This window comes from Bufo gargarizans, chromosome 1 (genome assembly GCF_014858855.1).
Source record: "Bufo gargarizans isolate SCDJY-AF-19 chromosome 1, ASM1485885v1, whole genome shotgun sequence".
Taxonomy (NCBI): Eukaryota; Metazoa; Chordata; class Amphibia; order Anura; family Bufonidae; genus Bufo; species Bufo gargarizans.
Window position 1 is genome coordinate 703,269,170 of NC_058080.1, and position 144,179 is coordinate 703,413,348.

Here is a 144,179-nt window from a genome sequence, read left to right on the forward strand (position 1 = left end):
GTGGAGTGTCTGACAAGCAACCTGTCAGAATACATAGATCACTTCCTGCAACCATGCGTAGACACACTACCAACACACCTAAAAGACACCCAACATATCTTGAACATCTTAAACCAAGTCAAGTGGGAACAAAATTACATCCTAGGTACACTGGATGTAAAATCCCTATATACCATAATAGAAAACGAAAAAGGATGTGAAGCAGTCAAGACATGTCTACAAAACCAGGGAACCCTGGCGGAGAAACAAATAAATTATATCTGTGAATGTATCATGTTTATCCTGAAGAGGAACTATTTTCTATTTGAAGACAAATTCTACATCCAGCAGTGGGGGACCGCGATGGGGACGAGATTCGCACCGGGGTTTGCAAATATATACGTAGGCCAGTGGGAGCATGAAGCCATCTATCCCCATGGCCAACTCCGGTCGAATCTCGTCCTATGGAAACGCTTCATAGATGATATCATATTCATCTGGGCAGGAGAAAAGGAAGAACTGGACATATTCTGCGAGGAAATTAACAACAATAAATACCACCTGGAATTTACACCAGTACTCAGTACCACCACCATCAATTTTCTTGACCTCACCATCTACATAGAAGACGGAAAAATACAAACTAAGACATACAATAAACCGACAGATACAAATAGTTTTATCTCCCGGGAAAGCTGCCACCTCCCACAGTGGTTGGAAAATATCCCAAAAGGACAATTTGTGAGAATTAAACGTAACTGTACTAAGGAGAAAGAGTATGAAATAGAGGCAGACAAAATGCAGAAAAAATTTGAAGACAGAGGCTATGACAGGGAAAAACTAGTAGCACAGAAAAAATTAATAGGAACCCTTGACAGACAGGAATTAATCAATAAAAAGAAAACACCAGAATATAGTAAAGCGAAAACAGAAGCTTTTGAAATACCACCAATCATTACACAATATAATAGCCAAGCAGGGATATTGAGAAAAATAATCAAAAAACACTGGGAAACTCTCAAGGAGGACAAAATAATAGGAGACCTGATCCCCAAAAATCCAAAATTTATCTATAGAAAAGCCAAGAATGTGGGAAGCATAATAGCCCCAACCAACAAATGCTTGAGCAAAAATGACAATCAAATATCAAACACAACTCCAGGACAGAAACCGCAGGAAGGTTTCTTCCCATGCGGCAATTGCGGCATATGCAAGAAACTAAAAATAAATAAAAAACAGAACATAAAGTTGGAAATACACAATGAATGGACAGGGGACACAGAAATACACAAAATAAAGGATCACATTACCTGCAAAAGTCAGGGCGCAATATATGCTATAACATGTCCGTGTAAAAAAACATACATAGGACGCACAAAAAGAACAATAAGTAAAAGAATAGGGGAACACATCTACAACATAGGAAGAAAATATGAGGGTCACCCGCTCTCCAGACATTACAAAGAGAAACACGGGGGAAAGTATAACGGCACCACCTGTTGTGGAATTGAAATAGTTAAAAAAGATAAAAGAGGAGGAGATTATATAAAGAAAATGTCCAGGACAGAAAGCCGCTGGATATTCAACCTAAATACTCTAGCACCCTCAGGATTGAATTCTGAAATAGAACTATTTGCTTTCCAGTAGACATCAAACCAGAACAATGGCAAGGAAGGGGTTAAGAATGGGAGGAGATACGGACCTTTAAAATCAGCACCAGGAACCAGAACAGCTATCCCTGACGAAGATTAGCGATCTAATCGAAACGCGTTGGAGTTCTTTTGGTCCTCCTGGTCCACCATAGCTACTACCGTGACGTCACGCAGCACTCCGTGCAAGCGTGTACGAGCGGCCTTTTCAAACCACGAGCTGTGCCACCGGCCGGGGCAAGCTCTGCAGTTTAGATTTTATATATTTCTTTAAAAAACCAACAAAAAATAATAAATAACCATTAGGGCAAACCTCCCCAAACCCTTCCCCACCCTGGACGGCACATAAATAGGAGGAAAAAAACAGAAAAAACAGAAAAAAGAAGAAGCAAGAAGGACACAGAGGAACAGGATCCGCAGCTGCAACATCGAGGACAAGGTATTCCATTACTCTGGGAGTCACTGTATCATATACTGTGGGCCTTTACAGTACTGAACAGGCAGGGAGAGAGGGGAAGAGGGGGCACACGTCGCGCAGTACCGAACAGATACACATTACACCTCCTAACAATCCCTAATTCTGACCCTGTCTCCTAGCCTGTATGAGCCAACCCTGATGGTAGGAGGGCTCATACTCCGGAACCTGATATTCCTGCTAGCCCTCAGGGTGGCCCTGGACTAGGAGCTGGGTAAGACTACCTGTTCCTCCTAGATACGGACAAACAGGAGTCTCACTGGCCAAGCTATAAAGACAGGGGAAACAGAAACAGACATATGGCAATGGCAGGTAAGTGAGACTAGTACCACACCTACCTGCCACCGACACAGAGCCTGGAACCCATGTATAAGTGCTGCTGTCCACAACAACACAAGGAACACAGCACACAACACACATCACACGGGAAACCAGGAAACCATATGCTGCAATAAATAAAGACCAAAGAAACATCTACTTAACACCATACATAAAGCTTATGACCACAAGGGTAGCCCCCACTGGCAGATGGTATAACAGGAGGCTGTATCCAGCAACCATGGCTGAAGAACCCCTCAGCTAACTGAAAACAGCAGAGGCTTTATAGCCCAAAGTAGCCACACCCACACTCAGACACACCCAGTGCACACATACTAGGAAGGAAGTTAACCCTTCCAACACCAGGGAAGGGAAGACATCAACTTAAAGGGGAAGTGCACACAACTAAAACCCTGTGCACACCAAACAGGGAATGTGCACACATATAAAGGCAGGTTGCCAGATGCAACCGCATGCACATTGCAGCAAGCTGCCCAGCACCAGCTCAGGCTGCCAAACTGCAAAACAACCACATGTCGCCAGCGGCAACCACAAGTGAGGCAACACACTAGCGGACCTCACCTGTGGCTGAACAACAACACCAGACCGCAGGCAACAGCATGCGGACACAGGAGTCACGACCATGACCATGGTTGTGACAATCGGACAGCGCTGTCACTGCAGTGCTCCTCCCATTGACTTCCAGGAAAGGAGCTACACCCAACTACTATAATACTGTGTACAAGAATCTAACTACTATGAAACTGACCCTATATACAAGAATATAACTACTATAATTCTGCTCCTGTATACAAGAATATAACTACTATAATACTGCCTTCTATGTACAAGAATATAACTACTATAATACTGCCTCCTATATACAAGAATATAACTACTATAATACTGCCTTCTATGTACAAGAATATAACTACTATAATACTGCTCCTATGTACAAGAATATAACTACTATAATACTACCTCCTATGTACAAGAATATAACTACTATAATACTGCCTCCTATGTACAAGAATATAACTACTATTATACTGCGTCCTATGTACAAGAATATAACTACTATAATACTGCCTCCTATGTACAAGAATATAACTACTATAATATTGTCCTCTATGTACAAGAATATAACTACTATAATATTGCTCCAATGTACAAGAATATAAGTACAAACCGCTGCATCACGATACAAGCAAACTTATACAAATTGCTAATGAGATGGTACAAAACACCAGAATATCTCCACAGGCTCAATCCTGATATCCCAGATCGTTGCTGGAGGTGCGGGGGAGAGACAAGCTCTCTCTCACACATTTGGTAGAGCTGCAAGAAAATCAGCCCTTTTTGGTTAGAAGTAGAAAAGGTAATAAATGAAACTTGCAGCACCCAGATTGAATTAGACGCAAAACTCATCTTACTATGGTGCACTAATAGCTCGCTTACCCCTTCAAAGTCAAACCTTCCGACCATGCTTATAACAGCAGTGCGCCTATTGATCCCACTGTTATGGAGAAACGACTCTCCTCCATCCCGAGAAAGTTGACCAACTATACCGGTTTGAAGAGCTTTCTCACTGGGAAACTCATTCTAGAGCACTATTTGTTAAAATATGGTCCCCCTGGACAAAACATCGGCATTTCTAGGTTACTCTGAAAATGACATCACTATAATACTGCTCCTATATACAAGAATATAACTACTAAAGATGAGCGAATCAAAGTTGACGAAGTGGAATTCGATACAAATTTCAGGAAAAATCCGATTTGCACCGAATCCGAATTTCCTCGCGCTTCGTGGTAACGAATCAAATTTTTTCCTAAAATGGCTGCTGCACGTGTGAGGACATGGAGCAAGGAACTCTGGGAAGGCGGGATCACCCATAATGCCATGCATGCAGCCAATCAGCAGCCAGCCCTGTGATGTCACAGCCCTATAAATAGCCTCAGCCATCTTGGATTCTGCCATTTTTCAGTGTACTTAGTGCAGGGAGAGACGTCAGCAGGCACTAGGGACAGTGCTAGGAAAAACAACTGTCATGGAACCATGAACCAGACGTACAACAGAGATGAGTGGAAATAAGAAGGCTTTATTGGAAATCAAGCCGTAGCAAAAGTCCAAACGGATGGCTAAACCGAAGCAGGGTCTTGCGTAGACAGAGGTCAGGAACCAGGAGGGTGGTCAGACGAAGCCAGGATCAGGAACCAACGGGGTAGTCAGACGAAGCCAGGATCAGGAACCAACGGGGTAGTCAGACGAAGCCAGGATCAGGAACCAACGGGGTAGTCAGACGAGGCCAGGATCAGGAACCAGAAGCAGCAGCAGTCTTAGAAGCATGTGAACACAGGAGGACCAAGCAAGGAACTGAAGCCACAGACCTTCTATATATATGAGCTGGGCATCCAGCTCCTCCCAGTGGGAAGGAGAAGCCGCAGGGTGGGAGGCTACAAGAAACCCAGAAACCAAGATGGCCGCCAGCACATGTCAAACGAAGGTAAGACCATGACAACAACATTGTGCTAAAAAAAAACGATTTACAAGTGCAGAGAAAGATTATTCAAAGTGTAGGGAAAGGATAGGGAGGAATCATTCCACAGCATTTATGTTGAACAGGGTTCAGTAGGGGAGGTTACAGCCTGGAACAATCCTATTACACCTTGCTGCACTGACTGGGGATCCAAATTGCCATTATACAGCTCTGTAATTCCAGCAAACCATTCTTGTTATTGGAGTGCGAGTGCAGTTTGATACAGGCATTAACAGGGGTTATTACAAGGAAATATTTCTACGTCTTATTCGCCCTTGCGCGGTGCAGTTATATGTTCTAAAGCATTTTTTGGCTTGTATTAGTGGTGGAAAAAGGGCTTTTTAGCCGTTGTGTGGTGAAGTGAGAAAATTACAGCCCTTCTTGTCGTGTATTAGTGGCAAAATAAAAATATATTTGCCGTTAAGCGGTGCAGTTATACAGGTCTTTCTAAAAAAATTAGCATATTGTGATAAAGTTCATTATTTTCTGTAATGTACTGATAAACATTAGACTTTCATATATTTTAGATTCATTACACACCAACTGAAGTAGTTCAAGCCTTTCATTGTTTTAATATTGATGATTTTGGCATACAGCTCATGAAAACCCAAATTTCCTATCTCAAAAAAATAGCATATTTCATCCGACCAATAAAAGAAAAGTGTTTTTAATACAAAAAAAAGTCAACCTTCAAATAATTATGTTCAGTTATGCACTCAATACTTGGTCGGGAATCCTTTTGCAGAAATGACTGCTTCAATGCGGCGTGGCATGGAGGCAATCAGCCTGTGGCACTGCTGAGGTGTTATGGAGGCCCAGGATGCTTCGATAGCGGCCTTAAGCTCATCCAGAGTGTTGGGTCTTGCGTCTCTCAACTTTCTCTTCCCAATATCCCACAGATTCTCTATGGGGTTCAGGTCAGGAGAGTTGGCAGGCCAATTGAGCACAGTAATACCATGGTCAGTAAACCATTTACCAGTGGTTTTGGCACTCTGAGCAGGTGCCAGGTCGTGCTGAAAAATGAAATCTTCATCTCCATAAAGCTTTTCAGCAGATGGAAGCATGAAGTGCTCCAAAATCTCCTGATAGCTAGCTGCATTGACCCTGCCCTTGATAAAACACAGTGGACCAACACCAGCAGCTGACATGGCACCCCAGACCATCACTGACTGTGGGTACTTGACACTGGACTTCAGGCATTTTGGCATTTCCCTCTCCCCAGTCTTCCTCCAGACTCTGGCACCTTGATTTCCGAATGACATGCAAAATTTGCTTTCATCCGAAAAAAGTACTTTGGACCACTGAGCAACAGTCCAGTGCTGCTTCTCTGTAGCCCAGGTCAGGCGCTTATGCCGCTGTTTCTGGTTCAAAAGTGGCTTGACCTGGGGAATGCGGCACCTGTAGCCCATTTCCTGCACACGCCTGTACACGGTGGCTCTGGATGTTTCTACTCCAGACTCAGTCCACTGCTTCCGCAGGTCCCCCAAGGTCTGGAATCGGTCCTTCTCCACAATCTTCCTCAGGGTCCGGTCACCTCTTCTCGTTGTGCAGCGTTTTCTGCCACACTTTTTCCTTCCCACAGACTTCCCACTGAGGCTCCTTGATACAGCACTCTGGGAACAGCCTATTCGTTCAGAAATTTCTTTCTGTGTCTTACCCTCTTGCTTGAGGGTGTCAATGATGGCCTTCTGGACAGCAGTCAGGTCGGCAGTCTTACCCATGATTGCGGTTTTGAGTAATGAACCAGGATGGGAGTTTTTAAAAGCCTCAGGAATCTTTTGCAGGTGTTTAGAGTTAATTAGTTGATTAGGTTAATAGCTCGTTTAGAGAACCTTTTCATGATATGCTAATTTTTTGAGATAGGAATTTAGGGTTTTCATAAGCCGTATGCCAAAATCATCAATATTAAAACAATAAAAGGCTTGAACTACTTCAGTTGGTGTGTAATGAATCTAAAATATATGAAAGTCTAATGTTTATCAGTACATTACAGAAAATAATGAACTTTATCACAATATGCTAATTTTTTTAGAAGGACCTGTATGTTCTAAAGCCCTTTTTATCGTGTATTAATGGTAGGGATCGACTGATTATCGGAAGTACCGATATTATCGGCCGATATTTAGGATTTTGTACATTATCGGTATCGGCATCTAACCTTGCCGATATACCGATAATGCGTATAAAGCGAATACTAGTGAGCACTTCCATTATGGAAGCGTGCACTAGTATGCATCGGGTGCCGGGAGCGGGGAAGAAGCGCAGCAATCGCTTCTGACACTCACCCTCCCTGGTCTTCTTTGATGGGGCCCGCGCTGCACTGTCCTGACCCCATACAGCGTCAGGATGTAGTGCACACACTATGACCTGATGCTGCACGCTGTCAGGTGACAGTGCAGCGTGGGCCGGAGAACACAGTGGAGCGAGACACCAGACCTGGAGATGAAGAGGAGCCGCTGCGCATGAGAGGTGAGGAGTTTTTTATTTTATTCATCTGAGGTCTGATAGGGGTTAATAAAGGTCTGATCTGAGGTCTGATAGGGGTTAATAAAGGGCTGATCTGAGGTCTGATAGGGGTTAATAAAGTCAGTGAGGAGGGTGGGATGGAGTGGAAATTGCCATGTGGCACTAGTATATTATAAATGTAAATTATAAATTGACTACAAACTAAGGGCTTTATTAATTTATAATATACTAGTGCCAAATGCAAATTTCCACCACCTCAGTGACTACCAACTAATATAATATATATTATGAGATATAAAATATCAGTATACATTATCGGCTATCGGCCTGAAAGTTCACAGATTATCGGTATCGGCTATAAAAAATCAATATCGGTCGGACCCTAATTAGTGGCAAAATAAAAATATATTTGCTGTTCAGCGCTGCAGTTATATGTTCTAAAGCCCCTTTTGTCGTGTATTAGTGGCAAAAGAAAAATATATTTGCCGTTCAGCGGTGCAGTTATATGTTCTAAAGCCTTCTGTGGCGTGTATAAGTGGAAAAAAATAAGGGCCTATTTTCTGTTCAGCTTTGCAGTTATATGTTTTAAAGCCCCTTTTATCAGGTATTAGTGGCAAAAGTAAAATATATTTGCAGTTCGGCAGTGCAGTTATATGTTCTAATAAAAATATATTTGCCGTTCAGCGGTGCAGTTATATGTTCTAAAGCCCTTTTTGTTGTGTATTAGTGGCAAAAGAAAAATATATTTGCCATTCAGCGGTGCAGTTACATGTTCTAAAGCCTTCTGTGGCGTGTATAAGTGGAAATAAATAAGGGCCTATTTGCCATTCAGCTTTGCAGTTATATGTTCTAAAGCCCCTTTTGTCGTGTATTAGTGGCAAAAGTAAAATATATTTGCCTTCAGCGGTGCAGTTATATGTTCTAAAGACCTTTTTGTCGTTTAATAGTGTCAAAATAAAAATATATTTGCCGTTCAGCGGTGCAGTTATATGTTCTAAAGCCCTTTTTTGTAGCCGTTGTGTGGTGAAGTGAGAAAATTACAGACTTTTTTGGGGTGTTTTAATTTCCTTTTTATTTATTTATTTGATCTAACAGTATGTCAGACAGAGAAGTGCCAGGCCCTGTACAGGGTAGTGGCAGAGGCCTAAATGTTTCTGTCGCAGGCAGAGGTTGAAGCAGAGGAAGGGGGCGTGGCAGCAGGAGTCGCAGAGAGAGGCCTGAGCTCCCAGTGTCAGCTAGCAGTCGTGCCTTGACCAGCAACCCAGCGGTTCTTGAATGGCTGACTCGATCTTCGACTTCGTCCCAAGTGACATCAGACACCCACAGCCAAGAGTCATTGGGTTCGTCAGACACAACCCGTAGTTGGCATGGCCCGGGAGTATACAGCACAGTCAGCACACTCTGGGATCTGTATATGCAAAGCAGATGATGACTCATGCTAGCTGCTTCTGAAAAAAACAGGAAGTGCTGATCTGACATGGTGGAAGCAATGTTCTTTGAGAGACTGAATCCGATTCCATCCTGCCTTGCGGATGTCCGGGAGTGAATGGACACGCAGAGGAAGAAGATTAGCTCTTGTTCCCTTACTGGATCCGGCTCTTTGAAAGAGAGATTATTCCAGGAAGACAGTGTACAGCGGGTGGGCAGAAGTCTTATCATCAAGCAAGGCCGCACGGTTGCTGAGAGGTTGGTGGCCATCCCGGGTAAGCGGCATCCTTGGGCCCAGAACGGACGCAGGTCAGTACACCTGGTTACTAGTTGTATTCTACTGTGTGGTGCCTAAAGTAACAGAGACTAGCCTAGGCATTATAGTAGTTAGATAGTTAGGGTTACATGTTTTGCTAGGCCTTACTGTACTGGACTGCGGCGCAGTATTTGACTTGCAGGCTCTGCAGCGTCCGCCAACGGCTAGGTGTGACCTCTTTAGCGGCACAGCACGACTTGCAGGCTCTGTTGTGTGCGCCATCGGGCTAGGCCTGTCCCTCGGACAGGGACGGTGACTGTGGGCCTGGGGTATAACTTACTCTATGTATACTTATATTGTTGTGTTTTCACTATTGTTAAAGTAAAGTTTCTGTTCTTGCATATAAAGCTGGTGTCAGTGTCGCTGCTCTTGTCTGTGACTTCGCTGTATCCTGGGGAGCCCACCCCAGTACACGTCTTACACCCTCACCTGTCCTCAACCTGCCTCTGTCCTTTTCTGTTCCCCCAGCCAGAGAAGTATTGTATGCTGTGGGCTCAGCTCCACTATACAGTGAGGACAAGCTACTAGAAGACAGTCAGCAGCTACTGGCAAGCCAAGATGTGGAGGGGACATCCGCCGCTTCCACCACTATGTAGGCAAGTAGTGATGAGGAGACTGGCGTAGGAGCTGATGTTGCGAGTGGTCAGGCTCCTGATCCAGTGGCGGTTGAGGAGGACATCAGTGACATGAAGACAGTACTCGAAGATGATGATGTAGCTGATCGCACTTGGAAGCCGGGTGACGAAGGGGCTTCATCATCGAGAGAAGAGGGTGGCAGGTTGCCCGTGATGCAGCAAGCAAGTCGCTAGCGTGGCCGGGAGTCAGCAGGGTGGCAGCAGTGGGAGGTCGGTAGCCAAACGTGCCCGGGGTAGAACACTCGCTTTGCAGGAGCCTACCTGCCTGGGAAGTAGCGGTGCACGGGTTCACGGAGGCAGCAGCAGTAGCAGTCAGTCAGTGCATAGTGTTGAGGGTAAAATCACCTACTCGGCGCTGTGGCAGTTTTTTGTTAAGCCGCCGGAGGAGGTGAATGTAGAATCTGTGGGCAGAAGGTGGAGCGTGGTCAGGGTGCCAATGTTGGCACCACGACCCTGCGTCAACATATGCAGTGTCACCATAAATTGGCTTGGGAGAACCATGGCTCCGATGTGGTGGTCCAGCCTGCCGCAGCAACCGCTGCATCACACAGTGGCACGCAGCCGATTTCAGTCAGTCATGGCCAAAGGGAGCCGTCTGTCCCTCCCATCATCTACCGGTCCTGCTGCTCCTGCTCCTCGTCACTCATTTCGTCAGCAATCGATCACCAAAGCGATTGCCAAGAGACAACAGTATGCATGCACTCATCCAATGGCGCAGAAGTGTCACCGCCAGATCTCGGAGAAGTTCTGATAGACGTTCTTCAGTACCTGCATGATCTTCTTTTGTTTTGCTTTCACTTTGACATCTTTTCTCCCTCTCCCAGCTGTCATCTATTAGCAGTGATTGCCTCCCTATATATCTCCTCCCATACTGCCGCACTTTGCGGTTTATATTACCTCCTGGATTGTGTTCTCTGCTTGAAGTTGCTACAGCTGGTTCTTCAGATAAGTCTATTTCTGTATTTGTTGTTTTCCTGTTGGCTTGATTCTAGGTGACCCTGACTCCCTCCGTATTTAGTGCAGGGAGCCAGTGGTCGTGTCTCCTCACTATTCTAGGGTTTGCAGGTGTCACTCAGTCTAGGTACGTGGACATGCAAATTTCTATCACTGAGATCTTTGCATGGGCTGAGAAGACAGGGAGAGCTTCAGGGCTTTAATAGGGCTTACCCTTTTGTTCCTTAGTTTTGGATCAAGCTAGTTGGATCCTTATTTGTAACTTCTTGTTTTCTGCTACACCATCCGTGACAAGAAGCTGAACGTGCTCCTGGCCAAGTTGCTGGTGCTGCAGTCACTCCCTTTCCAAGTGGTTGATTCTGCACCTTTCAGAGAACTGATGGCTTGTGCTGAGCCGAGGTAGAGAGTCCCAAGCCGTAATTTCTTTGCCAAAACGCAGCACCAGCCCTGCACACACATATAGAACAGAAGGTGGGCCAGTCCTTGAGCCTGTCAGCATCTGCCAAAGTGCACGGCAGCGCCGACGTTTGGAGCTGTAACTACGGTCAGGGACAATACATGTCTTTTACTGCCCACTGGGTGAATGTGGGTTCCTGCACAGCCACACCAGCAACTTGGCCAGGTGACGCCGCTTCCGCCTCAAGGTTCTCACGTCGTTTGTATATCTGCCTCTGCCTCCTCATCCACCTCCGTGTCCTCAGTCTCCACTGCATGGACAATTCACAGTCACCCTCCAGCATACCACATGTGCAGGGCAAGGCGGTGTCACGCTGTGCTGCACATCGTTTGCCTGGGCGGACGGAGTCACACAGGGGAGGAACTGCTCTGTGTCCTTTATCGAGAAATCGAATCCTGGCTTTCTCTTCGACAAGTGAAAATCGAAACCATGGTGACAACAGGAAGAACATGGTGTCAGCCCTGCATGACACACGTGTTCAATCTGGTTGTCAAGCGGTTCCTGAGGTCTTCCACCCATCTGCAAGACATCCTAAAAATGCCCAGGAAACTTTGCATGCACTTCAGCAACTTGTACACCGCAAAGTACACCCTCCTTGAGCTGCAGTGGCAGAACGGCATCCCCCAACATAGGCTGATATTCAATGTTTCCACCCATTGGAATTCCACCCTCCATATGTTGGAATGACTGTACGAAGAGAGAAAGACCATAAACAATTTCTTGATGATCCAAGCGTACAGGAGTACTCCCCTGTGTAAGTTCGCTGTCAGCCAGTGGCAGTTGATGCATGACACCTGCCGTTTGCTCAGGCCCTTTGAGGAGGCCATGTTATTTGTCAGTCACCAGGACAACGGGATGAACAATGTAATTCCACTTTTTTATGTCCTGCAACAGATGCTGATAAATCTGGCTGGTCAGGGGACTGGAGACGTTGCGCCTACATCTCACGGCCACATGATGTCACCACCAGACATCTAAGAAGCTCTGACAGACGTTCTCCAGAACCTCCTGCTTGAGGTTCCTTTTGTTTTGCTTTCGTTTTCTCATCTCGTTAGCCTCTCTCAGCTGTCATGTAGTTGCACTGATTGCATCCCTTTAAATCTCTTCCCATACTGCATCACTTTGCGGTTTATACAACTTCCTGGAGTGTGTGCATGCTACTACTGAGTCTTCTACAGATAAGTTTGTTCATTCATTTGTGTTTTCCTGTTTGCTGGATCCTAGGTGACTCTGACTCCCTCCTTATTAAGTGTAGGGAGCCGGTGGTCGTGTCCCCTCACTATTATAGGGTGTTCAGGTGTCATACAGTCGAGGAACGAGGGTATGCAATCATCTACCATAGAGATTTTTGCATAGGCTGGGCAGTAAGGGAGAGAGCCAGGTCTGTTACATGGCTTACCCTCTGGTTCCTTAGTTTTGGATCCAGTCAGTCGGATCTTCATTTTGTGTCTTCTAGTTTTCTGTACACCTTCCATGACATTATAAACCGCCAAAACCGTCTCAAGCATGGATCCGGTTTCAGTTTTGACTGAACACATGCAGGGTCTTTCAATGGAGGTAGCAGATCTCCGTAAAACTGTTTCTCAGTTTCAGGTGACCGGTTCAGCTTGCGTTTATGGAGTTTGTTCTGAGCCTAAGATCTCGCTCCCGGATACTTTCCCCGGGGGTAGTGAGAATTTTGTTCGTTTTAGAGAGGCTTGCAAACTCCATTTTCGCCTACTTCCCCATTCCTCTGGTGATGAGGAGCAGAGGGTGGGGATCATCATCTCGCTGCTCAGGGATAACGCTCAGTCCTGGGCCTTTTCGCTGCCGGTGGGGGCACGGCCCCTCTGTTCAGTGGATGAATTTTTTTTTAGCCCTGGGTCAGATATATGATGATCCGGATCGTATTGCTCTGGCTAAGTCTAGACTACGTCTTTTATGCCAGGGTAAACAGTCCGCAGAGATATACTGTTCAGAATTTCGGAGATGGGCAGCTGATACTGGTTGGAATGATGCTGCACTCCGAAGTCAATTTTGCCATGGTCTTTCAGAGGGATTGAAAGATGCATTTGCCTTTCATGAGAGACCTACCTCCTTGGACTCTGCCATGTCTCGGGCCGTTCGTATTGACAGGCATCTTAGAGAGAGAGGAGAGATCACTCCTTCATGTCATACTCAGTCCAAGGACAGTGCGGCGGTCTCATTCAGTGCACAGGGGTCTCAGTCGCTCTCAATCCCTTCTGAGCAGGAGCCCATGCAGCTGGGTTTGCTTGCCTCTGACAATAGAGAATTCAGCTCTCATAGGAAGGTTTGTTTCTGTTGTGGAGGTATAAATCATTTGGCAAATGTTTGTCCCTCTAGGAGATTCAGGCAGTTTTTTGAGAGTAATAAAGAAACAAAAAGAAAAAAATCCTCTAAAAACGTTCCATCTCTTATTATTGGCAAGGTTGATGCGGAAATTGAAGGTTTTCCGTTTGCTTGTAGTTCCCATTTTGTCCTACCTGCCAGGGTGGCGCTAGAGAGCAAGAACATTTTTTGTGAAATTTTTGTAGATAGTGGAGCAGCTGTCAATCTCATTTATAATCAATTTGCTATAACTCATGGTTTCCAGGTATGCACTTCGGGAAAGGATATAACTGTTTTTGCTATTGATTCCGTTCCACTTTCTCAGAAATTGTTAAAGGGCATAGTTCACAATATCCGTTTGATTGTGAGTGATACTCATGTTGAGGATGTGTCATGTTTCGTCCTAAGCGGGTTGCCTACTCCTCTAGTTTTGGGGCTACCCTGGCTCACTAAACATAACCCCACCATTGATTGGCAAGCGAGGCAAATAAATGGTTGGAGTGACTTTTGCAGAGAGAATTGCCTCACGACATCTGTTTCTGAGGTTTCTACTAAGACTGTACCACCTTTTCTCTCTGAATTTTCGGATGTGTTTTCTGAGAGTGGTGTTCAGGACTTGCCCCCTCACAGGGAGTACGATTGCCCTATTAATCTCACCCCAGGCGCCAAGCAGCCTAAATCTCATTTATACAATCTCTCCCAACCTGAAAGGGTCGCTATGCGTGCTTATATCTCTGAGAGTCTGAGAAAGGGACACATACGACCCTCGAAGTCACCTGTTGCCGCTGGTTTTTTCTTTGTTTAGAAAAAAGATGGTTTTTTAAGACCATGTCTGGATTTCAGGGAGCTGAACAGTATCACAATTTGTGACCCTTATCCGCTTCCTCTGCTCCCGGACCTGTTTAACCAGATTGTTGGGGCTAAAGTTTTTTCCAAGTTGGATCTAAGAGGGGCATACAACCTGGTCAGAGAAGGAGACAAATGGAAGACTGCCTTCATCACCCCTGAGGGCCATTTTGAGAATTTGGTTATGGCTTTTGGTTTGATGAATGCTCCAGCCGTCTTTCAGCATTTTGTGAACAGCATTTTTTATCATTTAATGGGGAAATTTGTATTAGTGTATCTAGATGACATTTTGATTTTTTCTCCTGATTTCAAAACTCATAAGGACCACCTACGTCAGGTCTTGCTCACCCTGCGGGAGAATAAATTGTACGCTAAACTGGAAAAATGTGTGTTTGCGGTTCCAGAAATTCAATTTCTGGGGTTTCTTCTCTCCGCTTCTGGTTTTCGCATGGACCCCGAGAAGGTCCGCGTTGTGCTTGAGTGGGAGCTTCCTGAGAATCAGAAGGCGCTGATGCGTTTTTTGGGTTTTGCCAATTATTACAGGAAGTTTATTTTGAATTATTCCTCTGTTGTTAAACCACTCACTGATATGACTAGAAAGGGGGTAGATTTTTCCTCCTGGTCGGTAGACAATTTTGTTGTCACGTTCCGCCCTGGGGTTAAGTGCCTTTTCTAGTATCAAGGAGACTTTTGCTTCCGCTCCCATCTTGGTACAACCTGATATTTCTCTGTCCTTCATAGTTGAGGTGGACGCTTCTGAGGTGGGTGTGGGTGCTGTCTTGTCTCAGGGTCCCTCTCCTGCCAAATGGTGACCGTGTGCCTTTTTCTCGAAGAAACTCTCCTCTGCAGAGAGAAATTACGATGTGGGAGATAGGGAGTTGTTGGCCATCAAGTTAGCTTTTGAGGAATGGCGCCATTGGCTAGAGGGAGCCAGACACCCTATTACCGTGTTTACTGACCATAAGAATCTGGCCTACTTGGAGTTAGCCAAGCGTCTGAACCCGAGACAGGCCAGATGGTCTTTGTTCTTTTCAAGGTTTAATTTTGTTGTCACGTTCCGCCCTGGGGTTAAGAATGTGAAGGCGGATGCCCTGTCACGTTGTTTTCCGGGAGGTGGGAATTTTGAAGACCCGGGTCCCATTTTGGCTGAAGGTGTGGTGGTCTCTGCTCTTTATCCTGAATTGGAGGCAGAGGTTCAGGTAGCCCAGTTAGAGGCTCCTGATCTTTGTCCTCCTGGGAGGTTGTTTGTGCCTCTCGATTTAAGACACAAGATTTTTAAGGAGCACCACGATACTGTCCTTGCTGGGCACCCGGGGGCAAGAGCCACAGTGGATCTCATCGCTCGGAGATTCTGGTGGCCGGCGCTTCGTAAGTCGGTTGAGGGCTTTGTGGCAGCCTGCGAGACCTGCGCTCGTGCCAAAGTCCCTTATTCACGGCCATCAGGTCCTCTCCTTCCGTTACCCATTCCTTCCCATCCTTACACACATCTGTCCATGGACTTCATTACGGACCTGCCTCGTTCCTCGGGGAAGACTGTGATTCTGGTGGTGGTGGACTGTTTTAGCAAAATGGTGCATTTCATTCCTTTTCCTGGCTTGCCCAATGCTAAGACGCTGGCGCAGGCATTTATTGATCACATTGTCAAATTGCACGGTATTCCTTCAGACATAGTCTCTGATAGGGGCACGCAGTTTGTTTCCAGATTCTGGAAGGCTTTCTGTTCTCGCTTGGGGGTTCAGTTGTCATTCTCTTCTGCTTTCCACCCGCAGTCGAATGGCCAGATAGAGCGCGTCATTTAGAATCTGGAGACATATCTGCGCTGTTTTGTGGCGGAGAATCAGGAGGATTGGTGTTCTTTTTTGTCCCTGGCTGAGCTTGCTTTAAATAACCGTCGTCAGGAGTCCTCTGATAAGTCACCATTTTTTGGTGCATATGGGTTTCATCCGCAGTTTGGGACATTCTCTGGAGAGGGGTCTTCTGGTTTACCTGATGAGGACAGATTCTCCTCATCTTTGTCATCTATTTGGCAAAAGATTCAGGATAATCTAAAGAGCATGAGTGGGAGATATAAGCGTGTGGCGGATAAGAGACGTGTGCCTGGTCCGGACCTGAATGTTGGTGATCTGGTGTGGTTGTCTACTAAGAATATCAAATTGAAGGTTCCCTCCTGGAAGTTGGGTCCTAAGTTTATTGGGCCTTACAAAATCTTGTCCGTCATCAATCCTGTTGCCTACCGTCTTGATCTTCCTCAGACTTGGAAGATCCATAATGTTTTTCATAAGTCCTTATTAAAACCTTATGTCCAACCCATTGTACGCTCGTCTTTGCCTCTTCCTCCGATTGTGGTTGATGGTAATCTTGAATTTCAGGTCTCTAGGATTGTGGATTCTCGTGTTGTCCGCGGTTCTCTCCAGTACCTCGTTCATTATGGTCCTGAGGAGAGGATGTGGGTCCCAGTGACGGACATTAAGGCCACTCTCTCATCAGGGCTTTCCATAGGTCCCATCCTGAGAAGGTGGGCTCTGAGTGTCCGGAGTCCACTTGTAGAAGGAGGGGTACTGTCACAACCAGACATCTGAGAAGCTCTGACAGACGTTCTCCAGAACCTCCTGCTTGAGGTTCCTTTTGTTTTGCTTTCGTTTTCTCATCTCGTTAGCCTCTCTCAGCTGTCATGTAGTTGCACTGATTGCATCCCTTTAAATCCCTTCCCATACTGCATCACTTTGCGGTTTATACAACTTCCTGGAGTGTGTGCATGCTACTACTGAGTCTTCTACAGATAAGTTTGTTCATTCATTTGTGTTTTTCTGTTTGCTGGATCCTAGGTGACCCTGACTCCCTCCGTATTAAGTGTAGGGAGCCGGTGGTCGTGTCCCCTCACTATTATAGGGTGCTCAGGTGTCATACAGTCGAGGAACGAGGGTATTCAATCATCTACCATAGAGATTTTTGCATAGGCTGAGCAGTAAGGGAGAGAGCCAGGTCTGTTACAGGGCTTACCCTCTGGTTCCTTAGTATCCTTTGGATCCAGTCAGTCGGATCTTCATTTTGTGTCTTCTAGTTTTCTGTACACCTTCCGTGACACATGAGCCATGTGGGGGCTGAACTGGAAGAGGAGGAGAAGCACAAGCAATGTGTAGCAAAATGGGTGGTTTTTCTACACAGGTGTCAGAAGAGGAAGAGCAGGAGCAGCCATAGGAGCTACAGGGCAATGAGGAAGACGAGGCAGAGGACCCAGACACACTGTGGCAGTATGCAGTGGAGATGGAGGAAGGGAGTCCCTCCGACTCACTTGCACAAATGGCCCGATGCATGCTCACTTGCTTGCGCAGTCACAGCCGAATTGTCACCATTCGGCAGAGGGATGACTTCTGGCTCTCCACCTTGTTGGACCCTTGCTACTGGTCCAAAATGGGGGCCTATTTTACACCCGCTGAGAGGGAGGACAAAGTGAACCACTATAGAGACATACTATGTAGTCAGTTGGGCGCTGCCTATCTGCGCCATCGTCAATCCTCTCGCAGGTCTGATCCGGGGGCCCTCTGCGCTCACGTTCCACTGCCATGGCTGCTGGGGAGGGGTGGGGTGGCAGGAGCAGTACCAGCTCCATCAGCAGCAGCCTGAGTCTAGAGTCGTTGATGAGCAGCTTTTTTCCCCCCCTAGTGAAGAAACTACTCACCAGCAGCAGCATCTAGACCTGGAGCAGAACCTGAACCAGGAGGTGGTGGCATACTTGGACAGCACCCTGCCACCCCACATTGAAGATCCACTGGACTACTAGGCAGCCAAACTGGATTTGTGGCAGCAACTGGCCAAGTTTGCCCTGGAAAAGATGTCCTGCCGGCCAGTAGTGTGGCACCAGAGCGGGTGTTTGGTGCGGCGGGGCCATAGTTACCCCAAGAAGAACTCGCCTGTCCACCCAAAATGTAGAGAGAGTGACCTTGGTCAAGATGAATCAGGCGTAGCTCAGCCCGGATTTCAACCCACCAATGCCTGCCTGATGCATCAGACTAGATCATCCATGGTGCCAAACCAACACTTTGACAAGAGACTGGTTTCTTCTGGCTACCTGCCTCAGCTACTATTCTGATGCTGCCACCCGCCTGATGCCACACATCTCATGCCAAGTACTCCTTCTTTTACCCACCATCAGCTGGTACTGGTATTGCCACACACCTCCCCACCTCACTGGGTCACTTTTTAAGTCTCCTGATGCTGCTGCCACCTCCACACTATGTCACCTTGCCACTCTGTGGTCTCCTCATGCTGCTGCCACATCCACACTATGTTACCTTGCCACTCTGTGGCCTCCTCATGCTGTTGCCACCTCCACACTATGTCGCCTTGCCACTCTGTGGCCTCCTGATGCTGCTGCCACCTACACACTATGTCACTGTCACAGTATCTTCTGTGACAGAGGTTAGAAGATCTGAGAGACTGGCTGCACGCGGGGTTAACTGACAGTCTCTTGATTCTCAGTGTTGTTGCCTATTTAGTTTGGTCTGTTAGTTGTACTGCTTTTTGTATTTGGTTGTTTCCCTGTGCTTGTTGTTACTAGAACTCAGGGAGACGCTGGTTCATTCACCTGGGCAGCAACCAGTAGTCTCATTCCCTTTCACTATCTCGAGGGAATTTCAGGGCTCCTAGGGTCTAGGTTCCGGCGTATGTATTTTCCCATCTTCGGGGTATATACATACTGACAGGAGTCAGGGCCAGGTTTAGCGGTTGCCTAGAAGGTGACCTTTAACCTCTTCCTAGCCTTGAGGCCTAGTTTTCTGACCCTCCCCTTTATTTGTGACAGTCACTTTGCCACTCTGTGGTCTCCTGATGCTGCTGCCACCTCCACACTATGTCACTTTGGCACTCTGTGGTCTCCTCATGCTGCTGCCACCTCCATACTTTGTCACCTTGCCACTTTGAGTCCTCCTGATGCTGCTGCCACCTCCACACTATGTCACCTTGCCACTCTGTGGTCTCCTCATGCTGCTGCCACCTCCATACTATGTCACCTTGCCACTCTGTGGTCTCCTCATGCTGTTGCTACCTCCATACTATGTCAGCTTGCCACTCTGTGGTCTCCTCATGATGCTGCCACCTGCACACTATGTCACCTTGCCACTCTGTGGCCTCCTGATTCTGCCGCCACCTCCACACTGTCATTGTGCCACTCTGTGGCCTCCTCCTGATGCTTCTGCTGCCGCCACCTCCACACTGTCATTGTGCCACTCTGTGGCCTCCTCATGCTGCTTCCACCTCACCACTATGTCATAAGGCCACTTTGTGGACTTCTCATGCTGTTCCTACCCTCCCCACTTCATGACTGGGCCACTATTTTACCTTTCAGCCTGGCTGACATCATCATGTATTTGACCCTTCTTCTGATCTGTCAGAAGGAAGGAAAAATGAGACGCACAACGGATCCTGTCTGTGTAGCAGCTGTAAGGCCTGTATGGTCCCATCAGAATTGGCTTGTGACTTGGTAGCCAAAAGCAGGAGTGGGTACAAAACACAAAATACATTATACAAATATTCCATTCACGTGTCATCTCTGTTTTCGACCCATTCCTGTTTGTTTTGGCTTTAGCAATACTGATGGATTACTGACCAAATGCTGACCGAGTGAAGGCGGATGCTTCACAGACAGGATCCGTTTTTTTGGGGTTATTGTTCAGAGGAAGGGTAAAATAATCAGTGACGTCAACACAAACTTACCGCTGACACCCTCTCCCCTCTGTCGGGGGGCTCTACTTATATAAGCAATTAATTAATAGTCTGTAGACATCTATGTGGAATCAGCTGACGATGGTGTAAAAGGAGAGTACTTCTTGGCGCTAACATCGACCTGTAAGGCTAAGTTCATACTTGAGTTATTTGGTCAGTTTTGGCCCCGTGACTGCCCAAATAAGTGAAGTGTGCAGTGATTCTAAGAGCGCCTGTCATCTGCATGTCATAATGACTCACAGTATTATTTCACTACCACAGCAGACTCCCTATGCGTGTTACTGCAAGGCACAGTGTTCTACACCACTATAAAGGCTCTCTGCAGCCAGGAAATAGCCGGTTTTTTTAATGCGATTCGCCGACCGGCCAAATCAAATTTTTGAATGATTCGCTCATCTCTAATAACTACTATAACACTACTTCCTACGTACAAGAATATAACTACTATAATACGGTTTCCTATGTACAAGAATATAACTATTATAATACTGCTCCAAATATGAAGCCAGCTTCCAGTAGGAGACCCGGGGTGTAGAGGTGCAAGGAGCACATAGAATCCGCTATCAATCAGTCCACTTCAGCCACCTACAGCGGCTTAATTTCATCTTCATACCAGCATGTGGCCACACATCAGGAATCATAGCTGCTGCTTACACGTTTCAGGTGTACTTCACACTCTTAGTCATAGATTACATTATGCTGAATAACTGGAAAATATACTTTTCCCATCACCATGAGCTCCACTCAGATCCCTGAATTCCCCGGGGCACCTACTGTGTGGTCTTAGGCAGTGCAGGTGACAATATTGAGCTGGAATGGCCTTCTAAGATTATTGTCACCTTAGCACTTTATCCGATTAAAGACAAGTCCCAGTAAGTTGACATTTTTGGAGAAAACATACTTTGAGCCTTTGTACAAAGCTTCTGTTTTTGGATGAACGAACATAAACTTCTCTATAAATTCTGTCCGAGCGAAAGCAGATCCTCCACCCGGACCAGAACCATACAGCGGATCACTGAAAGCTCAGCCTGGTACTGGCCATCCCACAGGGATGAGAGTAAACATTTACCTTCTTGTGAAAGACAGGATTCCAGCTACCACGGGTTCAATAATTAACAGAGGAGATAGGAGAGAAGCCGCATGTGTCATACGTGTGATACCCTCCAGTCACAACACGAGGGAAAACTAGAGATTAGGGAATAAACACCAGAATATACGACCAGAACCATTCCTTCTATCTACATATACCCTTCTACTTCATATCTTTCTACTTCAGGTTACCAGAGAACCCCTCATATATAATATTTTGAAAAATCCTCACATTTTTGAAGATTTTTTTAAAATATTTTTTATGGGACAACACTGAAGATCTGACATTATGATACAATGCACAGTAGTCAGTATACATCTTATATAACAGTGTGAATTTGTTGTGCCCTCAAAATAACTCAACTCACAGCCATTAATGTTTAAACTGCTGGCAACAAAAGTGAGTACACCCCTAAGTGAAAATGGCCAAATTGTGCCCAATTAGCCATTTCCCCTCCCCGGTGTCATGTGGCTCGTAGTGTTACAAGGTCCCAGGTGTGAATGGGGAGCAGGTGTGTTATATTTGGTGTTATCGCTCTCACGCTCTCTCATACTGGTCACTGGATGTTCAACATGGCTCCTCATGGCAAAGAACTCTCTGAGGATTTAAAAAAGAGAGTTGCTGCTCTATATAAATATGGCCGAGGCTATAAGAAGATGCCAACACCCTAAAGCTGCAGCACGGTGGCCAAGACCATACAGCGGTTTAACAAGACAGGTTCCACTCAGAACAGGCCTTGCCACGGTCGACCAAAGAAGTTGAGTGCACGTACTCAGTGTAATATCCAGAGGTTGTATGGGTGCTGCAGAGGTTAAAAGGTTGGGGGTCAGTCTGTCGGTGCTCAGACCATATGCCGCACACTGCATTAAATTGGTCTGCATGGCTGTCGTCCCAGAAGGAAGCTTCTTCTAAAGATGATGCACATGGAAGCCCGCAGTTTGCTGAAGACAAGCGGACTAAGGACATGGATTAATGGAACCATGTCCTGTGGCCTGATGAGGCCAAGATAAACTTATTTGGTTCAGATGGTGTCAAGCGTGTGGGGCGGCAACCAGGTGAGGAGTACAAAGACAAGTGTGTCTTGCCTACAGTCAGGCGTGGTGGTGGAAGTGTCATGGTTTGGGGCTGTATGAGTGATGCCGGTTGTGGGGAGCTACAGTTCATTGGAAGAACCACGAATGCCAACATGTACTGTGGCATACTGAAGCAGAGCATGATCCCCTCCCTTCGGAAACTGGGCCGCAGGGCAGTAAGCAACATGATAACGACACCAAACACACCTCCAAGACGACCAGTGCCTTGCTAAAGAAACTGAGGGTAAAGGCGCTGGACTGGCCAAGCATGTCTCCAGACCTAAACCCTATTGAGAATCTGTGAAGCATCCTCAAATGGAAGGTGGAGGAGCGCAAGGTCTCTAACATCCACCAGCTCCGCAATATCGTCATGGAGGAGTGGAGGAGGATTCCAGTGGCAACCTGTGAGGCTCTAGTGAACTCCATGCCCAAGAGAGTTTGGGCACAATGTGGCCATTTTCACTTAGAGGTGTACTCACTTTTGTTGCCAGTGGTTTAGACATTAATGGCTGTGAGTTGAGTTATTTTGAGGGCACGCCAGATTTACACTGTTATACAAGCTGTGCACTGACTACTGTGCATTGTATCAAAGTGTCAGATCTTCAGTGTTGTCCCATGAAAAGATATTTACAAAAATGTGAGGGGTGTACTCACTTTTGTGAGATACTGTATATGTATCTACATATATACAGACGTGGACAAAATTGTTGGTACCCTTTGGTCAATGAAAGAAAAAGTCACAATGGTCACAGAAATAACTTTAATCTGACAAAAGTAATAATAAATTAAAATTCTATAAATGTTAACCAATGAAAGTCAGACATTGTTTTTCAACCATGCTTCAACAGAATTATGTAAAAAAATAAACTCATGAAACAGGCAGTGACAAAAATGATGGTACCCCTAACTTAATATTTTGTTGCGCAACCTTTTGAGGCAATCACTGCAATCAAACGCTTCCTGTAACTGTCAATGAGACATCTGCACCTCTCAGCAGGTATTTTGGCCCACTCCTCATGAGCAAACTGCTCCAGTTGTGTCCGGTTTGAAGGGTGCCTTTTCCAGACTGCATGTTTCAGCTCCTTCCAAAGATGCTCAATAGGATTGAGGTCAGGGCTCATAGAAGGCCACTTTAGAATAGTCCAATTTTTTCCTCTTAGCCATTCTTGGGTGTTTTTAGCGGTGTGTTTTGGGTCATTGTCCTGTTGCAAGACCCATGACCTGCGACTGAGACCAAGCTTTCTGACACTGGCTAGTACATTTCTCTCTAGAATTCCTTGATAGTCTTGAGATTTCATTGTACCCTGCACAGATTCAAGACACCCTGTGCCAGACGCAGCAAAGCAGCCCCAGAACATAACAGAGCCTCCTCCATGTTTCACAGTAGGGACAGTGTTCTTTTCTTGATATGCTTCATTTTTTCGTCTGTGAACATACAGCTGATGTGCCTTGGCAAAAACTTCGATTTTTGTCTCATCTGTCCACAGGACATTCTCCCAGAAGCTTTGTGGCTTGTCAACATGTAGTTTGGCATATTCCAGTCTTGCTTTTTTATGATTCGTTTTCAACAATGGTGTCCTCCTTGGTCGTCTCCCATGTAGTCCACTTTGGCTCAAACAACGACGGATGGTGCGATCTGACACTGATGTTCCTTGAGCATGAAGTTCACCTTGAATCTCTTTAGAAGTCTTTCTAGGCTCTTTTGTTACCATTCGGATTATCCGTCTCTTAGATTTGTCATCAATTTTCCTCCTGCGGCCACGTCCAGGGAGGTTGGCTACAGTCCCATGGATCTTAAACTTATGAATAATATGTGCAACTGTACTCACAGGAACATCTAGTTGCTTGGAGATGGTCTTATAGCCTTTACCTTTAACATGCTTGTCTATAATTTTCTTTCTGATCTCTTGAGACAGCTCTTTCCTTTGCTTCCTCTGGTCCATGTCGAGTGTGGTACACACCATATCACCAAACAACACAGTGATTACCTGGAGCCATATATATAGGCCCAATGGCTGATTACAAGGTTGTAGACACCTGTGATGCTAATTAGTGGACACACCTTGAATTAACATGTCCCTTTGGTCACATTATGTTCTGTGTTTTCTAGGGGTACCATCATTTTTGTCCATGCCTGTTTCATGAGTTTATTTTTTTACATAATTCTGTTGAAGCATGGTTGAAAAACAATGTCTGACTTTCATTGGTTAACATTTATAGAATTTTAATTTATTATTACTTTTGTCAGATTAAAGTTATTTCTGTGACCATTGTGACTTTTTCTTTCATTGACCAAAGGGTACCAACAATTTTGTCCACGTCTGTATATATTTTTTTATTTGTCTGTGGTTTATGCAACTACAACTCCCAACGTGTACATATCATTTGGTATAATAACATACTTGACAATTCTCTTGGAACGTCCTAGAGGTTTTGGAAAAAAGAGGAGCTATGAGCTCTGATTGCTGCATCACCAACCATAGCCCTGGTGTCCATACCTGGAGGGGATGCTAGCCTAAGCGGAGAAAGAGCTTTAAAAAAATATCAATGGTATGCTTCATGCCAATTTTACAATGTATGGATAACATACTTACCAACATTTCAGTTGGTAAAATTGGGGCATATAAGCCCCACCGCAGACCTGCCCAGAAACACCTATTTGTCGTGGTGTTTGCATTAGCCCTGCCCATTTACAGACCGACACGCTCGCTGGGGCCGTCTCTGAAAATCAGGCACAGTCCCAGCAAATTCGGGACAGTTGGCAGCTATGGGATAATAGTCAGCTTAAGTATCCCATGAGACGCCTCTTCTGCTGTGCCACAATCCACTGGAGGCACTGCTGTATGAGGAACATGCGCTGACCACTGATATCTCAGCGTAGATTTCCTGGGGCGCCAGACTTCCAAAATGAATGTTGTTAATTAAATAATTATAAATGCCAAGAGCAATGCCCCACCTCATACATTATACCTGCACTGACATTTCCGTAATGATCTCCTCTGAATAACGCTCTGATGTGCGGCGCTCTGCACTATTAATTGCTGATCAAATGATCTCCATGTACTGTGAGCTTCTCAGCCGGTGTATCTAAGCCTATCAGGTGTGATACTAATTGGTGAGCATCTGTATCTAATACCATTGTATGTGATTCTGTGCTGCAGGGCCATTATATACAAATCTACCATGTAGGATATTTTCTTCTCAGCTAGTGTATCTAAGACAATGATATGTGATACTGTCTGCTATGTTGCTGTATCTAAACCTATCTTGTGTGATACTGTCCGCTGGGATGTTGTATCTAAACGTATCATGTGTGATACTGTCTGCTGGGATGCTGTATCTAAACTTATCATGTATGATACTGTCTCCTGGGATGCTGTATCTAAACCTATCACGTGTGATACTGTCTGCTGAGATGTTGCATCTAAACCTATCATGTGTGATACCGTCTGCTAGGATGTTGTATCTAAACCTATCATGTGTGATACTGTCTCCTGGGGTGTTGTATCTAAACCTATCACGTGTGATACTGTCTCCTGGGATGCTGTATCTAAACCTATCACGTGTGATACTGTCTCCTGGGATGCTGTATCTAACCCTATCACGTGTGATACTGTCTGCTGAGATGTTGCATCTAAACCTATCAAGTGTGATACTTTCTCCTGGGATTCTGTATCTAAACCTACCATGTGTGATACTGTCTGCTAGGATGCTGTATCTAAACCTATCATGTGTCATACTGTCTGCTGAATCACATAAGGCATTAGAGGCAGAGCTGGCTAGGAGTTGATTTACATATGGCCTATAGGTCTCCTCACACCGATAGTACCCCCAAATCGTATCAAAACCTATTAGTTTATAACTCATCATCGCCACCTAGGGTCTACTTGGAAATATTGCAGTTGACTGTGTTTCACTAGGGAGCTACAGCTCTACTCACCTATCATAAAAGAAAAACCCTCCTGATTTACATGTAGCTTTTGGCAATAGTTTAGGATCACATTAAAGGGGTTGTCTCATCATGGACAATGGGGGCATATCGCTAGGACAGTGGTGGCGAACCTATGGCACGGGTGCCAGAGGCGGCACTCAGAGCCCTCTTAGTGGGCACCCGCACCCTGGAAAAAGTGTATGGTGTGCCAGTATGCCTTAGACTTATCCTGCCATTTATCAGCGCAGGGCGCACTATGAACAGCCCAGGCAGTGCACTGAATGTAGTCAGGCTATTATACTACATGGAGGATATACTATACTCGACTGTAGTATTCAGGTTACATTGCCATGTTGGCACTTTGCAATAAATAGGTGTGTTTTGCGTTGCAGTTTTGGCACTCGGGCTATAAAAGGTTCGCCATCACTGCGCTAGGATATGTCCCCATTGTCTTATAGGAGTGGGTCCCGCACCTATATAGAGAACGGAGCCCCGCAAGTGACGGAGGGCGCAGCTGCCCTCCTTTCATTTTCTATGGAGCCAGCGCTCAGCTATTTCCGTCGGCCGCATAGAAATGAGTGGGAGCGGGGGCCGCACATGCGAGGTACGCTCCAATTCACTTCTATGGGGAGCCGGCTTGGTGGTGGCCGGACCGGAGTCCCCCAGCCACCACCTTGTGGGGCTCCGTTCTCTGTATAGACAATCCCTTTAACTTAACGACCAGCGGCACACTGAAATAGTATTCCTTTTTTTTCTTCACTTTCTCCTTCATTTAAATCACTAAGCTTAGGCAGGGTACTGCCCTTAAAGGGGTTATCCGAAACTATAAACTGCCCCCCCATATGCCAGGCCCCTCACACGGAATATACGGTACTTACCCCTCTCCCCGCGCCGCGCCTGGTCCCTGCACCGCCGCCTCTTCTCCCCATGTGCGGATCAAAACATCCGGTGTCGGGGGGAGCAGCCAATGGCAGGCGGGGATGGGGACGAGCCATTGGCTGCTCCCCCCCGACACCAGATGTTTTCATCGACGCACGGGGAGAAGCAGCAACGATGATGCGGGGACCAGGATCGGTGCAGGGAGTGGGGAGCCAGGAACCCCTTTAATGACAGCCAATAACAGCTAATATCATTAAGAACCATCTTCAGCATAAAGAACATGGAGTCCTGGAAGTGAAGATATGGTCCCCACAGAGCCTTAAACTCAACATCATCCAGTCTGTCTGGGATTACATGAAGAGACAGAAGGACTGGAGCAAGTCTACATCCACAGAAGATCTGGGACTAGTTCTCAGAAATGTTTGGAACAACCTCCCTGCGGAGTTCCTTCAAAAATGTGTACAGGTGTACCTAGAAGAACTGGGGCTGTTCTGAAGGCAGAGGGCGGTCACACCGAATAGTAACTGGAATAAGGGCTCTTTCACACTTGCGTTGTCCGGATCCGTCGTGTACTCCATTTTCCGGAATTACACGCCGGATCTGGAAAAACGCAAGTGAACTGGAAGCATTTGAAGACGGATCCGTCTTCAAAATGCGTTCAGTGTTACAATGGCAGCCAGGACGCTATTAAAGTCCTGGTTGCCATAGTAGGAGCGGGGAGCGGGGGAGCGGTATACTTACCGTCCGTGCGGCTCCCGGGGCGCTCCAGAATGACATCAGAGCGCCCCATGCGCATGGATGACGTGTCAATGCAATCACGTCATCCATGCGCGTGGGGCGCCCTGACGTCACTCTGGAGCGCCCCGGGAGCCGCACGGATGGTAAGTATACTGCTCCCCGCTCCCCACTACACTTTACCATGGCTGCCAGGACTTTAGCGTCCTGGCAGCCATGGTAAACATTCAGAAAAAGCTAAACGTCGGATCCGGTAATGCGCTGAAACGACGTTTAGCTTAAGGCCAGATCCGGGTGAATGCCTTTCAATGGGCATTGATTCCGGATCCGGCCTTGCGGCAAGTGTTCAGGATTTTTGGCCGGAGCAAAAAGCGCAGCATGCTGCGGTATTTTCTCCGGCCAAAAAACGTTCCGGTCCGGAACTGAAGACATCCTGATGCATCCTGAACGGATTTCTCTCCATTCAGAATGCATTAGGATAAAACTGATCAGGATTCTTCCGGCATAGAGCCCCGACGACGGAACTCTATGCCGGAAGAAAAGAACGCAAGTGTGAAAGAGCCCTTAGATTTCTCTTTTGTTCTATCACTGTGACATCTGTGACCTTCTGTATACTGGCCTCAGTGTTTTGCGCCATACACTGCTGAAGCCAGTAAGTGGCTGCAGCGGTATACGGAATATCATCGCTGCAGCCACCATAATGATTCCCTTTATCTCTGCCCTTATATGCTGGGACCCTGTTGATTGCGGCATACTAGGGGCTAAATCACGGAGATTAAGTGTTTCTATGGTCTTCTGCATTACAGCATGACTGTATTACAGCTATTGTCCTACTCTAAGCACTTGAGCACTATGACAAGTATATTATTGGGACTTCTCTTGCTGACATCTGTGGATGACACACTGTTATGGGGGGATCTGTGGATGACACACTGTTATGGGGGGATCTGTGGATGACACACTGTTATGGGGGGATCTGTGGATGACACACTGTTATGGGGGGATCTGTGGATGACACACTGTTATGGGGGGATCTGTGGATGACACTGTTATGGGGGATCTGTGGATGACACACTGTTATGGGGGATCTGTGGATGACGCACTGTTATGGGGGATCTGTGGATGACGCACTGTTATGGGGGATCTGTGGATGACGGACTGTTATGGGGGGATCTGTGGATGATGTACTGTTATGGGGGATCTGTGGATGGCATTGTTATGGGGGGATCTGTGGATGACACTGTTAGGGGGGATCTGTGGATGACACACTGTTAGGGGGGGATCTGTGGATGACACACTGGTATGGGGGATCTGTGGATGACACACTGTTAGGGGGGGATCTGTGGATGACACACTGTTATGGGGGATCTGTGGATGACACACTGTTATGGGGGGATCTGCGGATGACACACTGTTATGGGGGATCTGTGGATGACACACAGTTATGGGGGATCTGTGGATGATGTACTGTTATGGGGGATCTGTGGATGGGGGGGGGGGGGATGCCGGTGTTCTGACAAATCTCTATACCTTGTGAAAAGTCTATACCGGAAGTGATGCTGCCGCACAGGAATCAGCTGGAGGAGGGTGTGCGCAGCGAGCGCACATCCACCGGTTTAGCAAAGAATTATTGCAGCGCAGCGATAGAAGTACTTCGTACACCGCGCGTGCGCACTTAGGGGTATAGAGATTTTGCAGCGCAAAATGTTTCATCAGATCTCCCTACCCCTGAGTGCGCAGGCGCCCACAAATCATCAGTTGCAGCTCATCCTTACCGCAGAGCTGAGTGCTGGATACCGAGCTCACCACATAGTGGAGCTGAACTGCAACTGATGATTTGTGGCGCCTGCGCACTCAGGGGTAGGGAGATCTGATGAAACAGTTTGCACTGCAAAATCTCTATACCCTGTAGGAAGGCGCAAGGGTCCGTCATTGACGGAAGGTACGTGTCACCGAGGTTATTTTATGTGTCAGCCGCAGCTAGTGCTCGCTGACACTGTTTATTCTTAGTGTGGCTGAAAAGCCGATCCGGGCCGGTTCTTATTGGGAGCAGCCAAAGAGCAGGGTGGGTGGCTGTTCCCCACGTCCAGGCCAGGTTTTGGTCTGGGGTTTAAAAACCCAGCCAGCTGCTCAGCTGGGTGTGGTAGGTTCCTCCAAGTGAAAGTGGAGCTGTGAAGGCTCTGTGTCTCTGGGAGCTGCATGACCTGGAAGTCAGGCGCCGTGTTTGTTTTGAGTTCTGTGGACTTTGGCCGTGTGAAATAACACGAGGAATTCCTGTGGTGTGAATTAACACCAGGACGCTGCAAAGTGTTTGTGTTATGTTTTTCCTTGGGTGTGATTAAACACTGACTTTTGCTTTACTACCGTGTTCTTGCCTCTGTACTGCGTCCGCTTACCCTGCCTACCAGAGCAAATCCCTACAACCCCTAAGTGCGCACGCGCGGTGTACGAAGTGCTTCTATCGTGGCGCTGCAATAATTCTTTGCTAAGCCGGTGGATGTGCGCTCACACACCCTCCTCCAGCTGATTCCTGTGCGGCCGCGTCACTTCCGGTATAGACTTTTCGCGAGGTATAGAGATTCGGCATAACACCGGCCAGCAGTCAGCCTCAGCTCCGCCTCCTCCACAGACCAGAGCAGCCGATGTCCTGCTGCTAGGAACAAATTAAGGCTACTTTCACATTAGCGTTTTTTGTGGATCCTTCATGGATCTGCAAAAACACTTCCATTACCATCATACACCCACAGGCATCCGTCATGAACGGATCCGGTTGTATTATGTCTTCTTTAGCCATGACGGATCCGTCATGAACTCAATTGAAAGTCAATAGGGGACGGATCCGTTTTCTATTGTGGCAGAGAAAACGGATCCGCCCCAATTGACTTGCATTAGGGGTCATGCCGGATCCGTCTTGCTCCGCATCCCAGAACGGAAAGCAAACTACAATATGATGCTGTTTGCTCTCCGGTATGGGAACACAACTAATCTTCATGAGTAAGGGCTAAGATTGCATTGTGCCCGAAACATGTAGACTCTGCTTTCTGTACCTGGATTTTATACTGAATTTTCAATAAAGAAGCCTTGGATTACCACAAGTACAAGCTGGACAAAATCTCTTTTCCTCTAAACTAAACGGAATGGAATGCATTTTGGAGCACTCCATTCTGTTTATTTCAGTTTTGTCCCCATTGACAATAATGGGGACAAAACGGAAGCATTTTTTTTCTGGTATTAAGACCCTATGACGGATCTCAATACCGGAAAACAAAAACGCAAGTGTGAAAGTAGCCTTAGTATGTGGTGTTTATTTTTCTTTACTTTCTGTGAGGGGCACATTACTGGACATATTACTGGGGGCACGTAACAGGGCATATCACTGGGGGCACAGCTGGACATATTACTGGGGGCACATAACAGGGCATATCACTGGGGGCACAGCTGGACATAACAGGGTATATTACTCGGGGCACAGATGGACATATAACTGGGGGCACATAACAGGGCATATTACTGGGGGCACATAACAGGACATATCACTGGGGGCACATAACAGGACATATCACTGGGGGCACAGCTGGACATAACAGGGCATATTACTCGGGGCACAGCTGGACATATAACTGGGGGCACATAACAGGGCATATTACTCGGGGCACAGCTGGACATATTACTGGGGGCACATAACAGGGCATATTACTGGGGGCACATAACTGGGCATATTTCTGAGGGCACAGCTGGGCATATTACTGGGGGCACATAACTGGGCATATTTCTGAGGGCACAGCTGGTCATATTACTGAGGGCACAGCTGGGCATATTACTATGTGCAAAGCTCGGCATATTACTGGGGGCACATAACTGGGCATAATTCTGTAAGGGGGCACAATGTGGGCATAAATACTATTCGGTGGCATGAAGGGGGAATAATTACTATGTAGGGGCATTAAAGGGAACCTGTCACCGGGATTTTGTGTATAGAGCTGAGGACATGGGTTGCTAGATGGCCGCTAGCACATCCGCAATACCCAGTCCCCATAGCTCTGTGTGCTTTTATTATGTAAATAAAATGATTTGATACATATGCAAATTAACCTGAGATGAGTCCTGTCCCTGACTCATCTCACATACAGGACTCATCTCAGGTTAATTTGCATATGTATCAAATCGTTTTTTGTTTTGTTTTTACACAATAAAAGCACACAGAGCTATGGGGACTGGGTATTACGGATGTGCTAGCGGCCATCTAGCAACCCATGTGCTCAGCTCTATACACAAAATCCCGGTGACAGGTTCCCTTTAAGAGGACTGGTTGGGATTAGGTGCATAGTTATGTTTTGGGCGGAGGTAGAGGTTTGGCCTAGTGCGGAAAAAATGTGCACGATGTGTCCCTCTTTGCTCATTTAGAAAGTTGGAAGGTATGCATCTTTCCTAGAAACAACCACTATGGCCCTTACGACAGCTCCTTCAAGGGTTGTCATCCAGCTTTTCCAGAGTTATAACTTTTTAGTTACGCCCGCACAAAAAAAAACTGTCATATCTGCTCCTCTAAAACCTTAGTAGTGATCTCCACAAACATACAACTAAATATACAGGCAATGTGGGCAAAGATTGCCATCAACAATCATGGCGATCTTACCCACGGCAGAATTTGCGTCTCCTGATGACGCCATTTCCTGAGCGCCTGAATTGTGACGTTCAACGCGCGACGGACGTCTTGCCCAATGAGACGCTTAGATGGGCGTGGTCTGAGTTTAGGAGTCGGTAACCCACGTGTTCTGGCGGAGAAGGGGATGAAGGGGAAACGGAGCCAAGTGCAGGTAAAATACCCGGCTTAGAGGCGTGTCTTATTACCGGGGGCTCATGAATATTCATGACGTGGCCTCTAAGCATCATGTATATTGTGTGCAGTGCCTTGCCAGCTGCAGTGCTGCCATAGAGTCGTAGTGCCTGCATGGCATGCCTCAGTGTTTGCTGTGGTGCCTCACTGGCACCTCTCCAATGTGTTTTTGTACACAACTTCTCCAGTTGGTCACCATGTCACTCACACCCCATCAGGGAACCTTCCATCATTGCACCCTTCACCATGGTCATAGATTCACTAAGGCACTAAATCTAGGCAGAGTGGCATTTGTGACAATTCCCCTGGCACAGCACCAAGGACACATGCCCCCACCTGCCAGTGCACCCCCAGAAGGGATATCTGCCGGATGCCCACAGGGTCTTGGACTCTATGGGCATCCTATGATTGCTTTGTACCTTATGTTTGTCCAGTGTGGCCTTCCACTTTCAGCCTCCCCCCATGTACCTCCCCTTTAAACTTTTCACCAATGTAGAGGTTTTGTGTCTGGTCATAAAAACTGAAAAAAACGCATCTGGCACCGAAAACGATGTAAGTCAATGGTGACGGATTTGTTTTTTTAGGAGCCTAAAAAACCGGATCTGTCACCCATTGACTTTAAGTATATTTAGTGACGGATCGTTTTTTTTCCGTTTTCATTTTACGCAACTGCATCCTAACTACTTTTACGCTCGCGTTTGGTGTGGATCCGTCATGGATCTGCACAGACGGATCAGTTCAGATAATACAACCGTCTGCGTCCGTTCAGAACGGATCTGCTTGTATTATCTGTAACATAGCCAAGACGGATCCGTCTTGAACACCATTGAAAGTCAATGGAGACGGATCTGTTTTCTATTGTGCCAGATCGTGTCATAGAAAACGGATCCGTCCCCATTGACTTGCATTGTGTGTCAGAGCGGATCCGTTTGCCTCCGCATCGTCAGGCGGACACCAAAACGCTGCAAGCATCCAGAGCGGAATGGAGACTGATCGGAGGCATTCTGAGCAGATCCTTTCCATTCAGAATGCATTACAACGCAGACTGATCCCTTTTGGACCGCTTGTGAGAGCCCTGAACGGATCTCGCAAACGGAAAGCCAAAAGTAGCCTAAGGATGTCCGGAATAAATACAGTATAGCTGCACAATAATAACTTCAGAGCTGACATCGTGTCTAAAGCGTCTGTCACATTAGAAACATCCTCAAGATAGTGATGGACCCTCACCTGTCCGTTCCTGTGTTTGCCCTTTTTACTCTGGTGTCCAACTTAAAGGGGTTGTCCTGGCTTTCTTAATGTGTGCTGACCTATGGAGGGAAGATAGTCTGCTCAGTACTTGCCTCACCATTGCGCCGTCTCCCCTTTATTCCAGGAACCACCGGGACCGGATGAGGGCTCTTCTACTCAGGTCCCAAATGGATGTGTTCCCGAGTCTTCCTGTTCAGCTGCACATACTCTAGATCAGGAATGGCCAACCTGCGGCTCTCCGGCTGTTGCAAAACTACAACTCCCAGCATGCCTAGACTGCTTACAGCTATCATCCTACAGCAGGGCATGGTGGGAGTTGAAGTTTTGCAACAGCTGGAGAGCCGCAGGTTGGCCAGCCCTGCTCTAGATGCAGCTGAACAGCCGATTAGGATCTGAGCCAAAGAGCCCACAGCCGGTCCGGACACAGCAGAGGTGGTGGCATCCATGGTGTGATGGAGGAGTAAATTCTGATTAGACTATTTTCCCTCTGCAGGTCAGCACACAGCAAGATTTTCTAGAACTTTCTATAAAGGTTTAGCTGAATGGATAGGTCATGAGTAGCAGATCGGCGGGGGTCTGACTCAAAGTACCCCCACCATTCAGCTGTTTAAGGCTGTGGCACTTCCTAGGCCAGTGACGTCATGTTCGTTGGTCACATAGCCTACGTGCATGCCATACCAAGCGTGGCCACTTTACAGTGTACGGCGCTGTGCTTGTTATGTTGTGCGGAGGCCTCCGCGCTCACCTGAGTGTCTCAACCTCTTCAAACATCCGATCGGCGGTAATGCCAGGAGCTGGACCCCCACCCATCAAACAGTAGTGATCTATCCTGGGGGCAGGCAATCAATATTGTTTCATTATCCTGGCCGCAATACGTTGCGCGACCAGTGTAGCCGTACCCTAAGTTGCATTGCAGTGCAATAATTGTAATTCTTTTTCCATTTCTTCATTTCATCAGTTTGTTTGGAAAGCAGTCATTAGGACCGGGTGGTCACTGACTTTTCCCAGTCTCCAGAATACTCAATCTATGTAGAATCTAGTCCTACAACTTGTGTCCATATTGCCACCTAGATAAAAGGATGAGTCCGGCAGAGCAGGGTAGCCGATCACTATGGCCTCATGTAATAGGTGTTACCAGATAATGTGTATTTCGAGGGGAAATCATGTTTTTGGTATAGGTGGGGATGTGGGTAGAGCTCAACATTTGTGGACTTGCAGTGTTTTTTGTTTTGTTTTTAATCCTCCTCTTATTTCGGATTACAGGATGGCGACCATGCCAAGGATGGCGTCACGTCTCAGTCTCTCCAGGACACCAGTAAGCCTCCAGCTTCTAAGCCAAAAGCTAAAAAAGCAGCAAAGAGACCCTCGAAGCCTAACAGTCAGAGGCCTGCAAAAATGCAGAAGACCAATGAGAGCAAACCCTTAACCACCGAGGAGCTGATCCAGCTAAAGGAGACCGAGCAGCTATACCACACCAGCCTACTGCGTATGCAGGTACCTCCCCTGCGGAGCTCATTTACTGCAAGGGGAAAATGACAGGAACCCTCCTTAGTTCAAGATAATTATGTTATATGTCTTGCCAGGCCTCCTTGTCCTCCACTCAGTGCCAGTTCTGTTTTAGGCTGAAAACCTGAGAAATGTGATTTTTATTGGTTGCTAGGGACCCTGTGACAACCCATTAGAGTGAATGGGCGCAGCGCTGCAGGAGCCTGCTCTGTCCACAGTTGTGAATGGAGATGTGTTGTGCAGGTACCAGAGCAACTGGTAGGCGGAAGAGTCGGATCCCACCAGTGTGATATAGATGACCTCTCCTAAGGATAGGCCATCAGTATAAAAATCCTGGAGAACCCCCTTCAAAGGCATTGGCCAGTTTATATTACTAGCTCCACACACGCATGCAGCTAGCAATAGGCGGTATTAAACCATCAGCGCTGATGTCATGTATACTTGCAGGCCCCCTCACGTGCTTCGCTCCGAATATGGCCACTGATGCAGGGTCCCATTCCATTCAGTTACACAGGGGATGGACTGCGCCTGCTCTAGTTCCACTGTCCGTCCCCAGTGGAAGTGAATGGAGGCCCCAGGGATTTTCCAGGAATGTACATTGATGGTCTGTGCTTTCACAAATCAATTGGTGGAGGTCTAGCCATTGCAACCCCTTCAGTGTTTATGCAGGATTGGTGACCGGTCTGTATGTACAGTCTCAACTCTCCCCCAACGGCAGATGTCTGGGACTGGGGGGAAGGATCAAGCATGTTGAAGTTCAACATACCCAATCTCTCGTTGCCACTGCTGTCAGAGGAGTCTGGTGGTGGCTTATTCTCCTCTTTCTATTAAAAACAAGTGCACGCTCAGCCGTGCCAAGCGTGCAGGTGTGTGGGTGGCGAGGAGGCAAAGCTGTCAACTAGATGAGCATTCGCTCAGCTATCTAAGGAGTATGCTAGTCTATTAGAGCTGCCCGAAGCAGGCAACCCTTACCCCCTCACCAACAGAAGCCTCAATGAACCTCTGATCACCAGGGAATTTACTTCAGCCGCTGCAGGGTTACTGTAGTATTAGAAGACTATGCCAAATCCACCATTGCTGGTATTTATTATGGAGTCGTCATTCTGGCTTATAGAAGAGGGTCCTTGCTCTGTATGATGAAATCCCAAGCGTTGTGGAAAAGAATTAGGCTGCATTCACAGCTGTGCCCACGTTCCGGCAGGCTATCCCGTTAGCTTGTTCTGGCATATATGCTGGCTCTCGGCTGGAGAAAAACTGCTGCATGCAAGTTATTTAAGAGCTTTAATGCCGTGAACCGGCCGGATCCCACCCTGGATTTGGTGGAACACGGTCTTGTCTGGCAAGGCAGCATACAGAGAACTCCAATAGCCTGATCCTCAGCTGGAACAGGTTACTAGAATTCAATCATAACTGGTAATGGGCCCTATTTTTTGTGAAACAATCTTTTAAGGGTATTGGCTATTCCGGCTGTCTCTTAAAGGGGATGGCCCTTCTCAGACATTGATGGCATACAGCTAGGGTATCTCGCCAATGTCAGATAAATGTGGGTCCCACCTCCAGAACGGGCCCAGACAGAGATGCCGAACATGTGTGGCCACCCTCTGTTTACCACTTTGGGGTGTTGGGTCAGCTATTTTCGGAACTCCCATAGCAGTGACTGGTGAGCACCTTGTGCATGCCCACTGTGCTCTCCTTCACTTCAGGCGCTCTGTTCTGGAGATAGGAGCAGGTCCCAGAGATCCTAGCGATATGTCATCAATGTCTGAGATGTGAAACCTCCTTTAAAGGGGGTACTGCTTTCAGCAATAAAACTATGTAGAAAAAAAAAATCTTAAAAAAAAAGAAGCTTTTATTACATAAAGATGGGTAAAAGGAAGATGCTTTGCTTAAAACAGGATCCAGTGGGATTACAAATTATTGTTCCATTGACAGATCGACGAGCTGCTGCAGGAAGTGAGACTGAAGGACAAGAGGAGGAAAAGCATTGATGATTTCGTGCAGAAGATCAGTGACCTCATTCAGAACATCCCGAAGACTTCAGAGACAGACGTAAGAGCCGGATTGACCGCGCCATTGTTCTCCTCTTCTCTCTTTCCGTTTTTATTATACATGTTTTCTCTCCCCGGCAGCTGGTGGACCAGTCCTGGCTCCTGAATTCTGTGAAGGTTCCCTTCCTGCAGATTCCATATCAAGTAAAGGGCAAATTTCACTTCCAACCCCCGTCCTCCATCAAGGTGGTGGGGAGTTACATGCTGGGGACTTGTATTAAGCCGGAGATCAATGTGGACGTTGCAGTCACTATGCCGCAGGTGAGGAGTCCTTTGGTTCATCTGGCCTGAGTTATAGGGGTTGTCCAGCAGGTCACAGAAGCCTCATACCACTATCATACCACTGCACTAATGGGCACAGCCAAGTTCAGGCTCCTCTAAGCCCCTGAGGAATAGCTGATAGCTGAAGCCTTGTCTTGTCTACCCTACCACAGAGGAATCTGAGCACTATTTTTGACCTTTGATATTTATGGCCATATATGTAATGCATTAGATAAATGAATGGAACAATTGCAGAAATTACACCAGCAAATGTAAATTAACCATTACTGTTGGCTGTCCTTGTAGAATATAGCTGCTTCTAAGGCTAGCAGGATATTGTCATGTATTAAGCGAGGCATGGACTCGCGGGGTAGGTATATAATACTACCACGCTACAAAGCTTTGGTGCAGCCTCATCTGGAATATGCCGTTCAGTTCTGGGCACCAGTCCATAGAAAGGATGCCCTGGAGCTGGAAAATGTAGAAAGGAGAGCGACTAAACTAATATGGTCTTAGGCTAGTTTCACACTACCGGCAAGGTACTCCGGCAAATTGTTCCGGCAGGTGAACACCCTGTTGGATCCGTCCTGCTGCTAGTGCATGCGTGCCCCCGAACTACGCTCCGGCCCCATCTACTATAATGGGGCGGGGCAGAGTTCCGGCGGCAGCGCACACCGAGAGGCCGCCGGAATAAAAGTACGACATGTATTAAAAACATTGGTGGCAGTGGCCACAGCCCCTCCCCATCTCCTCTTTTCTGCGCTCTCATTGGAGGCAGCAGCATTGGGGGAGGGAGAGACTGCTTCACGATCCATATTCTCTGATACTGGGCTGTGCAGTAGCACAGCCTAATATCGATAAAAGACAAATCCCGGTATGGTATCGATACCGGGCTAAAAGTATCGCTTGGGTATCGAAAGTTCGATACCCGAAACAACCCTACTCTACTGGAGGTTTAACCCCTAGTTAAAGGGGTTCTCTGGGAATTAAGAAAATGAAAATACTTAAATATTACTTTAGTATAAATATATTCCCATATACCGTTCATTAGCTTATAATGGTTAATTTTTTTCTATGGAGCAATTATTAGCAGAAATAAAATGCCCGCCGTCCTATTAGCACACACAAAACCTGGCCTAATCGCACAGCAGGACAAGTTACTTCACAACACTGATGTAAAGAGCTGCCTCATTCTCCTCGCTGCTTGTCTGGGATTATGATCCTGAATACAGCTGATAAGATCTTCAGCTGAATCTCTGTAAGAATGGAGTCCATGAGGAGACATGAAGTACAAAGAGGATGGACAGTACAGACTGTGGTAATGGAGACTGCATACAAGTGCTGCTGCCCATTATCTACACCCCCACCCTCCTCTCTGTACGTTATGTCTCCTAATGAACTCCGTTACTACAAAGATTAATCTAAAGATCATATTAAAGGGAACCTGTCACCGGGATTGTGTATAGAGCTGAGGACATGGGTTGCTAGATGGCCGCTAGCACATCCGCAATACCCAGTCCCCATAGCTCTGCGTGCCTTTATTGTGTAAAAAACCCAATTTGATACATATGCAAATTAACCGTAGATGAGTCCTGTACGTGAGATGAGTCAGGGACAGGACTCATCTCAGGTTAATTTGCATATGTATCAAATCGTTTTTTTTTACACAATAAAAGCACACAGAGCTATGGGGACTGGGTATTGCGGATGTACTAGCGGCCATCTAGCAACCTATGTCCTCAGCTCTATACACAAAATCCCGGTGACAGGTTCCCTTTAAACTGTATTCAGGACCATAATCCCTGACAAGTAAGAGAGGAAGATGGCGCAGCTCTTTAACTTGTCCTGCTGTATAATTAGGACAGGTTTTGTGTGGACTAGTAGGACGGCGGCCATTTTATTTTTCCTAATGATTGCTCCCCGGACAAAACGAGCCATTATAACTAATGAAAGGTATTTGGTAATATGTTTTTAATGAAGTAATATTTAAGTATTTTCATTTTCCTAATTCCCAGAGAACCCCTGTAAGGTGGTTGTTTCCAGCCGTCATGAGGCTGCCTCCTAGCACCCTGATTTTGCTGGGAGAAGCTTATAGTAGTGTGGTGCCAGATGATCAGACTTACCAGAACATTGGATGATTTTAATCCTATTTAAACGTTTCGCAGGAAATCCTCCAAGCAAAAGATAACCTGAACCAGCGGTACCTGAGGAAGAGGGCGCTATACCTGGCACACATTGCTACTCAGCTGGCAGAGAGCGAGCTCTTCAGCAGCGTCAGGTTTGCATATATGAACAGCAACCACTTGAAACCAGTACTGCTACTGAGGCCACATGGTGAGTAGTAGGCTGTGGTGTGCAACTGCGAGATCTTTACCCCTACCCATCACTCACCGTCATCATATACAGGCCTAAAGAGGCTCTTCTTCCCATGAAGTAATACTATATTATCATGATATGCTATCACTTGGTGATCAGTGGGGGATCCCAGAGGTCCATAGAGCTAAGTGGTTGCGATGTTTGTTTAGTGCTGCATCCCCTTTGTGTTTCTCTGCAAAACAGTCTCCCACTATGCAGGAGGTCGCAGTACTCCCCTATTCATGTGATCGACGCCGGCTGCAGTTCCTTGCACTGCCAAGTGGCTGAGAGCGCAACTCTGCAGGGAAAACGTAGAAGGGGAGACAGTGATATACCAACGCTGCGGCCACATCACCCATATCTGTTGGTCCCGGAGGTTACACCTCTACCAATCATAACGTGATGATGTTGCAGAGCTATATAAGATGGGAATAATCATTTAAGACCACTAGAATGAGAGAAGACTTTATTTTTACATTTTAGATTTATCCTCCCCATGTTCCAAAAGCCATAACTTTTTTATTTTTCCGTTCACATAGCTATGTGATGGCTTATATTTTGCGGGACAAAATTCATTTTTTTAATACCACCATTTAATTTACCAGGTCTTGTATTGGAAAACGGGGAAAAAATTATAATTGTGGCAAAATTGAAATAAAAAAACAGCAAGGTTTTTGGGGTTTTCACATCACAGCGTTAACTAATACACTAAAAGCGACCCGACGTTCTTATTCTGCGGCTTAATATGTATGCGGCGATGCCAAACTTGTATATATATATATTTTTATACTACTTTAAATCTTTGCATCGCTATATTCTGACAGCCATAATTTGTTTTTATATTTCGGTCTACAGAGCTGTATAAGGGCTTGTTTTTTGTGTAACAAACTAGTTTTTATTCATACTATTTTTGTAGTATGTACGACATTTTGATTGCGTGTTTTTTCATTTTTTTCTGTTACGGCGTTCACTGCACAGGAATTAAAAAAAAGATATTTTAACCCCTTAAGGACACAGGGCGTACCGGTACGCCCTATTTCCCGAGTCCTTAAGGACCAAGGGCGTACCGGTACGTCCTGACTTAAAATCGGCATTCCGGCGCCGCGGGGGTTAATCGGAACGGGATTTCGGCTGAAATCATTCAGCCGGCATCCCGTAACAACGCAGGGGGGGGTCATTTGACCCCCCCGTATCGGCGATCGCAGAAAACCGCAGGTCAATTCAGACCTGCGGTTTTCTGCGTTTCCGGTCCATTCGGGTGTCCGGTGACCCGATGAACCGGAAAAAGACTGCGATCGGTGGCGTAATTATACACCACCAATCGCAGTCCGAGGATTTGAGGAGGCGGTGCTGGCCCTGGTGCTGAACACTGCTGTCCAGGGTGCTGATTGGTGCAGGGGAGAGAGGCGCGAGATTCAAACTTCCTGCGCTCCTCTCTCCCCTCCTCTTCCTGTTCTGCACGAGCACCCGGCAGCATCGTCCAGCACCAGCTCCTGTGTCCCCCTAATCGCCATCCATCACCCTCCTGCACCCATCGCCACCCAGGTAGGTTAGGGTCAGTGAGGGAGAGGCATCGTTAGGCAGGGAAAGAAGGGAAAAGTTAGTTAGGAAAAAAAAAAAAAAAAAAAAAACTTTTAACTTTTACACAAAACTTTTTTTGATCAATCTATCAGACCCCAGACCCCCCCCTACCACTTGCCCCCCCCCCCCACCACCACCACTAGCCCCCTCACCACCACTTTTCTTTCTGCGTTCGCTGACTGGTCGGCACTTTTTAGCGTCCGTCCACTGTTAGCGCATCGCCTGCCCCACCGCTGATCAGCGTTGTACCGCTAATCAGCAACTTTTTTTTTTTCCTAACACTTGCCCTTTTTTCCTTTTTTTAGTACGCGAACACCCGTTGCCCCCACACACACGCACATATAATAAAGTTTTACACACACGCACACCTACACGCACACACACCCATGGCCCGCCGGGTGTTCTCGGCCGAGGAGGCATATGCCCAGATTGCCTCCGACTCCGAGAGCCCCAGTGAGGATGAGGATGACCCCACATTCCTCTTATCATCAGCATCCTCCTCATCATCATCGGATGACGATGAGCCACCAAGGCGGCGGAGACGCCGCCAGGCGGAGCCAGGGGCCGCACATGCTAGGGATCCTGTGGCCCACCCTAGTACGAGCCGCCCTGGGGTTCGTACTGGTTTCCCGGCCCACCAAATAAGTTCACCGGAGACCCCTGCCGATGAACTTAGCTGGTGTCCCCCAGTGGACTTTGAGCCTGAGATTCCGGATTTCGCTGGCAATCCTGGAATCCAGATTCCCACAGTGGGGTTTACTGAAATTGACTATTTTAGTTTTTTTTTCAGTAACCCACTGGTGAATTTGATGGTGGAGCAGACGAATCTGTACGCCCAACAGTTCGTCGCTCAAAACCCAGGCTCAGTTTTGGCTAGACCCGGTGGCTGGACGCCGGTCAGTGCAGCCGAAATGAGGACATTTTGGGGCCTCGTGCTGCATATGGGTCTAGTCCAAAAACCCAGTGTCAGGCAATACTGGAGTGGGGACGTCCTGTACCAGACCCCACTGTACAGTATGGTCATGACACGCTCCCGGTTTGAGGCCATCCGGAAATGTCTGCATTATTCCGATAATGCAGCATGTCCACCCCGAGGTGATCCTGCCTATGACCGGCTGTATAAGATACGGCCGGTCATCGATCACTTTGGGGCCACATTTCAGCAGGCCTACGTACCTGGAAGGGAGGTCGCGGTTGATGAGTCGCTCATTGCGTTCAAGGGGAGACTCAGTTTCCGCCAATATATTCCCACAAAGCGAGCGAGGTATGGCGTGAAGCTATACAAAATTTGTGAGAGTACCTCAGGGTACACTTACAAATTTCGTGTGTACGAGGGGCGAGATTCCCGTATTCAACCCCCAGAATGTCCCCCCACTCTGGGTGTTAGCGGGAAACTCGTGTGGGACCTTATGTACCCACTGCTGGATAATGGTTACCACTTGTACGTGGATAACTTTTATACCAGCATTCCCTTGTTCAGGTCCCTTGCCGCCAGATCTACGTTCGCTTGTGGGACCGTGCGGAAAAATCAGCGCGGCCTCCCTGCCTACCCCCTCCAGGTACCTATCCCCAGGGGTGAGACCCGTGCACTTACCAGTGGAAACCTGTTGCTGGTCAGGTATAAGGACAAGAGGGATGTCCTTATGCTGTCCACAATCCACGGTAACGGCACCACCCCAGTCCCTGTGCGAGGTACCGCGGCAACGGTCCTCAAGCCCGATTGTATCGTCGACTACAATCGGTATATGGGAGGAGTTGATCTCTCGGATCAAGTCCTCACGCCATATAACGCCATGCGCAAAACCCGGGCATGGTACAAAAAAGTTGCGGTCTACTTGGTGCAGGTTGCCATGTACAACTCTTTTGTACTATCCCGAAGCGCTGGCAGCACAGGGACATTCCTCCAATTCTATGAGACAGTCCTCAAGGACCTGATCTTTTCGGACCGGGAAAGAGCAGGCCGGAGTACCTCGGGAACTGGAGGCGCCCGGATCGTCCCTGGCCAACACTTTCCAGGTGTGGTCCCCCATACTGGAAAGAAGGGACGAACCCAAAAAAAGTGCAGAGTGTGTCGCAGGAGGGGGATACGGAAGGACACCACCACTCAGTGCGACACGTGCCCCGATCATCCGGGCCTCTGCGTTATCGATTGCTTCAGGGAGTATCACACTTCCATGGAGTACTACATTTTTATAATCCCCAACAGTTCACTAGAGAACATAAAACACTATGGCTCTCAGACTTTGGAGACACGAAAACTATTTTTCTTTCCCCCAAAAATATTAGTTTTAGTGCAGGCATCCTCAAACTGCGGCCCTCCAGATGTTGTAAAACTATAACTCCCAGCATGCCCAGACAACCTACAGCCATCAGCAGGGCATGGTGGGAATTGTAGTTTTACAACATCTGGAGGGCCGCAGTTTTAGGATGCCTGCTTAGTGTCTCCAAAGTCTGAGAGCCATACATATTGGGCATCGTCGCGTGCGTAAAAGTCGTCGCTATAAAAATAACTTTTGACCAAACGCCTCGGATGAACGGTGTTAAAAATATAAAATAAAAACGGTGCCAAAACACCTATTTTTGGGCAAAATTTCAATTTAAATCCATTTTGCCGGTAATAAAGCAAGGGTTAACAGCCAAACAAAACTAAATATTTATTGCCCCGATTCTGTCGTTTGCAGAAACACCCCATATGTGGTCGTAAATGGCTATATAGCCGCACGGCAGGGCATAGAACGAAGGGAACTCCATACGGTTTCTGGAAGGCAGATTTTGATGGACAGTTTTTTTTTTGACACCATGTCCCATTAGAAGCCTGCCCTGATGTAGCCCAGACTAGAAACTCCAAAAAAGTGACCCCATCTAAGAAACTACACCCCTCAAGGTATTCAAAAGTTACTTTACAAACTATGTTAACCCTTTAGGTGTTCCACAAAACTAAATAGCGAATGTAGAAACAATTTTAGATTTTAATTTTTTTGTTACATTGCCTCAAAAAAGAGTAATATAGAGCAACCAAATATCAAATTTACCCCAAAAATAGTCCCAAAACAACAACCACCTTATCCCGTAGTTTCCTAGATGGGGTCACTTTTATGGAGTTTCTACTCTAGGGGTGCATCAGGGGGCTTGAAAGGGTACATGGTGTAAATAAACCAGTCCAGCAAAATCTGCCTTCCAAAAACCATATGGCGTTCCCCTTCTTCTATGTCCTGCCGTTTAGCCAAATAGTAGTTTACCACCACATATGGGGTGTTTCTGCAAACTACAGAATCAGGGCAACCCATTTTGAGTGTTGTTTGGCAGTTAACCCTTGTTTTACTCCTAGAAAAAATTGATTATATTGGATAATTTTCCAAAAAATTGAAATTTCATAATTGTTTCTCCATCTGCCATTAACTCTTGTGGAACACCTAAAGGGTTAACAAAGTTTGTAAACCCAGTTTTGAATACCTTGAGGGGTGTACTTTCTTAGATGGAGTCACTTTTTTGAAATTTCTATTCTAGGGGTGCAACAGGGGGCTTCAAATGGGACATGGTATAAACAAAACCAGTCCTGCAAAATCTGCCTTCCAAAACCCATATGGTGTTCCCCTCCTTCTATGTGCTACCGTTCGGCCAAACAGTAGTTTACGACCACATATGGGGTGTTTTTGCAAACTACAGAATCAGGGCAACCCATTTTGAGTGTTGTTTGGCAGTTAACCCTTGTTTTACTCCTAGAAAAAATTGATTATATTGGAAAATTTTCCAAAAAATTGAAATTTCATAATTGTTTCTCCATCTGCCATTAACTCTTGTGGAACACCTAAAGGGTTAACAAAGTTTGTAAACCCAGTTTTGAATACCTTGAGGGGTGTACTTTCTTAGATGGAGTCACTTTTTTGAAATTTCTATTCTAGGGGTGCAACAGGGGGCTTCAAATGGGACATGGTATAAACAAAACCAGTCCTGCAAAATCTGCCTTCCAAAACCCATATGGTGTTCCCCTCCTTCTATGTGCTACCGTTCGGCCAAACAGTAGTTTACGACCACATATGGGGTGTTTTTGCAAACTACAGAATCAGGGCAACCCATTTTGAGTGTTGTTTGGCAGTTAACCCTTGTTTTACTCCTAGAAAAAATTGATTATATTGGAAAATTTTCCAAAAAATTGAAATTTCATAATTGTTTCTCCATCTGCCATTAACTCTTGTGGAACACCTAAAGGGTTAACAAAGTTTGTAAACCCAGTTTTGAATACCTTGAGGGGTGTACTTTCTTAGATGGAGTCACTTTTTTGAAATTTCTATTCTAGGGGTGCAACAGGGGGCTTCAAATGGGACATGGTATAAACAAAACCAGTCCTGCAAAATCTGCCTTCCAAAACCCATATGGTGTTCCCCTCCTTCTATGTGCTACCGTTCGGCCAAACAGTAGTTTACGACCACATATGGGGTGTTTTTGCAAACTACAGAATCAGGGCAACCCATTTTGAGTGTTGTTTGGCAGTTAACCCTTATTTTACTCCTGGAAAAAATTTATTATATTGGAAAATTTTCCAAAAAATAGAAATTTCAAAATTGTTTCTCCATCTGCCATTAACTCTTCAGGAACACCTAAAGGGTTAATAAAGTTTGAAAAAACAGTTTTGAATACCTTGAGGGGTGTAGTTTCTAGAATGGGGTCATTTTTGGGAGGTTTCTATTATCTAAGCCTCACAATATGACTTCAAACCTGAACTGGTCCATAAAAAGTGGGATTTTGAAGATTTCTCAAAAATTTCAAAATTTGCTTCTAAACTTCTAAGCCTTGTAACATCCCCAAAAAATAAAATATCATTCCCAAAATGCTACAAACATGAAGTAGACATATGGGGAATGTAAAGTCATCACAATTTTTGGGGGTATTACTATGTATTACAGAAGTAGAGAAACTGAAACTTTGAAATTTGCTAATTTTTCAAAATTTTTGGTAAAAAATGTATTTTTTTATGCAAAAAAAATAACTTTTTTGACCCAATTTTAGCAGTGTCATGAAGTACAATATGTGACGAAAAAACAATCTCAGAACGGCCTGGGTAAGTCAAAGCGTTTGAAAGTTATGAGCACTTAAAGTGACACTGGTCAGATTTGCAAAAAATGGCCCGGTCCTTAAGGTGAAAATGAGCCCGGTCCTTAAGGGGTTAATAGTGCAGACATTTTCGGATGGGGCGATACCCAATATGTTTATTTTTTTTTATTGTTTATCTATTTTTATATGTAAAATTGGGAAAGGGGGGGGTGATTCAAACTTTTAATATGTTGGTGTTTTTTTAATATTTCTTTTTAACTTAGGGGGCTAGTACATGGGATCTTTTGATCCCCTCTCCTATTCACCCTAATAGAGATCGATCTATTAGGGGGAATAGGATTTTTCCTCCCTCCATTCTGATCTGTGCCTCGTGCATAGCTCAGCAGGGAGAATGCAATAGCAGGCCTGGAACACTTCAAAAGCATCCAGGCTGCCATGGCAACCGATCGGAGCCCTGCGATCTCACTACAGGGGGGAGGAACCGCATCCCTCTGCCTTCACTCACAGGTGCCGCGGTCAATGTTCATCGCGGAACCTGAGGGGTTAAATGACAGAGGCAACGCGATCGCTACTCCCTGTCAGTGTGGCCAGGTGCCGGCTATATGAAACAGCCGGCACCCGCCGTGTATGGAGCAGGGTCACTGCAGAGGCCCGCTTCATACACCCAGGGGCGCATAACGCCATATATATATACAGCGTTAAGGTTTAAGGGGTTAATAGGGGTTTCTGGTACTTGGATATTGTTTGCCTATCTTCATTGTGGCCATTAATATCAGATCAGTGGGGGTCCGACACCCCACGCTTCCACCGATTAGCCGCTTTGGTCAGGCACCAGAAACTATGCAGTGCACAGATTTGGAAGCAAAAAGCTCCATCCATTGTGTCGTGGATGTCCCAGGGTACTGCAGCTCAGCTCAACTACACAGTGGATGGAGCCTTCTGTCCATTGTGTAGGACAGGAGTCGGGAACCTTCGGCACTCCAGTAGTTGTTGGGAAACTACAATTCCCAGCATGCTCCATTCATTTCTATGGGAGTTCTGAGAAGAGCAGAGCAAGTATGCATGCTGGGAGTTGTAGTTTCACAACAGCTGAAGTGCCGGAGGTTTCCTACCCCTAGTATAGGATCTGTTGCCTACCTGATGGGTGGGGAAGTGGGGTGTCAGACCCCCACATCTATGATACTTATTTGGCTGTAATCAATTTTCCCATTCAAAAAGAGGTCTTAAAAGTTATAACAAACTAAAGCTGAAATCATATTTATACAGTTTATAGTCAATCCCATTAAAGGAATTTTACTGTACTTGTGCTCTTTTTTTTCTGAATGTATTAATACGACAGGCAAGGATGAGAAGTTGGTGACTGTCCGAATTCACATTTGTCTTCCTCCTGGGATGTTTAAGTCCAGCCGATTCTCTCCTAGCAAGAACAATGTGCGGACTGCCTGGTACCTGGAGGATAACACTGTCCCTGATGGTAAGAGCCAAACATTGATCTAGGAGTCCTGGATGTGTACAGGGGACGATGTTTAATTGTTGTATGGGAAATCCACTGCCAGTCATCGGGCTCATCGGAGGATACGAAGGGTCAGCGAGGATGATTGATACCAAAGCGAAGAGATTGCGGCACATTAGCGCGTTCCAGAGCCTCTTCTCCACTGAGTATCTCTAACCTACTGCTGACAAGAGCCGTCATGATTTCTAAAAAAAACTGAAATATTTGAGCAAAAGACATATCATTTGGCTTGTATTTTGTAATTGTCAAGGTTTGGAGCTAATACTTCTGGCTGATGTAATCCTGACTACAGCATCCTGTCCCAAATAATCACTCCCATCATGTCTGTCCCCAAGAGCTCACAAGCTGATTACCTTGTATCACTCCCATCATTTCTGTTTCCAGGAGCTCACAGGCTTACATTGCATCATACACAAATTATGACTCCCATCATCTCTTTCCCCTGGAGCCCACAGGCTAATTACCTTGTATCACGCACAGTGTATCACTCCCATTATCTCTGTCTCCAGGAGCTCACAAACTAATTACCTTTTATCATGCACAGCGTATCACTCCCATCATCTCTGTGCCCAGAAGCTCCACATTTACTAGATGGTCCTAGATGTCCTAAAGGGGCTCCCTGGGAATTTGTTCTAATTAGGGCATTGGGCTAGGACTCACCTGCCCTTGTTCCCCCGATGCTGCCATCTCCGCTGCACTGTCGCGTGCTGTGCGCTCTTCTGCCCGTGTCCTGACTCTAACTTCTTTTCTTGTTGGGATGCATTATAGTCAATGCAGCCGAATAGGAAAAGAAGGTGTCGCAACTGGTGCAGACTCGGAGGAAGAGCCTGCGGTGCGTGACAGTGCAGCGGAGACGGCTGCATCAGGGGAGCGAGGGAAGGGGAGTCCTATGTAAAAGAGCTTCCCTCCACAGGTTAGCCCTACGCCATAATCGGAATGCTCTGAGAACCCATTTAAATTGTGACAGGGTTTGGTGCTTCTAGGTTTAGAGATACGATCTACAATTAGCTTGTCAAAGGGTGTGGCCTAGTGGGAAAGCGGCGTCCCATAAGGTTTCTGGTTTCTGGAAAACCTCTATGTCCGTGCATTACAAATTTTAATGGATGTGGTGTAATGCTTCTTTTGACCAGCAGTAACTAATGGAATATGCAGTTCTGTATTGTGACCCCTTGTGTATTTCCTTTCTCCAGCAGAGGGAGCCGGCGAGCCACCCACCCCACACTATAACAACGCCTTCCTGTGTGACCTGGCTATGGAGCAGCATTTTGACCACCTGTCCAGCTGTATGTCCGACTTCCCCAGCATGAAAGATGGAATTGCTATCCTAAAAGTCTGGTTACGCCAACGGCAGCTTGACAAGGTGTAATGAGAGGGTCAGTGGTGGAGGGAAGGGGCGATAGAGCATGTCTACGTGTATTAATCATTTCTGATTTCTTCAGGGTTATGGCGGCCTTAATGGCTTTGTGGTGTCCATGCTCGTGGCGTACTTGCTGTCCAGGAATAAAATCAACAAAGCCATGAATGGACATCAGGTTCTGAGGAACACCCTGCAGTTCTTAGGTATGGTGCTCTGCAAACAACATTATTGCATCGTAGTGCCTATTTTGGCTCTTTATGTGAACCTGTCATCAACTTTATGGTGCCCATACTAACAGCAGTATAAAGTAGAGACAGGTGAGTTAATTTCAGCGGTCTGTCATTTAAAAGTCAAAAGTAAGTGGTTGCCGAGAACCAACATCTCAATCATTGCAGATTGGGCCTGGAAAAGAGTTATGGCCACCTGAGAAGAGTCCTGGTTATTCATGAATTCCTGCTCTCCTGCCCACCTGCTGATGACTCACAGGCTTCTACCTCAATTTCTCCCTATCTCTCTAGGAGAGAACTGCCAATCATCAGCAGATGGATGGGGAGAGCAGGAGATTATGTATAACCAGGACTCTTCTCAGGTAGATTTGACTCTTTTTCCAGGCCTGGGCTGCAATGATAGGATGCTGGTTCTCGGCAACACTTACTTTTAGCTCATGAGTGACACACCGCTGACATTAGTATTTCTGTCACTAATTTATGCTGCCCTCAGTGAGGTCAGCATAAAGTTGATAATGGGTTCCCTTTAAAGGGTTTCACTGCTTTGGATAACCAGTACTTTTTAGAAGGGTCCCTTGACAATAAGGTATCTCCCTGCTGGGACCCCCAAGATCAGCTGTTATCTGCGGAGAGACTTGGGAGCAATTGTTCAGTTTCTCTGCAGCGCCACCCCGGGGGGATTTAGGTATTACACAGCCCCATTCATATGGGTTATCTGTGTAGTGCAGGACATGTCCTCCAGAGCTAAAGAGGCTGTGTAAGCACTCTCCACGCTGGCCAAGATGTGAGGATCCTGAATACAGAACCTCAGTTTTCTTTAACAGGGTAGAAAAATGGGTTTTCTCAATGAGCCATCCTTTTTTAAGCCACTTTAGATTAGGGAATCTTAAAGGTGGCCTGTCACCTCTCCTAACATGTCTGTTTTAGTAAATAATTGCATTCAACCTGACTATTCTGGAGCATCGATTTTTATGACTCTACGTCATGCTGTTCACCAAGTATTCCTGCTAGAAGTTCATGAATAATGGTACATCTAGGTGTCTCACACTGGAAGCATTGATTGGACAGTGTTAGCAGGGACACGTCCCCCAACAGGAGACACCCAGTGGTAATAATAGAGGAATGGTCCAACATTCAGTTATAAGAATAGATGCTCCAGAATGAGTACATGGGAAATGCAAGTAGTTACTAAAACAGACTACTAAGATAGGGCCAGGGGCTATTCATAGGATTCAGATATATTGGGCAGACTAGATGGGCCAAATGGTTCTTATCTGCCGACACATTCTATGTTTCTATGTCAGGTGAGGGGTGAGCTCCTCTTTAAGCACAAGGCATTTTTGTGCCCTCTAAATATTACTCTCCCCCTTTTCCTTGTTGAAGAATTGCACGCTGACCTCCCGACTCTTCAGAAACCGCGCACTTGTACTCGCTCACTAACTCCCCTACTCGCTGTTATTCACGCTAACTCTCATGCCAGCTCACAGAGATATGACAATTCCCATATTTTCATACGAGCAAGCAATCAGTAAGTGCAGCAAATCTCATGAGTGATCCATCAAAGTGTAAAATCACTGCAATGCCTAAACCAGTAATCAGGGAATTACCCTATTTTTCGCTTTGTAAGTAGCACTTTTTCCCCCAAAAATGTGTGTGTGTCTGTATGTGTGTGGGGGTGAATGGCAGTGCATCTTATAAAGCAATAACTTGTCAACGCTTCCATTATGTAAGCGCTCACTGGTATGCAGAAGGCATAGGGAGCGGTGAGTGAAGCGCTGCGAGCTCGGTCTGTACTCACCACTCCCTGGTCTTCCTCCGGGCACGGGGAAGACCAGGGAGTGGTGAATGCAGCATGCCATCTGGAGACGTAAGTCTGTTTAGTTATTTCTGGGGGTCTGATTTGAGGTTTGATGCAAGATAGTTTCCCCCCCCCCCCTGATTTTCTCCTTCTAAAACCTATATTATATTATAGTCCAGTGCGTCTTATAAAGCAAAAAAAATGCGGTGACCCTCTCACCTCACCGCACACCTCATGCTGCTGCCAAGTAAATATATGTAGTCAAGTGCATGATAGATTGTAGTGCCTATTAGTACGCTGCCATGACAGATAGGAGGCTGACCGTGTGTCATCCCTGTCCTCGTGAAGTACCAGGGCGCTGAACGATCAGTTAAACACGTCGCTCACAGTGATCGCTGTGTTCTACAATGAACCCTGAATGCAGAAAACTGTCTTCTGTGCCATAATAAAAAAGTCTCCGATATGTTGCCTGTAAATATTGTGCTGTAGGTCCCAAAGTGAAGTGGGTAAAATTCACACTAGTCAATATATACGTTATATAGGACCACGCTGCTTCTGAATTTTCAGGAAGGATTCCTCCTATGTTCAGGTCATAGGCGTATTGCAGACCCAGGGAAAAGAACATCAATCTTCACATGAGACACTGACCCTCTGGGTAAGTCGCTCTGTGAAGTATCATGTCGTACCTTTATTCCGGCGGCCTCTCGGCATGTTTGCCATGCTGCCACCGGAACACCGCCCCACCCCCATTATAGTCAATAGGGCCGGAACGGTAGTCTGGGGGCACGCGTGCACTAGCGGCAGCACAGATCCGACAAACTGTTTACCCGCCGGAACAGCCTGCCGGAGTTCCTTGCCGCTAGTGTGAAAGTACCCTTATCCCAGCAGCCGTCTGTATACAGGTCACAGATAACACTCCAGGCGCAGGGGGAGAAAGTAAAAAAAAAAAAAAATAAACATTAAAAAATTCAAAGGCTGCGTTCACATCTGTGCCAGTTTTTCAATTTTTCTGTTCTGTTATTGGAAAAAAACAAAAACAAAACATAAGCATCAGATCCATCATATAACAGAGATGAATGATGCCCAACGGCCTCCCATTAAAGTCGGGTTTCCATCAGCAAGCCCAAGCAATCCTAATGAACCCTCTGATGCATATGTGAACATAGCCTGACATCTCCCTCCAGTCAGTAACACCGCCAGAGACGGTGGATTAATTTCATATGTTATCACATGCTGTATACTAATGTGTCCATATCACAAAACCCATCCTATATCAGATCCGCACGTTTTACTTCGTCACTTCATCACACGTCAGTTTTGGTACTGTTTCTGATCTTGCACATGACTGCCATCTGCCTTTAGCATTTGGTACTGCAGTTCATGTGTTTGATGTCACTGCATACCTTGACAAGGAGCTGAGAAACTTTTTTTTTTGGCCCCGGAGGAGACTCCGTGGCATAAGTGTGGAATTGTATGTCTCCTTTTTTCATCTCGGCTTTAATTCATTTACAGCACAATAATATAATCACTGATTTCTCAGAAAATTGTGTGTATTTCTGCAGCGAACACAGATCTGACCGTCGATGGAATTACAATGTCAAAATCCCCAGACTCTTCATTGGTACGTGACACCTTTGATCCTATAGTTGTAACAGTTTTATATAATGATCAGAATCCTGTGCAAGGGGTTTTGAGCAGGATCTTATTTATTTATTATTATTTTTTTTTTTTTTGGGAGGGTCGTAAATAGAGCTTTTATGTTAGTGCTAAGTAAGCAACCGAAATGAATAAGTACTGGTAAGTAAAAAAGTAGACCTTGTTTGCTTTCCATAGAAAGTCATGACAACAGTGACATCTAGTGGAGGACAGCAGCTGTTGCACCGACTTTAACCTTATCTGTGGGTCGCATGACAGAAGCAAATGGCACCCAGCACAACCCGTTGACTATAATGGATTCCACTGGGTTGTCCTCATGCAACCCCACGTTTTACGTAACAAAATAGCACAGCATGCATCACTATGTTGTCCCGTATTTTTGATGGAAATCCCCAACGTGGTCACCAACGGAGATGTGAACTGGGCCTTAGGCCTCATGCACAGGACCGTATGTATTTTGCGGTCCGCAAAAAACTGATCCACAAAAAATACGGATGACGTCCTTGTGCATTCCGTATTTTGCGGAACGGAACAGCTGGCCCCTACTAGAACAGTCCTATCCTTGTCCGTAATGCGGACAATAATAGAACATGTTCTATTTTTTTTGTGGAACGGAAATGCAGACGTACAGGAACGGAATCCACACGGATTACCTTCCGTTTTTTTGCGGACCCATTGAAATGAATGGTTCCATATAGGGTCCGCAAAAAAAAAACGGAACGGATACTGAACGAAAATACGTTTCTGTGCATGAGGCCTTAGCCTGATGATTGAGGCTGGCTCTACAAGTACATTATGTTACTCATCTGACTGATCTTGAGGTACAGCTGCAGGCTCGAATCTGATGGCGGTTACTGGAAACAGTCAGCAAGCTTGTCATTAGACATTACCCTTACTGCACAGCTGAGCTCCTATAGTGAAGGAGGACCGTTAGCGTTTCCTAGATCAGATGACTGTATAATGCCTGGAGTAAAGCTGAAGCTTCCCAGAATGCAGACACTGAACATGCAGGGAATGCTGGGAGATTTCATAATGGAATTTAATAAAACGAGTACTGATTTTGCACCTGTAATCTTCTCCTGTTTGCAGCCCTCCGTAGCAGATTTCCATCAGGCGTTTGAAGTTGTATTTGTTGACCCCCTGGGAGTCGTGAATCTCTGCGCTGATATGACGGCTGCCAAGTTCAAGCAGGTGAGATCTCAATCCTGTGCCTGTAGCAACCTCCATTAATATTGTTCGCCAGCAGAGGGCGCCCCATTGTACTTCACACAGCTGTTACGGGCTGTCGTTATCTTTCCTAGCCGTAGAGGGCGCTCTATGAAGGGAAATATGATGTTCTGCTGAGATTTGTAGTCCCATAGCACTCAGGGGACCTCATCTGATGAGAAATGTCTCGCACACCCAATGACGGCTCACTTTTCTATCCCTGTAGATTCAGTATGAGGCCAAGGAATCGCTCAGAGTCCTGGACGACGCCAACAGCAATGGCTTTCTTCTCGTCCTCATGGTGCCCAAGCCTTTTGTAAGAACGTTTGATCATGTCTTCCAGTAAGTTCAGCAGTGAGCTGTGTTATTGTGATGACTGAGATGTCCTGTCTCTGGCGCCCCCTAGGGATAGAGGTTTGAACAATGCCTAAAGCAGGTTGTGCTGTGTTCGTGCAAAATATGCTAGCGTTATGTAAATCGGTGGAAATGATGACACTTCATCGAAAACCGTGGGGGCGTGTACTGCCCTTTTTTATTACCCCCCCCCCTCTTGCAGTTTTTTTTAAAATATATTCTAACCCCGGCAGCTTTTGTGGTCTTGAAGACTGCATTTCCTCTCGCCTGTCACCTTGTCGGTTTTATTAACTACTTGCATTCCCCACATAATAACAATTCTGGAGTGTCTATTCTTATGACACTATGTTGTGCCATTCCTGTGTTATTTCTTCTAGAAGTTGTGAATTTCCAGCAGTCTGTAACAAAGGTCCAGATGGATGTTACCAGTTTGGGGGGGGGGGGTCTCTGCACAGTTTGACACTATCTAATCAGTGCTGCCAGTGTCAAACTGTACAGGGACAGGGACACCGCCCCCCCCCCCCCCCCCCCCAAGTGGTAACACTCACCTGGACCTTTTTTTTGCAGAATGCTGGTAATTCATTAATAACTTCTAACAGGAATAATGAATGAATGGCACAACATGGAGACAAAAGAGCAGATGCTCTGGGATTGTTATTACTTGGGGAATGTGAGTAGATACTACAGGAGAGGGGAGAGGACCTCTTTAATTATTGTTTGATTACAAGTTCTGCAACTTTCTAATATACTTTATTTCTGTCAATTCCTCACCATCTTCAAGATCTCTGCTTTCTAAGGCCTCTTTCACACTTGCGTTGTCCGGATCCGGCGTGTACTCCACTTGCCGGAATTACACGCCGGATCCGGAAAAACGCAAGTGAACTGAAAGCATTTGAAGACGGATCCGTCTTCAAAATGCTTTCAGTGTTACTATGGCAGCCAGGACGCTATTAAAGTCCTGGTTGCCATAGTAGGAGCGGGGAGCGGTATACTTACAGTCCGTGCGGCTCCCGGGGCGCTCCAGAGTGACGTCAGAGCGCCCCATGCGCATGGATGACGTGCCAATGCGATCACGTGATCCATGCGCGTGGGGCGGCCTGACGTCATTCTGGAGCGCCCCGGGAGCCGCACGGACGGTAAGTATGCTGCTCCCCCGCTCCCCACTACACTTTACCGTGGCTGCCAGGACTTTAGTGTCCCGGCAGCCATGGTAACCATTCAGAAAAAGCTAAACGTCGGATCCGGCAATGCGCCGAAACGACGTTTAGCTTAAGGCCGGATCCGGATCAATGCCTTTCAATGGGCATTCATTCTGGATCCGGCCTTGCGGCAAGTCTTCATGATTTTTGGCCGGAGCAAAAAGCGCAGCATGCTGCGGTATTTTCTCCGGCCAAAAAACGTTCCGTTCCGGAACTGAAGACATCCTGATGCATCCTGAACGGATTTCACTCCATTCAGAATGCATTAGGATAAAACTGATCAGGATTCTTCCGGCATAGAGCCCTGACGACGGAACTCTATGCCGGAAGAAAAGAACGCAGGTGTGAAAGAGCCCTAAAAGGGAATTAAACCCTCTTGATTACATCCAGAGGCTGAAAACCTATCCTTGACTAGTCCTACTCTGAGGGTCTGGTACAGTGTATCTGTGACCTAAATTGCAGCACAAATCTTAATCCCCACTTTATAACAAGCTGCCTTGACTTGGACAGGAGTAAGAATAGATTTTTTTGCAGCTCATGAATGTAAACAGGAATGCTATAATTTACTGACAGCCATCAGAGGTTTTGAAATGAATGCAGACTGTCATTTTCCTATGGCTTTGTATATATCTGTAAAAAAGAGAAGAATGGGAGTGAGCACTCACAACACTTGGACCATAGGGTGCACAATAAATTTATCAAAGTAGGACCTGCTGAGTCCAATCCATAAAATACATATATACTCAAATACAAATAGTATAAAATAACAAATTGGTACCAATGAAAGCCTATTGATGGGGTGAATTACTTGATAGCACGTCCTGCACGCAGATATTGCTTAACGGCACATAACACTCATAGTGCCGCCATCCACAGTTCAATAATAATTTCCAGGAATGGCTGTGATTAGTAACAGTTCACAATTCAGTGTCCCAAAGAATGTCTGTGATCAACCTCTTTAAGTGCTAATTGAATAGCTTGCTTAACAATGCATGTAAAGTTCCAGTGTTAAAACACAATGAGTACCTCCAATAGTTCTCCTCATACAGTTATGAATGTGACCGCTTCAACCAGCAGGTTTATGTTGCCACCATTCCGGATAATGATACAGGTTCCTACCCGAGTCCCGGCACTGCGTCTCACTGCTGTGTCAGCCAGCCAGTCCTTCCACGAGGTGCGTGAGATGTCGATTACTTCGGCGTCCTGTCACGCACGTCTCGGCTGGATGACGTCACGCTCGCCGGACTGAATAGACGGGACCGGTACCTTAGGGATAGCGTATATTGCTGTATGAAGCGGTGATTCAAAATGAAGGTTTTATTCTCGCATGGCCATGCGGTTTATGAATAGAGGTTATATTTTTATAATGTAAATCCCATGTATTTATTCGCACATTGTTTATTAAAATGTAATGTTATATTTGTATACCCAACTTGGCACAACCCTGCAATATGCCTTAAATAAATTAAAAACGCATATAAACCGCAACTATACTGCACTAAAATCGCACTCAAATCACAATGGAAGTTTAGTATCCAAAGGATCCAGAATCCAGGATTTCTGGAATACCAAATGCGCTATAAAAGGTGGAGTGGGATGTTGAGCGCTTCAACCACTGAGGAAGGGGTGCAGACACCCCGAAACGCGTCTGGTGATAAGAGGAAGCGTCCACTCAACCTACGGAACCTCTATTCATAAACCGCATGGTCATGCGAGAATAAAACCTTCATTTTGAATCACCGCTTCATACAGCAATATACGCTATCCCTAAGGTACCGGTCCCGTCTATTCAGTCCGGCGAGCGTGACGTCATCCAGCCGAGACGTGCGTGACAGGACGCCGAAGTAATCGACATCTCACGCACCTCGTGGAAGGACTGGCTGGCTGACACAGCAGTGAGACGCAGTGCCGGGACTCAGGTAGGAACCTGTATCATTATCCGGAATGGTGGCAACATAAACCTGCTGGTTGAAGCGGTCACATTCATAACTGTATGAGGAGAACTATTGGAGGTACTCATTGTGTTTTAACACTGGAACTTTACATGCATTGTTAAGCAAGCTATTCAATTAGCACTTAAAGAGGTTGATCACAGACATTCTTTGGGACACTGAATTGTGAACTGTTACTAATCACAGCCATTCCTGGAAATTATTATTGAACTGTGGATGGCGGCACTATGAGTGTTATGTGCCGTTAAGCAATATCTGCGTGCAGGACGTGCTATCAAGTAATTCACCCCATCAATAGGCTTTCATTGGTACCAATTTGTTATTTTATACTATTTGTATTTGAGTATATATGTATTTTATGGATTGGACTCAGCAGGTCCTACTTTGATAAATTTATTGTGCACCCTATGGTCCAAGTGTTGTGAGTGCTCACTCCCATTCTTCTCTTTTTTACATTTTATTTTGGGTCGGGCACCCAAGTTGTGAGTTAGCAGCACCCATCATAGTTCACCAGGCGAGAGCCAACCACCCACATTCAATTCTAATTTGTATATATCTGGTCAATGTGCTCCTTCTATTAGTCTGTGTGTTGTATTACATAGTGCGGGTTGTAGTGATGGTGTTCACATCTCCCTGGTACCGGAGATAAGGTACGCCGATGACCTCTGTGACCCTCAGGAAATGTTAGGTTTGGGAACTCTGCACTTCTACAGGGGTCTGGCCATGCTTCAAAGCATTCCTCTAGATGGGGGTAGTAAACCCCGGCCCCTGCTAGTGATAGTACAGACAGGGGAGGGGCGGATGTGATTCTGGATATCTCTGAGACTGGGGATAGTAGTCAGATGTTGGGGGTAGTAAACCCCGACCCCTGCTAGTGATAGTACAGACAGGGGAGGGGCGGATGTGATTCTGGATATCTCTGAGACTGGGGATAGTAGTCAGATGTTGGGGGTAGTAAACCCTGGCCCCTGCTAGTGATAGTACAGACATGGGAGGGGCGGATGTGATTCTGGATATCTCTGAGACTGGGGATAGTAGTCAGATGTTGGGGGTAGTAAACCCCGACCCCTGCTAGTGATAGTACAGACATGGGAGGGCTGGATGTGATTCTGGATATCTCTGAGACTGGGGGTAGTAGTCAGATGTTGGGAGATGTGAGAACAAGCTAAGACGTTCTCTCCTGGATTTGCTTCAATCTGGGAACTTGGATTATCTGTAACTTTACCTGCAGCTTCGTATGTGACCTCCAATAAACTGCTCACGGATGACAGCTCCTATTGCTCAGTGCCGATTTCGTGACACAGACCTCTTGTTTAAAGGGGTTGTCTCACTTCAGCAAATGGCGCTTATTATGTAGAGAAGGTTAATACAAGGCCCTTACTAATGTATTGTCATTGTCCATATTGCCTCCTTTGCTGGCTTGGTTTATTTTTCAATCACATTATACACGGCTCGTTTCCAGAGGTTACGACCACCCTGCAATCCATCAGCGGTGGTCGTGCTTGCACACTATAGGAAAAAGTAATGACCTCTCTGGTGGCCAGGACTGTGGGAATGTGCATAGGCATGCATGCGCAGCACCACCCGTCGTAGCCACCGCCGCAGGGCAGAGCTGGTTTTATTTCGATAAGCCTGGGTGACCTCTTGAATGCAGCTCTATTAACTTGGAGCTTGAATAGCGAGGCCCCCGGCTGTAATTCACTGCGCAGTCAGATCTCCTGCTCGTCTCCTTCCAGCATTACACAAGTGTCCAGACTGCAGAAGACCTGCAAGAAGATGAAGTTATTGAACGAGCTGATAGACCGAGGAGGCGATTATGTGTTGGCCGCTCTGCCCTTCATCATGTCTGTGCTCAAGAAAGGCCTGAACGAGCGCGTGGTCCTCCTGTCCCATGCCCTGCCGCAGGAGCTCGAGGTACGCTGACCGAAAGTAATGAGCAGAAGATGTAGAAGGGTAAGGGTATGTCACATGGGGTCTTTTGCCGTGGAACTTTGGTGCAGAGACCCATGATGAAATTTCACTGGCGGCCACGTGGTTTCTGCCTCCCTTTCTTTTCAGTGGGAAGCTGTGCTGAGGATCGAGGAGCAGCAGCCTAAAATCGTGGCCGAGAAGGGACATGTCTATTCTCAGTGCAGCTTTAGGCTAGGGCTACACAGCGACACGTGTAGTGCGACGTTCATGTCACGTGACATATTTTATAATTGTAGCCTATGGTGTCGCACTGTGATATGCTGCGACATGACAGTCGCACAAAAATCCATCTTGGTTGTTTTTTAGCGACTGTCATGTTGCAGTGCGACCCCATAGACTAGCATTATAAAATATGTCGTGCAACATTACTGTGGAAATAGTCGCGCAACAAATATCGTCGTCTAGCCTTAAGCCGCCGCTCCACGATCCTCAGCGCTGCCTCCAATTAAACTGAAATGGGAGGCAGAAACAACGTGGCTATTTCTGGTGCAGGAAGACGGTGCTGGAACTACATAGCTCCGACCATTATGTAGCGCATGGAGCTGGTTACTGCAGCACTGCTCCCATTGAAGTGAATGACGGCAGCTCTGCGGCTACAGGCTCTGTCTACTGCACAGTGGATGGAGCTGTGTAGTTCAGGTGCTGCACTGAAACAGCTGACCAGCGGGAAAGCGAGGTGTCTGATATCAATGGTCTATCCTGAGGATGGGAGTGGACATCCCCTTTAAACAGGGTGTGTACTAGTAACTATGGTTTTTTTCTTCCCTCTTTTCAGTGGGACATATCACAGGAGCCAGCAAAGCACAAGGACATTGGCTCCCTGACCGTGGGACTAATGCTTGCTGCAGATTTCTTTTCCAGTGTCTTGGAGAAGGGACCGGCGGCAGATAGCCCAGAGGTGGGTGAAATAATAAAAGCTCTGTTGCATACCCTATTTTGTCAGAAATCTAAGCACAAATCTTAGGCTATGTCCACACGGGGCTGAAATGCTGCAGATTTTGCTGCAGTGAATTTTCATGTGACGAATCTACGGCGTTGTACAATGACGGCAAAGTGGATGGGATTTTAAGAAATCTCATCCACACACTGTGTAAGAAAACCTCAGAGTAAATTCGAGGTGCGGATTTCAAATCTTCAGTTTGTGGATCTCCACCTGCAGGTTTCACCCATTTCAGTGAAGAGGGTGAAATCCACAGCCATCCCTGCTGCCGAAAACACGTCGGTTTTGTGACAAAAGCTGCAGCAGATTTTTCCTCTGTATTTTTTATTCACGTGTGGACATAACCTTAACTCTTTCAGCTTCAGAGGTCTTTTTGCATTTATGTTTTTTACTCCCTGCCCTTCTGGGGCCATGGCTTTTTTGCTTTTCCATTCACATAGCCGTATGAGGGCTTGTTTTTTGCTGGACAAGTTGCACTTTCTAATTCCACCATTTATTATTGCATACGATGTAGTTGGGAGCTGGAAAGTAAAAGATTCCAAATAAGGTGAAATTGGGAAAATAACGTGTACAGATGCCGTGGTTACTGCCAGTTGCGGACATTGGTCACGGGTATCTGCTGTATGAAGCAGCAGGCACCCAGGGGCTACAGTGCCAGCCGCGCTCTCGAGCAGGCGCCATCTTTAAAGGATATGTACACCTTTTGCGGGCAATTTATTATTATTGCATTGTACTTAATTTGAGCTAAAATCATTTTTTCAATTGGTCTTTATTAAAAATATGGAGTCTGTACAGGGCTGAGATGCTCTAATAGAGGGATCTGGATTTTCTCTCTCTTCTGTCAGTTGGGGAGCTGATGGGCTCCTTATCTCTGCTCTCTGACCTTATAAACACTCATTATAGCTCAATCCTTATCTTGGAGATAAGAATGTGGCTTAAATAAGCGTTTATGACCTCTTAGTAGTTTAGAGATAAGGGTTATTAGATGAGAGGAACAAAGTGAAACAGAAAGTACCAGTCACACAGTTAGAAAAACAGTTAACCCTTTTTGACAAAATAGCGCAGTATTTTTTTAAAATTAAATATGATTTTTAGCCAAAAATGAGTAAACAAAATCTGCCTCCGAAGGTGTCCCGGCCAGCGCTGTACATGTCTGCCGCTGCTCGGGTTAAAGGGCTCTTTCCAATAGGACAGCTCCTGTCCATATGTTCTCTTAAAGCATCTGGACATCAGTTTGGGACACCCCGCTGTAACCCACAGGGCCGGACTGGCTCAATGTTTCAAAAGTTTTTCATGTTGAGAGAACTCCTGTCAGCAGATTTGTCCCTATGACACTGGCTGACCAGTTGCATGTGCTCTTGGCAGCTGAGGGCATCTGTGTTGGAGCATTGGAGGCAGTCGTCTTACACCTAGAGGCTCTGCTCTGTTTGCAACTGCTGCACCCTCTGCACTTTTGATTGACGGGGCCAGGCAGTGTAAATGTGATCACGCCTGGCCCTTATGCGGTTTGAGCACCGCTCCCGTCAAGCCCCTGGTGCTCCAAACACTCCCCCTCTCAGAAGTGGAGGTGACTGCAGATGAAGCTGACGGCACCTCCACTTCCAGGTGGAATGATGTTGCAAGAACTCGGCACTAGATGTGAAGTCTAGCGCTGTCAATCTAAGGTGAGGGGGCAGGTTTGGAGCACTAGGGGCATCACTGAAGTGGTGCCCAAACCACGTAAGCCTGCCTCTTGGTGCTCCAGTGGCTCTTTTGCATACAAATAAAAGTCTTCGTTTCTCTGCAACGTCTGCATCTAGAAAGACAGTACAGATATCATTTTACTCAGCTAGATCAACCCTACCAGGCAATATGCCTCATTTAATAGGGTTGATCCTGGTGACAGAGTCTCTTTTAAATAGCATTTTTATTATATGATGCTGTTATTACTGGATTCTGGATGTCCCACTCTTTTCGCCCTGGTGGTCCCGGACCATCTATGTATTACAAGGGTGACTTACAGTGCTACATTCCAACCTGTAAAACATCTCTATGCAGAAGCCGTGTCATATGAGATATGTGATACTGTATACGCGTAAAGCAAATTAACTCCTCATTGGATAACGCACAGCTCATTCCATTCCAGGCTGCCGATTTCCGAAGTTTCTGGGGAGAAAAGTCTGAGTTACGTCGGTTTCAGGATGCATCTATATGTGAGGCTGTAATGTGGCCGGCAAGCAACCTGCAAGAGAAACGCCGCATTCCTGAGCTCATCATAAGGCACCTTCTTCATCTGTGAGTGCTGTGATACATATCGGGACATTCAGAGGTCATGGAAAATGTCCCAAATGCTTGGGGTCGCCACACACCTCAGGACTTATGTCTTTGGTTCCATTAGTGTGGCACTGCAGTACCAGCCATTGGCACATTTACCCTTGACCATGACATCCCTTTTAGTGGAAGTTTATTACCATTATTTAAAATATGCTGATAATTTTTTTTCTGTCGTTTTAGACATGCCGATATTCCCGAATCTTCCATTCATTATGCCGGCAACCTCCTGGATTGTGTATTAACCAAGGAAAAAAAGGTGACCACACACACCTATAGCGTCTTGTCCATGACTTAAACACATCCACTCAATTTAGCCTTACTATTACTATACAGCTAGAAGGGTTCTACACGTGGACAAAATTGTCGGTACCCTTGTGTTAAAGAAAGAAAAACCCTCAATGGAAACTGACAAGTACCGTATTTTTCGCCCTATAAGACGCACCGGCCCATAAGACGCACCTATGTTTTTGGGGAGGAAAATAAGAAAAAAAATATTTTTAACCAAAAGGTGTGCTTTTGGTGGGTTTGGAACTAATGGTGGTCTGTGGATGACACTGTTATGGGGGGATCTGTGGATGACGGACACTGTTATGGGGGATCTGTGGATGACGGACACTGTTATGGGGGGGATCTGTGGATGACGGACATTGTTATGGGGGGATCTGTGGATGATGGACACTGTTATGGGGGGGATCTGTGGCTTGCACTGTTACAAGGGGGATCTGTGGATGCACTGTTAGAGGGGGGATCTGTGGGTGGCACTGTTATATATGTGCCATCCACAGACCCCCCAGCCCATAACTGTGCCATCCACAGCTGTCCCCCATAAAAATGTCATTCACAGATTCCCCCCCCCCCCCCCCCGCTCCAGTATACAAATATAATGTCTTCTTCAATTGAAAGTTATTACACATGCCCCCCAACTCCTAATAGTACCGTACATCCTAACCGCTTCAGTACAACCCACGCAGGCCGGGCGGGCGACACGTCGCTCACTGACGTCACTTGCCTGCGCCGCCTGCTTCATTCATACAGTAGACGACGCAGGCACGTGACATCAGGGAGTTACGCTGCCGCCCGCCCGGCCTGCCTGCCGGCATTCTACTGAAGCTGTTTGGATGTACAGTACTATTAGGGGCATGTGTAATAACTATTAATTGAATAAGACATTTTATATTAGTACACTGGAGGGGCGGGGCTATAGTACACTGACTGCCCCGACACTATTGCCGGCCCCCAGCTCCTCCTCCCAGTCCCTCCCCCGCTCTCGCATACCGTACATCGCAGCCAGCGATGTAAAACTGCCAGCATTCGCCCCATAAGATGCAGGGGGGAGAAAAAGTGCGTCTTATGGGGTGAAAAATACGGTAATAATAATTTTTTTCCCCCGGAAATTCAGACGTTGCTTTTGAATTGTAGTTCAACAGATAAGTTAAAAAAATAAACTAATAAAAATGGCCTGGAGAAAAATGATGGTACCCCTAGAAAAGATTCTAAATAATTTGACCATAGGGACAGGTTTAAACTAAGATGTGTCCTGTAATTAGCATCACAGGTGTCTTCAAACTTGTAATCAATCATTTTGCCTATTCCAGGGGTGAAAAGTAGTCACCGTGCTGTTTGGGTTTGTGGTGGGTACCAAACGGAACATGGAACAAAGAAAGATAAGGGGATTAGAAAGAAAGTTATAGACCAACATGTTAAAGGCTATAAGACCATCTCCAAACAGCTTGATGTTCCTGTTACTACAGTTGCACATATCAGAAGTTTTTTTTTAAATAATATTTTTATTGTAATTTTCAATTACAGTACATATAAATAAAAGGTATAGCAAATACAAGTCATAAAATAAAAACAAAATAAAAAGTTCTGTAGGACTGTAGCGAACCTCTCTGGATATGGCTGCAAGAGGAAAATTGTTGACAAATTGAAGAGACGGATAATACGAATGGTAACCAAACAGCCAGAACAACTTCCAAAGAAATTAGACATATGTGAACTCCAAAGTCAAGGTACATCCGTGTCAGGATCGCACCATGCATCGCTGTCTTAGCCAAAGTGGACTGAATGGCAGACGGCCGAGGAGGAATCCACTGTTAAAAGCAAATCATAAAAAAGCGAGACTGGAATTTGCCAAAATGCATATTGACAAGCCACAAAGCTTCTGCGAGAATGTCCTTTAGACAGATGAGACAAAACTGGATTTTTTTGTCAAGACACATCAGTTCTGTGTTCACACATGCAAAAATAGAGCATACATAGAAAAGAGCATTGTACCTACTGTGAAACATGGAGGAGGCTCGGTTATGTTTTGGGCTGCTTTGCTGCATCTGGCACAGGGTGTCTTGAATCTGTGCAGGGTACAATGAAATCTCAAGACTATCAAGGCCTTCTGGAACCGAATGTGCTGGCCAGTGTCAGAAAGCTTGGTCTCAGTTGCAGATCATGTGTCCTCCAACAGGATAATGACCCAAAACACACAGCTAAAATTATCCAAGAATGACTAAGAGCAAAGCATTGGACTTCTATAAGCCCTGATCTAAATCCTATTGATCCCATCTGTGGAAGGAGCTGAAACATGCAGTCTGGAGAAGGCAACCTTCAAACCTGAGACATCTGGAGACGTTTGCACAGGAGAAGTGGTCCAAAATACCTGTGGACAGGTGCAGGAGTCTCGCGGAGAGAGAAATCGCGTAATTGCCTCAAAAGGTTGTGCAGCAAAATATTAAGTTATGGGTATCAACATTTTTAACCAGCCATTTTTTTATTACATTATTTTTTTTATAAATGATTCTGTTGAACCACAATTCAAAAGCAACGTCTGATTTTCATTACTTGATTTTCGATACATTTTTATTTAGTCAGTTTCAGGTTACTTCAGTGACCATTGTGGGTTTTTCTTTCTTTAATGGAAGGGTACCAACTATTTTGTCCACGTGTGTGGATGATTCTTTCCAAGAACAGCCCCAAACCTGTTCATGAGTTTGATATTGCCCCTAGCTCAGCTCTATCGATTTGAATGAAACTAAGCTGCAGGTCCACACACAAGCAGCGCACAGGTGTGGTGCTATTTCTCGCCCAGTTTCCTTGGGGGACACAGAAGACCTTGGGTATAGCTCATCTCCATAGGAGGCGTGACACTAAGTGAAAACTGTTAAGCCCCTCCTCCACAGCTATACCCTCAGCCTGGAGAGAGAGACTGCCAGTTTTTGCTTAGTGTCCAAGGAGGCAAGACACTCCCTGCTACTGCAGGGCTGATTCTCCTTGTTTAAATTTTGATTTTTACTTTTTTCTTTTCTTTTTGTTCCAGATCATCAGGGACAACAGAGTCGCACTAGACCTCTCTGTTCTCCCGGGGTCGAGCTGCGCCAGTGCCGGTCATCCGCACTGCTGCCTCCCCCACAGAAGGCAAGGTGGACCAGGGCAGCCCAGCTCCCCTGTATCCCGCCAGCGCAAGGGTCGCCCGCACGCCAAGCCCCTCTTCCAGCGTCCTGCCACTACGGTGCCAGTAGCTGAAGGGGCGACCCTGCTGGAATGGACCGAGGGTGAAGACGGCTATGGTGAGAGATTGGCTTCTCCAGCCCTACGACCCCCCCCTTTCCACCACCACCACCACCACCCGGTCTCCTGCGGGCCTAACCCCCCCCCCCCCCCCCCCCCCCATGGCCCATACTGTGCCTCTCTGAACAGCTTTCATAGCTGTGATGGTGAATGCCTTGCCTCTGATGGCAGAGGTCATGAGTTCGAATCCCTGGACAAACCTTAACCCTTCCACTGAGGCCCCTGGGGTGCCGCAGGGCGGCAATCTGCTCCCTGCTCCCCCCCCTCCCCCTCCTGGCCCCATAGGACATGCAGCTGCTGTCCCCCTTTATCTTTTGATGTCCCGCCGGTATATGATACTACGCGGGCACCCGATCTCGGGGTCCCCCCATCTCCTTACCGGAGCGTTGCTCAGGGCCTGGGGCCCGCTCCTGACAGACCTCGCCTCCGGCCGGCATGGACATTCCGGTGCGGCCGGGCGCCGCAATGACCTGCTGGGCCGCCATCGGGCCTGCGCGGCCGCAATTCCGGCACTCCATTTGGGCCCGACTCTTCCGGCCTGCGGGGTGGGCTCCCGCGGCCGGTTTAATGCGCCGCTCCGCCTCAGTCCCGGCGGTATATAATACTATGCGGCCCCGGTCGGCCGGGCGCCGCACAAATTTAGGCCCCGGCTTTACGGCCTACTAGGCCGCGAAAGTCTGGCCTTTGTTGGAGGGGGCGGGTACTTCTCCAGGCGCGAATTCTTCCCGCCTGGGGCTTCCTCCGCCCCCAGTGGATCGCAGCGCCGGCCCCCAGGCCGGCTCCCTGTTAACCCTTTGGGTGCAGGCCGGCTCCCAATGGGCCTGTATGGTTGGCCACCCCTTTTTTCTCTTGCATCAAGAGAATCTGTGCCCTATATGGTGGTTCCCCTTTAGCCTCAGAGAGGCTGTTTTAAATAAATAAAATAAAAAAAAAAAAAAAAAAAAATATGAAATAATAATGAATGGGCAGATGTCTGGCAGATTCTTGTGGGCTGCGCAGGACGCTGCAGCCTCATCGCAGTGGTGCTGCCTGTCTGCATGCCCCCCTTCCATAGGCGGCATGGTTTCGCGCTCCCAGCCTGCGTCGCTGCCAGGTGCATTTACCCTTTTGGGCGGTTTCTTGCCCTCTCCCGGGATGCAGCGCGGGCCAGGTGCATGCGGTCAGTTCTGTGGGCGGCATTCGTCACCCTCTCCGGGTATGGTGCCTGCCATGGGCATGGCCCCCCCCCTCCCAGGCGGGATACTGCACTCTCCCTGGCTGCGGGCTGGCCCTGTGTGTGACCTTCTTGGGCGCGGTGCTGGCCATGTGCACGACCCCCTTCCATAGGCGGAACGCTGCACTCTCGCTGGATTCGCTGCCAGCCGTGTGCGTGACCCCCTTCCATGGGCGGAATACTGCACTCTCACCGGATACGGTGCTGGCCATGTGCACGTCCCCCTTCCATAGGCGGAACGCAGCACTCTCACTGGATTCGCTGCCGGCCGTGTGCGTGACCAACTTCCATAGGCGGAATACTGCACCCTCACCGGATACGGTACTGGCCATGTGCACGTCCCCCTTCCATTGGCGGAACGCAGCACTCTCGCTGGATTCGCGGTCGACCATGTGCGTGACCCCCTTCCATTGGCGGAACGCTATACTCTCACTGGATTTGTTGCCGATCATGTGCATGTCCCCCTTTTATTAGGCGGAAGTCTGCACTCTCACCGGATGCGGTACTGGCCAGGTGCACGACACGCTTCCATAGGCGGAACGCTGCACTTTCACTGGATTTGCGGCTGACCATAGGCATGACCCCCTTCCATAGGTGGTATGCTGCACTCTCATTGGATTCGCTGCCGGCCTTGGGCACGCCTCCTTCCCTCAGGCGGCATGCATACACTCCCTCTGTCTGTGGTTGTTCTCTCGCCGGTGCGTTGCTGGCCATGTGCATGAACCCCTTCCATGGCGGGGTGCTTGCACTCTCGCTGGATCCGCTGTCAGCCATGTGCATGGCCCCTCTTCCGTGGGCGGTGTACGCACTCTCACTGGATTCGCATTCGCTGCCGGCCATGGGCATGCCTCCCTTCCTCAGGCGACATACACACATTCTCACTGACTGTGTTTGTCTCTCGCCAGTACGTTGCTGGTTATGTGCATGACTCCCGTACATGGCAGGGTGCTCTCACTCTCCCTGGATGAGATGCTGGCCATGTGCATGACGCCCGCTGCACGTGCAAGCGGGCGTCATGTTTACACATCGCACCAGCGCCGTACATGGGTGGAACGCTTGCACTCCCATTGGATTCGGTGCTGGCCTTGTGTGTGACCACCCCTCATTCCATGGGCGGACCTTTGCACGCTCATGAGATTCACGGCTGTCCTTGTACGTGCTGTGCTGGACTTGTACATGTCCCCTTCATTGGCGGAGTGGTTGCACTCTCACAAAGTTCGGTGTTGGGGGAATTATTGCACGCTCTCTTAATGCTAGGATAACCCTGTGCATGTCCCCCTTTCACTAGGTGGACCTCCTGCGCTCCTGCAGGATTGTATGGTATGTCCTATGTCTCTGGAGTAGGTACGGCCTTAGGCGTCACCCCCTTTTGGGGTGGGCCTTTGCATTCTTGCCGACTGCAGTTTGCCAGGTACATTTCCCCTCTTTCGGGGCGGACTGCTTACGTTCCATCGCGTGCCATGCTAGGCTTATGCATAACTCCCTTTCAGGTTGCACTTTGCACTTCCATAGATGCTGGGGCACTCTGTGGCTGGCCCTCTTCTCTGAGTGTCTTTTTTGCAGGGAGCGGCCGTTCTTGTGCGTTGTTTGGGCCGTTTCTGCCTTCTCCTCCCGTAGGTGGGTTGGCCTTCTCACTGCTTACGGGGCTGCTCGTACGTATGCTTCCCCTCCTTCCTGCGACATCCCTTTGTTCTCTTGGGTTACTTGCCGCAAGCCTTGCACTCGTCTCTACAGAGATCGTTCTGTCCACCTGACCCGGAGGGCTCTGTGCTCTCTACTGCACCGAGCTGGGTGGTACTCATTCATTTCGTTGGCCCTTCCTCCCGGGAAGTGTTCGTGGTTCCTAGATGCGTGCTGTTGTCTGCAGCGCCCCTCGGATTCTTCGTTGGCTCTGGCGGGACTATGGTTCCTTCGCCTATTACCATTTCCTCCTCTTCGGATGCAGTGTGGTATGAGTCCTTCCTCTTGGCGCCCTCTACGCTTCGGTCTGATCTGCTACCAGGTTCGGGCCACTCTTCTCGGGTAGATCACCCAACTTCTCTTGGATGCTCTATTACCCAGGTCCGGAGGACTTCCACCTTGGGTTCTTCAGGGTATTTGCCTTCTGCGAGGCGGTGAACCTGGCGTCTCACAGTGTAGCAGGGTTCTGCTTTTGGGCTGTCCTATGACTTCCCTGCTGCCCACTCCTCCTTTCGGTTGGGGGGTGTGATGCCGGCCTCTGTCTCGACTACCTTGTCTCGCCGGCTCTGTTTGGCTCCCCGTTCGGTACAGATCACGCCGATGTGGCTTCTGCCCGGCCAGGCTTCAGAGGCTGTTCCTTCACTGTCCTCCCCTCTGGGGGGAGCATGGTTGTTCATGTGGATGGTTCCGGTGTTCCTTTGGTCTCGTACTGTCTCCCTTGTTCACACTGGCTGTATTTGCTGTGTGCCTCTTGCTGGGTCTACCGCGTTCTGTCCTCCCGCTGGGTGCAGATTGCGTTTTCCATTCTAGGCTATGGTCCTGCTGTAGACTTACCTTCTTGGTAACTTGGGGGGACTGCCCTTCGGTCCAGATTGTCCTGTCTTGTCCTGGCATCTGGCGGATGCTGGGCGGACCCTTCGGTTCCCTTCCGTCTGTCCTTCTGCTCCCCCACTCCGGGTGGATACGGGACAACGTTGCTCGGAGGCCGACGGGACCAGTTTTTGCCGACCCTTCTGCCCGTGTTACTGGTCTGCGCCTGGTCACATTGGGTTTTTATCCGCTTGCCCAGGTGACTCCAGCGGGCTCGCTACTGTTCGCTCCTGGCTGTGTTTCGTCCAGGTTCTGTCGTTGGACTTAGGGTTTTTTGTCTGGGTGTCGGTGGGTAGCTGGGCATTCCCCACTCTGCCCTTCTCCCCCCCATGGTTCTGTCTTTCTCCAGTCCGGCCTGGACCTGGGACTGGGACTCCTTTGCTTGAAGTGTCAAGTGTCGGCGCTGTCCTTCCTCTTCCAGCGTTCCCCGGCCCTCGGGGCATGTCCAGACCTTCTTCCTCGGAGTGGCTCTTTGGTTCCTCTGTACTGTACTCTCGGCGCTCCATTCTTGTCCTTGGAGCCGTTACAGGAGTTCTCTCTACCCCTTCTGTCCTGTACGGTTGTGTTCCGTATCAGTCGTGTCTCTGACGGGTGCCGGAATGGCCCCTTTTTTTGTTACGAGCTTTGTCTTTTCCAGGACAGGGCTGTTCTGCATCCCGTTTCTTCCTTCCTTCCTTCCTTCCTTCCTTCTGAAGGTGGTGTTTGCCTTTCGCTTCAACACCTCACCTATTTGGACGTTGTTTGGGCCTTGCCGTTTTTACTTGGAGATCTCCGACTCTTGCAGTCGTTCGGCCTCTTGGGTTTCCAGGAGGGCTGTGCATAGGGTTGACAGACTCCAGGGTGGTTTTCCTCCGCTTGTTCAGATTGGCTATTGCTGAGGTTACCGCACCAAGGGCAGGATTCTGTCTTTGGTGTCACCGTTCCTTTCACCAGAGCGGTCGGTGCCTCCTGGGCCGGAGGCATTGGGCTTCGGCCGTGCATTTGGGCACGGCGGCCACAGGTCTGCCTTGCACGCCTTACTGAGTTCTACAGGGTGCATACTCTGACTTTGGCAGATGCTGCCTTACCCCGCCTGGGTTTACAGGCGGCGGTTCATTGATGCCTTTCGGGTGCTTCACCTTGGTGCTGTGGTCCCTCCCCCTTTTGGACTGCTTTTGAACGTCCCAAGGTCTTCTGTGTCCCCCAAGGAAACTGGGCGAGAAAACGAGATTTTTGTATAACTTACCAGTAAAATCTCTTTCTCGCTCTTTCCTTGGGGGACACAGCACCCACCCATTCATTGTTTTTTCTCTGTACGTTTTCCAAGTTTTTGTTACCCGTTGGGTAGTTGGCTTGTTGGTTCCTTGTTGGACTTTGCCTTTTCTCACTGCTTGGACACGCAACTGGCAGTCTCTCTCTCCAGGCTGAGGGTATAGCTGTGGAGGAGGGGCTTAACAGTTTTCACTTAGTGTCACGCCTCCTATGGAGATGAGCTATACCCAAGGTCTTCTGTGTCCCCCAAGGAAAGAGCGAGAAAGAGATTTTACTGGTAAGTTATACAAAAATCTCGTTTTTTGAAAGAAAGCAGTCCTGTTATTTATAATTCTGTACATTCCCTTTAAAGTTTAGATTTCTGCTTTCTTAGAGTCTCATTAGTTGCCTTGCATGTTTCAGGGAGGTACAGGAGAGGAGCAGATGGTCAGTGCCATCCAGTCTTATGATGACCTGAGCAGGAAGCTGTGGAGCCTGGATGACCTTCCACTCACGGTCACTGCGGTCCAGGGAACGCACCCTGCGCTGCGCTACACGGATGTAAGTTCTGATCATGTCTCGTCATGGTCATGTAAACTACCATATTGTCTATGGTTATTATAGTTCACAATGTTATGTATGAAGCATTTACTGTTAAATCACAGTTAATACAGATCTCTGGATCTTCCTTGTAGAAAAATCTGAGTGATAACCAATATGGCTGACACAGCAGCTTCCATGGAAATGTTCCCTAGCTTTTCTAGAATCCTGGATGACAGATAAAAGACCAAGGGGTGCGTTGCTTCATATATCGGTGGGTTTGCCTTTCAGGACTCCAGGAAAGCTCTGGGGAAGCTGTAGTGGTAGACGTATTTTTTGTCATCCTGCTTTCCTGAAAAACAATCTGAGGGTCCATTTACATGACCGTAGGCCGTCCTTGCCTGTAATGCAGACCGCAAATGGCGGTTCCTAAATATATGTGCGCTGGTCGCGTGAATCCTGTGTCACAGATGCGGACCCATTAGCTTTAATGGGTCCGCTATTATCAAGATGCGGTGTGGAAGCTGTGGATCGGAAGTGTTTCCGCATGCTTTTTGGTCTGTGCCTCCGCACTGCAAAAGATAGGACATGTCCTATCTTTTGCCGTATATTGCGGATTGTCAAGTGAATGGGTCCACGCCGCAGTACGGGATTCAAACGGCCGGTGTCTGTGCATTGCGGACCGCTTACAGGCACGGACGGCTTACGTTCGCGTGAATGTACCCTAAGTCAGAGGTTAAAAGAAAAGTTATTATTTCTATTACTAGGTGTATTTCTAATCATGTAATTGACACAATGTTGCACATAAATGGGACCTTTAGAATACTGATCATTTACACAGACCTTTCTTAATGGCTTTAGAGCATTTCTATAAAGATTATGGGGGGTCATTTATTAAGAATGGCTTCTTAGACGCAGGTCTTAATAATCCCTGCGCTGGAGGTGGATCCGCCGAAGTTATGAAAAGGCGCCGGCCCCTACATTACTTTGGCGTATCCAGCGCCAGTCTATATGTAGGCCAGCTTTCTTGCTGTCTTACATGTAGACCATTTTCTATGCCTAAAATAGGCGCAGAAAATAATGACTGAGACGGGCCTGCCGACTCATCCCCGCCACGCCCTTTTTTTTAGACCTGGCGTCAGTGGGAAAAAGTTGCAGATTGCGGCGCAAAGGTTATTTAATATAGGTGTATTTCTGCATAGTAAATGACCTCCTATGTTGTGTGCTCCAGGTGTTTCCTCCTACTCCGGTGAGGCCAGATTGGACTTTGTATAAATCAGTGTCTGACAAGAAGTATCTGGTTCCGTTGTTGGAAAAGCCTAGTCCAGCCTATATGTCTCCTATAAAAGGTAAGCAGTGCTGTGGAAAACACTAGGTCTCCTGAAACCCCATGCAATGTGTCTTGGGGTATGTCTGTCCCAGCTGGCGGTAGGCAGGCAGGCAGGCCTGTGTGCATGTATTCTGAACTGGCATAGGGGAATAAGCTGCTGTCGGACACCTTTGGGCGACGTCTTATGTCTCAGAGAACAAAAGGATCAAGCCTGTTGAAATTCAACAGCCTGATCCTTCTTACCCTTTCCCCGACACGCATTAGATTGTAGGCCGATCTCTCCACAATTGGCGGCTGTGGCCAATGTACATCTAATGTGTACAGACATCATTTTCAAACAATGCATTCTGACAGACTACCTTGCATTATAGTGTCACTGGGAATGATTTTAAAATTGCCACCAGCAACCTAGAATATGAGTAGGGCTGGTTACCACCACTTGCAAAGCTTCCTGTTATCATGGCTGAGCAGCCTGACAGGAACACTCAATAATATGCAGTATATGCCAGTGTGTAGTATTTAGTGAGGCTCTGCCTCTTCACCCCCCCCCAAGGCAGTGCAAGTGGACCTGCTCACATTCTAGGACAGGTTCCCGGAGAACCCCTTTAAATTATCTTTAATCAAATCAAAGTGCTGGCACGGAGAGGATTTAAACTGGTAAGTATAACTTTTTGTTTGTTATTTTGACCCCTTCAGTTTCCGACAACCCCCTTCAAGCAAAGTTACTTTAATCTGTAAATGTATATTCCCGATTGTCAGTATCTTTTCCCCTTTTTTTTTTCCCCCCTGCAGTGATTTGTCACATAGAAGGAAGTGGGAAATGGCCTCAAGATAAAGATGCCGTTAAGAGGGTGAAAGCCGCCTTTCAGATTCGGCTGGCGGAACTCTTAAAAGACCAGCATGAATTACTTTGCAGAGCCACCGCCACTTATACTGATGTCTACAAGGTGAGGCCCTTTCTCCTTGATGGCTCCTGTCTCGCCGTCCGCCATGCTGACCCTCTCCTGCCTTCCTGTAGACCAGTATGGCTTTATTAGTCACTCCTCTTACATCTCTCTAGGATGGCTACCTTTTTCGTCTTCAAGTGGCGTATCACAGAGAGCCGCAGCTCATAAAGCAGTTCGTCACTCCAGATAAAATGCTGAAGTCACGCGACACAGAACAATCGCGTCAGCTCGAGCTGGAAACCATTCACTTGCCACATCTGACGAGCACCCTGCATGGGTGAGCATTGGGACACTGATCCAGACACTACACCCTCACACGCAGGGAAGGAAGTGATTACCGCATGCAAACAGGAGACGAATTATTAGCTGTTTATGGGACGATTTTACCTTCAGCATGGGAGACAGACTTGTGCTGCTAGTTAAAAGGGTTTGACAGGGGGAACAAAAGTTTTGTTAAAAAAAAAAAAAAGGGTCAGGATGGGTGTAAAGTAAAAAATAATGATCACTCACCTCATCAATCCCAACCACTGCTGTTATGATGCCGACACACTGGAAATCCCTGATTAGCCAATCAGTGGCTGAGGAAGCAGTTCCGGCCATTTCCTGTGTGTTGAGCTGAACAGCGTGGGATGGCAGGGAATCGGTGAGATGAGTGAGGATTCCCATCCTGGACAGTCGGGCTCACTCACTAGTGTCTAACCTCACTATTTGTCTCCTTAGCCTCCATCAGCAGCTTCCAGCGTTTGGCAGCACCTCGCGTCTTGCCAAGCGCTGGATCAGTGCTCAACTCTTTGCTGACAGCGTCCCGGAGGAGTGTGTGGATCTTCTTGTGGCCTATCTCTTTCTGCATCCTGCACCGTTCACTACTCCAAGGTATCTTCCTCAGCCGAAAAGGTGGACATAGACACTAGATGTATATTGGCCGAGCCCGCTGATGTAATGTGTATTGGGGGCCTCCTGACTCTCGCCCTTTTGTAGAATACAATGAGAGAGATGATTTTTACATTTTTTTTTATTTATTTATTTATTTATTTTTAGATTCCCTAAAAGTAAATTTCAAGCCCAAAAAATGATTTGCAAGTGCAAAATTGACATCAGTGATCTGTCCTTGTATCATACATGTGGGTCAGATCAGCCTAAGCCTTTTTTGGTCCATGTCTGATCTGATATTTTACGGATCAAATGCCGACCCATTCATTGGGCTCATTGGGATCCATTCAATGGGGCTGCAAAAAATGTGAACAGCACACCATGTGCTGTCCGCATCTATATGTCAGTTCCACAGTCCTGCAAAAAACATAGAACACGTCCTACATTTGTCCGTTTTCCGGACAAGAATAGGCATTGTTAAAATGGGTCTGCAAAAAAAAAAAATGGATGCAACACGGATGTCACACCAAGGTCATCCGTGTTTTTGTGGATGCATTGAAATGAATGGGTCCACATTCGTTCCACAAAAAGGCAGATTGGATGCGGAGCAAAGATACGGTCGTGTGAATGGGGCCTAACTCCTTTAATTTATACACTAAGATGGTGCTTTTAAAAATGAAGTAACAAAATGAATAAACTAATTTAACCCCAAAACATTAAATCATAGAAACATAGATTGTGTCGGCAGATAAGCACCATTTGCCCATCTAGTCTGCCCAATAATCACTTGACAGTCTCCTCGTGTGAAGTGTGTGACATATATCTTCCATTCCCTTTCAGTTCTCCCCAGGTGGGCTTCCTCCGATTCCTTAATCTGTTGGCCTCCTATGACTGGAAGAACAGCCCCCTCATTGTTAATCTCAATGGAGATCTGACTGGTGAGTGCTTATTATGGCAAGACCTGCATAATCACTGGATATGGTCCTGCTTCCTCGCAATGTAGCTCTGTTTGCTGTGTGTGTGTATATAATGGACCTTGGAGGTTTCCTTCTCATAGACGCAAAATATTCATGATTGCTTCTTATCAGTCTTATGGCTCAATCACATGACCACATCCATTTTTGCAAAACATGGATACCGGCCGTGTGTGTTCCGCATTTTGCTGCTCGGAGCGTCCTTCCCTATGATAGAAATGCCTTTTCTTGTCCGCAAAAACAGACAAGTATAGGACATGTTCGATCTCTTTCACACGGTGTGCTGTCCGCATCTCTTGCGGCCCCATTTAAATGAATGGGTCTACATCTGATCCGCAAAATTTCAGAACGGATGCGGACAGAAAATAGTTGTCCCAAACATCCCAAATGGCATGAAATAGATCTACTTTATCCTGGAACATAGCAGTCGTGTATTCCAGGGTCCTGAGCTCCGTCACCTTTATAGGTCGTTTTCAGAAGCGGGCGATAAGGCAGCCAGCTGCAGTCAGTACTTGTATTAATAGTTTAACTGATTGTTTCCTTATATGTGCTGGTGTAACATTAAGCAGGAAGGAAATGGGATCAGGTGATATTCTGCAGCCAAAAATATTACTCAAAAGAGTGCTGACTCTGGACCAGAAGGTGCGTATTAAAGGGCAGTTTCCCAAAAATGTGGTGCAACGTTCCCCTAGTTGTCCCGCATCTCCAACAAACCTCCCTGACTGCTGGGTTGAACCTATGGAGGAGATCAGGCGTGTGGTACCAGTACATTAAAATCTTATACTGGTTCTCTTGACAGAGAACTGACATTGAAGACTTCGCTGCTCTTCTCCATATAAGACGCCACAGTGCGTCTGGTAGAGTTCTCCCTAAATATTCCTCCCATCGGACCGTGTAAGAGTGTCTATGAATACGTTCCGGGAAGGGGATCAACAAAATAGAGTAAATCTCAGATATAAATCCCTTCATATGCACCCCTCTTCTACAAAGGCGCTCAAATGCCGTCGGGAGAGAGACATTGAACCCCTAGAAGATAGATTGGGCAAAATGTCTAATCTGGACATAAAAGTAGTTGGTAGAGGAGGGAAGGCTCTATTTACTCTAAGCAGCTGAGAAAGCTAACAGGTTCCTAGTGAATGGGTCTACAATGTCTGCAAAGCGAAAGACACCACGCTGAAACCATAGTCTCGTTGCTGAAGTAGTGAGACTCACTGGGAGTAGTGGATGATACCTAAAAGAAGTCATGGAGGAATGGCGGGGGATAAAGGGGGAATCTACTACTACAGGTCCGCCATATGGATTTAGTGCAGACCAAGGGCCCTAAAAGTTCCCTATGTGGGGATGCACTATAGGGGCTAGACCATAGCAGAGAATTAGGGTGTATGGGAGCCAGTCAGAGTCTATCTGCATCCAGATAAAATAAGGCTGCAGAGATGCCCAAGCTGTGATGCAACGTAACTGAGCTGCCAAGTAATATTTGATCAGGTCAGGTACTCCCAGACCACCCCGAGACTTGCTAGACAGGAGAACAGACCTAGGGATCCTATGGGGTCTCTCAGCCCATATAATCGGAAGAGCTGTGACTGAACAGATCTTTAAATCTTTGAGAGGAATCGGGACTGGTAAGGTCTCAAACAGGTAAAGGATCTTAGGTAAGATTGTCATCTTTACTGCCTCAATGCGACCTAGAAAGAATATTGGGAGTGTTTGCAATCTGGTGAGGAAATCCCTAATTTCTTTATATATATGTGGGAAATTAAGTTTCTCGCTCATATCATTGGGGGACACAGGACCATGGGTATAGCTTGCTGCTGCCACTAGGAGGCGACACTAGGCTGAAAGCTGTTTGCTCCTCCCCTGCAGGCTATACCCCCTCCAGCCTGGAGAGAGCATATCAGTTTTTAGCTTAGTGTCGTAGGAGGCAGACCTCCCTGCTTTGCAGGGTGGCACTATGATTTTTTATTTTATTTTATTTTTTCCAGAATCCGGATGGGGGGTCCAGGGTCGCTTGCGTCCCTGCATCCCCGGGAGGCGGGCCGGTGTACCTTGTTCACCGCCTCGCCACCCCAAGAAGGAAAAGCGGACCAGGGCAGCCTCGCTCCCCTGCTTCCCCCCAGCTACAGGACCACCCTCTCTTCAGCCCTCTTCTGCCCGGACCCCTGTCGCCTGGTGCCAGCGGTCGTAGGGTGGTCCTGCTGGTGTTGCATCTGAGGGTGAAGTCCACAGATGAAGATAGGTAAGTGACTCCCCCTCTCAGTCAGCAGTCATTCTCCCCCAGGCCCCCACTCTCGGTGTAACAGCGTGCCGGACATCCCACAGCACCAGTGCCCCCTAAGCCCCCCCCCCCCCCCCCCCCGGTTCCCCACCCAACGTCCCCTCCCCACGTGTGCGTTCCGCCGGCACCTGTCAGCCTCAGGCTTAACCGCCGTCCGCTCCGTCTCCCTCCGTTCTTTCGCCGCTGCATCGCACACAGCAATGGGTTTCAGTGCGATCGCAGCCGGCACTCGTGTTGCGCAGGGCAGATGCGCCATTCGCGGCGCGCCGGGACCCTCGTTAGCCGCACGGCCGGTGTCGGGGTCTCCCTCTCTCTCTCTGCGGGCAGCCATATTATTGGGGACATTAGGCACGCTGGCCGCGGCTGCGGTCACGTGCACAGGGGTGGGCGGCGCTTGAGTCCTTACTTCAATTAGCCTGCCGCTCCCGGGCTGTCAGTTGGCGTGGCTTATTCTCCCGCCCTGCTGAAAATTCCTCTTCCTCCCGGCGCAGCGTGGTGGACACAGGACCTTGGCTCTCGCTCCGCTCTGGTAGGAGATAGATACCCCGTCCAGCAGGAGATCTAACCATGTCTGACCCGGCCACTGACCCCCCTCAGGCAACCTGTAAGACCACTCACTATGCCTGTTCCGTGTGTTCAGCTAAATTCCCTCGGGGCCAGTCACTCTCACTGTGCTCGGCTTGTCAGAAGCCTGCGCAGAGCAATCCCCCTAGAACACTGCAGCCCACAGAAGCCTTAGATCGCCCTGTTCAGGGGGAACCAGACTGGGCAAGGTCTCTGTCACGGGCAGTGGAGGACCTCTCTAAGATCTCCCATTCCACCCTTTCTCTGCTGGGTCGTTTGGTAGAGAAATCGCCACCGGTGCAATCCGCGCAACCGCATTGCACACAAACCAGAGGCAGACCTCCTAGTAAGCGCCCCAGAGCAGGTAACCGTTCCTCCTCTGACGCCTCAGCATCCCCCCCTGCTCCTGGATCCCAGTCACAGGCGTCCTCCCTGTTAGGCGACGCACTGTCAGAGGGTGAGCTTGGGGATTCGGATGCGGATATGGATCTGGAGCACTCTTCTCAGATTGCTTCCATGGTGGATAGCCTGATTTCGGCGATAAGGGACACCTTCCGGGTTCAGGAGGATCTTCCCTCCACTAGTCAACAAGGGGTGTCGTTTCTGCGTGCGAAACAGACTCCTAAGGCATTCCCGTTGCACGAAGATTTTTCTATTGTGGTTAACAAGTCTTGGGACCAGCCGGGTTTGCGTTTTGTTATCCCAAAACGCCTAGACCTTCTCTACCCCTTTCCACGCGAGGCCGTGGAACAGTGGTCCTCCCCACCGAAGGTGGACCCGCCGGTGGCTCGCTTGGCGAAATCTACGACCATCCCGGTTGCGGATGGTTCTTCCCTCCAGGATCCGGTGGACCGTCGCGTAGAGTCACTCTCCAAGTCCATCTTTACGGCGAGCGGTTCGGCGCTGCGTCCGATTTTCGCATCCGCCTGGGTAGCCAAGGCGGTTTCGGAGTGGTCCCTCCGGTTGAGCCAGGACGTTTTATCCAACCTCCCGCCCGCTGAACTCGAGTTGTCTGCGCTCCAGATCTCCCATGCGGGGAAATATCTCTGCGAAGCGGCACTGGACGCTGGGTCAATGGTGGCCCGTGCCTCGGCTCTCACCACTTCGGTTCGCCGGGAGTTATGGCTCAAGGCCTGGAAGGCTGATTCTTCCTCTAAACGTTCTCTTTTAAAGCTTCCGTTTTCTGGGGCTCGGCTTTTTGGGCCGAAACTGGATGTGATAATCTCAGAAGCTACGGGTGGGAAAAGCACCCATCTGCCCCAACCCAAAGCGAAGCGGCCTTTTCAGTCCAGGTCCTTGTCTTCACGCTTCCAGTCCTTTCGCCGTTTCTCGGGCACCCGTTCAGTTCCCACCTCCACGGCGGGACCGTCCAACCAGGATCGGCGGAAAGGTCCGTCTTTTAAGCCCCAGCAGGCCTGGCGTCCGCGGGCCCAGCAACCTCGCACAGCGCCAAGCAAGCAGCCTTCCGCATGAAGGTTTGTCCCCACCCTCGCAGGTGGGGGGGGGCGTCTTCTCCTGTTCCAGGACATTTGGCACGCCCACATTCCGGACGCATGGGCGCTCGAGGTAGTTTCTTCAGGCTACAAAATAGAATTCAGATCCCTTCCCCCCAACCGTTTTTTCCTTTCCCAGCCTCCCAGGGATCCCGTCCGGGCCGCGGCTTTCTTGAACGCCGTCCAGTCCCTACTTCTGCGGGGGGTGATTTCTCTGGTACCTCCGGAGGAGCGTTTCACAGGTTTTTATTCCAACCTGTTTGTGGTCCCCAAGAAAGAGGGCGATGTGAGACCGGTGCTGGACCTCAAACTTCTGAACCGTTATCTACGGGTTCAGAGGTTCAGAATGGAATCTCTTCGTTCTGTTGTGGCCTCATTGGTGCAGGGGGAGCACATGGCGTCTTTGGACGTGCAAGATGCGTATCTCCACATACCTATCGCTACCATGCACCAACGTTTCCTCCGATTCGCCATCCAGTCGGATCACTTCCAGTTCGTCGCTCTGCCATTCGGTCTGGCGACGGCCCCGCGTGTGTTCACGAAGGTTCTGGCACCCCTTCTGGGGATTCTGCGGTCCAGGGGCATTACCCTGCTCCCATACCTGGACGACATCTTAGTCAAGGCCCCTTCAGCGTCGCAATGCGCAGACAGTCTTCGGATTACGATGAGCACGCTCACTCGCTTCGGGTGGATTCTCAACCTAGGGAAGTCTTGCCTGTCTCCGACCACTCGGATCAGGTTCCTGGGTATTGCCCCGAATTGGCCGCGCCGAGCTTGGTACTCGGAGCTCGTCCTGCTCCTGGGGGACGCGCCGTGGCCTCTTCCACTCAGGCCCGACCTGCTCTCACAGGGCCCAGTCTTCCACCAGGCTTTACATACGCTGCGTTTGACGGCGTGGCTATTGAAACCTTCCTGCTGAAGAAAAGGGGTTTCTCGGATGCGGTCGTTCGTACGATGATTAGGGCTCGGAAGCCCTCCTCCGCGAAGATCTACTATCGAACGTGGAAGTCGTTCCTGAAATTCTGTGAGGACAGGGACCTCCCCTCTAGGAAGTTTTCCCTCCCTACGGTGTTGGCCTTTCTTCAGGCGGGTTTGGAGCTGGGTCTGGCCCTGAGTTCGTTGAAAGGACAGGTTTCGGCCCTTTCCATATTCTTCCAGCGTACGCTGGCGGTGTTGGGCCCGGTCAAGACCTTCATGCAGGGTGTTGCGCACACCGCGGTTCCGTATCGGCCACCGTTGCATTCCTGGGACCTGAATCTGGTGCTGGTGGCACTTCAGTCCGAGCCGTTTGAACCCCTGCGAGAAGTCTCCCTCCGCATATTGTCATGGAAAGTCGCATTCCTAGTTGCCATTACGTCCATACGTCGGGTGTCGGAGCTGGCGGCGCTGTCGTGCAAGGAGCCCTTCTTGGTGTTCCATCAGGATAAGGTGGTGCTCCGGACGGTGCCGTCGTTTCTGCCAAAGGTGGTTTCGGCGTTCCATGTCAATGAGGACATTGTCCTCCCTTCGCTTTGCCCTAAGCCTTCCCATCCTAGGGAAGTGGCGCTTCATCGTTTGGATGTGGTGCGGGCCTTACGGATCTACCTGGCCGCGGTGGCCTCTTTTAGGCGAGCGGACTCCCTGTTCCTGGTTCCGGAGGGTCCTCGTAAAGGTTTGGCGGCATCCAAGGTGGCGATTGCTCGGTGGATTAGATTGGCCATCCACGAGGCCTACCGCTCCAAGGGCAGGATTCCTCCACCTGGTATCACGGCTCACTCGACCAGGGCGGTCGGGGCTTCTTGGGCACACTTTCACCACGCTTCGGCGTCTCAACTGTGTAAGGCAGCAACTTGGTCTTCGTTGCACACCTTCACCAAGTTTTACAAAGTGCATTCGTTCGCATCTGCGGATGCTTCTCTTGGCCGTAGGATCTTACAAGCCGCAGTGTAGTGTCTCGCCTGTGGGATGTGGCGTCAGTGGTTTCCCACCCCGGGGACTGCTTTAGGACGTCCCATGGTCCTGTGTCCCCCAATGATATGAGCGAGAAAACGAGATTTTTGTGAACTCACCTTTGTAAAATCTCTTTCTCGCTTTATTCATTGGGGGACACAGCACCCACCCATTGTTGTTGGTTTCTACTGAGACCAGTGGTCCAAGTTGCCGGTTGGGACTGGGGTCCGGTTCGGTTGTTTTGTTGGACTATGGTCTCCCTGTTTTTGTTTTGTTTCGGTATGTTTCTCCTACTGCTGAAGCACAAACTGATATGCTCTCTCCAGGCTGGAGGGGGTATAGCCTGCAGGGGAGGAGCAAACAGCTTTCAGCCTAGTGTCGCCTCCTAGTGGCAGCAGCAAGCTATACCCATGGTCCTGTGTCCCCCAATGAATAAAGCGAGAAAGAGATTTTACAAAGGTGAGTTCACAAAAATCTCGTTTTGTAGAGGTCAGTGTAACGGGGGGGGGGGGGGTTGAAAGTTCGCCCGAAGGGGGCCGACGAAAGGGAAAGTTTGCCCGAAGGGGGCCAAGGGTCGCCTGAGGTATATTGACCGACTAAACTCTTGCAATATGGAGTGGAGGTTTGGGAGGGAGATATGGAGTTTAGTGAGGGTGAGGAGGACATCTAGTGACAGCTTGAACTCTTTATCCCTGGCCATGATACCCCTGACATCTTGGCAAGCCCTGATTTTAGCCGCTAGGGGTTCAGTACACATAGCGAATAGTAAGGGTGATTAGGGACATCCCTGTCGTGTTCCATTGACTATGTGTATTGGTCGAGACTCAGTGTGTGGAAGCTTGATTGCCGCCGTGGGGGAGGAGTATAAACCTCGGATAGCCCGAACAAAAGGGCCAGAGAGACCGTATGCCTTCAAGGTCGCAAACAGAAACTGAAGATTTAGGCCTCATGCACACGACCGTTGTGTGCATCCGTGGCCGTTGTGCCATTTTCCGTTTTTTTCCGCGGACCCATTGTCCTATTTTTTTTGACGGACAACGGTTCACAGACCCATTCAAGTCAACGGGTCCGTGAAAGAACACGGATGCACACAAGATTGGCATCCGTGTCCGTGATCCGTGGCCGTAGGTTGCTTTCATACAGACTGATCCGAAGATCCGTCTGCATAAAAGCTTTTTCAGATCTAAGTTTTCACTTCGTGAAAACTCATATCTGACAGTATATTCTAACACAGAGGCGTTCCCATGGTGATGGGGACGCTTCTAGTTAGAATACGCTACAAACTGTGTACAAGACTTCCCCCTGCTGCCTGGCAGCACCCGATCTCTTACAGGGGGCCGTGATCAGCACAATTAACCCCTTCTGGAGCGTCACCTGAAGGGGTTAATTGTACTATCATATCCCCCTGTAAGAGATCAGGGCTGCCAGGCAGCAGGGGGCAGACCCCCCCCCCCCCCTCCCCAGTTTGAATATCATTGGTGGCCAGTGCGGCCCCCCCCTCCCTCTATTGTAATAATAGCTTGGTGGCCAGTGGGCGGCCCCCCCCCTTCCTCCCTCTATTGTAATAAATCGTTGGTGGCACAGTGTGCGCCCCCCATCGGGCCTCCCCCTTCCTCCCTCTATTGTAATAAATCGTTGGTGGCACAGTGTTCGCCCCCCCCCCCCCTCCCTCTATTGTAATAAATTGTTGGTGGCACAGTGTGCGCCCCCCATCGTCCCCCCCCTCCCTCTATAGCAGTAACAACATTGGTGGCCAGTGTGTGATCCCCCCCCGATCATTGGTGGCAGATTTAATCGCTGGGGCTCTGATCGGTAACCATGGCAACCAGGACGCTACTGCAGTCTTGGTTGCCATGGTTACTTAGCAATAGTACAATAGTAGAAGATTCATAGTTACCCGCTTGCTGCTGCGATGTTCGTGTCCGGCCGGGAGCTCCACCTACTGGTAAGTGACAGGTCTGTGCGGCGCATTGCTAAATGAACTGTCACTTACCAGTAGGTGGAGCTCCCGGCCGGTCACAGACATCGCAGCAGCCAGCAGGTAAGTATGAATCTTCTACTATTGTACTATTGCTAAGTAACCATGGCAACCAGGGCTGCAGTAGCTTCCTGGTTGGCATGGTGGGGGGCGCACACTGTGCCACCAACGATTTATTACAATAGAGGGAGGGGGGGGGGGGCCGCACTGATATTCAAACTGGGGAGGGGGGGGGGGGGGGGTCTGCCCCCTGCTGCCTGGCAGCCCTGATCTCATATCCGACAGTATATTCTAACATAGAGGCGTTTCCATGGTGATGGGGACGCTTCAAGTTAAAATATACCATCGGATTGGAGAAAACTCCGATCCGATGGTATAAAAGGGACTCCAGACGGATCCGTTTGAAATGGCACCATATTGTGTCAACATCAAACGGATCAGTCCCCATTGACTTGCATTGTAATTCAGGACGGATCCGTTTGGCTCCGCTCGGCCAGGCGGACACCAAAACTACTTTTTTTTCATGTCCGTGGATCCTCCAAAAATCAAGGAAGACTCACGGACGAAAAAACGGTCACGGATCACGGACCTACGTGCCCCGTGCATGAGGCCTTAAGCGGTCAAGAGCTTTTTCGGCGTCCAGACTTAGAAGCAATGCCTCCTCTTCCGAGTGACCAACCACCTCCAGCAAGTCAATGGTTCGTTGTGTATTATCATCACCCTGTCGACATGGGACAAAACCTACCTAGTCTTTATGGATCAATGAGGGGAGAAAAGCATTTAGGCGAAAGGCGCCATTATTTTAGTAAAAATCTTGAGGTCCGAATTAAGTAATGCCATAGGACTATAATTTTGACAGCTGAGGGGGTCTTTTCCGGGTTTCGGGATTAACGTGAGATATGAGTGGGACATATCAGTAGGCACCGCGTCACCTGATAGGAATTGATTAAAGAGATTTGACATATGAGAGCTCAACTCCGTCTTAAAAATCTTGTAATATTTACAGGAAAAGCCATCGGGGCCAGGGGACTTGGCCTCTGGTATGTGGTCAATTACCTCCTCTATCTCCTCCTCAGTTACAGGTCCATTAAGGCATTAACATCTGCAGTTGACAGGGTGGGGAGGTCACATGAGGTCAAGTATGTCTGCAATAAGCGCTCCCTAGCCTCTTCATTAGTGGGTAGATCACTGGGCAGATTATAGAGGGCGGTGTAGTATGTCGAGAACCGCTCTGCAATTTCCTTGGGGTCATAGCGGACCGTCTCATCTGCTACCCTGACTGCACATGGGCCTGTTTGTGTGGGACGATTTCTTAGTTGCTTGGCCAACAATGAGGCTTATTCCCCCATGCATAGTACCATTGTCGAGTATATAACATTAGTTTGTTGACCTTACCCAGAGCCATCCTATATAGATGGGCTCGGGTGTCAACTATGCGTTTAAGCGTGCGGCGAGTTCAGGGGCGGATTAAGTGCATGATAGGCCCGGGGCTGTCTACCCAACTTGTTGTTTTTTTTTTGAATGGAGAGGCTGCGGTGCTTCATGGGCGCCACAGTCTCTTCTTAGGCCATATGACATCTTCAGACTAAAAAAAAATACCCCAAATTGTGTCCTAAACTGAAAAATTTGGTCGTCAAATTTAAAATACATATAATTGTAATAAAAAAGACATTGAGGAGAATACAGCACCACATACCTGTTACATCCAGTGACATCTCCTGTCATGTAGACCTTCTCTTTCCTCTTCTCCTCCATTTGACCCAGACCACCATAGCAAATTCTTTTAGCCGCATCTCATCTCTACAGTTTGTAACACAGACACGTTAGATTTCTCAATTTTGCCATCAACCTCCTCATCCTGGTGTCCCCACAGTGTCATCCTGCCACCCCCAATACTCTGCCCGTTGTGCTCCCCAATGCCCCAGGAACTATACTACTGAAAAAATAGTGACCCTGATAGATATAATTGGGGTAATTTATCAAACTGGTGTAAAGTAGAACTGGATTTCCAAAAGAGCTGTCAAATATAAAAGGTGGAATCTGATTGGCTGCTATGGGCAACTAAGCCAGTTCTGCATTACACCAGTTTGATAAATTACCCCAAATGTTCCTATAGTGTCTACAGCAGCTATAATGTCCCCTAGAGTGCCCCCAGTAATAATACCACCCTCTATTGTGCTCCAGGCAATAATCCCTGTATAGTGTCCCCAGAAATAATAGAATTGCCCCTATAGTGCCTCCCCAATAGCAATGCCCCCATATAGTAATTTCCACCACACTGCCCCCACATAGTAATCCCCCCATAGTAATTTGCTCCCACATAGAAATTACCCCACACTGTCCCCACATAGAAATTACCCCACACTGTCCCCACATAGAAATTACCCCACACTGTCCCCACATAGAAATTACCCCACACTGTCCCCACATAGAAATTACCCCACACTGTCCCCACATAGAAATTACCCCACACTGTCCCCACATAGAAATTACCCCACACTGTCCCCACATGGCAATTTCCCCAACATAGTAATTTGCCCCCACATAGCAATTTCCCCACACTGTCCCCACATAGCAATTACCCCCACACAATAGTTTCCCCCACACTGCCCCAGATAGAAATTTGCCCCCACATAGTAGTCCCTCCCATAATAATTTGCCCCCAAACAGCAATTTGCCCCCACACAATAGTTTCCCCCACACTGCCCCATCTAGTAATTTGCCCCCACATAGTAGTCCCTCTCATAATAATTTGCCCCCACATAGTATTCCCTCATAATAATTTGCCCCCACACTGCCCCATCTAGTAATTTGCCCCCACATAGTAGTCCCTCTCATAATAATTTGCCCCCACATAGTATTCCCTCATAATAATTTGCCCCCACACTGCCCCATCTAGTAATTTGCCCCCACATAGTATTCCCTCCCATAATAATTTGGCCCCATACAGCCCCCCACATTCCCCCCCATGTAATCGATTTATCTTACCTAATGTGTCCTCCTGTGTCGTCGTCGTCGTCCTCCCCCCCCCCCCCCCCCCCAAGTAGGCAAATGAAATAAAAAAATAAAAAATGAACCAAAAATGAAAAAATAAATACTCACCTATGTCCAGGGCCAGGCGCTTGCTCGCAGGGAGTCAGGCGCGTCACAGTGCTGCGTCCCGGCACAGGCGCGCGATGACGTTATCACGCACGCCTGCACCAGGATTTCACTACCGCATAGGCCTCAGGCCTACAAGGCCTGAAGCCTATGCGGTGAATGCCGGTGATCGGCGACGGGACAGGGAGCTATGCGCTCCCGTGCCCCGCCGCAGTATGTGGGCGTTCGGGTCAGCATTGGGCCCCCCAGCGGTGCTGGGCCCGGGGCTGCCGACCCGAACGTCCCTATTGTAATCCGCCACTGGGCGAGTTGGATGGGCAGATATTGCAAACGAGATTTCAGGGACCTAACTGTAGCTATTGAGTCCTTTTTTTAGTCTTGTGCCCAGGGTGATACAGTGCCCTCTCATGACCGCTTTATGGGCCTCCCAATAGGGAACGTACATCCCTCACCGACCCTACACCTTTTATATATTTAATATTACTGACATAAAATAGCACAGTCGCTTTGGATATACATTGCTCTACTCCTAATAATGATAGAACTCCATGGCTGATGTCGGGGGGTACTGTGGCAGGCATGTTTAGGGGTTATGGTGTTAAAACAATGTGGTTTGCAATGTGATGAGGGCCTGTGGCTGCCATGTTCAGGGGAGATTATGGCTGGCAATGTGGTGGTGCACTGTGGCTGGTATAATCAGTGGGCAATGTGGCTGCCATAGTCAGAGGACATTATGGCTGGAAATGTGATGGGGCACTGTGGCTGGCATAATCAGGGGGCACTTTGGCTGTCATAGTCAGCGCATTATGGGCGGCAATGTGATGGGGCACTGTGGCTGGCATGGTCAGAGGGCATTATGGCTGCTAATGTGATGAGGCACGGTGTTTCACTCATGGGATGGATATATATATTTATATTTTAATTAATAATTCTAATTATGGTTGCGTCTTATAGTCCAAAGATACGGTATTCAGTATATTGCAAATTGTTACATTATCCCGAGGATTGGTCATTAATATTAAAATCCTGGAAAACCCCTTTAAAAGTAAATGACATTAATGCTGGGTCTCACTCCCCTTTTCTAAAATTCACATCCTCATCTATCTCTTCGTTGAACTTGATGGACCTATGTCTTTTTTTTTTTTTTTTTCCAACCGTATTAACTATGTAGCTAAGTAAACAGATGCCTTAGATGTAATGATTAGATGGAAAAAGCATAGTATACTCCAATTTAGCATCTTTTTTTTTTTTTTTTTTTTTTTTTTTTTTTTTTTTTACCTATATTATTAAACATGGGACAAAATGTGATGTGAACGTAGCCTAAAGTGGTGTTGGCAGGTCAGGTTTTCTTTCTGCAGGCAGGGTTGCATTTTTAAGTTTACCTTCTTTCTGTTTTTCCCAGACACTGACCGCACTGAGATTCAGAATGACTTTACTGAGGCACGTGCTGAGCTCCCGGTAATGTTCATTGCAACTCCAGTGGACAGGAAGATGTCCTTGTGGACCAAGCAAAAGCCAACTGCTCAGGTAAGGGGGTCACTTTCATCCCATTCTCGCTGCTCTCCATCGGTGGTTATTATCCGTCAGGACCACTACTGGATCTCCAAAGCAGGGCTTGACTCTTTCCATTCACTTCTAAGGGAGTCTGACTTAGACTCCCATAGAAGTGAATAGAAAGAGCCACACCTGTGTGTGACCACCTCACTGTTCACTGGATGTGGCAGCCAGCAGCTTGCAAGTCTTTGCATGTACGGTTGGTTTTATGTGAAAAATAATACGGATTCCAGCTCTTCACAATAAAATGGCTTCTTTATTCAACTTCCATAAAATCAGACATCAAAAGTGGGACAGAATGCTGTGACGCGTTTCGGGCTGTAGTATATTAGCCCTTCATCAAGACCCTGTTCTTGTCTGGTGGAACAATTGGGGGTGACTGTTTAGGCTGGACACCTGCAGTTTTTGGTGCCCCTCAGCGGTGATGTGTGCACTGCCGCATACAGTAATACGCTGAAACCTGCATACAGCCTTATGATGGTTTTATGATTCTAGAAAAACCCTTAGGGGGTCATTTATCAAACTGGTGTAAAGTAGAACTGGCTGAGTTGCCCATAGCAACCAATCAGATTCCACCTTTCATTTTTCACAGCTCCTTTGGAAAATGAAAGGTAGAATCTGGTTGCTATGGGCAACTAAGCCAGATCTACTTTACACCAGTTTGATGAGCCCCCTTAGTACTTAGTAAATCCTTTACAGTAGTTCTGGTGTCTAAGGGTATGTTCACACGTGGCAGATTTATTGGAGACCTTTCTGTGACTGTCCCATTCAGCGGAAAGGCAGTCAACTATGCACCTGCTGCAGGAACAACCCCATTCAGATGATTGGAAGTGCGTTTCGGTCACAGAAATTTCTATAACAAATCTGCTGCGTGTGAATAGACCCTTAGGCTACATTCACTTGAACGTATTTTGTTTCCCTGTCTGTATGTCTGTTATGTAGCCCCGCAAAAAAGATAGAAATTGTCAGTTTTGCAGACAAGGATTGACATTGTTACAATGCATGCCACAGACCTCATCTGTCCTGAGTTACATCCTGTATTATACTCCAGAGCTGTACTCACTGTTCTGCTGGTGAAGTCACTGTGCACATACATTACATTATTCATCCTGTACTGATCCTGAGTTACATCTTGTATTATACTCCAGAGCTGCACTCACTATTCTGCTGGTGCAGTCACTGTGTACATATATTACATTATTTATCTGGTACTGATCCTGATTTACATCTTGTATTATACTCCAGAGCTGTACTCACTGTTCTGCTGGTGGAGTCACTGTGCACATACATTACATTATTCATCCTGTACTGATCCTGAGTTACATCCTGTATTATACTCCAGAGCTATACTCACTGTTCTGCTGGTGCAGTTACTGTGTACATACATTACATTATTTATCCTGTACTGATCCTGAGTTACATCTTGTATTATACTCCAGAGCTGCACTCACTATTCTGCTGGTGCAGACACTGTGTATATACATTACATTACTTATCCGGTACTGATCCTGAGCTACATTCTGTATTATACTCCAGAGCTGCACTCACTATTCTGCTGGTGGAGTCACTGTGTACATACATTACATTACTTATCCGGTACTGATCCTGAGTTACCTCCTGTATTATACTCCAGAGCTGTACACACTATTCTGCTGGTGCAGTCACTGTGTACATACATTACATTACTTATCCTGTACTGATCCTAAGTTGCATCCTGTATTATACTCCAGAGCTGCATTCACTAGGTACATATATTACATTACTTATTCTGTACTGATCCTGAGTTACATCCTGTATTATACTCCAGAGCTGCACTCACTGTTCTGCAGGTGTAGTCATTGTGCACATATATTACATTACTTACCCGGTACTGATACTGACTTACATCCTGTATTATACTCCAGAGCTGAGATCCCCAGCCGCCCCTTCCTGTTTAATGTCCCCACACAGCATTCTTTTTGGACTTGCATTCAGTGATCTGATGTAGGAAAAACAAACTATCCCTCTGCTCTATAGGAGCTCGAGTTGCTGACTTTTTCCAGTAGCAGAATTGTGAACACAGCTCTGGGCTATAATACAGGTTGTATCTCGGGATCTGTACAAGATCACTGTATTGGGATGGCCTAAGGGGCAGCAGAGCGAACAGCAAACCGGCAGAAACAGATGCATTGAGCTCCGGGCGTAGATTTACATGGGAAATTAAATGTCAGAGTGGTCATGGTCTCATCGCCTGGGTGCCAACCTCCCTGAGGGGTTCTTCTTCACATGTCTATAGATTTGCCCCTCTGATAATATCATTCATGTAATGTTTCTGTGGAGGGGACTTTCCATCTAGTCTCACCTGGTCACGGATTAAAGGAGTAGGGCTTTGATAATTGATTCCCCCTGTGACTTGAGCCTGAAATTTGCAGACGTTGCTGATGTAAGCCGACACTTGGGCATTCCAGATCTTGTTCCTTGCAATCTGTGCCAACATGGCTCACTGTAATGCAGTACATTTCATTTTAAAGGCTTGGAAAAAAATTAGGTATGAACTCATCTAATCTGTCTTAAATCAAATCATCCCACAGTGACTGTGTGGAGGGCAAGTCTGTACAGAGGTGAAGGCTGCCAGGCACACCAGCCCTTCCCATGTAGCCCATCATGTCCGGGCTGGCCAGTGTGTGCCATGACTGAACCAGAACCTAATTCATGCAGACACATAGTCTTATCCATGTGTATGTCTAATGCAGGAGAGGGCCCTACAATATGGTGGGGACGGATGCATTGCATTGTGGGAGATGTAGCTCTGTAATATTAGGCTGTTGTATGGTGCTGAATGTAAGGACACAATGCTTTTCAGATGACAGGGTGTCCCTGAAGCTGGGGACGCTCCCCCAACTACTTGATTTAGGGTCTGACATCTCAGCAAGCCCTGACATAATGGCGCTGAGTAGCAGTGCAAGCACAGAGGTTCTGCTTCCACTAGTGGTAGAAAAAGCAATCAGCTGAAAAATATTAGGTCACTTGCAGCAAGCACAGGACTTCAAAATGGCGAAGAACTGAATGACAAAGTCATTGTGAAAGTAGCAGAACTGGGTACCCCCTCCATTCAGTGAACATGCCCCAATAGGGCAAATGACCAGTGATGGTCCTTTGTATTTAACCCCATTTGAAACAACACCCAAGCAATATTTCTCTTTGGGTGTTATCAGTATTCACATTTAATGTGTGTGCGTAGATTTAGGACTAGGGTGGTCTGCCGAAAGGCGTCACGTGCCTGTGAGGCTTAAAGGCTATGTACACCATTGGGGGCAATTTTTTTTTTATTATTGCATTGCAGTCTTTTTTTTAAATATATCCAAGTAGAAAGCAATGTTGAATAAGCCACGGCACTCCAGAGGGATTCCAATCAATTTCTTTATTACACCTTGTGTAGCAACGTTTCAACCTAATGGTCTTTATCAAGCTTGACAAAGACCATTAGGTTGAAACGTTGCTACACAAGGTGTAATAAAGAAATTGATTGGAATCCCTCTGGAGTGCCGTGGCTTATTCAACATTGTCTACTACGGAAATCCCAGGACCAGGATTTAATGCTACAGGCACCACCACGTATTGGATCTGCTATAATAATAGTGAGTAGTGCTGGCCTATTTTTCTATTTGTGCAAGTAGAAAGCAGTCGGCGCTCGACTTAGGACTCAGTCCGCACGAGAAGGAAAAGCTTCCAGAACGTCATATAATAAATCTCAGCGGACGTTCTCTCTTGTAGCTATATGCTTGTTTTTATTCCATCAATTCAAAGGATAATAGTATAAGGACGCGTTGCGGCCCGTATAGCCTTCATCAGCTCCATGTGTAATACATTCTTGCACACTTTTATAACAAGGCTGATTAGACACGTGGAGTGACGTCAGACGCCCCAGGCGGTGCTTAAACACATATCAATCAAATAATGACACGTATACAAACAATAATTAGCTCAATTAAATAGTATAACATAATATTAAAGTTGACGATACCACTCAGGACATCAATCGCCTGAGGTTTCCAGTCTGCAAAAAGAAATATTCATTTAGTTACATGCATTACGAGGACCACTTTTATAGATGAACAAGCTCATAATCTCTGTTCAACTCCTTCGGCTGCAGTGTGCCCAGGGTATGGATCCAGTATGCTTCCCTGCGGAGTAACTGTTTTTTAATATCCCCCCCCCCCTAGGTCTTTTGACCTGTTCTATCCCCTGGAATCGCAGCTGTGAGATCGAGTGGCGAGAATCATAAAAAAGTGTGCTGGTATAGGAAATAACAAATTGCCGGTCCGTATCGTCGATTTGTGTTTACAAATGCGATCTCTCACTGTTTGCATAGTTTTCCCAATGTAAATTAAGCCACATGGGCATTTTATTAAAGGGGTTCTGCACTTTCAATTAACTGATGATCTATCCTCTGGATAGATCATCAGCTTCTGATCGGCGGGGGTCCGACACCCGGGACCCCCGCCGATCAGCTGTTTGAGAAGGCAGCGGCGTTCCAGGAGCGCCGCGGCCTTCTCACTGTTTACCGCCGGGCCGCCCGCCCACTGACGTCACGACTTGTATCAACTACAGTGGGCGCGGGTAAGCTCTGTTCACTCAAACAGCTGATCGGCGGGGGTCCCGGGTGTCGGACCCCCGCCGATCAGAAGCTGATGATCTATCCAGAGGATAGATCATCAGTTAATTGAAAGTGCAGAACCCCTTTAAGTAAATAACATTAGTGGAGTCGCACTTGAAGTGCCCCTGAACATGGCGGAACGCCCTGCCCGTATATGGATGATTGAAAATGTCCCCCGCACAATGCACGCAGCCATATGTCCCCGTCTTCTGATTTTTCAAAAAGATCTGTCGTAGAACGCCTCTCAGGGGCCCAATATCTGCGTGTACTAGCGGATCACGATAGGTCTTATTGCGTTTGTTACAAATTAATGGAGGGTTATTAAATTCCACAACTGGTGGATAGGATCTCCCTAGCAACGACCAATGTTTGCGGATGATGTAGTCAAACCGCTTGTTAAAAGGGTGAAATTTATGTGAGAAGACTATCCTAGGATTTTTCTCTTATCTGATCCCTTGTACTGACTGCCTCCTTTAGGATTTTCTCAGGATAGCCCCTCACCTTAAATCTCTCAACCATTTCGCATATTCTCTGTCCCTGTATCTCTGGATTGGAAACTATACGTCTCACTCGCTTAACCTGCGATTTAGGAATTGCCTACAATAGAGAACGTCCGCTGAGATTTATTCTATAACGTTTTTTAAATATATAGCAAAAAAGAATACCGAAACAGGAGCCGCACATCTAAAATATAACAAATTTATTCAAGAAGACAGACACGACACAGAATAGGTTAAAATCGTTGGATACAACAAATCAAGGCCATGTGAACCATGTATCAGCACATGCCATCCTGACTCACCACAAACTCATAGACAGAGTGCACTCCTGAGGAAGCCAGCAAGTCTGACGATACGCGTTGGGCTTTTCTCCTGACCACCACGCATGCCCCCCATCATGCCATTTTTATGATAAGTATTTGAGCCTTATTCATTGTTGATGGATTACATGCACTTTATAATGTTATATGCTTATGGATGTGGGGGTTTGTCTGAGTTTGTGGTGAGTCAGGATGGCATGTGCTGATACATGGTTCACATGGCCTTGATTTGTTGTATACAACGATTCTAACCTATTCTGTGTCGTGTCTGTCTTCTTGAATAAATTTGTTATATTTTAGATGTGCGGCTCCTGTTTTCGGTATTTTTTCTTCCTTTTTGCTACATTGTGTATTGCATACCATGAGCCGGCACTCTTCCTTTTTTATTGTTGGATGTGCCCCCATTCTTTGAATTGCATGTTTTTTTTAAAATATATGGCATCCTTCCTTTTTTTTTTTTTTTTTAATACAGAGCCGAGATGCCTGAGAAGCATCTGGATTTTCCGTCAGTGGGGGAGCTGATGGGCTCCTTATCTCTGCTTTCTGACCTTATAAACACTCATTATAGCTCAGTTCTCCTCTTACTGATTAGAATGTGGCTTAAATAACAGTTTAAGACCTCTTAGTAGTTTACAGATAAGGGTTATTAGATGACAGGAACAAAGTGAAATTGCCAGTCACATTATTTTTAGCCAAAAATGAGTAAAATGCGATCATAAACAAAAAATACTTCTGAAGGTGTACATATCCTTTAAAGGGAACCTGTCACCGGGATTTTGTTAATTTGCATATGTATTAAATAGTTTTTTTGTTTTTTTTTACACAATAAAGGCACGCAGAGCTATGGGGACTGGGTATTGCAGATGTGCTAGCGGCCATCTAGCAGCCCATGTCCTCAGCTCTATACACAAAATCCCAGGTAAAGTCACAGGTTCCCTTTAACAGATCTCTACAACTTAGTTGCCACTGCATTTAGTTGCCTTGTGTGGAAGAACATCATAACTATACTGAGCAAATAATAAAAGGGGGGGTCCAATCCAATATTTTATGTATTTCTTTAATTAGCTGAATATGCAATGAAATGAGTTGCACTAACTTCCCCATCCCCACTCTTTCCCTGGTCCCCCTCTATACTTGGCTCCAGTGTCACAGAGGTCCACAGTGTTAAAGAGGAGCTGTCACCTCTCCTGACATGTCTGTTTTAGTAACTGCTTGCATTCCCCATGTAATAACAATTCTGGGGCATCTATTGTTATTACTGTATGCTGTGCCATTCCTGTATTATTCCTGCTAGAAGTTTACAGATAAATTGCCAGCAGTCTGCAGTAGAGGTACTGCTGGGTGTTACCAGTAGCTGGTGTTTCTTTGACTAATTGGTGTAGTGGCCTTTAGTCATTCGATATGTTGCTTTGCCGTAAACTTGGGAGCTTTTACAGGACATTTGAACCATCATTGTATTATAATGGGATAATGATGATGTTATTGCTGTCTGTAAGTCGTGTGCATCTGTTCCCAGATCTTGCAGCGTCTCATCATCCTCGCCTCGGAGTCTCTGCTGACCCTGGAGAAGCAGCTGATGCAACCATCTGAGAGCAGCGACATTAAGGTGAGTGAGACATTCGGATAACTCTGGACAGCAGGGTCTCTACATATCCAGCATTGGATCGACCACTTGCCTAGAGCTGGCATTAAGTGGGTTCTCCCACTCCAGCAAATGGCATTTATCATGTAGAGAAAGATACAAGGCACCTACTAATGTCCATATTGCCTCCTTTGCTGGCTGGATTCATTTTTCCATCACATTATACACAGCTTGTTTCCATGGTTATGACCACCAGTGGTGGTTGTGCTTGCACACTATAGGAAAAGGCACCCGCCTCTCTGGTGGCCAGGACCATGGGAGTGTGCGCATAAGACTATGCTTTTTCTTTAAGTGTGCATGCTCGACCACCTCTACCGAATTGCTGGGCGGTTGCAACCATGGAAACGAGCCGTGTATAATGTGATGTGATGGAAAAATGAATGAAGCAGGCAAAGGATGCAATATGGACAATCACAATACATTAGTAAGCGCCTTGTATTAACTTTCTCTACATGATCAATGCCATTTGCTAAAGTGGGACAACCCCTTTAAAGGAGTTATCTGACCTAAAACTAAGCAGAGGCTTGTGGGGAGGGAGTGTAAATGGTAAATGAGAGTCACTCACCTTGTGAAGGTCCTGTGATCTCAGTGGCTTCATCAGTCATGTTTGCAGGACAGTTGCGTCACTGCAAAGGCTTAGTGGTAACGTGAGTAGGAATGACAAGGCATCGTCCCGCACTTGGCTTGGAAAGGATCAGTCACACTGGATTGGTGGGACTCTCCTTAGGTGAGTGACTCGTGTTCATCCTTTCACACACACACATTCCCACAGCCTCTGTTTAGTTTTAATCCATCTGGTTGGATTGCTGAGTCCTCGTACTCTTACTATACAGCAGCGTCCACAGGAAAGATCCTGGAGGCTGGTTAGAGTGGTCTCCGGGCAGGTGGATAAAAGTGTGTAATAAGCCAAAACGTTTATTTTTTTATTTTTTTTATACTTGATGGGAATCTAATAAGGACTGGGAGAAATGAGATGCTGGCATTGTTTTACTATATTTGACTATGGTTTTTGGTGGGATGGATCTTACCATCGCGACACCGGGTTGCGTTTCCTGATGATTTGAGGTACAGTAATGCTGTCTTCAGGTATTTTGTCCACTGTGACAACCTGTCACAGTGATGCAAGAAGTACAGTGAGTAGCAGCACTCTTCTCCAGCAGTCAACCTGCTGCCAGATGTAAATTCGCCTCTCCAGGGAATCCCACTCCTGGACCGACATGCAGGAGAAAGAATTGGTGACAGCATTCAAAATCTTCCAGCAAAATTTTCTTTATTATGGCCGTGGTTGGTGCCCGTATTTCTGTCCGCAATACACGGGCCCCAGCTGTGTGAACTCCGTGCTCTGGATCCACAACCATTGAGTTGAATGGGTCCATGATCCGCAAGATATGGCAAAAGATAGGACATGTCCTGTCTTTTGCAGAGCAGCAGCACAAATTGGGTGCCCACGGAAACATTTGGAAGCACTTCCGTGGGCTTTTGGGTCCGTGCCTCCGCACTGCAAAAGATAGGACATGCCCTATTTTTTGCCATATGTGCAGATCGTAGCACGGAGTAATCACGGTCGGAGCCCATGCATTGCGGACTGCTATTTGCGGTCCGCATGATGGGCATGGCGACCATACAGTCATGTGAATGACCCCTTAATTACATGTCCCACATGGCAGGTTGCAACTTTTTGAACCTATGGGGTCTTTGTCCTTATGCTAGGGCATAGGATGACCAACAGGGGACATTATTGATATATGTGACGCGAGAAAATATAGAAATCTGGCAAGTTTTACATCAAACAAGTGGCATTACACTACAACTCCCAAAATTCTTGGATGTGTTTATTCACAAGAGCAGACACTACCGTAGACAGAGAAATGGATTTCCGATGAATTTGTACATGGTCTGTTCCTCATTGTCTCCTGCAGGGGGAGCTGCAGCTTCACAGCCTGAGTAGCATACCCGAATGGAACAGATGTGTTCTAGCCACTGAACAGGAATCTGTACTTCTGAGATCCAGTTACTTTCCTGCAGGGACTCCTGTGTTTGCCTGGGATAATTTAGGATTAGTCTTAAGTGTTGTGTACACAATAGATAGATTTGTGATATTCATGATACACAGCCTTCCTTCTGCATTTGCCAAAAAAAAGATGTGGTAAAGGGGACCAATTATTGCCCTGTTTTTTTTTTTAGTATTGTCCTGCAAAATGGACATTTAAAGGGGATTGCCTAATGTCCAGCAAAAGTGGTCCCTTCAAAGAGTTGGCCAAGAATGGGGTTTACAAGTTTGCAGTGAATGGGAGATATATACCCCAGGTTTAGTAGGGTACAACCCAACTGAGGACCACATAAAATATAGCAATTCCAGCAATTTGAAAAGCCCCTACTCTCTCCTCATCACAGCAACAGCTCCTACTTGCCTCCATAGCATGAAGCCCTTGGTCTTTCAGCACCCTCACAGTAGCCAGGGCTCTCTCCAGGCCGCTTACCCCTCTCTGTGGTCACAGCAAAGCCTCCACCATGTAGCCACCTGTTGCATGCGTGGGCAAAGTTACCCGCTACATACAAACAGCCTATTATCTGCTGCTGCATGCAGCTTCCTGCACTGGTCTGTTTAGACACCCATACATTTTGGCTAGGCTTGTAGTTGTATGGGGGAGTCGGGAGAGATTTGGCCAGCAGCTATTGAATGTGTGTGGAAACTTTTAGCCAGTACATTCGAACGTTAGGATACTTTCACACTTGTGTTGCTGTTTTCCGGTATTGAGATCCGGCAGAGGACACAAAACCGCTGCAGGCGGTAAAAAAACGGATCCATCGCTGAAAACAATGTAAGTCAATGGTGATGGATCAGTTTTTTTTAGGAACCTAAAAAAACAGATCCGTCACCCGATGACTTTCAGTATATTTAGTATCAGATCAGTTTTTTTCTGTTTTTGATTTCACACAACTGCATCCTAATGGAACGGATGCATCCTGATGTGCAAAATCCAAACGGATCTGTTTAATTCCGGTATGGAGATTGTCTGCCTTACTGATCATGTCTTTGTCTCAGAAGTTGCTGCACACGATGAGAATAATGTAAAGTAGACCATACCCCTTGAGACACCTGTCAGGTGAAATTATCAGGTTCGACCGACATACACTACATCTGTTTGACCAGCTTAAGTTCTTAACTTCTCCCATATAGAACCATTAATGTAAAGAAAAAGAGGCCCCACCCAGTCTAGAGAACCTGTAATTATATTCTCAGCCCACTGAAAGACAAAAAGAGACAAAAACAGAAAGCCATCCAGAGAGTAGGTGCAGCTCTGGAGAAGTGATGTGATGAAAAGTGTATCTTTCTGCTGTAGGAAAGAGGATTCTTTCAGCAGACTTGACCATGCTAAACTGCTTACAGCACAAGGTAGTGGTTGGGGAGAGCAGTACAAACATACCATTTGAGGAGCTTTTCGTATCTGGAGTAGTGTGAATATTTAGTTTTATTCCGCTAGATTTGATTCTTAAGTGGCCAGGAGGTGGAGCTTCACTGCGAAGTGCTCTCTGCAGCTCAATGAAGGGGTTAACTTCGCAGTGAAGCACCACCTCCTGGACACTTGCAAGCGCCAGGGACTCCTAAAACTTAACTTTTAATAAGGTTAAGAAAAGTGTAATATTGCCCTAATAAGAGGGTAATAGATTTAGTCAGCAAAGAAGCACAAATTGCTCAATAACGACTATCCTTAAAGAGGACCTTTCATCGGTCCAAACATTGTGAACTAAGTATCCTGACATATACAGCGGCGCCCAGGGATCTCACTGCACTTACTATTATCCCTGGGCGTCGCTCCGTTCTCCCGTTATGTCCTACGGTATGTTGGGGGACTTGGTTATAGTAGGCAGAGACTTAGGGGACTTGGTTATAGTAGGCGGAGTCTGCCCTTGTTCTGCTGGCCGTCTCTTCCTCCTAGGCTGTAGCGCTGGCCAATCGCAGCTCACAGCCTGGGAGGAAAAAAACTCCCAGGCTGTGAGCTCTGCGCTGCGATAGGAGAAGGAGACGCCCAGCAGAACAAGGGCAGACTCCTCCTACTGACATTGGGTAATTTTAATCATTATTAGTAAAGGTTACCTTTTACATACTGGGTTTGTACCAGACGGCAAGTAGATTGATGTGAGGACCGTAGTGGGACATGGTCCAGACTACTGTTGAGGTGAATTCTTTCCAGTGGAACATTGGTCAAGAAGGTAAACCCAGACCTCAAGACTGGGCTGTTCTCTATGAAAAGTTTGTGGTTTAAGGGTAGTGGATATTGAGTAATTATTGGTTCTTTCTGGAAAGCTCCAGAAAAGTTATGTTTGTCCTGCTCTCCGCGGCCCCTACCTACTGCCTTACCCAAGACTACATTATGTTGAGGACATGTTTCACCTGCATAAGTAGGTTATGTTGAAATGGCAAAATGGCAACCCCAGTCAGACCAAAATTACTACTAATACTTGCTCCTCCTCCTAGAATTAGCCAGCTGGGTCTGCAGACCCTTACACACATTCAGGGAGTGTGCAATCACTGCTTCCCTGACTCTCGTCATTATGATAGTAACAGCCGGGCTACTGGCAGTGGGTGTGGAAGGTGGGTTGATGGTAGACATAGCTTTCAGGGTACTGTGTATATAATCCAAAGGTCTTAAATTCTGGTTGTGCCATGGATCATTACAGTATGGTTTCTACACTGTAACAGTCTGTCCTCTCCATGGGGAGAGTGATTGAGGCTATACTACCATATTCCCTACCCCTTTTCTATTTGGGCTGTCGCTGCTATGCTACCCAGCGTTGTATACTGCCGGGTGATGGCGGTTGGTTTTTGTATTTAGAAAAATCCATTTTGTATATATCTTAACTGAAGCAGAACTAATTAAAGGGCGTTGGTCTGGGTTAGTAGGACCTCAATACAAAAGCCAAGGAGATGAAGAGAGAACACCATGTCCAAATCCTCCTCAGGCTTCGGCCCGGGCCGTATTAAATTCCTCTAGATTGCATCACAAGCATAGCATTGATTTACTCTCTCCACGCTTGTTGTTATACGATTAGACTTGTGGTTTGTGCTTTGCCGTATCTCTACTTGTGTTAGCAGGCTGCTCATACGTGCAAATATAGCAAAAGTCTTCTTAAAGGGCATATGTATTCTGAAAATGACCTATTGTTCACATTCATTTTTTTTTATGGTAAATATGTATTTTTTAATAACTTTCAGTGATTTTTGAAAAATATTCCATGTTACTTACTCTAATTAGAAAAACATCTCTCTTAAAAAAAAATATATAATAATCCTAAAATTAAAATCCTGCAGTTTTCACACTGGCTAATAACATCTCACAGTTCTGATAGATACGGACATCAGAAGTCCGTCACTAGGGTAATCTACCGTAATTAAACATATTATCACAGAGCACCTTCACCAGTGTACAACGTAACCTTTACCGAAAATGATTAAAATTAACCCAATGATGTGCCATAAAGAGCTATTTTTTCATTTAGGCTGGGTAGGCTAAGAAGGGAAGAAAATACCTCACCATCGCCCTATAAACGGATGGCCCTGCCTACCAAAACTGAATGGCCGTCAATTATGATCACCAATGTGCAAGAGGAGCACAGGTCATATGTCCCAGGAATGCAAACCGTTCTCTGGGGTCAGTTCATCAGGGAACCACATTTAACATGAATGACCTCAAAAGTCAACCAATGCAAAAAAAATTTGAGGGAAAACATATGTGCGTATCCATTTAGATTAAATTAAACAATGCCCATATGGTATTATAACAATCTCATGGCCAACGAGAGCATAAATCCAAAAGTTAGGACCCAATGTGAAGTAGACATACAACAAACCATAAATAAAATTGCGATAGCAATGTAACTATAGATGTAATTATAATAATGGTAATCAGAACGGCATGTCATAGTAATTTCACCTAGGAGCAGAAGGGGAGGATATAATTATACTTCCCTTATGTAGCTACAACCCATGTGCAGTGTCAAGTCGGGACAAGATAAAGTCCAGGACTAGTTCTGGATCAACTGGAAGACATTGGTGGTGCAGTGGTGGCCATCGGGGCGGCCATTCCATTTCGGTAGGCAGGGCCATCAGTTTATAGGGCGAGGTATTTCCTTCCCTCCATAGCCTACCCAGCCTAAATGAAACAATTGCTTTTTATGGCACATCATTGGGTAATTTTAATCATTATTAGTAAAGGTTACCTTTCTCGCCCATTTTCCTTGGGGGACACAGACCTTGGGTATAGCTCAGCTCCCTAGGAGGCGTGACACTAAGTAAAACTGTTAAGCCCCTCCTCCATCAGCTATACCCTCAGCCTGGAGATAGAGGCTACCAGTTTTAGCTTAGTGTCCAAGGAGGCAAGACACTCCCTGCTACTGCAGGGCTGTTTTCTCCTTGATATTTTATTTTTCTAATTTTGTTATTTTACTTTTTCCTAGGGATACCAGAGACGCATGGACCTCTCTGCTCTCCCGGGGTTGAGCTGCGCCAGTGCCAATTTATCTGCACTGCTGCCTCCCCCACAGAAGCAATAGGAGGATCTGGGCAGCAATGGCTCCCCTACATCCCGCCAGCTAGGGGGTCGCCCGCACGCCAAGCCCCTCTACCAGCTTCCTGCCACTGCGGTGCCAGTGGCTGAAGGGGCGACCCTGCTGGAAGGAACTGAGGGTGAAGACGTCGTTCGGTGAGATGGCTATTCCAGCCCATACCCCGTCCCTATTTGCAGCACCTACCCCTCTGGGTAAGGGGGGCACCCGTGGTCGCTTATTCTGAGCGCTCAAGCAGACCCTCCCCAGCTCCCCTCAGGTTATCCTCAGCAGGGGGGCCGCCTTCCTCCACGCCGTTCCCCCCACGCTGCTTTCTTCAGCCCGGCATTCTCTCTCCCTCTCTCCCTTCCCGCCGCCGCCCGCTCCGTTCCGATCGGGGGGCGGGGCTTATGCCCGACATGGGCAGATCGCGGTGGAGCTTGTTTCTCGGCGAAACAGGGGACTTGGTGGCAGAGGGTCACCCACCTGGGCAAATCGCCGCACTCCAGGGGCCTGCGGGCCCTTTATTTTCTGGCATCTGGCTTCTTCTTAGCCCTGAGAGCATTTTCGGCAGCAGGGGGCGTGGCTTACGCGCGCGTCCTGTTGGGGGCGGAGCAAGCGCTGGAGGGGGCGGAGCTTGTTTTCCCCGCGATTCTGCTGAGATTTCCTGCGCTTCCTCACTCCTGACAGGAAGCTGAGACACGGTGGGGGACTCTAAACTCCTGTGTACATCGCTCGGCTTCTGTGGGCGCTATCTGCTGGCTCACTGCTGTTGCTGCTCTCTGCTGCTGCTGATCTGCTCCATCTCTACTCCTGACGTTCTTCTGAGGCACTGGTAGGACAGTTAACCCTCTCCTAACCCTCCTGGCCATAGCTGCTATAACCCTTTGTGGTCTCTGTATTAGAGTACAACCACCTTTCAGCATGTCAGATCCCACGGGTGCCCCCAAACCCTGGTACCATGCCTGTACCGCCTGTAAGGAACTTTTTCCGCGTGGACAATCTGAGCCGCATTGCCTTGCATGTCAGGCCCCGATGCAGGGCCCGCTTCCCGCTGCGACCCCCGGTGCCTCTGAACCCCCTGACTGGGCTAGGTCTCTGTCTCAGGCAGTGGATAGCCTTACACACGTAGTGGGCCGTCTCGTGGATAGACCGCCTCTCCCGCAGGCTGCCACAATCCCTGTCGCACCCGCTGGGACTACCGTTTCTGCCGCCCCCACTGGTTCCCTGCCTCCCAGCGAATCTTCCAGGGCCCGGCATACTCAGAAACGTTCAAGGGTTGAGCGCACATCTTCTCCAGATGCTTCGCTCTCTCCGCCATGCGTGCGAGCTCAGTCGAGTCTATCCTCTCAAAGGGATACGCTTTCTGAGGGAGAACTGGCGGATTCGGACGTGGACATGGACTCAGAGCTTCCGTCCAAATTGGCGTCCGCGGTGGGGCATCTTATCGCTAGCATCCGTGATACCTTTCAGATACACGATGACCCCCCCCAGCTCCGAACAGGCCGGCGTGTCCTTTCTCCGCCCCAGACAGGCCTCCAAGGTTTTTCCCATACACGCTGATTTTTCTTCTGTGGTATCCAAGGCTTGGACTCGGCCTAACGTCCGCTTTATTACACCCAAAAAGCTGGACATTTGCTATCCCTTTCCAGCGGATTCTGTGACCACGTGGACATCCCCGCCTAAGGTTGATCCTCCCGTGGCTCGCCTGTCCAAAAGCACTACTATTCCGGTACAGGACGGATCTTCCCTCCAGTCTGTTGAGGACCGTCGTACGGAATCCCTCTCCAAGGCCATATTTACTGCCTCTGGTTCGGCCCTTAGACCGGTCTTTGCCTCCGCCTGGGTTGGTAAAGCGGTCTCTGAATGGGGTTTGCAACTGGAACGGGAGTTAGGGTCGGACGTCCCTGTTCAGGACCTCCGCTCCTTAGCCCAACTAATTGTTCAGGCCGGAAAATTCGTCTGTGAGGCCTCCCTTGATGCGGGTGCCCTCATTGCCCGTTCCTCTGCCCTGGCAGTTTCTGTCAGGAGGGAACTCTGGCTGAAGGTTTGGGCGGCGGACGCCGCTTCCAAACGCTCTTTGGCCGGCCTACCATTTACGGGTTCCCGCCTGTTCGGGACCCGTCTGGACGAACTTATATCAGAGGCCACGGGTGGGAAGAGTACTCTCCTCCCCCAGTCCAGGCCAAAGGGCGCCCCCCGTGGTCGCGCTGGTTCGTCCCGGTTTCGGTCCTTTCGCAAGACCACCGGGTCTAGACCCGCGGTCAGTTCTTCTTCCTCTGGCCCAGTCCAAGATAGGCGCAAGAAGCCATTTTTTCGGACGCAACCTACCTGGCGCAAGTCCCAGCCTGCACGGGCTCCCACAGGCCAGCAGCCCTCTGCCTGAAGGTGCGCCCCCACCCACCCGGGTGGGGGGCCGCCTTCTCCTGTTCAGGAACGTATGGCGGGCCCACATCTCAGACGCATGGGCGCTCGAGATTGTATCTTGCGGATACAAGATCGAATTTGCGTCCATTCCGCCAGACCGTTTCTTCCGATCCCGTCCTCCGCGGGATCCCGTACGAGCGGCCGCCTTCTTCGCGGCTATTCGCTCTCTAATGGACAAGGGTGTCGTCGCCCCCGTGCCTCCGACGGAAAGGTTCAGGGGGTTCTACTCGAACCTCTTTGTGGTTCCCAAGAAGGAAGGCTCAGTGCGACCGATCTTGGACCTAAAACGCCTGAACCGTTTTCTCCGACTACAGAGATTCCGGATGGAGTCTCTCAGGTCCGCAGTGGCCTCCCTGGAAAGAGGGGATTTCATGGTTTCGATCGACATTCAGGATGCATACCTCCACGTTCCGGTTGCTCCATGTCATCACCGCTTCCTGCGCTTCGCGGTGGGGGACGATCACTTCCAATTCGTCGCCCTTCCCTTGGTCTGGCGACGGCTCCTCGGGTGTTCACCAAGGTCCTGGCCCCTGTCTTGGCCCTTCTACGTTCAAGAAGTGTTTTTCTTCTCCCATACTTGGACGACATCCTGGTCAAGGCACCCTCCTTCTCTCAGGCATCCGGCAGTGTGGACCTCACCCTGGAGACCCTGACGCGTTTCGGTTGGGTTATCAACCACCCCAAGTCTTCCCTTATCCCCTCCAGACGGCTGATCTTCCTGGGGATGCTCCTGGATACAGAGTTGGCGGAGGTCCGCCTCCCGTCGGACAAGCGTCTGGCCCTTCGCGGGTCGGTTCACAGTCTCCTCCGTCATCGCCGCCCTTCCCTCAGATCCAGCATGCGGTTGTTGGGAAAGATGGTTGCCTGTTTCGAAGCGGTGCCGTTCGCACAATTCCGATCCCGCACCTTTCAGAGGGCAATTCTGTCGGCCTGGGACAAATCACCGGGGAGTCTGGACAGGACCTTTCTTCTGCCTCCCCTGGCTCGGGCTTCCCTCAGCTGGTGGTTGCATATCCCTCTAAGGGGGAAGTCCTTCCTCCCACTGAACTGGCTGGTGATTACCACCGATGCCAGCTTACGGGGGTGGGGGGGGGTTTTCCCTCCCCGGTCCGTCCAGGGCGTTTGGTCTCTATCGGAGTCCAGACTTCCAATCAATATTCTGGAACTGAGGGCGATTTTTCTGTCCCTCAGACACTGGACCCATCTACTGAAGGGCCACCCTGTTCGGATCCAATCGGACAATGCCACGGCTGTGGCATACATAAACCATCAGGGAGGCACTCGCAGCGATGCAAGAGGTGTCCCTCATTCTCCTCTGGGCGGAGACGCACGTGCCGGCCTTATCTGCGATTTACATCCCGGGGGTGGACAACTGGGCGGCGGATTTCCTCAGCCGGTCCACCATCGACCCGGGAGAATGGTCCCTGCACCCAGAGGTGTTCGAAGCCCTTTGTCTTCGCTGGGGTCGCCCCGACGTGGACCTCATGGCTTCCAAATTCAACCACAAGGTCCCCCTATACCTGGCCAGGGCACGGGACCCGAAGGCATACGGCGCCGACGCGCTCGTCCTTCCGTGGCGCGAATTCTCCCTTCTGTACGTCTTTCCTCCTTTTCCCCTCCTGCCACGGGTTCTTCGGAGGATCGCGGCAGAGGGCGTTCCCGCGATTTTAATCGCCCCGGATTGGCCCCGCCGGTCTTGGTACGCCGACCTAATGTTGCTGTTGGCAGACGCACCGTGGCCACTGCCCTCCAGGGAAGACCTTCTCTCTCAGGGACCGATCTTCCACGAGCATTTAGGCTCGCTACGTTTGACGGCGTGGCTATTGAGACCGCCGTCTTAACGCGACGGGGTTTCTCCGCGGACGTAATCCGCACCATGATCCGTGCTCGTAAGCCTGTATCCTCTAGGATCTACTATCGGGTTTGGAGGTCCTATCTGGGGTTCTGTGAGTCCCGGAGCATCCCTCCTCTCCGATTCTCCCTTCCCACACTCCTGTCCTTCCTCCAGTCGGGTCTGGACCTGGGGCTGAGCCTCAGTTCTCTGAAGGGACAGATTTCGGCGCTGTCTATTCTTCTCCAGCGTCCCCTGGCCCCTCTAGGGCCCATTAAGACCTTCTTACAAGGGGTGGCTCACTCTGTTCCGCCGTACCGCCCTCCAGTTCCTTCCTGGGACCTGAATGTGGTGCTCTCGGCGCTCCAATCCGCCCCCTTCGAGCCTTTACGGGAAGTCTCCCTTCGTCTTCTGTCCTGCAAGGTCATCTTTCTTGTGGCCATCACGTCTCTCCGACGGGTGTCGGAGTTAGCGGCTCTTTCTTGCTCCGACCCTTTCCTGGTCTTCCACCAGGATAAGGTTGTGCTTCGGCCTGTCCCGACCTTCCTGCCAAAGGTGGTTTCCGCCTTTCACATCAATGAGGACATCGTCCTTCCGTCGCTCTGTCCCTCTCCTTCCCACCCCAGAGAACGGGAACTGCACCGTCTGGATGTGGTCAGGGCGTTGAGGATTTACTTGGAGGTCACCGGATCCTTTCCGCGCACGGACTCCCTGTTTTTGGTTCCGGAGGGTTCGCGCAAGGGTTTGGCGGTCTCCAAGGTGGCTATTGCCCGTTTCATTAAACTGGCGGTGTCTGAGGCTTATCGAGCCCAGGGCAGAGCTCCGCCTTTCGGCATCACTGCTCATTCCACCAGAGCAGTCGGTGCTTCCTGGGCGCAGAGGCATCGGGCCTCGGCTGAACAGTTGTGCAAGGCAGCCACTTGGTCCTCTCTGCACACTTTCACAAAGTTCTATAGAGTGCATACGCATGCATCAGCGGATGCTGCTTTGGGCCGCCTGGTTTTGCAGACAGCGGTTTCCTGATGCTCTGGTGGTGTTCCGCCTTGGGTTTGTGGTCCCTCCCTTCTTGGACTGCTCTTGAACGTCCCAAGGTCTGTGTCCCCCAAGGAAAATGGGCGAGAAAAGGAGATTTTTGTATAACTTACCAGTTAAATCTCTTTCTCGCTCTTCCTTGGGGGACACAGCACCCACCCTTCTGTGTTTGGTTACAGGGTTATGGTTTGGCGCCCCGTTGGGTTGCTGGTTGGTTGTTCCTGTTATTGGTTGTTTTCCTTTCACTACTTGGACACGCAACTGGTAGCCTCTATCTCCAGGCTGAGGGTATAGCTGATGGAGGAGGGGCTTAACAGTTTTACTTAGTGTCACGCCTCCTAGGGAGCTGAGCTATACCCAAGGTCTGTGTCCCCCAAGGAAGAGCGAGAAAGAGATTTAACTGGTAAGTTATACAAAAATCTCCTTTTTACGCACTGGCTAAGAGATAACATAGGATCCACCATTTACAATAGGTGACGCCACAGCACATATCTACTCCCCCTGCCTGCACAATGACCTCTGCTCAGGTAACAGAACTTGCCTAGAAAACACCCCCATAGAAGTCATGGAGGCATATTCACTAAGGGCATTAGGCCACTATTGTACTGTACACTGCGACCACCCTGCAATCCAGCAATGGTGCTTGCACAGTATAGGACAGGGATGGCCAACCTGCGGCTCTCCAGCTGTTGTAAAACTACAATTGCCACCATGCCCTGTTGTAGGCTGATAGCTGTCGGCAGTCTTTGCATGCTGGGAGTTGTAGTTTTGCAACAGCTGGAGAGCTGCAGGTTGGCCATCCCTGCTATAGGAAAAGGCGATGGCCTCCCTGGTGGCGGGGACTCTTGGAGAAAACGTAGGCACGCATGCGCAGCAGCTGCAGAGTAACCTCTGGAAACGAGCAGTGTATTATGTGATGGAAAAATAAATAATGCCGGCAAAGGAAGCAAAAGTCATCTCCAGTGATGGTATGTAAAAGTATAAATAAGTGGAATAAGGAGTCCGCGTACACATAGGTGTCCGAAGTAAACATTGTAGTTCCTGTATAACGGTTATAAACATGTATCTGTAAAGAATAAATCAAGGCAGCTGGACTTACTGTAGATTTCTTGAAAACGTTTCACTCGTTCTCCCAACGAGCTCTCAATTCTCAGAGTTGAGAAAGCTAGTTGGAAGAACGAGTGAAACGTTTTCAAGAAATCTACAGTACGTCCAGTTGCCTTGATTTATTCCTGACAGACAAATTATAAACATGGACTAAAGATGCCACTGATGAGTCTAAAGAAGACCTAAAATAGTTACACCCATCATAAGTCCACACACCAGCAGCCTTATAATCCCTGGTGCACAGACAAAGGATCATACCAACAACACCCTTCCTTCCTTTTCTCCCCAAGGTTATTTACCTCTCCCCTCTCCTGTCTGTTTTAGTAGCTATCGGCATTCCCCATGTAAGAACGCTTCTAGAGCATCCAGGGATGGCCAACCTGCTGTTGTGAAACTACAAGTCCCAGCATGCATACGTGCTCTGCTATTCTCAGAACCGTCATAGAACTAAATGGAGCATGCTGGGAATTGTAGTTTCACAACAGCTGGAGTGCTGCAGGTTGCCCACCCTTATGACTGTATGTTATGCCATTCTCTTATTATTTCTGCTCGAAGTTATGAATGAATTTCTAGCAGTCTGCAATGAAGGTCCAGTGGGTGTTACCAGTTGGGGCGGTGTCCCTGCACACTATCCAATCTGTCAGACTGTGGCGACCCCCCCCCTCCAATTGGTAACATCCATCTGGACCTTCATTGCAGACTGCAGGAAATTCATTCATAACTTCTAGCAGGAATAGTAAGAGAATGGCATAACATACAGTCACAGATGCTCCAGAGTTATTACTACAGACATGTCGGGAGAGGGGACGAGGGACCTCAGGGGGGAGTCGGACATTATACACCATTCCGGTCTTCAGGGCATGCTATGATTATCTTTTTTTATTTCAATTAGATAATTGACTGCAATCAGCCTCGAGTCCCCAGCCTTTGGGGAACTACAAGTCACAGCAAGTGTTGATTGTTACTCTGTAGCAGGTGATAAGTCACTGACCTACATGTTTTCGGGGCTCCCATGCAGGCCATGTTTTTAGCATTTTGGACAATGTCTCAGATGTGGCAGTGACATTCCATGACTGTTGACGTAAGATCTGTAAGAGTGATATCTTGTTCCGCTGAGATGGTTTCTGTTTGCTCTCATTTCTTAATGAATCCTTTATCCATTTTAACCCCTTCCTTCTGGCTTACCTTTGACTTACTGACTGACCAGGGAATAATGTGAACATTCAGACAGTGCTGTAGCATGTAAAGCTGGTGTCACATTTGCAGCACAGCCGGCTGTTCCGCCTGTCGGATCTGTCCCTGCCGAATGCTGCCAGAATGCCCGCCGACCTCAAGAACTCTAATGGGGTCCGGCTGCAACCCGGCAAATGTGCAGGGGGTCATCCGGACAGAAACCGCTGCCGATTCTATGCCTGGACTGCATATGTGAAAGAAGCCTTGTACCCGGTTTCTCCAGCTAGGTTCTAAAAAATCAGGGGATGTCTGTCGGATGGTGGTGGTACATCTGCAAGCACCAAGCAGCTGTATAGGGCGCTCCTGTCCTTGTGGCCAGTCAGATATATCCATAGCGCTTACACGGCAGCTGCTTCTTTTTGCATAAAGTTTTTAGCGCTTGCTTACGCGGTGGGAAAATGGCGGCAGATCAGCGTCTTGTGTAAATCTGCATTGTCATTTATGCAGCTGCAGATTTTCCCTATTCTCATCGCCCAGAAGCCACAGGTAAATCCATCCGCAGATCCGCGCGTGCAAAATGCAGAACACAGCAGAAATCCGAGGGTCAGCCCCAGATTTCTGCTGTTCGGCTGTGTTAAGAAGCCTCTGCCCAACACCCTTCCCCATTTCACCCATTTAGAGCAGGCTTTATTATTGTGAATTGGTTTTTCCCCCCAACCCGCACCCCCCAAAGTGTTCTATGCCGTGGCCTGGTGTGTAGTGTTGAGCGAACTTGTGTCTTAAGTTCTGCGTCCAAAGTTCGGGTTCGGGTTATCGAAGAATCCCGTTATGGATTCTAACTTCCGTTATGGTCCGTGGTAGCGGAATCCATAACGGGATACTTCGATAACCCGAACTTTAGACGCCGAACTTAAAACACAAGTTCGCTCAACACTAGTGATGTGTCTTAACCACAATGTTGTAAAAACTGACAAATCAGCCACGTGTGAACACAGACTTTAAACGCTTGTTGACGCGATGCAACAGAAAAGCACAAGTTTCTTTATGTCCTGTCCCTAGTCACAGTATTTCTCAGCCCAAAAATGCTGCTGTTATACGTGAACAATTCCTTACTCACGTCAGTAGCAACTTTTTGCATGAGGGGCAAAACATAAGAGTGTGAATACAACCATTTAAGGGGTTTTCCGAGATTTTGGAACTCCGGATATGTCATTAGTATCTGATCGGTGTGGTTCCGACACCCAGGACCCCCTTGGATCAGCTGTTTGAGAAGGCAGCGGCGCGCGCAGTAGCTCCGCATCCTTCTCCATCTTTTTGGGGGAAATGTCAAATCGCATTCATTGGTTACATGGTATAGGCCCAACTCTGCTCCATTGAAGTGAATGGGGCTGAGCTGCCATACCAAACACAGCGGCTATACAATGTGCAGCTCTGCTGCCTTCTCAAACAGCTGATTGGCGGGGGTCCTGGGTGTCGGCCCCCAACTGATCAAATACTGATGACCTATCCAGAGGATAGAAACAAGGGAGGTAGGACAGCACGCCTAGTTTAGTGAGCGATGGGTGCACGTCTCCAGGGGAGTGGTAAGCTTCCCCACATAGATCAGATGATCGCCAAAAAGTAGAAAAAAATGGATGGAGACAGCCCGTCCTCATGTGAAGATTTATTCCAGATGCCAGAGGATAAGTCATCAGTAAAAATCTCTCAGAAAACTCTTAAAATAAAATAAATGGACCCCTTGCGCTGGGTTATACGGATCTGTCTAAAGTTCCTTGAATGGCAGAGGTTGACATTGTAATATGGCGGTTACAGATTAGTGCCCTCTTAGCTCTCCTCCATCGCTGTGCTGGTATTGCTACCTGCAGGCCACAGACAGAAGCTTTGCTCTGCCCCCCTTTAGACCCACCATGTTTATAGTGCCAGCCTCACACCTGCAGTGCAGCCATGGATTACACAACCACGGATCCTACCATGTTTCCTGGATTGTGCCTGAGCACAGAATACAGTGTCATGGTGTCACGCCTGAGCTTGCACAATGCTGATTATACAACATCAGGTGAATGTGAGTGTCCTGATCACAGGGGTGAAATCTAGCCCTGAGCCAGGCTCCTGAATACACAGCCATTATGTGTACGAGTGTGGGCAGCTATGACAGGGTATAGGAATGAAACGCGTGGAGTCCTGCAGTGTATACTGTGTATGATCTGCCAGCAGTTGTATACAGACCTCAGAGTGTTATGGTACTGGTGCGTAGAGACGTGTTATAATGCTTGAAAGCATTCAATGCTCCAACAACCACGTGACTGGGAAAAAGCAGATTGATGTTCAGTGGTCAAAGAGGAGTCCAGTGGGCGGTCTTATCGGTGATTGACAGCTTCCTCTATATGCCAGCACAAACAGGACCACCCAGTGGACTCCTAAGCCCAAAATACTAAAATTACCAGTGAATCTTTTCCCGTAAAACGATATATCAGTATGATCAGCCACTCCTGCTCATGAGCAATGGCACAGGTTCCCTTTAAATTGTGATAACACTTAGGGTGGATTCACATCACATTTTTCCCATCGTATACGGATACGTCCTTGAAAAAAAATAAAAATTCCAAAAGCGTAGCAAACCACGTTCGGTATAGAAAACAAATACGTTAACGGATCCTTATTTTTTTTTTTACAGTGGAACTCTATGGTGAACGCTTACCACTGTATGGCATCTGTCTGAGGCATGAGTTAACGTATCCGTTTTTTTTAAATACATTAAACGTATGGCATAAACGTGACGTGAACCCATCCTCACACAATCTGAAGAACTTTTGTGGTTGCCACGGCTTCTAGCTGCATTAATGCATTTCCTTAAAGGGGTCTGGGCTACAGATCTTAATTACCTTGCCTTATCAGTATGTGATCAGTGGGGTACTGACCCCCGGCACCCCACCTATCCGCTCAGTACACTTTGTTGTTTCCGGTGCCGGCGTTCTGCAGCTCAACCCCATTCACTTAAATGAAGGCCGAGCTGCAGTACCCTGGCATCATGGTCACGACACCATATACGAAGTGCACAAAACAGCTCGCGGGCAGGGGTACCAGGCGTCTGCCCCTCACAGATTGGTCGTCAGTATCTGTAGCCCAGCGAAGCCCTTTAAAACTTTTGTGGCTCCAAAAGAAAATATCCTGTAGAATTAAAATAAATTACAGTTCCGTCATTGATATTTGTGTTGTAAGACTCCCTGTAGAGGAATGGACATGTCCTTTAAATGTGGACGCTTCATAGAGTAAATTGAGCGTTGTGTTTACCTCCTCCCATAATTTTGTAATAAATGTCATTTTTGTCTTTTGTACAGATGATTTTCCGTCCTCCCCTGGACCTTTATGACGTCCTCATCCACCTGAACCCCAAGCACATCCCCCGGCACAGGGAAGCTGTGGATCAGCCCATCAAGTCCTTTGTCCGGGGGCTTCTGAAGGAGAACGCTTCGGGCAGGGTGTCCCGCTTCCCCGTTGTGGACTATGATCCTGTCCAGTTATATCTGAGCGAACTCAGGGTGAGGAGGCCCTTCCTGCCCATAGATCCCCCAACTGCATGAGAATGATCCACCCGGTGATATGTATGAGTTAACCCTTTCATTGCCAGTCACGTGTGCATCCTGACGTGTTCAATAAGGGCGAAAGGTTTTGATGTCTTATTAACCCTTCCTCTGGCAAGGCAGTCTTCACACTTCTGAGAAACAACAGTAAAACCTGAATTATAAAAAAATAAATCCTATTCCCCAATACCCATATATTTTATGGGAAAGATAGGTCCGGCTAATATAGCGACTATTCCAGTTCCTGGCTCCTGAGTGACAAGATCTCGCGTAGAAGTCATGTAGAAGCTGGTAGTCCTATTGGTTGCCACCCAGCTTCTCTGGGACATCCAAAAAATTCTAAATGCAAATTATAGTAATATTTAAGCCCCTTTTCACATGAGCGAGTGTTCCGCGCGGGTGCAATGCGTGACGTGAACGCATAGCACCCGCACTGAATCCTGACACATTCATTTCAATGGGTCTATGTACATGAGCGTTTTTTTTTTTTTTTCACTCGTCAGTTCTGCATTGCGTGAAAAATGCAGCATGTTCTATATTCAGCGTTTTTAACGCAGCCCTGGCCCTATAGACGTGAATGGGGCTTCAGTGAAAAATGCATTGCATCCGCAAGCAAGATGCGATGCGTTTTTAACTGATAGTTGCTAGGAGATGATGTTTGTAAATCTTCAGTTTTTTTATCACGCGCATGAAAAACGCATCAAGACGCATTGCACCCGCGCAGAAAAAACTGAACGCAATCGCAGACAAAACTGACTGAACTTGCTTGCAAAATGGTGTGATTTTCACTGAACGCACCCTGAACGCATCCGGACCTAATCCGTCACGCTCGTGTGAAAGAGGTCTTAAGGGCGTCTTATGGGTCTCGTGCTGAGAATTGTGGTCCACCTCTCGTAAGTCCTGACTGTTATGACCGATTTTTCATTTTCCGTTTTTTAGGAGTCTTATGGGGAATTTGCCTTGTTCTTCTATGACACTCATGGAGGAGAAGTAATCGGCGTTATCTGGAATCCATCCAGCTTCACACCGCAGCCCTTTAAGGTAAGTACTAGCCGTGGTCCGTCATGTACTAAACATGTGGTTCATATTACAGTACAGAGGTATTATTAGGCCTGTCATGTGGTATGTAAAGGGTATCTCTCATTTCGACAAACTCCTGACCGTTCTGGTTACATGTCATAAGTTTACAATTGTGGACAAGAAGATCACAGATGAGGGCTGCGTCCCTCCGTTTCTGTTTGGCTCTCTTCGGAGAGCAGAGCGGGCGGTGTGTGGATTCACAGGAAGGTGTTGGACTTTCTTAAATGCTCAGTCAGGGAGCCGAACACAAATTAAGGGGCATGGCACCCATCTGTGTGCCTCTGCACTCTCAGTTGGTGTGGGTCTCCATACCTGGACCCCAACCAATCAAAGTGCGTTCCGAATGCACCTTAATACAACTGCTGAGCAGGAAGGTTTTAGGGGATAAGTGACTGCTGTGAAGTTATTTCATTTTGTTAATTGGCCCAGACATTAAGGGTATGACCACGCGTGGCGGGTCTGCTTTGGAAAATCCACCATGGATCTGGCTGAAATCCACCTCAAAAACTGCCCGAAGTAGGCAGCCTTTATGGAGCCATTGCCACAAAACTTGCAACGTGTCTTCCACCGCTCTCGACATTTGCATTGCAAAGGCTACAAGCCTGGGTAAAACTCCCAGCATAAACTGACATGCTGGGGATTAAAATCTTGCAGTGCAAATCAATTTATACTGCAGGTTTCTCCACTTTGAGATTTCTGCAGTCTCATCCACTTTGCTGCCGAATCATCCGCACGCAGTTTCGCTGCGGAATATCGACCACATTTACGCCATGTGTGGATGTCCCCTAAAGCCCAGAAATCTTTCCTGCTGCCATTATCGATTACGCTGGAAGGTGCCCCTCTCTGGTGATCTGGAGCAGTTTCCTTCCAGGACTACCGTAGGTGTACGTTGCATTGATAACAGCCAGAGGGTGAACGCTTCTGTACAATGGCCTCTGTTCTCGTCCTGTGGCTTGTATATTAGTCGAGTGCTCCATCCTCTGAAAGCCGGGCGCTCAGCGTTGGGTAATGTCAGGCAGGGTGGAGCAGTCTCTGCTTATGGCTCATTAGCTGTGAATGCCCTCGGGGGCTGAGCATGACTATTAATGATAACCTGCCTGACGTGATCATATGTGTCTTATGTCATTAATTATACGGGGTGAATGGGACAGTGCACACATGCACAATAACAGATGGATGTATAGCTCGCGTATGTGCAATAACCCACCAAGTTGTCACTTCCAAAGTTCTAGATTATTGGAAAAGTTCTGGAAATTCACTTACTACGCATACACTTCATGTACAATAGATGAAGAAGTAATTGAGGTGTTGGAAATAAAGTGTAATAATCAGTGTGGGAAGACTACAGTCTGTCTCTATATACGTGTGCTTGAACCTATTTCCCGCTGGTATCCGCCGTTTTAGAGTGGGCTAGGTGGTGTCTTTCAATGACGGGGCGTTTAGAAACTTTTGCCCACATCATCACTACTTCTAGTGTATCCTCACTTTTATAATATGGCTGCACTGTTAGGATGGCTTCACACACAACAGATTTTGTTGCAGAAAATTTCTGCGACTGAAAATCATTAACGTTCAACTGAATGGGGTTCTTTTGGCGTGAAGCACATGGATTTCTGCAAACACACAGACCCGTTCGTGAAGCACATCGATTCCTGTGAACACAGGGAACCATTCATTTCTATGGGTCCTCAAAAATTACGGACACGGATGACATCCGTGTGCTGTCTGCATCTAGAACTTGTTGGGATATGGTTGTGTACACGTAGCCTTGTAGTCAGTGTCCCCCCAGCCTGAGGTGGCTGATAACAGGGAGCAATAGATTGTATTCCCTTGTCCTACACTCAGTGTCCCCCCCCCCTAGCCTGAGGTGGCTGATAACCGGGAGCAATAGATTGTATTCCCTTGTCCTACAGTCAGTGTCGTCCCCCCAGCCTGAGGTGGCTGATAACAGGGAGCAATAGATTGTATTCCCTTGTCCTACACTCAGTGTCCCCCCCCCTAGCCTGAGGTGGCTGATAACCGGGAGCAATAGATTGTATTCCCTTGACCTACAGTCAGTGTCGTCCCCCCAGCCGGAGGTGGCTGATAACAGGGAGCAATAGATTGTATTCCCTTGTCCTACAGTCAGTGTCGTCCCCCCAGCCTGAGGTGGCTGATAACAGGGAGCAATAGATTGTATTCCCTTGTCCTACAGTCAGTGTCCCCCCAGCCTGAGGTGGCTGATAACAGGGAGCAATAGATTGTATTCCCTTGTCCTACAGTCAGTGTCCCCCCAGCCTGAGGTGGCTGATAACAGGGAGCAATAGATTGTATTCCCTTGTCCTACAGTCAGTGTCGTCCCCCCAGCCTGAGGTGGCTGATAACAGGGAGCAATAGATTGTATTCCCTTGTCCTACAGTCAGTGTCGTCCCCCCAGCCTGAGGTGGCTGATAACAGGGAGCAATAGATTGTATTCCCTTGTCCTACAGTCAGTGTCCCCCCAGCCTGAGGTGGCTGATAACCGGGAGCAATAGATTGTATTCAGCGCATAGAAAACAGCTTGTCTTTATTTCTCTTCTAACATCTGCCATTTTTTCCCCCCCAGATGACCAATGTGAATGGCAGAATACTAGACGCAAAGAGTAACAGCTTGCTACTGGTCCCTAACGTGGATGCCATATTGGAGGATTTTAAGATTTTAGGGGAGGGGTTGGTCAAGAGCATCGAATGCCAATCTGAGAGGTGGAATATCTAGATGAAGGACACCAAGTACTGGGAGACACTGGACATCCAGCATGTGGGACTCCAAGGACAGACCAGTCATCAATGTGAATTATTCATAAATATAATATTTTTATGTAATATTAAGAACTCCGGGGCTCGTGGATCAGGGTCATTTCAGACATATTTAGAGACTGTATTTTCAAAGGTGTTATGATTTTTCGATTTTATTTTATTTTTTACACCCAGACTCTCACCAATTGATGCATTTCAAAATGAAATACAGTACATTCTGTTATTTTCAAGCCATTTCCTAATTATTCATCTTGAGTGAATAATATTTCAAGATCTACATTTTTGTATAATAAATGTAAAGTTCCTCCATTGTGTCTCAGATGTTTCACATGAGATGTGACTGATTTATCCAGGAAAGAACTGTATAGCTTCCTCCACTTCATCATATCGCCACTAGAGGCACTATTGTATCATATAGAGTTTTTCCCCTTTGCACAGAGAAGTGTACAGCTTTCATTACCTGCCACATTTACCTTCTCCAAGGGCATAGCTATAGGGGGACAGGTAGAGGATGATTTCTGGGTGCCAGGGAGAGCACTAACAAGCTGTGTTCTTCCATAGCCAGGATATTTAGATACAGGGCAGATAAATGAATCCTTGCCCCTGGTGAAGGAAAGCCTATCTTCCCTCCAGGTATGTTCACACGGCATATTTTCAATGCATATTCTGCATGTATTCACCGTCTCATTGCAATAAATGGGAATCCACACCGTGGTTCATACATTGCAGATTTTTTCTTCTCTGCAAGATTGAAATCCGCCTTTCATCATGAAAAGGAAAGTGGCTTGTCACAGAATGTGTGGACCGGTAGGCACGCGTGGGTTAATCCGCTTGTGGATCTGCTGCATGAAAGACTGCAAATACGCTTATTTTTCTGGCGAGTTCCAACCATGTACGATTTCTGTAAGAATCCAGATGAGTGTGGAAAACTGGATTGAGGCGGCGCTGGTAAAATTGCCAAAAATTCTGCAACCGCCTGACTTAAGGTTACAACATACAGTATAAAGTGCAGGATGATCACCTCCATCTTTGATGAATTTGCTAGTTGAGCTGGTGGGGACTCCAATTATCCCTTAGGCTGGAACCTCATCAGCCCTAAACTTTCCAGAAAGTTGCAGTGAAAGCAGATTACTCAGGAGACGCCTTTGAGATTTAGGGTTTGCATTTGATATGGGATTGGAGCCAGACATTGGCATCATGGGTGCAGCAGCCAGGGATGTGTCTGTGCCAGCTCCTGTAATAATGATGGTACGCTTCTACTAATTAAACCCATTCAGCTCGCTCTCCTCACTTCATACAACCCCATTCTCAGCAGCAGCAACTTGTCTTCTCATGATTATTTTACTGCCTTCATTTTGCAAAGAGGTTTACTTGTTTTTCATAGCAACAGCCATTCATCTGGTTTTATGACACCGGGAAGGGAATCCGAAACGGATTCATGTAAAACTCTGCATGTGATGTGACTTAAAGGGGTATTCCGGTTACTAAAACGTATCTCCTATCATAGGGGATACCTAACTAATCGGTGGGGTCTGATTTCTGGGATCCCCACCAATCCCAAGATTGGGGGTCACATTCCCATATACTGATGGAGCTTCGGGTCACACATTTAAGCTGCAGCACTATTCATTTTCTAGGGGACTGCCAGACATAGCCAAACACTGTACTCGTCTATCTCCGGCATTCCCATAGAGAAGGAATTGATGGACAGGGTGTGTGAATGCTTCATCAGGGTGGGGTAACAGGACCCCCTGTTCTTGGGATCAGTGGGGATCTCAGTGGTCAGACCTCTGCAGTTCAGTTTGTTATCCCCTATCCTGTCCTATCCAACTTCTTGAAAACAGAATTCCCCTTTAAGCTAACATCCAGTAATCCATAAAGTCTGATTATTCAGCTATTTCCAGCACACAGCTGTAATATAATGTTTTTGGTGACATCGTGGTCGCTTCAGTATCGCCTGCCTTGGCCCTGTCATCGCTAACATCATCTTCATGTGTGAATGGGTTACTGCCTGCTATAAGATCAACTCGCATATTCCTGAAATCCTCTGTGCTGCTGAGAACCTTGCTCCTTCCACTATGTAGCTCCAACAAGATTAGCACGCCCATTTCTGAAATACTTTGTTAGGAAACTTCTACAAAATAAAAATGCTTGTCTCCTAAAATACTGCTGCAAGGCCCCTTTTACGTCAGTCTGTGAACTCTCATTACATCTCCTTTATATAATGACACTGCCCTGGTTGCATGTTCTCGCTAATACACTACTCCCAAAAAGTTAGGGATATTTGGCTTGTGAGTGAAATTTCAGGATGAACCTAAAATGCACTCTTAACCTTTACAGGGGAACTTAATGTGACCTCTGAACTTTCGAATGCACATGTCCAACTGGCCAATGTTTCAGTAATTTTTGCACAACTTGCTGTTCTCTAACAAGGAGCTTAACAACAAAATTGACCACAGGTATTTAATCCATAAATCGCCCAATAAATTTCTTGATTCCCTTAGAATTGGTATTTAAACAGTCCTCCTCATCATGCTGTTCACATTTTGACAAGAAGCCAAGACGACACCTAACAATTGATAAACCGTACCTCGCCATTGCGAGACTTCAAGCAGGAAGTTCTCAAATGGAAGTTGCTACTGAGCTTAGGGTGTCATCAGCAGGTTGCAAGAGAGATACAGACAGACTGGAAGAGTCGCAGAAAGGCACAGAAGTACATGTCCTTTGGTCACATCCCACACTGATGACCACTTCATTGTGAACAATTCCCTGCAGAAAGATGATGAATATCACAACAACTCGAAACCTTTTACATCAGCGTTGTCTGCATTCTAGACAATCTGCAAGGGTACCTGACCACAGGCCTCATCATCTTGCATGGGCTAGGGAGAATCTACACTGGACAAGGGACCAGTGGCCTCAGTGCTGTTCATGGATGAAAGTCGATTCACACAGCAGAAATGATGGCCGCCAACGATGTGGGAGACGTCAAGGAGAGCGATATGCATAAGCCACTGTTGTCACCAGATGAGCCTTTTGTGGTGGAGGTGTTACAGTGTGGGCAGGTGTGTCTAGTCAATACAGAACTGCCCTACACTTTGTGAATGGTACAGTGACAAGCCCATACTACTTGAGTAACATCATTAATCCAGTCATTGTGCCTCTGCATGAACAACACAAGCCTAATTTTATCTTCCTGGACGACAATGTTCCAGCTCATCGAGGACGCATTATTCGGGAAGGGTTGCTGAAGACTGGGGTACCTCAAATGGAGTGGCCTGCACTTTCTGCAGACCTGAATCCCACTTAAAACTTATGGCACCAGCTGAGTCACCATGTAGAGGCTTGTAACTCTGTACCCCAGAACTTCAATGATCTGAGGGCCGCCCTTCAATAAGAGTTGGATGCCATGCCTCAGGAGACAATAAGTCGACTTGTGAACAGCATGAGATGTCGTTGTCAAGCTGTAATTGATGCTCAAGGCCACATGATACGTTTTTGAGACACTGACATTTTATGGGGTGTGGGGACTCGCTCTGGTAAACCGTATTAGCGGACGCAGTATAGAGGCAACAACAAGTTCTTTGGATCAAACAGTTCAGTGTTTTATTCACACTTTAGACAATTGACAAAACAAGCAGTCATATTCAAACAAAAAAGTCACCTTGCGATGTTGGTGGTAATTAACACCATGCAGCAATTCTGCCTCAGAGTCCTTGCTGATAGCAGCACCAACCTGTTTTCACACCAAACGGGTAGCAAGCCTTCATCCAGACACAAGGCTCCCAGATCCCAACAAGGAGACATGGCTTCTGAGCCCAGCTGCCTATTTAACGACAGCCACGTGCTGCCAAAACCCGGACAGGCATTTAATATCCGGTCTAGTATTTGACCTCACCTGGCTGTAAATCAGCCCAGCAGCACATGCTGGGAGGAAAATACCTGTTTTCCCAGACCAAACCTCTCACTGTGTCACCTACCCCCCCTTTGGTCAAGCCTGAGGGGATGAACACACGCCAGACAGTGTACCCAGGACAGGGCATCCGCGTTTCCCTGTAACCGGCCTGCCCTGTGTTCCACCGAAAATGTAACGTTTTGTAGGGAGAGAAACCATCTGGTGACCTGGGCATTTCTGTCCTTGGCCTGGCTCATCCACTTGAGAGGGGAGTGGTCAGTCACCAGGCGGAATTTTCCCCCCAATAAATAATGGCGGAGAGATTCTAGTGCCCATTTGATAGCCAGGTGTTCTCTCCACTATACTATACCGGGTCTCTGCTGGGGTAAGCTTATGGCTGAGGAAGACAATGAGATGCTCCTCCCCGTTGACTTCCTGAGACAGTACAGCACCGAGGCCTACTTCGGAGGCTTCGGTCTGTACTATAAACTCCCTTTTGAAGTCGGGTGTCACCAAAACGGGGACCCGCACAGGGCGGACTTCAAAGTGGAGAAAGCCTCTTCTGCCCGATCATCCCAGCGACCCATCATTGTGTCCCTTCAAGAGTCATGCCAAGCAAAGTGGGGAACAAACCTTATGTAATAGCCCACCATTCCCAGGAATGACTTTATTTGCCTAGTGTACAAATAGTATTATAGAGCAGCACACTCAGACCTCTACGACCCCACCGGAATGCACCAGCCGAACCACGACCACAGATCCTCAGTGGCTCGGGTGCAGACCCTTTCACTTTAATGGGGCCGCAAAAGATGCGGACAGCACTCCTTGTGCTGTCCGCATCTGTTGCTCTGTTACGTAGCCCTGCAAAAAAATATAACATGTCCTACTATTGTTCGTTTTGCGGACAAGAATAGGCATTTCTACAATGGGCCGCCTGTTCTGTTCCGCAAATTGCGGAAGGCACACGGACGGCATCCGTGTTTTGCATATCTGCAATTTGCAGAACGGTCGTGTGCATGAGGCCTTACTTTTAGAAGTTGTTGCCAGCCTTTGTGGTTATAATTTTGGTGGTTGAGGTGGAACTCCTGTTTTGGCTGTCCACTCCCACCAATGCGTAGGGATTCTAGCCTGGCACCGGCGGGGTTTTGTATATAGGGACAGGTGCTATTGTTCCCGTATCTATGCCTATTTTTGGGATAAAGAAATATCATTGCCTTTGAATATTAGATCGGCGCAGAGAGTTGGAGTTAATCTGACGGTCAGGTAATAAGAGTCACATGATCGTCATGTGACTGATGACGCACATCTGTTCGCTCCCGCGACTCCAGATGCTGGATAACGGGGTTACGCAATAAGCTTAGTGACATGCGCATTAGTTATTCTTGGATGCACAGTTGGAACACAGGTGGATCAAGATGGGGACCGCTGACTATTACTGCTCACTAGTAAGGGTAAGCACATGCACTTTAATTAATGATAATTACGAATAATGTGACACTGATGTTAGGTCTCATGCTGATTGGTGATCTAGGTCAGTGTTTCCCAACCAGTGTGCCTCCAGCTGTTGCAAAACTACAACTCCCAGCATGCCCGCATAGCCAAAGGCTGTCCAGGCATGCTGGGAGTTGTAGTTTTGCAACAGCTGGAGGCACACTGGTTGGGAAACACTGATCTAGGTTATGAGAAGTATACTATACCAAGGAGATTGGTTCACCAATAACATGGGAGAAGTTTTATGCACTATATAGGAATATGGATATCACTCTGTACCAGGCTTGATAAAGGCTAAGATGTAGCCGAAACGTAGCTTTTGGTTTTTATTGCATGCATTCTGTAAGGTTTGTCCTATAAAAGGAATACACTGGAGATACTGCCATCACCCTTTGTTTTGTTTTATTTGCCTAGCCTAGTGGTGACAGGTCGTGGCCAATTCCGTATCACCTCTATTTTGTTCACTTGGGGTTTGATGACTCCGCGCCCAATGACATACCCCAGGTACTTAGTCTCTTCTAACCCTATTGCAAATTTTTTTGGGTTAGCGGTTAGGCCAGCTTTCCGAAGGGAGTCCACTACAGCCTGCACTTTGGGTAGGTGACTTTCCCAGTCGGTACTGTGGATGACAATATCGTCCAGGTAAGCCGAAGCGTACCGACGATGTGGATGAAGCACAATGTCCATTAGTCGCTGGTGGGGGCGCCATGCAAACCAATGGGTAAGACCTTATATTGATACAGCCCCTCAGGCGTAATGAAGGCAATTTTCTCTTTGGCAGCCTCTGTTAAGGGCACCTGCCAGTACCCTTTTGTGAGGTCCAAAACAGAAAAATACCGGGCTTGTCCTAACCTCTCGATGAGCTCTTCCACCCGGGGCATGGCATATGCATCGAATTTGGAAACCTTGTTAAGTTTTCGAAAGTAGTTACAAAACCACAACGTCCCACTCACTTTTTGACTCCTCAATGACATATAGCTGCAACATTAGCTGCCCCTCCTCCCATATGGCTTGTCGCCGAGCCTCGGGAACTCGGTATGGTTTTAATCAGACTTTTGCTTGAAGCTCAGTGACAATGTCATGCTGGATTATGGAAGTGCGTCCAGGGAGGTCCGAGAACACATCTGTGTTCCGACTATTGAACTCCCTGGCCTCCTGAGTCTGTAAAGAGGAGAGGCTGTCAGCAATTTTTACTGTGGCAGCCACCTCTCTTGCATCAGACAGAGGGGCCGGTACCTCTTCTCCTAGAAAACCCGGCCGCGGGCTGTCTTCTGTACAGGTTTCCCTATCTTTCCACGGTTTGAGTAAATTCGCATGGTAAACCTGCTCCGGCTTTCGCTGCGCTGGCTGGTGCACCTTGTAGTTCATATCTCCAATTTTCTCGAATACCTCGTAGGGTCCCTGCCACCTAACCAGGAACTTACTGTCCACGGTCGGCACCAGAACCAAAACCCGATCACCCGGATTAATGATCCGGACCCGAGCCTGCCGATTATAGACCCGAGACTCTGAGCTTGCTGAGCTGCCTCCATATGCAAGAGGCAACACTGTCTCTATCCGATCTTGCATCTGGGTAACGTACTCAATGACACTTTTATGTGGAGTGGGTTGTTCCCACGCCTCTTTGGCCACGAGGTATGTCGCAGTGGCGCCGCCTCCGGGTACCGAGTGGCGTAGTCTAGAATGACTAAAGATGCCCTCTGGCGGACTTCGGTACTGGGCCTATGAGGTCCATAGCTATTCGGTCAAATAGTACTTCGATAATCGGGAGAGGTACTAGGGGACTACAGAAATGTGGCTGGGGGCTAGTTATCTGGCAGGTCGGGCAAGACTTACAAAACTCTTCCGCTTCTGTGAATATGCTGGGCCAGTAAAACCGCTGTAGAATGCGATTCTGAGTTTTCTGCAGCCCCATGTGATCCCGAGAACGTGCTCAATAGGCTCACCCCGTAGTTGTTTTACCCGATACAACATATCTTGATAAACCACAAAACGGGGAAACACTGACTGTGCCCCAGGTTGCTGTGGTTCACCATCTACTATTAACACATTTTCGCAGGCGCGGGATAGGGTTGGGTCCCTACGTTGGGCGGTACCAAAATTATCCCCGGAGACATTGAGGTCTGACAATTCAGGACCCGGCAGCAAATCCTCCACGTCTCCCACCATCACACTTAGCGGGGGTTGTCTCCCCCTCTTCCACCAAAGTGGCGCTCACCCCTACCGCTGGCCCTTCAGTCTCAGGTTCCCAGGGTTCTGGTCTCCCCCCTGAGCCAGGCCACTCTGCTAGGGTTACCCCTGTCTCATGGTTATCAGTCACTCTCATAGCAGGCCACAGTGCTGGGAAGCCCGGGAAGTCTCTCCCTATTATGAGTTAATCATGTAAATTTGTGGGTCTATCTACCGGCCACTGTGGTTAAGAGACACCTGCACGGTGGGGTAGTCTTTTAAGTCTCCGTGGATGCACATCACCCCGACTTTCCGGCCAGTATACTCAGTGGACCGCACCAGGGTAGCCCTTACTAGGGTCACCAGACTCCCTGAGTCCAGCAGAGCCTCCGCCGGAGTGTCTCCTACTTCCACCTGGCACAAGTATGGCAAAGCCCTCCAGAACATATCGACTAATAGTCTATCCAGCATAGCCAGGGGACTCAGCACATCAGGCTGTAGCCACTTTTGCAAGAGGTGGAGTAAGTCATAATACTGGGTCCTTGCAGGCTCACCCAGCTCAAACCCCCACTGATGTACCCGCTGGGCACGAACCAACACATTCACCCCCAGTCTTGCCAAAACTTCACCCTTTACTTTTTGGTAGTCGGCCGCTTGATCAGTCGGCTAGTCGAAATACACCCGCTGGGAATCGAATGCCAGGAATGGAGCGACGACCTCAGCCCACTGGTCATGGTGTAGCTTTTTCCTAATGGCCACTTTCTCGTACATCGCCAGGTAGGATTCGATGTCTGCGGGAGTCATCTCCGGAATCGCGGCACCGACTGCTTTCCGGGCATCGTGGACGCTCTGGGTTGCTCCTGCTGTCTGCAAAGCCATCATGTGTTGTAGCAGCAACTGGTTAGTCTCCTGCTGCTGATTATTAGCCTCATGTTGCTGCAGGTTTGTCTCTCGCTGCTGCAGATTAACCTCCATGAGGGCTTTACAACAGCCTCCATTTTGTCGTGGGGCACTGGTTGTAATACAGCTGGTTTTGCCTGATATATGCAGAAACCAAAAATATCGGCGTTCACGCCAGCCTCACTGCTTTTGCCCGCATCCTCCACCAATTGTGAGGACTCGCTCTGGTAAACAGGATTAGCAGACGCAGTATAGAGGCAACAACAAGTTCTTTGGATCAAACAGTTCAGTGTTTTATTCACACTTTAGGCAATTGACAAAACAAGCCGTCATATTCAAACTAAAAAGTCACCTTGCGGTGTTGGTGGTAATTCACACCATGCAGCAATTCTGCCTCAATGAGTCCTTGCTGATAGCAGCACCAACCTGTTTTCACACCAAACAGGTAGCAAGCCTTCATCCAGACACAAGGCTCCCAGATCCCAACACAGAGACATGGCTTATGAGCCCAGCTGCCTATTTAAGGACAGCCACGTGCTGCCAAAACCCGGGCAGGCATTTAAAATCCGGTCCGGTATTTGACTTCAACTGGCTGTAAATCAGCCAAGCAGCACATGCTGGGAGGAAAATACCTGTGTCACAGGGGGTATACCCACCACTGGTGTTGGCTTTTGTTTCAATAAATTGTTTGAGTTGACGAACTCACCATTGCTGCTTCTACTTAAATGCCCTTCTTTCATGATATACTGTCTCTGTAGCGTGAACTTTTTACGTTTTCGATAAATTTCACCCTAAAGCCAAATATCCCAAACTTTTTGTGAGTAGTGTATTTTACTTGCTTGATGGACATTATATTCAGCACTTCCAAACAAACTGCACTATACAGTATATAGTAGTTAAAATGTCCCATACAGTGCCCCAGGAGGTATAGTGCTCCCTGTAGTTCCCCAGTAATTAAATGCCCCCATAGTGCCTCAGTAGTTATAATGCTCCCCTGTAGTGCCCTAGTAGTAATAAAGCCCTCCTGTGGTACCCCTATAGCTATAATGCCCTCCTGTAGTGTCCCAGTAGTAATAAGGCCCTTTTGTGATGCCCCCTATACATATTCCCTCCTGTAGTGCCCCAGTAATTATAAGGCACCCCTGTAGCGCCCCCTATAGGTATAATGCTTGCTGTAGTTTCACCAGTTTTTATATTACCCTCCTGTAGTGCCCACAGTACTTATAATGCCCCCACATAGTGCCCCTGGTAGGTATAATGACCCCTTCAGTGCCGCCAGTACTTGCAGAGTCCCATTGTAGTTATACCCCCCATAGTGCCCTCAGCAAGTATAATGCCCCGTTTAGTGTTCCCCTGTAGTTATAAAGCCCACCCTATAATAGTGTAACTGCCATTTTAGCACCCCAGCCTTTACAAAGCCCCACAGTAGACACACACAAACACACACACAAAAAAAAAGGAAATACTCCCCTGACTTCACTCCCCTGAAGCCCAAGTTGCCGACTTCTGGATTTAGACGGCCATGTGGAAGTCACTGCACTGTCTGTGTTTTGGCTCAGGCTTGCGCCATGCTGTCATCACACCGCCTGAGATCTGGCACAGGTGATTGTTTGGCAACCACCTGTGCTGCTCCACGAGTCACCACCCTTAGGACTGCGGTACATTTGTATAACATTTTGGGACCTGGCAAATACATCTGGGGATCAAGCCCCGAATATTTTGACCTAGCAATGCCCCTGGTGCTAGTTCCAGTGCCTGAGATTGCAGGGAACATATGTGCAATGGGGTTTGGGGTGTCAGACCCTGAGGATAGGTGCCTCAAAACCCGCTTAAGATCTTGATCTGACGTGATGATCCTCCAGGAGACACATTTGATCACAAGGTATCTTCCCCTTTCCCCTGATGAAGTTCGACATGGTCCCGAGGGAAGGTACCTTTTGGTTTTAGGTATGGTTTCACTTGCACTAGTTTTTTTGTCCCATGTTTGCTTAGCGTGGGTGCTCGGGTGTTTTCCTGCATTTTTAAGGATTTATAGTGTTCCTGACCTGTTGGTTGGCACTTGTATCCAAAGTGCTTAGACATTTGTTTGCTTATTCTTTTAATATGTACTTTGGCAATATCTGCTTTTCCACACGATGTATATTTATAGTGGAGTTTACTGGTGTCTCTTACCATGTACCTGATTGTTGTAATGTATGTTCCTTTTCTAAAACTTAATAGAAATTGTGAGTGAAAAGATGATTAGATTCTAGGGCAGGGATAATGGGAGTGTGCCTTGTGTGAAACAGCGTTGATAAGCTTGTTAGCTCCTAGTGTGAATGGGATGCATTGTTTTAGATATTTAATAATGGAGCATGGCTTCTTTCTTAAACAAACAGCACCACCCCTGTTCATAGGTTGTGTCTGGTATTGTATCTCAGCTACAATGAAGTGAATGAGGCTGAGATTTAATTCCAAGCGCAACCTGTGGACAGGTGTGGCAAAAAGGGAGCCATGTTTTTCAACACATACAACCCCTTTAAATTGTATCACAACTAAGTTGGATTTTTGAGCAAAGATGAGCTTCACTCATGACTCAGGCGTGTCCTTCAAAGGGAGGATCATGGAACACCCGGCTGACAGGATGAGTCTTGTCGTGTGGAAGAAAATAGGCTGCTGCAGTTCTCACGTCACCACCGACCAGAGGGCGAGCTTTATGGGTCAGTGTATTCGGGAAGAACCCTGGAAATTTGGATTATTATATGATTACAGGATAGATGGACACATTTTGTAGCGTATGGAGTAAAACAGTGACATGGTTATATTATTATATTCTTCTATCTATCTACACCTGCTCACTGCTGAAATGTCGATGATGAGCAGGTAAACAGTGAAGAGAATGCAGTACTCACAGGAGTGGTGTGTTCTCTTCCTACAGCTGATCAGCGGGGGTCCCGGGAGTCAGACCCCCCCAATCTGATAATGATGGCCTATGTTGAATATAGGATGCCAATATGGGGAAGGCAGAAAAAGTTCTTTGAGGTTTAAGGTCAAATATCTCTCAAGGGACTCCACGAGGCCATGGACTGTATTCCCCTCCAGGTGTGATTCTCCACCTACTTGAGAAACATTAGTAGTCAACCGAATCCAAAGCATTTTTTACAATCTGAGGGATTGAGGAGCTGAACAGGGTGCACCTCCTGTTCAACTCCTCTGGATTATAATTCCACAGGCTTAAGATACCTTAGACCTCCTTCTGCTGAGGAAGGACAGGGAGAGAAATATCTCAGGGGAATCCATGCCAAAAGTTTAAGAACATTTTATTCTTGATCAAATTACATCTAACTTTCACATTCTAAAATCCTTGTGCATGAGGTCTAAAGTTGTATCAACTTTTGGAGGAGCCCCCTAAGGCCCCTTGCAGACGAGCGTGTCCGGATGCGTTCAGTGAAAACGGTGTGATTTCGTAAACAAAACTGAATGGCTTTCAATTGTTCAGTTTTTATCGATCCGGTGCAATGCAATTTACTGCGTTTTCCACGCGCGTGATAAAAAACAGAATGTTTACAAACACCATCTCTTAGCAACCATCCGTGAAAATCGCATCGCATCCGCAAGCATCACGCAGCCACATTCACTTCTATGGGGCCAGCGTTGCGTGAAAATCTCAGAATATAGAACATGCTGCGATTTTCACGCAACGCAAAAGTGATGTGTGAAAACCACCGCTCATGTACACAGACCCATTAAAATGAATGGGTCCGGATTCCGTGCGGAAGCAATGCATTCGCATCACGCATTGCACCCGCGCGGAATTCTCGCTTGTGTAAAAGGGGCCTAATAGTTGTACTTTTCAGGAGCCCTGAAGCTGAGTACTTTTGCGCTCCAATGAGGAAAGGCAATTTCACCTCCATAGACGATTCACTTAAGGCCTCATGCACACGACCGTTGTTTGTCTCCGCGTCCGTTCCGCCGATTTTAGCGTTTCAGATGCAGACCCATTAATTTCTATGGAGCCGTTGAAAATGTGGATAGTGCACCGTTTGTCATCCTTGTCCGTGATCCATGGTTCCAGTCCATCAAAAAAAATAACCTGTCCTATTCTTGTCCGCGGAAAACGGTTCGCGGACCCATTCAAGTCAATGGGACCGCTAAAAAACGCGGAGGCACACAAGATTGTCATCTGCGTCCGCGTCTGTTTTATTCCTATCATTTGCATGGCAAACCTGTCTTAGACTTTTTTTTTAACCTTCCTTTATGTCTGGTGATCCTCCAAAAATAAAGGAAGACACACGGAAACTGATCACGGAACTACGGAACCCATTTTGCAGGACGGAACGCAATAACGGTCGTGTGCATGAGGCCTTATGCAGAAGAAAGATCTGATTAGGTATACCCTTGCACAGAAGAAAAATTAGCAGATGACTTTCTGGCCCTTTCTCAAGCAAAAAACCTGCTGAGCAGTGGCGTTGGTCCCTCACCCAGAACAGAACACAGCCACCCTCTGATTAGCTTACCACATTAGGTGGAGCTGGACCTGTTCAAGCTTGAGAGGCTATACATTGGGGAGCTGGACTTAATCATTTAGCATGGATCATTTCCAGGATTTTTCCATTCTGCCATCATAGCTTTTTAAAAGCTTTAACTATTAGGCACTTAGAGGTGGAGACCTGAGCTTCCCCTTGGTCAACCTTCTGCTCCTCCGACCAGATGGACATCATCAATTTCTGTTTTCGTTTGCTTTCCCAAAAAAACACTATTCTCCTCTTATCATTTTCCTCAGAAGAAGGAAACATTTTTGGGGTCATTTATCAAACTGTTCCTTTGGAAAATGAAAGGTGGAATCTGATTGGTTGCTATGGGCAACTAAGCCAGTTCTACTCTACTACAGTTTGATAAATGACCCCATTTATCTTGAATTCTCTATCAGAATGATATACCAATCGGGGTTGTTGCACCTGGCAACTCTCATGCCTCCTTCACAGCGTTCGGTCAGAGATTTCCAGAAGTGATTTTTGAACCAAAACCAGTTTTGGGTCTACACACAAGGGACACTAATCGCGGATTTACATGGACTGAGAAGCAGCCGATTGTTAGAAGGAAAGCATTCCTTCCCAACATTCGGCTGGTTGCTCAGTGGAGGAGAAAGCTTCATTTAAATGCAGCGATCTTCTCCACAGTAATAAGTCCTCATACATCTGCATTGTTTCTGGGATCGCTTTTTAATCAGCACGATCTTCTGCCCAGAAATGATGATTGATGTGCCTGCACGAACGACGAACGCTCCTTCATCGGGTGATCGGCAGCACATTTACACGGGCAGGAATGAGCGTTTGCAAGAATGTTCGTTCCCGATAATCTGCCCGAATATCAGGCCGTGTAAGGCCTCTTTCACACAAACAATACGGATTGGCTCAGGAAGCGTTCAGTGAAACTCGCACCATTTCGCAAGCAAGTTCAGTCAGTTTGGTCTGCAATTGCGTTCAGTGTTTCAGTTTTTTCCACGCAGGTGCAATCAGTTTTGATACGTTTTTCATTCGCCGTGAAAAAAATCCTGAAGATTTACAAACAACATCTCCTAGCAACCATCAGCGAAAAACACATTGCATCCAGACGGCGTCCAGGTTACAGTACATCCGGATGCGATGCGTTTTTCACTGGCGCCCCATTCAGTTCTTTGGGGCCAGGGCTGCGTCTAAAACGAAGAATATAGAATGTGCTGTAATTCTCGCGCAACGCAGAAATGATGCGTGAAAAACAAAGCTCATGTGCGCAGACCTATTGAAATGAACGGGTCAGGATTCAGTGCGGGTGCTATGCGTTTACTTTACGCATTGTACCCGCGTGGAAAACTCTCTAGTGTGGAAGGGGTCTTAGTCAGACTGCCTAAAGGGAAGGAAGGTAAAGTGCATTGATGCAAACAAACTAAGGGCTCATGCACACAAAAGTATTTTCTTTCCGTGTCCGTTCCGTTTTTTTCTGCTGACCTTATGCGGAACCATTAATTCCAATGGGTCCACAAAAAAACTGAAGTTACTCGCTGTGCATTCAGTGTCCGTATGTCCGTTCCGCAAACAAAATGGAACATGTCCTATTATTGTCCGCATTACGGACAAGGATAGTACTGTTCTATTAGGGGCCGGCTGTTCCGTTCCGCAAAATACGGAATGCATCCGTATTTTTTGAAGATCCATTTTTTGCAGACCGCAAAATACATACGTCTGTGCGCATTAGCCCTAAACCTACAATAGCAGGCTGCAGAGGTTCAGAGTCCAGTAAGGGTTAATGCTACACACTTTCCTACCTTCCAGAACAATTTAGGAAGTCCAGCATAATGAGCAAAAGACAGAAACATAACAAGAAGCAAACAAGCACAGCAAACCATCTGTCCAAGTCCACACAGGACAGTAAAAAAACGGGTAGGACGTGCCAGGTATCGTTATATAGGCTCGGGGGTCTCTGTTTAATTAGTGATTAATCTGATTAATTAAAAATTCCATCTGTCCTACCAGTACACAGAGCAGACATATTGTGCTACTGGTTAGGACGTAATCATTTTTCTGACGATTCGTTTTTTTTTGAAGAGCGCTATAAGAAATGAAAGCTGCGCTGTGATTGGTTGCTATGGGCAACACAGATGTGTTTTTTTCCTTTCAGACGCTTTTTATAAATCTAAGCGCGGATTAACGAGACGTGGAACGTAATTATGGGACTAATAGGATTAATCAACGGGGAAGGAGCTCAAGACATCTTTAAAGTGGTGGACTTGCATTCACAGATAAGGGATGCGTCCGCTAAGTGGGAGTGGAGCCTTGATGGACAACGGGGGCATGAACTGCCATATGATGGACAATGGGGGGCGCACTTATGAGTAGAAATGCCACAAAATATACCAAATGTGTGAGGCACAATTCATAGCAAACGCAAAATAGACAAACGTTTCTCCCGCACATGTATGCGAATGCAACAAAAATGTGTAAATGCCCGTTTTACACACCTGTTGTAAAGTTACCTGACGTTTTCCAGGGATGTCCTCCTCCTGTCCCTTCTCAGGTAACACATGTGCAATCCACACAGCCTCTTGGACTGTCAAACTAGAGGACGCACTTTTTAATGTTCCCTAGTAGTGATGGACGAACATCTGCCGGGATGGTTCGCGAACACGATCAAATGTTCGCAAACCGCAAGTTCGCGGTGGGTCCCATTCATTTTAATGGCAGGCGAACCTGAAAAACCTTCAGCTCATATTTGCAGCCAAGAAATAATTACTAGAAGTACACAAATAGTCCCACAACATGAACAGTGACATTCCAGATGTATTATTCGAATTTGCGATCTCCATTTATAATTTTTTTCAATGCGAAATATTGGCAATATAATTTTCGTGTACGCGCATGCGCAAATGCACTATACAGTACCCAAATACACTATAAAGAAAGTATATTGGTATATAACACCCCGCTTCAATCAGTTTTTTGGGGGGTGACTGGTATATCACACCAGTAGAAATTATTTGTTCCAATAACGCTTGTCCCTCTATATACCTGCAGTATCGCAGCAGAACCGCACACAACTGCCGCACAATACAAATGCACTATAATATACTTTCTAACATAGAATGTATATTATAACATTGTACAAGGAAGGCAATCCATTAGAATATACATAAAGATAAAACGTAAACTTTAATAATTTTACTATGAGGGTCCAGTCACACGTCCTTAAGTGTTTTGCGGATCCGCAAAACACAGACACCGGCAATGTTCATTCCGCAATTTGCAGACCGCACATCGCCGACACTATAATAGAAAATGCCGGGGGCGTGGCCTGAACGCTGATGGCGCCGGTCGCATAGCGCTTCTGCTCCGGACTAGAGCATCTTAAAGCGGCTTACAGCAACTACTCCAACTCCCGAATTTTATCAGGCACACATCTGTACAGCGCACCAGCCATGGGGAAGGTCCGGAGGCGTCCTGCCCCGGCGAAGCTAACCGAATTCTTTGGTAAATCGACCCCAACAGAGCCGGGCCTAAGAGGGACCCCTCCCCCATCATGCACGCTGACTCCTCCGGCGGGAACTCATCGCAGCCTGTGCACTGCCCGGCTGCTAGGAGCGGGCTTGAGAGGGAATCCCTTGAACATTCGCAGCTTACGGCAGATCTCATGCATTCCATGCTGGATGCTCTGCGTTCCTCCATGAAGGAGGACATGCTGGGGCTGTTGAAGGATCTTAGAAAGGACATTCAAAGCATAGGTGACCGCACCTCGAGGGGAAGATGGCTGAATTTGCTGCCTCCCACAACACCCTCATCAACTCCCATGAAGCTATGGAAGAGGATATTGCCAAGATAACGGCTATGTTGCAAGATCTGGAGGATAGACACAGGCGGAATAATGTTAGAATCTGCGGAATTCCGGAGTCGGTGGAAGCGCATGAGCTGGAGCATTTTCTGCAGCAGTTGCTAAAGGTGGCACTTCCTGAGTCTACAGAGAGGGACCTGATCATAGATCGTATCCATAGGGTGCCCAAGCCTAAAGGTCTGGATCCTTCTCTCCCCCGCGATGTTATAGCTAGGATTCACTTTTACACCATAAAGGAAGCGTTCCTAAAGGTTCTGAGGCAGAATCCATCCCCATCAGAGGACTTTGCAGGGATTGCGGTATACCCGGATCTTTCCGCGGCCACGCTTGCAAAGCGCAGAGAGTTCGCCCCGATCACAGCTGTGCTGAAACAACATCAAATTAAATATCGCTGGGGTTTTCCAGTAAAGCTAATGGTCACATACAATGGGGGCCTGCAAGTTTTCAACTCGCCTCAAGCGGCAACCCGTCACCTGTCCGAGTGGGGCCTTACCAATGGGGACTCTATCTGGGTGAAGGAAGCTGCCCCACGGCCTGACAAGATTCCATCGGAATGGGACGTTGCCTGATATGTAAGTGTATACCGGCAAGGAGTAGCTGGTTGACTGTTATTTTTTGATGTTTTTGGTCCGTAGTGGAGAGCTGTAGTTCTCTGCCCCGACTGGACTTGTTTTTTCTGGTCCCTTGACCAGTGTTTTTCTTTTGGGTCAGGCTTGACACGCTTTGATGACCACTATGTTCTCATGTTATTTTCCTTTTTTATATGTGTTTTTTTTTTTTTGTAAGGTTCCTATACTCATAATGTATGCGACATGTGTTTCCAGATCTTTGGGAATGGCGGGATTAATCAGTGAGACGTGGTGTGGTGCATTACAGGGAGCTCCTACGAATAAGCAATGGGGTTAAAAATATTGTCCTTAAATGTGCGCGGGCTAAACTCTCCGTATAGACGTACGCAGCTATGGTCGGAGGCCCTCAAATCTAAATGTGACGTACTTTTTGTTCAGGAATCACATTTACTGGAAAAAGATGCGTTCAGATGTAAACACAGAAGCTTCCCTGTGGTGCACCACTCCCACACATGCAAAAAGAGGAAAGCAGGGGTCTTTATTGGAGTAAAATCTAGTATTGCCTTCTCCTTGCAGAAATGTATAACTGACACAGCTGGGAGGTATGTTATTTTACTGTGTAGTTTAGATGGTAAACCATATACGTTGGTGTCTGTTTACGCCCCCAATGTCAGACAGGTGGCCTTCTGTAGGAGGCTGTTTAACAAAGTGGAGAAAATGGCGGTGGGAGAAGTAGTATTAGGAGGAGACTTAAATATACCGATTAATGCAGCGTTAGATTGTAAGTCTCAGCTGGCGAATAGCCAAGTAGACCTGCAGGCGACTTTATACAAGTATGCCTTTCATCAAGTCTGGAGATATCAGCATAGTGAGGAGCGAGATTACACGTTCATATCAACTGCACATTTATCCCAGTCTCGCATTGACTATATACTAGTTTCCAGAGGCCTTCTGCACAGGGTCGCCAGGTCTGACATTGGGGGAGCGACTTGGTCGGACCATGCTCCAGTTAGCATTATAATAGAAGATGGTCTCCCCAATCTCCCACGCCCACAATGGAGATTGAACACTTAGCGTTTAACGATCTCCCTGACACTAGTGTACACAATCTCTGGCTTTCCCATAAAGCTTATATGAGAGGGATCCTATTACAAAAAGCAGCAAAGATGAACAAGGATAGGAATAGAGCTATTCAAGATGGCCGATTGCGACTGCAGACTGCAGAGGCTAACCATAAGTTAAACAACAATTCCTTACCTAGTTAAGCTGTATAATGCTTTTATGTCTTCTGGAGACATCCCCTCTGAAATGTTGCAGGCCACTGTAGTCACTCTACCCAAACCAGGGAAGTCCCCTGATGCCCCTGAGAATTTTAGGCCAATTTCCTTGTTGAACGCTGATCTTAAGCTTTTTGCTAAGATTTTGGCTGCTCGCCTTAACAAGATGCTCCCTGCCCTTATAAACCCTGACCAAGTGGGCTTTGTGCCGGGTAGGCAATGTAGGGATGGAACTAAGAGAATGTTAAATTTGATCCAGATAGCAGAGTGGTCCAGAGCCCCCACGGTCTTTGTCTCCCTGGATGCGGAAAAAGCGTTCGACAGAGTGCGCTGGGGGTTTCTGGATCAGACTCTTAGGAAGTTTGGGTTTCAAGGACATATTCTGCAAGCTATTCTAGGATTATACTCGTCACCCAGAGCTAGCGTATTAGCCTCAGGCTTTCTGTCTGCTCCTTTTTCAATCACTAACGGGACTAGGCAGTGGTGCCCATTATCGCCCCTGATATTTGCATTGGTGATGGAGCCATTGGCAGAGAGAATAAGGAACTGCACGCAAATAACTGGGATTACAGTAGGGAAATCTTCCCATTGCATTGGGCTATATGCTGATGACGTCATATTGACTCTTACCAGCCCCTCGGCATCACTTTAGGCTGTAACTGAAATATTGAGCCAGTATTCCTCAATATCCTATTATAAGTAAAATGTCAGCAAAACAAATGTTTTACCTATCAACGTCCCAGAGAGTTTATATCAGGTACTAAGCAAAAAGTATCCCTTTGTGTGGGCCACGGAATTGATACGGTACTTAGGTGTGAAACTCACCAACTCATTGTCTACCCTACTCTCACTAAACCTTAAAAAACTGAGGTCTGAATTGCAAACTGACTACTCCAAGTACAACAAAGCAATGCTTTCGTGGATTGCAAAAATAAACGATGTTAAGATGTTAATTCTCCCCAAAATTCTATATCTATTCTGGTGCATACCCATGAAAAATACCCAAAGCACATATTAAGCAACTGCAAAGTGACATGCTTAAATTTATATGGGGAAACTCCCCCCGCAGGATTAAGAAAAATGTGATGTATCCCTCTATTAGGAATGGCGGACTGGGGGTTCCGGATTTATATAACTATTACTTAGCCAATTTATTGGAACAGACTATGGAGTGGTGGAAGCCTTCCTCACCCCATAAGTGGCTCAATATAGAGGAGGTTTATGTTAGGAGAAGGTCTCTTAAATCACTGTTGGCCGCCTACTTGTTGAAGCCCACCTCATTCGCAGTTCCCCTATCCACTATGCAAGCGTCCATGTTCGCATGGGCACATATATTCAAAAACAGACTTCTTTCACCCCTGGAAAAGAAATATATCCCTATCACTTCCATAGAATATCACATCCCCACACTCCAGGTTACAGGCTGACTAAACTGTGGGATTGATAATTCAGGGAGTTTATATGACCAATCCACCCTACGAACCTTTGAGATGTTACACACCTCTTACAACTTACCTAACCTAGTTTTTTACCAATATTTGCAGATACGCCACTTCCTCACACCTCTTAATCTAGATGCCGCAGTAGATGTGAATGACCCACTGGGCAAGCTACTTGGAGTAGATGGACGTTCCCATTCCAGACTCTCCTTTTGGTATTCATACCTGACGCTCATAGACAAAGACGGTAAAAAGCCCTTTATGGTCAGGTGGGAGGCTGAAATGGGAAAGGAATTCTCTCTGAGGGAGTGGATAGATGCCATGTACTGGTCCCTGAAATGTTCTAAATGCATAAATCATGCGGAGCAGAACAGGAAAACCCAATTGAGGTGGTACTTAACCCCGGATAGATTAGCTCATATCATTCCCAACTATTCCTCATTGTGTTGGAGAGGATGTGGCCGGACAGGATCTCCATATCATATGTGGTGGGAGTGCCCGGTAGTGTCTCGGTTATGGGCCTCGGTAGCGAAGGTGGTGGTAGAAATAACTGGAATTGCGGGAATTTTGACCCCCAAACTAGCAATTATCAGTATAGGGCTAGTGAGCATCCCTTGGGATAGTAGAAGCACGATAGCTCATATTTTATGTGCAGCAAAGAAAGTGATTGCAAGACATTGGAAAAGCTCACAATTTCCTTCAATTGGTGAAGTCTTCAAAATGGTAAACCACAATATCCATTGTGAATTGACTTTTGCACCCTCGTTAAAGGCTAGAATAACCGTGCATAACTCGTGGCTACAATGGTTGTCCAGCCCTTACGCAGAGCCACTTTCAAAATACCTGATATAGCCTCTCTGTGCGTACGTAGTGGTAAAGGGTATATACAAACTGCGGTGTGGGGGTATCCTGAGTATACTGCGTGAGATGCAGGCTTGCATTGCATTGGATAACACACATCTCACATGTATTTGCATGTGTCGCTGCTTATGTACTCTCTTGAATACATGTAAGGAACCTTTTTGATTTCATATTTGTTACTTTTCTTTTTGTCTGTCTAACTATGTTGCTCAACCAAAATTGTACTTCAATAAAAATTTATTGATTAAAAAAAAAATAATAGAAAATGCCTAATCTTGTCTGCAATTCCAGACAAGAATAGGACATGTTCTATTTTTTTGCAGAAACGGAAGCACAGATGCGGAAGTGCGGATCCGCAAATGCGGATGTGGATCCGCAAATGCGGATGCGGACAGCACATTCCGGCCCCATTGAAAGCGAATGGGTGTGCACCCGTTCCGCAAAATTGCGGAATGGATGCGGACCCATTTTGCGGACGTGTGAATGGAAAAGATATCCCTCAAAATGAAAATAAATTAAATTATTAAAGTTAAGCAAAAAGCATACTATAACAAGTGCTATAATAGTATAACAAGTGCTCGGCGGCACCAAATCAGAAACCATATGTCCTACCACAATTCGGGGGGTTCCAGTGCACATCCATGAATCCCGGAGGGAAAGCAAAAAACATCCATCCCTGGGCTAGATGATGATGTGGTATTGAAGGACAGGGTGGGCAAAGAACTGTCCCTGATATTGCCCTACAGGGGGTGCTATTCTGGCCATGATAGCCTAACCTCAGACCACTCGCCCTGATAAGAGAGACCCCGTCCGGAACATTACCCTATATAAAAATGGCCCTAGGAAGCCCCTAGCCCCTAGGCCCCTGACTTCCAGGTGATCACTATATAGATCTATGTGTTTTTGACTCATTATAAAAGTATATTAAAAGTATATCGTACCCTCTGTGTATCACACCTATCGATAGCACACCTATACCAGACTTTTGTGGCCCTATTAGCTAGCGTTTGGTGTCCCTAACAGCATGTCCCTGCTCCACACAGAAACCTCTCCCTACACTGGCAAAACACTGAATGTAAAATGGCAGCCAGATCAGGTCTATTTATAAGGTAGGGGGTATGTCCATGTGCTGAAACGTCTCAATTGGCTGTCCTGTACCACCTGATGGATGTGTCATGGGTCAAAGTTCTTCACAATGTAAAAGAATATGGCGGGTGCGAATTTCTCCATCTGTTCGCATGTTCGAACACACAAAGTTTGCCGCGAAACGACCGCCGGGGCGACCCGCATGGCCATCTCTATTCCCTAGAATTAGTGGTTGTTCTGCTCTTTTCTTTCACCTGTAACTGACCCTGGTTTAACAGTGTCTTTTCTGTACTTTGACTGGATTGATACCAACCATGGTAAGCATTTGACTTCACCTTTATTTGTTTCCCCCGTCCTCTGTTCTGACTCGGCTAGATTGGTGTTACTACATTTAGTCTAGGTTTTTGGTGATGTACTAGTGTGTGGAGTTTTGACCCCTCTCGTTGACTATAAAACCTTCCTTTGCTACCAGAGACCACCTTCTCCTTGACTTTCTTCTTCCTGGTCTCTCTATCCATTTTCCAGATAATACTTTATTACTATATTTTATATTACTGGACTACAACCCATAGTACCGCCCAAATCCTGACGTAGGTCTCTCAACCAGTTAAGCCAGTCCTCTCTGCTCTGTACTGATGAGGGGCAATCACCCCAAAACTATCTACAGATGAGATGCTGGCTTATTTAATATCCTAGTCATGTCTCAAAGCCTGTTTAAAGGATTGAACATTGACTTATAGGATAGCTGCCTTACATCTGGTGGTATAAGAGGCAGAGCTTGTTAAGAGCTTATTTGCATCCCTTTCTTCCCAGAATTCCAGAGGAGCATGAATGGCATATAAGTCTCCGCACGCCGATTAAGGTGCTCTCTCCAAGGAGAGATAGTACCCCCCAAAATCTGGACTACAACCTGCACTGAAACTCTGTAGCCAACAGAGTACAAAGATGTGGGAAGTGCCTTGGACTTCAGCAGAGGAATTAAGAACTGGAGGAAGTGAGGTTTGATGAGCAGAGAACATGACTGGTCCACAAGGAAGAGGCTGGAGTGTTAAATACATAGAGGGACTCCACTACAGGAAGTGCATCCCCTTCTTATGTTCTTCCTTCTTAGTCTGTTCTACCCTTGCCACCCTTCTGTGCTGTTGCGGTAAATCTGCTTTTGGTTCCATCTTTTCAGAAATCACAGACGGCAAGGATAGCTGGCCCTGAGGAACTACATGCCCAGTTGAGCAGCACAAGGGGATCATTAAAACATGGTGGAGTTAGATTTTTGGTAAATGTTAAATGTGTTACCAATAAAGCTGTAGCTATCCCCACTGTCGTCTCCATGGTCGTTGCTTGGTTATTTATCATTACTTTGGTCACATATGACTTTATATGGGTTCCTTTATCCCTGCTCTCTCTGGTCATCTCATAACCATGTTTCTAAAGCTGACCTAGACATTGCTGAATTCTTGACCCTTATGCTGAATAAGTCAGTGCCAGAAACCTCAGGCCCTGCTTATACCTGGAGGAAATATTATGTTGCAAGCCCCAGAAGAGCAGAGGATGGGAGTGATAGTGGCTCTGGCTGCAATAATCATCCGCAGTGGCAAACCTCACACTGATGATCACTAGGGTCAAGGCAAACGCTGATGTTGGGTTTCGTGCCTGACGGTAGTTGGGGTGCCCTTTGTTTGTTATGAGTGTCTTAAGGGTGCACAGCAGGAGATGTAGGTGCTGTGGTAGTTGTAGTACAAATTGGGAGTTGTAGTACATCCCCCTTGTGTCAGCTATCAACCATACAGAGACTACTCCAAGAGGTTGCAGCCTGGTGGTTCCCCTGCAGCGATGTCTAGATCCATTTTAAAGGGTAAAAATCAGGGTACTGCCAGAATAACACTGTAAGGCCTCTTTCACACTGGCGTGTGCGGCCCTTTGCCGTATTGCGGGCCGCAATACACAGGCGCCGTTCCGTGGGCATTCCGCATCACGGATGCGGACCCATTCACTTGAATGGGTCCGCAAATCCGGAGATGCGGAATGGTGGGTACGGAACCACAGAACAGAACCCTAAGGAAGCACTACGGAGTGCTTCCGTGGGGTTTCGTCCCGTACTTCCGTTCCGCAAAAATATAGAACATGTCCTATCTTTTTGCGCAATGGCCGGATCGCGGACCCATTCAAGTGAATGGGTCCGCGATCCACTGCGGCTGCCCCACGGACTGTGCTCGTGCATTGTGGCCCGCATTTCCGGGCCGCAGCACGACCACAGGCCGCACACGCCAGTGTGAAAGAGGCCTTAGGAGGAGTTCAAAACCAAATCTGCTGGATGACTTAATGTTTTGACACCCACTGCCGTGACAATGGCTGAGGAGTCTTTCTGTGCTTTTTTTCTTCCTCTAGATTAGAATATCCTTGGAATAAACACAAAAATCATCTGATCATAGACATTGTAAGGTCCAAATTGCACCAAACAATGAAAAATATATAGGTCTAATATACATTCAGGAGCCTGACAGAAAGCAGCAGTTTAGCAAGTTTATGAATACATGTTTATTTTCAAGGTATAAAAGAGGGACATCTTAAGAGGTCCTCTCCCCTCTCCTGACAGTTCTGTTTTAGTAACTACTTGCATTACTCATGAAATAACTATTTAGGAGCATCTATTCTTATAACTTTATATTGTGTTATTCCCTTATTATTCCTGCTAGACGTTTATGAATGAATTGCTATGTCACGGTAGGGAACAGTGAGCCATGTACTCCTGCCTAGTACTGTCTCTACCTACTTGCATGATCTGCCCTAACCGGCCGCCTGCAAATGGACAGCAGTCCCTTCCTATATATGTGCTGGGCCCAAATCAGGGAGGGGAAAACGGGAACAAAATAACAAATGACTAGTGACAGAATGCCACAACGGATAAAGACAGAACCAAACAATGTACCAAGCCAAAGTCAATACCGGGAGAGTCCAAACTAAATCAGAACCAGTACCATAAACCCGAGTCGGGGTACAATTCAGGGTGAGGAATCCAATAGCAACTTCACAGGAACGAATGCTATTGTGGCAATCCAAAGGATGAAACAAATCACAAGCAACCTGTTGCCATCATAGACTAGTGAGTGCAGCTCTGAAGTATAATACAGGATGTAACTTAGGATCAGTACAGGATAAGGCTACTTTCACACTTGCGTTCAGAGCGGATCCGTCTGGGGTCTGCCCAGACGGATCCGCTCATATAATGCAGATGATGGGATGCGTTCAGAACGGATCCGTCTGCATTATATTGTAAAAAAAATTCTAAGTGTGAAAGTAGCCGCAGACGGATCCGTCCAGACTTTACATTGAAAGTCAATGGGGGACGGATCCGTTTGAAAATTGAGCCATATAGTGTCAAATTCAAACGGATCCGTCCTCATTGACTTACATTGTAAGTCTGGACGGATCCGTTTGCCTCCGCATGGCCAGGCGGACACCCGAACGCTGCAAGCAGCATTCAGGTGTCCGCCTGCTGAGCGGAGCGGAGGCTGAACGCTGCCAGACTGATGCATTCTGAGCGGATCCGCGTCCATTCAGACTGCATCAGGGCTGGACGGATGCGTTCAGGGCCGCTTGTGAGAGCCTTTAAACGGAACTCACAAGCGGACACCCGAACGCTAGTGTGAAAGTAGCCTAAGTAATGTAATGTAAGTACACAGTGACTCCACCAGCAGAATAGTGAGTGCAGCTCTGGAGTGTAATACAGAATGTAACTCAGGATCAGTACAGAATAAGTAATGCATGTAGACAATGAATCCACCAGCAGAATAGTGAGTGCAGCTCTGGAGTATAATACAGGATGTAACTCAGGTTTAGTGCAGGATAAGTAATGTATGTAGACAATGACTCCACCAGCAGAATAGTGGATGCAGCTCTGGAGTATAACACAGGATGTAAATCAGGATCAGGACAGGTAATGTAATGTATATGCACAGTGACTCCACCAGCAGAATAGTGAGTGCAGCTCTGGAGTATAATACAGAATGTAACTCAGGATCAGTACAGCATAAGTAATTCAATGTATGTGCACAGTGAAAGCACCAGAAGAATAGTGATTGCAGCTTTGGACCAGCTGTTCCTGAGCTGCAGTTACCTGTGGGTGTGGTCGCCTGTGGCTGCGTGTGGTGGTGCCCCTGAACCGTTTGGAGGAAAATTTATCTACCTGAGGCTGGCTCTCTCCT

General features: G+C 47.4%; 1 protein-coding gene across 1 annotated transcript; it reads left to right on the forward strand.

Moving 5' to 3' along the window:
• The first annotated feature begins 32,547 nt into the window (after positions 1-32,547).
• Positions 32,548-118,259, forward strand: NOL6 (nucleolar protein 6). Its single transcript, XM_044276289.1, has 26 exons — positions 32,548-32,636; positions 35,168-35,398; positions 37,343-37,459; positions 37,540-37,719; positions 39,885-40,053; positions 48,047-48,181; positions 49,411-49,580; positions 49,660-49,780; positions 53,165-53,223; positions 54,348-54,449; positions 54,691-54,806; positions 59,706-59,883; positions 60,716-60,838; positions 63,006-63,154; positions 63,374-63,449; positions 72,171-72,308; positions 73,519-73,636; positions 74,410-74,564; positions 74,678-74,841; positions 75,285-75,437; positions 76,275-76,372; positions 89,149-89,273; positions 96,273-96,362; positions 113,853-114,053; positions 115,035-115,136; positions 117,760-118,259. Exons 1-26 carry the CDS (start codon positions 32,610-32,612, stop codon positions 117,907-117,909), a joined length of 3,447 nt encoding a protein of 1,148 aa, XP_044132224.1. The 5' UTR covers positions 32,548-32,609; the 3' UTR covers positions 117,910-118,259.
• The last annotated feature ends 25,920 nt before the right edge of the window (positions 118,260-144,179 follow it).

Coding starts and splice junctions, on each gene's coding strand:
- NOL6 (XM_044276289.1), top strand. CDS start 32,610: ATGAAGGGGAAACGGAGCCAAGTGCAG. Junction 54,450..54,690: donor CGGCTGCCAAGTTCAAGCAG/GTGAGATCTCAA, acceptor CTATCCCTGTAG/ATTCAGTATGAGGCCAAGGA. Junction 74,565..74,677: donor CTTATACTGATGTCTACAAG/GTGAGGCCCTTT, acceptor ACATCTCTCTAG/GATGGCTACCTTTTTCGTCT.